This window comes from Onychomys torridus, chromosome 1, assembly GCF_903995425.1.
Source record: "Onychomys torridus chromosome 1, mOncTor1.1, whole genome shotgun sequence".
Classification (NCBI taxonomy): domain Eukaryota; kingdom Metazoa; phylum Chordata; class Mammalia; order Rodentia; family Cricetidae; genus Onychomys; species Onychomys torridus.
This window is the reverse complement of record NC_050443.1, coordinates 131,444,609-131,588,787: the sequence shown is the minus strand read 5'-3', so window position 1 is coordinate 131,588,787 and position 144,179 is coordinate 131,444,609. Positions and strand designations below refer to the sequence as shown.

The following is a 144,179-nucleotide window of genomic DNA, read 5'->3' as shown; positions in this document are numbered from 1 at the left end:
CCTTGTTCCCTGACTGCAAGGCAGCCACCATCTTGGGAGCTACAGCGGATGAGTATCCCAGATCCACAAAGGACAGATTACTAAGGAAGAAGTACATGGGAGTGTGGAGATGGGAGTCTAAGAAGATAATGACCATCATCCCTCCATTACCAATCAGAGTGACAAGGTAGATGAACAAAAATATCAGGAGTAGAGGAACCTGAAGTTTGGGGTCATCTGTCAACCCTAACAGGATGAATTCCATCACTTCTGTGCTGTTCTCCATTGCAGTCAGCTTGAATTTCACCTGGTGGATTAAAGAGAATGAGCCATGAATCTAAAAAAAAGAGGACATTTTGAAGATATAATATTAAGTGAGAATACCTAATTAACCAAAGTCAAAGTCAAATCTATCTCTATAGCTCCAAGTTCAAAGTGCATGTGCATGCACATTATTATGTGGTTGTATCTGGCAACATCAGTTTTGAGACTTTACTCAACGTTCAACAATCAGAAAAAGAAAACTGTGAAATAAAATAATGTGAATCCATTCTTCCTTCTCTGCCTCATTCTGCCTTAATAATATGGTCTCAATAGAAACTTTGTGAAATTTGCATATGTGCATAATTAAATCACATAGATTATAGAAATATATATATATATATAATTTACTATATCTCTCTCCAAAATCTCTACTTGAATTTAACACATTTTTATCTTAAAATCAACACTTGTAGGGGAGGTGATACTACCAAAAGAGGAATGTAAACACCAACCAATCCACAACCCCTTTGGTCTACAATGCTGTCCTGCCTGGAAAATATGCTAGAGTAATGGTTTCACAAAGCTTGTGGGAGTAGCAAACCAAGATCTAATTTGACTTAAGGCCACTCCACAAGATGGAGCCCATACTTAAGGCGGCTTGGGTAACCAACAATCTGTGGCTAGATAGTCCAGAAATGTAGGGTAAAACCAAACACAGATGGTCCTTAAAAAATGATGATAATGTGATTTCTAATGATATTCTGCTATACTCATAGGTCAGTGCCTTATTTGGCCATCGCCAGAGAATATTCCTATAGCAGATGGGAATAAATATGGAGCCACAATCATATATCATGCACAGAGAAAGAGACCCTGGAATACACATCTATAAATGAGATGTCTTCATCAAATCCCTTTCCTCAGACCTCATGGGTAAGGAGTGTAAGAGCCAGAGGGGATACAGGACACCAGGAGAACAAGGTCCTCTAATTCAACTAAGAAAGCTCATGTGAACTCTCAGAGACTGAAGCAGCATGCACAGGGCCTGCATGGGTCTGCACCAGCTCCTCTGCATGTGGCTTCCAGTTTACTGTTTTTATGAGACTTTTGAGTGTGTGAACATGTAGGTCTCTGATTCCTGTGCCTTCTCTTAGGCTCTATTCCTTCAGGTGGTTTGCCTTGTCCAACTTCGAAGAGATAGTCTTTGTTTTATCTTATTGTATTTTATTTTATGTTTTGCTGTCTCTTAGAAGCCTATTCCTTTCTAACGAGAAACAGAAAGGAAGTGGATCTGGACATGAGGGAAAGTGGTGAGGAACTAGGAGAAGCAGAAGAAGGGGAAACTGTAATCAGGATATGTTGTATGAGAAAAGAACCTACTTTTAATAAAAGGAGAACAAAATAATTCTCTGTAAATTAAAACACACGGAGAACTTTTTCATCTTACATTAGATTATTTCCAGTGGCAGTATAATTTGTACTCTCTTTTTTCATGCTAAATTGAACATCTGGATCTCTTTTTGGTTCATGACTGTGATGATTGGGTGTTCACATGATTCCATGATATGTGTCTCCCACAAACCTTGTTATAGCATCTGCCCATTATCTATCTGATACAAAAAAAAAAAATATGGTATCTCTTCATGAGTACTAAAAAGCTATCATTATAAAACAAGAATAAGATTAATCAATAATTAAAGACTATTGACCAAAGTCATATAAAGGTAACATTGGAAACTGATTTAATACCTTGAACAATTTCAAACTAAATCGAGAGATTTTAAATATAGTTTCTAATATTCTTATAAGTTTACTCCTAAAACATGGAACAGCTAAAGAGAAGGTGTAGTATTTATAGCATTTAGGTTTTAAAAATATAAGTGAATATTTCATAATTATAGTAACGTAAGTATATATGCATCAATTAATATGTGTGTAGAAGTGTTTGCTGTTGGTCTGTCTTCCTCCCTTTGTACCCTCAAAGCACTTATGTCTTGATTATCACACATTTAGTCATACAGCCACCCAGTGCTTCAACTTGATTTAAGACCCTGGAAACAGTGATGGCATTAATTACTTCTTGGCTCACTCAGCCCACCATGGCTCCTTGCTCATAAAAATAAACATTTGATAAATTAAATAGAACATTAATTCCAAAGCACTAAAATAAATTTTCATGTTTTTAAATTAATAACAAGCAAGCTACAGTTATCTTGTCCAGTTGAGTCTGCATTTCCTGCCAAAACATTAGCTTAGACTTATGTACAAGTATGTTCAGAGGAAATAATACATTTGGAGATAGTAAGGGCTGGAGAAAGGCTTGTATCCTACTTTGCAGCATGCCCCCCTTCAGTTATTTTTCCTCTTCCAGAAGCATTTGCACTGTAGACTTTGCCTGTCCCTACTTACACAATGAGGGGAGGGGAAGCAGGCTAAGAAGAGGAAAGAGAAGAAATGTGGAGAGAGAAAAGGGAAGGAGAGGAACGGGAATTAGGAGAGCACTTCACTTCCTCTTGGCCTTAGTTTGCCTTAGAAATCAGCCACCACTACTACCAGTTTGCTAAACAGCCCTTTTATATAACATGAAACAAAAGGACTCCACAGTCAGTCTGTCCTATATGGATGGTCATTCAAGAAGTGTGCCTGATTTTATAAAAACTGGTTCAGCCAGCTTGAGACACCTTTTCAAGCAATATTCCAGTAATACCTTCACTTGTATCTTTTCCTTTCTCTTTAGTCTCAGAGAAATTTCCTAGACTTTTCTGTCTTCAATCTTTTTCACTTATGCATAGATTTACATGTTTTAATTAACTCTCCAACAGGCAATACATTCTATGAAAGTTACTCAGCCCTTTTTTTTTTTTTTGGACATTTGTGTGCTTTCAAATTTAGCAGTGTCCTAATCTAACATATTTAAAAATTGAATCACATGTTGCCCCTGGAGATCACATAACTACTAATTTTCCCATTTATACACTTTCTTGGAGCCAGAGTTCAGAGTTCTCAGCATCAATATTATCAACACAATGAGGTAGACAATTAATCAGTGCCAATCATATGTGCTACAGAACACTTAGCAGTTTCTTTGACCCCTATTCACTAGATTTTAGAACAATTCCCCTCAATTTTTCCCAAACATGTTTCTGTGAAAAATCATCACAATATCTCTCTGAAATATAGTGACCCTAATGGAGGGTCCAGTTTTAAAGATTGTTCAAAAGAATAGTTCTAGAACTTATAAAATGTTTGTGTCCATGTCCTCATTCAATAATTGTGTGGTTGGCTGGGTAAGATGGTGACATAGATATGGATGATATATATCATATAGATGTGAAGAATCTGAGACATGGTGAGAAGAAGTGAAAAGTTCAAGGTCAAATGTTACAATCAAATGTTGTTGCTTATTGGTGAAAGGATTCCAGGAGGGAAAGTAACTTGCCAATTACTCTCATTGCTTGATCAAGAAGACACAACCCATCCCACATCATATATCAACCTTTTTGTCCTATTATAAGGTAAGATAAAAACTGAGAAAATTTCCAAAAATTAAATTTATCTGACTTAGGGTGAATTCTGAATCCTTTTCCAAAACACCTGCACAAATGCTTCTGCTGTCAATTTCAATGTATATTCATCCAAGCATATTTTGGATTGCATCAAAGGAGTGTGAAGACTCCCTCAGTCTTCATACCTCAATTGTAATGTCAATAGGATGACTAAATTTTATGAAGGAAGTAACAGATACTGTTTTGTTTGTCATTTGTTGCATGATTTATTCATTGCCTAGATTACTAGCAACCACAGAGTGTACTTAAATGCTAGTTAACCAAGTGAATGAGTTGCAATGCCACTTCTAGGTTAAGATTGGGCCCTTTTGAGATAAGAAGTTGCTATATTGCCCATGCTGGTAAAATGACCCTACTATCTCAGCCTTATGAGTAACTGGCGTGAAAGACATGTGCCACCATACTTGGCTAAAATAATAAGCTTCATGGTTATTTGCTGTAGAACTGTAGGCAAATCAGCTTCCCACCATCAAGAAAAAATATAAACTGGAGCAAAATATGGGAAAATTCAGCTACTGTGTGCTCAGTAGCCGTGTTGAATATAAATTAATTATCTATGACTTTATCAACTCTGGGTCAAGCATTTGGACTTGTTTTATGAATGACATTTGGTGGCAACATCCCATTTAGTAACAGTTATGTCAATGGTTGTCTAAGCAAAGGTGGCTGAAAGGTACCTATCAGAAACTTCTGTATCTATTCTTGTGAAATGGAGAAGAGGAGCCTGGGAAATAGAATCTGGGTCTTTTATATCTATATTCTGACTTCCTTCCTCCAAGACCACCTCTTTATTTCTACCCACAACATAAAGAATGTTACTTTAATTTTAAAAAAAAATTAAAAGTCAGGAAAACATACCTTTGGTCTTGAGAATTCTGAGATCCTAGTTCAGAACTGGCTTCAACCACTGGGCTTTTTGAGGCCTGTAAAATAAAAAGTACCGTTTGGTCTCTGAGGTCCTTCAATTTCAGGATTAAGAGGATTCCTGAAGCTGTGTGATAAAAGTGCAAAGTCAGTTCAGAGGATGCTATTGTTTGAATGAGGCCCTAACAGCCACACTAAACTAAGTGAGAGACTGAGATCTCTGAGAGATTGATTGTGTATGTAAAGAGGATCCTCTAAAGGGAACATCCCCAAGGAATCAAGCCCAATCCAGAGCTCAGTGGCATGCAAATATACAATCAAAACAACACTTTCCTGAGGGGACTAAAGCGTTACTATGATATGAATATTCCCGAAAGATCCCTCAGGAGACAAAGGAGAGCCAGTTCCTTTTGGTTGAAAGTGAAGATAATTAACAGGAAATTTCCATCAAAGTGTCTTGAAAGAAATCTCTGAATATACACACTTTTCCCTCACCTCAGAGATTTCCTGTGTTAGAAGCTGGCTCTTTACCTGAGTCTCAATGGGGAGGAATTTTTAAATTATCAAAAATAGACTATGAAAAACTCTATTTTTCATAAACCTAGCTAAGATTGCACAAATTCAAGTACAAAGTACAAGTACAAAAGTATTTTCAGGAAACTGTTTTCTGATAAGCTTAATTATGAATGAGCTCAGGCATAGAGCTGACAAGAAGCATGTATGCTGTGTCATTGATATTAATTTCCTGAATTAATACATACAGGGTGTCTACTACATTATAATCCTTGTCTATATGTGTGATTTCATTTCACATTCACACAACTATTTGAGAAATAGTAATTTTACTAATCCTACAAATTTTAAAACATCTATGTATTCCTACCTTTGACATCTTTTTCTAATATTATTATCTGTAAAAGAAAAAGGTCTTCTCAAAGAAATGGCTAATATATGGGGAATATACCCAACAAGACAGAAGTATACCATAGTTCTAGAAAGTGCACATCACAGATGAACTTTCTGCATCCTCACTTGAATCCCCAGATGTTTCTGAGAGGTGGGTGTCCCCCAAAAACCCACCACTTCCTGAAGACCTCCTTCTTTGGGGGACTGATGTCTCTCTTGGGCTCATTAGTCTTCCTTTTGGGGTTTTCCCTTTAGCCTTATCCAGGGCCTCACCTCTTCGTCCAGCTCACTAGTTGCCTCTTCCCTTCCTTTCCTTAGCATACATGTCACAGCTCTGTTCAGCCTCTGGCTTTTTATGTGTTTGGCATCTTGTTTTTCCTGTTTAGCTAATCTAAAAAAGGAATCAATCCATAGTTGGGTCTAAAATAAAACAAAATAATAAACCAGATTATTGAGTAGTTTCTAGACTAAATCAATAAAGTTCAACTCTGATCACTTGCACTGGATTACTTACTAGTTTTGAGAATTCGGATTCATGGCCTCCCAGAAGGCAGTTTTAGCTCTACAAGGGGGTGGGGGGGGTGTTAACAGTTGTATCCTCTTCTTTGGCAGCAACAGAATTTCTCAGAGTCTATGTCTAAGTCATTCAATGCCCTTCTTTTAAGAGGATTATCACCACACAGTGCCTTCAAGGGACAAGTTCCCTGATGCATTAGGAGCCTGTAAAACCCACACAGGAAATAAAAGTCAAGACTCTAGTTCAGCAAATCCACTGTTGAGAAGATAGTATTTTTTATTGGTTTTTGATTTTGTTGTTGTTGTTGTTGTTGTTGTTGTTGTTTGTTTTGGTTTTGGTTTTTTGAGACAGGGTTTCTCTGTGTAGCTTTGTGCCATTCCTGGAACTCACTTGGTAGCCCAGGCTGGCCTTGAACTCACAGAGATCCACCTGGCTCTGCCACCGAGTGCTGGGATTAAAGGCGTGCCCCACCACTGCCCAGCTTGTTTTGTTTTTTTGAGACAGAGTTTTTTCTGTGTAACAGCCCTGGCTGTACTGGAACTTGCTTTGTAGACCAGGCTGGCCTGGAACTCACAGAGATCTGCCTGCTTCTGCCACCCCAGTGCTGGGATTAAAGGTGTGCACCACCACACCCTGCTGAGAAGATACTCTTTAACCTAGTGTGTATAACAGCATTACTCATAACTACCCGAAAACTAAAATCCCAAAAAGAAACAGAGACGATGTAAACTCTTTTATGGAACATAAGCTGGTCCTCTGAAACTATAAAAAGCAATGCAATCCACAGAAGATGAAGTACACTGATGAGCCAAGAGAAAGAGGAAACCCACTCTATGAAGAGGCATTTATGTAGAAGAACAAATTAGCAGGGGAAACAAGGGAAAATAAATGCATGTCAACAACTATTAGGGGGGAAAAAGGTATCTCTCAGACACAAAATCTGTATTATTGTCATGTGGTCTACTTTTCCTTTCAAGAATCAATGTGGGAAATTATAAATGTTCTCAAGAATCTACAAGAGCATCTTGTTTCTCTAAGTTCTTTTCTTTTTTTCTTTTTTTTTCAAGACAGGGTTTCTCTGTGTAACTTTGGCGCCTTTCCTGGAACTCACTTTGTAGCCCAGGTTGGCCTCAGACTCACAGAGATCCACCTGCCTCTGCCTCCCAAGTGCTGGGATTAAAGGCATGGGCCACCATGGCCCAGCTTTCTCTAGATTTTTAGAAGTGTTTTGGGGTTTTTTTTTTAAGTACAGTGAATTATAAAAGTGAAGAATGTTTACTAACTTTTTCTTTCCTCTCATGAAAATATCTCCATGCAAAACTTATGCTGTAATGAGTTAAAGATTTCATGAAAGAAGAAATTACATCATGCTCAAGTAGGTGGTAAGCTAGGTGATAAAACTCAAATAGTTCTGTACCACTCTTACAACTGTGAAAATTTTTATCTTTTCTCCATGTGTCCTACTCTGAATACTAAAATTTCTCCCTCCCTACTTAAAACAAGAAATTTTGAGAAGATGATGAGACAAAGAAAGATGCAAGGAACTTAACAAAGGGGTGAGAAAAGATGAATAAAGAAGAAAATGTCATCTACAGGCACATAGTTCTGACAGGTAAGACCCTGTCCATCTGGAGCTGTAAAATAATTTGATCTTGAGCTGGAGAGATGGCTCAGAGGTTAAGAGCACCGACTGCTCTTCCAGAGGTCCTGAGTTCAATTCCCAGCAACCACATGGTGGCTCACAGCCATCTGTAATGAGATCTGGCACCTGCTTCTGTGTACATAATAAGTAAATAAATAAATCTTTAAAAAAAATAATAATCTTTTCCCATATAAGCGTTCAGGATTCTGTAAAATTAAGTGTCTTACACTAGACTCTGCCAGTACCCTTAGATGAAACAGTCTTGGATTCTAGCTATTGAGAGTCTAGACTCTAGAGTATCTCATTAACTTATGGGATAACTTAAATTTTTGTTCTGTTTGCATGTTATTAGTTTCTCATGCACTGAATGTATTATTTTTCTTTTTGCTCCCAGAATCTCTTAATTCCTGAGTAAATACTTTTGATCAGACTTCTCTGATGCCTTCAAGGTTTGGCCATTTCACAAGATCAGTTCAGCTCTTCATCTCCAAATAGAGCCACCATGATCAAGTAGGCTTTATCCCAGAGATGCAAGGACGGTTCAACATACGAAAGTCTATCAATGGAATACACTATATAAACAAACTAAAATTTAAAAAAAAAAATGATCATTTCACTAGATGGTGAAAAGGTCTTTGACAAAATTCAACACCCCTTCATGATAAAGGTCTTGGAGAGATCAGGAATACAGGGAACATACCTAAAACACAATAAAGGCAATCTACAGCAAGCCAACAGCCAAACATCAAATTAAATGAAGAGAAACTCAAATCAATACCCAAAATCAGGAACAAGGCAAGGCTGTCCCCTCCCCCTAACTAAATTCAATATAGTACTTGAAGTTCTAGCCAGAGCTATAAGAAACAAAGAAGATTAAGGGGATACAAATTGGAAAGGAAGAAGTGAAGCTTCTCCCTATATGCAATGACATGTTAGTATACCTGAGTGACCCCAAAAATTCAACCAAGGAACTGATACAGCTAATAAAAACCTTCAGCAACATTGCAGGATACAAGATCAACTCAAAAAAAATCAGTAGCCCTCCTATATACAGTAGACAAACAGGCTGAGAAGGAAATCAGAGATACATTACCCTTTACAATAGCCACAAATGATATAAAATACCTTGAGGTTACTCTAACTAAGCATGTGAAGGACCTACATGACAAGAACTTTAAGCCCCTGAAAAAAGAAATTGAAGAAGATGTCAGAAAATGGAAAGACCTACCATGCTCATGCTTAGGCAGGATTAATAGAGTAAAAATGACAATCTTACCAAAAGCAATCTACAGATTCAATGCAATCCCCATCAAATTACCAACACAATTCTTCACAGATCTGGAATGAATAATACTCAACTTCATATGGAAAAACAAAAAACCCAGGATAGCCAAAAGAATTCTGTACAATAAACCAACTTCTGGAGGCATCACGATCCCCAACCTCAAGCTCTACTATAGAGCTACCATAATAAAAATAGCTTGGTACTGGCATAAAAACAGACATGTGGACCAATGGAATAGAATGGAAGACCCTGACATTAATGCACACACCTATGAACATACAATTTTTGACAAAGAAGCCAAAAATATACAATGGAAAAAAGAAAGCATCTTCAACAAATGGTGCTGGCATAACTGGATGTCAATGTGTAGAAGGCTGCAAATAGATCCATATCTGTCACCATGCACAAAACTGAAGTCGAAGTGGATCAAAGCCCTCAACATAAATCCAGTTACTCTGAACCTGATAGAAGAGAAAGTAGGAAGTACTCTTGAGCGCATTGGCACCAGAGATCACTTTCTAAATATAACACCAGTAGCACAGACACTGAGAGAAACAATCAATCAATGGGACCTGTTGAAACTGAGAAGCTTTTGTAGAGCAAAGGACAAGGTCAACAAGACAAAGTGACCGCCTACAGAATGGGAAAAGGTCTTCACCAACCCCACATCTGACAGAGGTCTGATATCTAGAAAATATAAAGAACTCAAGAAATTAGACATCAAAATGCCCAACAGTCCAATTAAGAAATGGGCTATAGAACTAAACAGAAAATGCTCAACAGACTTTGAGATACCACCTTAAACCTGTCAGAATGGCTAAGATCAAAAACACAGAGGACAGCTTATGCTGGAGAGGATGTGGAGCAAGGGAAACTCTCCTCCACTGCTGGTGGGAATGCAAGCTTGTACAGCCACTTTGGAAATCAATATGGTGCTTCCTTAAAAATTCGAATCCATCTCCCCGAAGACCCAGCCGTAGCACTCTTGGGCATATACCCAAGGAATGCTCAATCATACCACAAGGGCATTTGCTTAGCTATGTTCATATCAGCATTATTTGTAATAGCCAGAACCTAGAAACAGCCTAGATGCCCTTCAACTGAAGAATGGATATAGAAAATATGGTACATATACACAATGGAGTACTACTCAGCAGAGAAAAACAATGACATCATGAGGTTTGCACACAAATGGATGGGTCTAGAAAAAATCATCCTGAGTGAGGTAACCCAGACTCAGAAGGACAAACATGGTATGTACTCACTCATAGGAGGATACTAGATGTAAAACAAAGATGACTAGACTGCTACAAAACTCCAGGGAGGCTACCTAGAAAATGGGTCCCTAGGAAAGACACAGGGATCACCCAATGACAGAGAAATGGATGAGATCTACATGAACAACCTGGAAAACAGTGGGAGTGATGAAGGGCAAGATTTGAGGGAAAGAAAGCTTAGGGGAGCAGGAGATCCCAGCTGGATCAAGAACAGAAAGGGAGAACAAGGAATAACAGACCATGATAAATGAAGACCACATGAAAACAGGAATAGGCAGCGTGCTGGAGAGGTCTCCAGAAATCCACAATGATACATCCTCTATAGACTGCTGCCAATGGTCAAGAGAAAGCCTGATCTGACCTAGTCTGGTGATCAGATGGCCAAACACCCTAACAGTCGTGCTGGAACTCTCATCCAATAATTGATGGAAGTGGATGCAGAGATCCTCAGCCAGGCCCCACGTGGAGCTCCAGGAGTCCAATTGTCCAGAAAGAGGAGGGACTGTAAGAGCGTGAATTGTTGAATCCAAGATTGCAAAAAGCACAGGGACAAATAGCCAAACGAATGGAAGCACATTTAAACCTGGTGGATTCAGTACAGGCAGGTCCTGTTACCTCCTTCCAGACTGAGCAAAGTGTCCCTGTGTAAGCCCAAGGTTCCAAACAGCCATCTCATGCACTAAGGACAGATCCTGGTCCCACAGACTGGGTGCCTCCCAAACAGATCAAGCTATTCAATGGTCTCAATTATCCAGAGGGCCTGATCCAGCTGGGGGCTCCACAGCCTTTGGTTCATAATTCATGTGCTTCCATTGGCAGCAGTCTACAGAGGATGTATCATTGTGGATTTCTGGGGACTTCTCCAGCACTCTGCCTATTCCTGTTTTCATGTGGTCTTCATTTATCATGGTCTGTTATTCCCTGTTCTCCCTTTCTGTTCTTGATCCAGCTGGGATCTCCTCTCCCCTAAGCTTTCTTTCCCTCAAATCTTGCCCTTCGTTACTCCCAATGTCATCCAGGTTGTTCATGTAGATCTCATCCATTTCTCTGCCATTGGGCGATCCTTGGGTCTTTCCTAGGGTCCTGTTTTCTAGGTAGCCTCCCTGGAGTTTTGTAGCAGTCTAGTCATCTTTGTTTTACATCTAGTATCCTCCTACGAGTGAGTACATACCGTGTTTGTCCTTCTGAGTCTAGGTTACCTCACTCAGGTTGATTTTTTTCTAGATCCATTCATTTGCCTGCAAACCTCATGATGTCATTGTTTTTCTCTGCTGAGTAGTACTCCATTGTGTATATGTACCATATTTTCTTTATCCATTCTTCAGTTGAAGGGCATCTATGTTGTTTCCAGGTTCTGGCTATTACAAACAAGGCTGATACGAACATAGTTGAGCAAATGCCCTTGTGGTATGATTGAGCATTCCTTGGGTATATGCCCAAGAGTGCTATAGCTGGGTCTTGGGAGAGATGGATTCCCAATTTTCTAAGGAACCTCCATATTGACTTCCAAAGTGGCTGTACAAGCTTGCATTCCCATCAGCAGTGGAGGAGAGTTCCCCTTACTTCACATCCTCTCCAGCATAAGCTGTCTTCTGTGCTTTTGATCTTAGCCATTCTGACAGGTGTAAGGTGGTATCTCAGAGTTGTTTTGATTTGCACTTTCTGGATAATTAGGGATGTTGAGCAGTTCCTTAAATGTCTTTCAGCCATTTGAACTTCCTCTGTGGAGAATTCTCTGTTTAGTTCTATAGCCCATTTCTTAATTGGACTGTTGGGCATTTTGATGTCTAATTTCTTGAGTTCTTTATATATTCTGGATATCAGCCCTCTGTCAGATGTGGGGTTGGTGAAGACCTTTTCCCATTCTGTAGGCTGTCGCTTTGTCTTGTTGACTGTGTCCTTTGCTCCTCAAAAGCTTCTCAGTTTCAACAGGTCCCATTGATTGATTGTTTCTCTCAGTGTCTGTGTTACTGGTGTTATATTTAGAAAGTGATCTCCGGTGCCAACTGCATTACTTTCTTATACATTTACTTATAGTGCTATGGCAGGCTGCTTAAGGAAGCCCACCTACCACTCCAACTCAATACACTGGAGACTCCCCTTCTTGCTGTGGACCCAGGATCCCCCTAGTTCATTTATCCCTGTCTCTCCAGACTTATTCTTTATCTTATTGCAGCCTACTTGAAGGAACCCTCCTCCCACCACACCTATACTTCTTGAGGACTCCACTTCTTAGTGTGGACTGTGTCCCCTTGACTCTCATTGTCCCCCTTAGCCTTTCTGCCTACCTCATCTTCATTACTTTCTGTCACACACAAACCTACAGAGCATTCTCTATCAGGAACCTACAGTCATCACACTTAACTAGAATCCCAAAAGAGTAACACAACCCAATAGTGGAATATCCATTCAACAAAGGGACGACCATGTATCAACACTAAAAACTTCTTTATCATCAAAACTACAGATTCCTAGACTCCAGTGAAAAAACACAAATATGAACAGTCAAGATAATATTCTTCCACCATAACATAGTAACAGTATTACAGAAGGTCCTGAGAACAGACTATAACTAAAGATAAAGACAAGAACTTCAAACAGCGATTATGAATATATTCAAGGACTTTAAAGAGGATATAAATTAATCCTTTAATGATGTCTGTGAAAACACAAGCAAGCCACTGAATTAAATAATGAAATAGTTCAGATATGAAATTAGAAACAGAATTACTACAGAAAACCCAAAATGAAATAAGGCTGGAAAAGAAATATTTAGGAAGTCAAATAAAACCTTAGAGCTAAGCCTTACCAACAGATAAGACATGGAAGAGAGAATCACAGCTATTGAAGATAAGGTAAAAGAAAACTCAATCAAAAAATGTAAAATCTAAAAAATAAAAGGTACAAAGCATACAGGAAAAAAAAACAAATCTATGAATTATAGGATTCAAAAAGGAACTGAATCCCAAGTCAAAGGCATTAAAAATATTTTTACAAAATCATAGAAGAAAATATTTCCAACCTAAAGAAGGAGATGACTATCATGGTACAAAATGCATACAGAATACCAAAAAGAAATTCCCCACAACACATAATAATTAAAACACTAAATTTACAGAACAAAGAAGGGGTATTAAAGGCTGCAATGTAAAAAGACTAAATAACAAATAAAAATGGGCCCACTGGAATAACATCTTACTTCTCCATGAAGATTCTGAAAGCTAGAAGGGTCTGAGTGGATGTGCTACAGACTCTGAGAGACTGCAGATGCCAGCTTATACTACAACACCCAGAAAAACTATCAAACACAATAAACATAGAAAGAAAAACACTCTACAATCAAACAAAATTTAAACAGTATCTGTCTACAATATATCTCAAACAAACAGCACAGAGGGAAAACTTTTGTCTGAAGAGGCTAGCCACACTCAAGAGGACAGGAGTAAACAATTCCAGACTAGTAAATCAGAAGAAGAGAGGGTACCTACACCATAACAACAAAGCAACAGGAATCAACAAACATTCCTCATTGATATTACCCAATAAAAAGATACGGACAAGAAGCCAAAACTGTACCACGGAAAAAAGAAAAAATCTTCAACAAATGGTGCTGGCATAACTGATGTCAACATGCACAAAATTGTAAATAGATCCATATCTATTGCCATGCACAAAACTCAAGTCCAAGTGGATCAAAGACCTCAACATAAATCCACCTACACTGAACCTGAGAGAAAAGAAAACAGGAAGCAGTCTTGAACACATTGGCACAGGAGACTACTTCCTAAATATAACACTGGTAGCACAGATAATGAATAGGACCTCCTGAAACTGAGAAGCTCCTGTAAGGCAAAGGACATGGTCAGTAAGACCAAATGACACCCTACAGGATGGGAAAAGATCTTCACTAACCCCTCATCTGACAGAGGGCTGATTTCCAAAATATATAAAGAACTCAAGAAACTAGATATCAAAATACCAAACAATCCAATTAAAAATGGGCTACAGAGCTAAATAGATATTTCTCAACAGAAGAAACACTAATGGATGAAAGACATTTAAAGAATTGCTCAGTAACCTTAGTCATCGGGGAAATGCAAATCAAACAACTCTGAGATACCATCTTACACTTTTCAGATTGGCTAAGATCAAAAACACTGATGACAGCTTATGTGAAAGAGAATGTGGAGCAAGAGGAACATTCCTCCACTGCTGGAGGGAGTAGAAACTTGTACAGCCACTTTGGAAATCAGTATGGCAGTTTGTCAGAAATTGCAAGTCAATCTACCTCAAGACTGAGCCATACAATTCTCGGGCATATACCCAAGGATGGTTCAATCATACCACAAGGACACTTGATCAACTATGTTCATAGCAGCATTATTTGTAATAGCCAGAACCTGGAAACAACCTAGATGCCCTTCAACTGAAGAATGGATAAAGGAAATGTGGTACATATACACAATGGAGTACTACTCAGCAGTAAAAAATAATGACATCATGAAATTTGCAGGCAAATGGATGGAACTAGAAAATATCATCCTGAGTGAGGTAATCCAGACTCAGAAAGACAAACATGTTATGTACTCAATCATAAGTGGATACTAGATGTAAAGCAAAGTGTAACCAGACTACAACCAACAGCTCCAGAGAAGCTAGGTAAAAAGGGGAACCCTGAGAGAGATGTGTGAATTGCCTTAGGACGGGGAAATGAATGAGATCTCCATGATTAAACAGGGGCAATGGGGCGCAATAGAGGGGAGTGGATAGGGGATCAGAACCTGAGGGAACAGGATAGTCAAGCTAGGGGAGGCACGGAGTGGGAGAGCAATGTAAGAAATACCTTGATAGAGGGAGCAATTATGGAGTTAAGGAGAAACCTGATGCTAGGGAGATTCCCAAGAATCCACAAGGATTACCTCAGTTTACACTACTAGCGATAGTGGAAAGGGTGTCTGAACTGGCCTACCTCGGTAATCAGATTGATGAATACCCTAACTGTCATCATAGAGCCTTCATCCAGTAACTGATGGAAGCAGATGCAGAGATCCACAACCAAGCACCAGGCCAAGCCCCAGGAGGAAAGACCGGTAATGCAGATTATATGAGACAAGGAAGTCAAGACCATGATGGAGAAATCTACAGAGATAAATGAACCAAGCTCACAGGAACCTACAAAATTTGGACCAACAGCTGAGGAACATGTATGGGACCGGATTAGGCCCTCTGCATACATGAAACAGTTGTGTAGCTTGGTCTATTTGAGGGGCCCCTGGCAGTGGGATCAGGATCTATCCCTGGTGCATGAGCTGACTTTTTGGAGCCCATTACCTATGGCAGGGAGGAAAGGGCTTAGTCCTGCCTCAACTAAATGTACCAGGCTTTGCTTACTCCCAATTAGAGCCCTTACCCTTATGGAGAGGGTGGGTTGGCAGAGGGAAGGTTGAATGGGAGCTGGAGGGGTTGGGAAGAGTAGGGGATCTGTGGTTTGTATCTAAAATGAATAAAAAAATTGTTTTAAAAAATAAAGGTGCAGTCGTCGGGCGGTGGTGGCACACACCTTTAATCCCAGCACTCTGGAGGCAGAGCCAGGCGAATCTCTGTGGGTTCAAGGCCAGCCTGGTCTACAGAGCAAGATCTACGACGGGCACCAAAACTACACAGAGAAATCTTGTCTTGAAAAACCAAATAATAATAATAATAATAATAATAATAATAATAATAATATACAAGCTAACAGCTAGGACTACAAAACAGAATCCATCCTTCTGCAGTATCCAAGGAATGTACTTTACCATGAAGGTAAATATCACCTCAGGGTAAAAAGATAGAAAAAGGTATTCAAATCAAAAGGATGCAAGAAGCAAGCAGGTATAGTCATTTTAAAATCTGACTAAAAAGACTTTAAACTGAAATTAATTAGAAGACGTAAGGAAGGACAGTACACATTCATCAAAGGAATAATCCACCAAGAGGCTGTTGCAATTCGTAACAAACACAATGATACTCAAGTTCATTTAAAAAAAAAAAAAAAAAAAAAAAAAACAACCTACTACAGCTAAAATCACATATTGACCCTCACATAGATGTATGGGCGACTTCAATACTCCACTCTCACCAATAGACGAGTAATGCAGACAAAATCTAAACAAAGGAATGCTAAAGTTAAATGTAACATCAAATGCATCTACCAGATAGCAACAGAAAATTTCATCCAAACACAACACAATTTACCTTCTTCTCAGTAGCCCAGGAAACTGAGTACATACTTGGTCACAAAGCAAGCTTCAATAGTTATTTTTTTAAGTGAAGTAGCACCCTGTAACCTGTCTGACCACCTTGGATCTAGGTGGTTATCAAGAACAATAAAAACAACAGAAAGCTGACAAATTCGTGGATATTTAAAAACTCACTACTGACTGAAAAAAATGATCAGGACAGGAATCAAGAAGGAAATTAAAACCTTTTTAGAATTGAATGAAAATAAAAACACAGCATATTAAACCTATGGAACACAATGAAGGAAGTCCTAAGAGACAAGTGCATAGCACTAAGATCCTACATTGAAAATTTGTAAAAAATCACCTAATAGTGACTGAAAGCTCTAGAACAACCAGAAGAAACAGCTTCCAAAAGGAGTAGACGGCAAAAATTAATTAAACTCAGGGCTAAAATAAATGAGATAGAAAACAAAGTACAATGTATCAATGGAACAAAGAGTTTGATCTTTGAGAAAATCAATAATATTGACAAACCATATTAGCCAAAAGATGGAGAGGGAGAAGATCTAAATTAATAAAATTAATTAAAGGTAGGACATTACAACATGCTGAGGAAATCCACAGAAACATAAGTACATACTTTAAACCTGTACTTCACCAAACTGAAAAACTGAAAAATGGATAACTTTCTTGATACAAAGAACCTACCAAAGTTAAATCAAAATCAAAAAAATCAATTAACCATATTTATAACCCCAAGTGAAATAGAAGCAGTAATTAAAATTTCCCAACCACAAATAGCCCACGGCCAATTGGATTCAAAAGGATTTATATCAGACCTTCAAAGAGGAATTTAATAGCAACACCCCCTCAAAGTTTTCTGCAAAACAGAAACTGAGATAACATTTCCTAATTTTTATGAAACTATCCTTACCTTGACATCTACACCACACACTCAACAGAAATGAAAATTATAGAGTAATATCCTTTATGAATATATATGCAAAACTTCTCAATAAAATATTTCCAAACCAAATCCAAGAACATTTAAGAAAAGATTACTCATCATGCTCAAGTTGGCTTTATCCCAGAGAAACAGAGATGGTTCAACATACATATATTAATAAGTGTAATCTGCCACATGAATAGAATGAAAGACAAAAGCCACATGATTATCTCACTCGATGCAGAACAGATCTTTGACAAAATACGACATCCCTTTATGATAAAAGGCCTATAGAGACTAGGGATACAAGGGACATATCTAAACATAATAAAGGCACTTTATAGCAAACTCATAGCCAACACCAACTTAGGTAGAGAGAAACTCAAAGCAATTGCACTAAAATCAAGACAAGGTTTCCACTCTCCATACCTACTCAATACAGTATTTGAAATCTTGGCTCGAGGAATAAGACAAGTGAAAGAAAGCAGGAGGGTGCAAACAGGAAAGAAAGAATCAAAGTAGCTTTATTTGCAGGTGATATAATTTCATACATAAAAAGGCCATTAAAACTCCACCAAGGAACTTCTACAGCTGATGACCTCTTTCAGCAATGTATCAGGATACAAAATTAACACACACAAACCTGTAGTCTTCCTGTGTACAAATGACAAACAGGCTGAGAAAGAAATCAGAAAAACAGCAGCTTTCATAACAGCCTCAAAAAAGATATATTGAGGTAACTCTAATCAAGAAAGTGAATGACTTGTATAATAAAACTTTAAGGCATGGAAGAAAGAAATTGACAGACACACCAGAAGATGGGAAGGTTTTTGTGAAAATGACCATCTGATCAAAAACAATACAGATTCAATTCAATCACCATCATAATTTCAAAACAATTCACTGAAACTAAAACAAAATATTAGCTTCATAAGGAAACACAGAACAGTTTTTAAAAATCCTGAATAAAATAATTGCTGAAGCATCATCTTCCAAGATTTCATGTTGTAATACAAAGCTTCAGTAAAAAAAAAAAAAAAAAAAAAAAAAAAAGTCAGTATCTAAAATAGAAAAAGAACTTTAAAAAAAGCTGAACATCAAGAAAACAACTCAATTTAAAAATGGGGTGCAGAACTAGGCAGAGTTTTCAAAAGATGAAACCCAAATGGTTGAGAGACATTTAAGGACATATTCAACATCTAGGCCATCTGGAAATTCAAATTCGAACAGCTTTGAGCTTTCATCTTACCCCAATCAGAATGCCCAAGATCAATAAAACAAATGACAGCTCACACTGGCAAGGATTAGTGGAAAGGGGACACTTATTTATTAATGGTGAGAGTGGAAACTGGTACAACTATAGAAATCAGTGTAGGGGTTACCCGGGAAGCTGAGAATAGAACTTCCTCAAGAACCAGTATGGTTAGAATGGATTGTATAATTTTTTCAACAAATTAATTATATAGGAATATTTATGCAGAGAATTGCATGTATTATAGGCTTTTTAAAAAAAGATTTATTTATTATGTATACAGCATGTATGACCGCAGGCCAGAAGAGGGCACCAGATCTCATTACAGATAGCTGTGAGCCACCATGTCATTGCTGGGAATTGAACTCAGGACCTCTGGAAGAGCAGTCAGTGCTCTTAACCTCTGAGCCATCTCTCTAGCCCTATTATAGGCTTTTTAAAGATAAAAGGTGGTGGGATTTCTCGTGACTTTCCAGACACCCATATTGTTATCTTTATCCTCCTCACTCCTTTGCCTCTCCATAAAGAGCAAAACACCCTTTCCTATTTCCTTAATTAGGTAATTGTACTCTGCTATTTCTGTATCTATTGTTCTCCATGCACACTATCCTGGCAATGCGTCCTTTTTAGTTTCCAAGATTTGTATTTAATACAGAACATGTATTCACATGTGAAGATTTAGAGTTAGAAGTTTCCAATGAGAGGAAACATGTTATGTTAGTATTTGGGGGTATGGGTTACCTTATTCAATGTGATCTTTTCTGGTTCCATCCATTTACTTGTAAGCTTCATTATCTCATTTTTCTTTACAGCTGAATAGTATTCCATACTGTATATACACCACATATTTATTATTCACTTTTTCAGTTGTAGGATATTTCATTGTTTCCATTTCCTAGCTATTATGAAGAGAGCTGCAATGAACATAGCTGAGCAAGTTTCTGTGGAGGAGGATAAATAGGTAAATAGAGTCCTATTCAGAAAGTTTTACCACACCTTTATCATGTAGGGTATTTCCTATATTTTTTTCTATCAGTTTCAGTGTTGCAGGCTTCATGTTTAGATCTTTGATCCATTAGGAGTTAGTTTTGTGCAAAATGATAGATCCAGGTCTAATTTCATTCTTCTGCACATGGACATCTAGTTGATTGTTGAAGATGCTTTCTTTTCTCCAGCCTATGTTTTTGGCATCTTTGTCAAATATTAAATGGGTGAAGTTACATGGCTTTATGTTTGGGTCTTCAATATGTTCCATGGTCTACATGTTTGTTATCATGGCAGCACAATGCTGTTTTTATTACTTTGACTCTGCAAGATATCTTAAAGTCTGAAGTGGTAATTCCTCCAGATTTGTTCTTTTTGCTCAGGATTATTTGGCTATCTGGACTCCTCTGTGATTCCATATGAATTTTCGAATAGACTTATTTTCTGTGAATAATGAGATGGAGATTTGGATTGGGATTACAGCAAATCTGTAGATAGCCTTTGGTAGAACAGTCATTTTCACAAGTTAATTCTACCGATCTATGAGTATGGGATGTCTTTCCATTTTCTGGTGTTTTTATCTTTCTTCAGAAGTTTAAATTTTTCATTGTAGAGGTCTTTCACTTCCTTGGTTAGGTTTATTCCTAGATATTTTAAATTTTGAGGCTATTGTGAATGGTAGTTTGTTTATGTTCTCTTTCTCTGTATGTTTATTATTGGTGTGCAGAAAAGCTATTGAATTGTGCCTGTTGATTCTGAATTATACCACATTGTTGAATTTGTACATCATTTTTTTTCTGGTAGAATTTGGAGGAATTCTAGTGTAAATAATCATGTCATCTATAAATAGGGATAATTTGACTTTTTCTTTCCCCATTTGTATTCCTTATTGATTCAGCTAGTGTTTAAAACACAATATTTAAAAGGAGTGGGAATAATAGACATCTCTATGACTTCAGTGGGGTTGCTTCAAGCTGTTTCCCATATATAAGGATATTGACTGTGGGTTTCTCATATATAGCTTTAATTTTTTTGAAACATTCTCTCTAGCTCTACATTCTCTAGGACTTTTATTATGAAGGCTTATTGAATTGTTTTTCAAAGTCTTGTCTTGCATCTATTGAGATGATCACATGATTTTTATCTTTAAATCGTTTATATGAGTTATTACATTTTTTGACTTGCCTATGTTGAACCACTTCAGCATTTCAAGAATGAAGCCAACACATGTATAGTGTATAATCTTTTTGATGTATGTCTGTATTCTGTTTGCAAATATTTGAAGTGTTTTGAGTCTTTGTTCATCATGAATAATGGACTGTAGTTTTCTTTTGTGTGTGTGTCAGTTGTAATTTTCCCTGTTCCTTTCTGCTTCTGTTAATTTGGGTCCTATCTTTATTTTGGTTACTTGGGCCAAGGGTCTGCTAGTCTTGTTTAGTTTCTCAAAGAGCCAGTTCTTAGATTCACTATTTTTTGTTTTGTTTCTATTCTATTGATTCCAGCTTTGATTTTTATTCTTTCTTGCCATAGGCCGGGATTAGATTTGGTTTGTTCTCTTTTTAATCTTTTTAAGTCACATCATTAAGTCATTTACTTGTCCTCTTTCTGATTTTTTTTTTAATGTAGACACTTAAGAATTATAAATTTCCCTTGTAGGACTGTCCAATGTATCCCAATGGTTTTGTTGGATTGTATTTTCATTTAGTTTGTGTTGCTTTTTTCCTTGGTCCATTCATCATGAAAGAATAAGTTGTTTAATCTCCATGAGTTTGTGTATTTACTACATTTTTGCTGTCAATCTTAAGCTTTGTTGCATTGATGTCAGATAGGCTACACGGAATAATTTCAAACTTTTTGAATTTATAGATACATTTTGTGTCCTAGGATGGTATGCTGCTGTGTAGAAAGTGTACTCACTGGTGTTTGGGTATAACATTCTTTTGACATATTTTAAGTCCAGTTGATACTTGATGTCAAATACTCCATGTTTCTCTGTTTTTGTCTGTTTGTCCACATGACCTGTCTATTGAAGAAGGTGGAATACTAAAATTATCTACTATTAAGGGATTGATACTAATCTGTGTATTTAAATCCAATAGTAGAATTTTTATGAAATTGGGTACTCAGAGTTTCGTACACATATAATTAAGATGGTAATGTCTTTTTGGTTAACTGTTCCCTTGATTATAACAAAATCTCTATCTCTTCCACTTCATTTTATTTTGAAGTCTCTGTTGTCAGATATTAGGATACCAATGCTTGCCTGCTTCCTTTTTCCATTTGACTGGAGTAGTTTTGTCTGCCCTTTTACTCTAAGGCAGTGCCTATCTTTAAAACTAAATGTGTTACTTATAGGCAAAAGATAAGTAGAATTTGTTTCTTGATCCATTCAGTTAGCCCATGTATTTTTTTTTTAAGATTTATTTATTTATTATGTATACAGTGTTCTGCCTTCATGTATGCCTGCAGACCAGAAGAGGGCATCATTACAGATGGTTGTAAGCCACCATGTGGTTGCTGGGAATTGAACTCAGAGCCTTTGGAAGAGCAGCCAGTGCTCTTAACTGTTGAGCCATCTCTCCAGCCCAAGCCCATGTCTTTTTATTAGAGAATGAGGCCATTGATATTTGCTCTTAATATTGAAATGTGTGTGTTCATTGTGATCATTGTATTGTTGCTTTTGCTGTTACTTTTTGTGTTCTCAGTAGTTTTCTGTGTTTTGTTATGGCTTCATATTTCTTTCCATAGTCTCTATGCTATGCTTCTTCCCCTGTTCAGCTCTAAAAAAAATGATCCCTGTATCATCTTTAGGTTTGGTCTGTTAAATATAAATTGTTCAAGCTTGTGTATGTTATGAAAAAAATATTCTTTCTCCTTTAGCCATGGCAAATATATTTACTGGGTATTTTAGTCAAGGCTGCCATCAGAGTCAGTTAGGTTTAGAATGCATTCTTCCAGGCTCGTCTAGATTTCAAAGTTTCCACTGAGAAATAATTGTTTACTAATGGCTTCACTTTGTATTTGGCTTATATTTGCTCTCTTGCAGCTTTCAGTGTATTTTTTGTTGTGTATAGTTAGGGTTTTAGTTTATGCTGTAAGGATTTTCTTTTCTTGTCTTATCTATTTGATGCTCTGTGTGCTTTTTGTATTTGTAGAGAAATGTGCTTCCTTAGTTTAGGGAAGTTTTCCTCTATGATTTTACTGAAAATCTGGTCTATGTCATTGACTTGGATTCTTTTTCTTCAAGTATGCCTATAATTCAAATGTTTGGGTTGTTTCATGATGTCCCACATTTCCTACATGTTCCTTTCCTGTGTGTGTTTGGTTTTTATTGAAAATATATTATTTCTCTCATGTAATACATGCTGATTATGGTTCCCCCCTTTATTCCTCCCAGCTCCTCCCTGCTTCCCCTCCCCTCTCAATCCCTTTCTGTCTCTCATTAGAAAACACAGGTTTCTAAGGGACAATAATAAGATAAAACAAAAACATATTAAAATTGGACAAAACAAACAGAATGAAAAGAGCCCAAGAAAATGCACAAGAATCAGAGGCCCACTTGTTTACTCACTCAAGCATCCCATAAAAACACTTAACTGGAAGTCAAAATATATATGCAAAGAACCTATTGCAGACCCATGCAGACACTGTGCATGCTGCCTCGATCTCTGTGAGTTCATGAGCTTTGATCATGTTGATTTAGAGGGTCTAGTTTTCTTGGTGTCCTCCACCCTTTCTGGATCTTACACTCTTTCTGCCTCCTGTTCATGGGGTTACCTGAGCCTTGAGGGGAGGGATTTTATGGAGACACTTGTTTAGGGTACAGTATCACAAGGGTTCTCACTCTCTTATTGTCTGGCTGTGTGTTTCTGTATTTGTCCCCATCTGCAGCAGGAGGAAACTAATGATGTCTGAGCAAGGCATTGATCTATGAATATAGCAAGATATCATTAGGAGTAATTTTAATGCTATGTTGTTTCTGTTGTTGTCACTGCTGCCGTTGTTTAAAGCAGTAGTATTAGCTTTTACCCTATGCCCCTGGGACTATCTAGCTTGGTCACCAAAAAGTGTCAGGTATGGGTTCCATCATGTAGAGTGGGCCTTAAGTCAAATCAGTCATTGGTCGGTTACTCCAACAAACTTTGTGCCATTAAACTAGCCTATCTTACAGGCAGTACACCATTGCAGATCAAAGATTTTGTGGCTATGTCAGTGTTTATGTTTTTCTTTTAGTAGCCTGCAGAGGATGTTTCTGTACCAAAGAAGCTAGAACACAAGGGTGAAGTCTCTATGTAAACCTACTTGTTTATGTTCAATGGGTTCCATGGGTGTTGTCTTCAGTAGTTGGGTCTTGGTGTCAGTTTTTGAAGAACAATCTATAGTCTAGGCAATGGGCTGGGTTTTTTAATGATTCCCATGAGGCCTCTTTTGCAGAAAAAAATTCAATTAGATGTAACTCAATCTTGGTACTAGAAGGTTACTTGGATAACACATGATGGCCACTTGGGATTCTGTTTCCCTCTTTATTTGGCAATAACATTTATCTTGCATTCATATATATGTAAGATATATATATATATAAGGAAGTTTCTACTGTATTCCATACTCCCCCTCAATGCCCATTAATTTCACCTATCTCTCCTCATATTCCCTCCTACAACCTCCTTTCCCTTCCCCTCCCCACCTGATCCTCTAATTCCAGCCATCTTCCATATCCACCCACATCTAATTTATTTCCCTTTCCTAATGAGATATATCTGTTCCCCCTAGTCCCTTATTCTATAGTTAACTAACTTCTGTGGCTCTATGGATTGTAGCTTGGTTATCACTGACTTAACAGCTAGTATCCCACATAAAAGTGAATAGATACCCTATTTGTCTTTCTGGGTCTGGGATACCTTACTCAGAATGATGTTTTTCTAGTTCCATCCATTTCCCTGAAAATTTCATGGTGCTATTTTTTTAACAGTTGTCTAATACTTGTGCAAATGAACCATGCTTTCTTTTTGCATTCTTCTGTTGAAGGACATCTAGACTGTTTCCAGTTTCTGATAGTTATGAAGAGAGCAACAATGACCTTGTTTAAAGGAAAAGATTTTCCTGTGATAAGGAAGTATCTCTGTGACAAGATGAACCCTCTTTGGGTATATTCCCAAGAGTGGTATAGCTGGATTGTGAGGTAGATCAATTCCCATCCTTCTGAGGAACTGCCACTATGATTCCACAGTGGCTGAATGAGTTTGCACTTCTACCAGCAATGGATGAGTGTTTCTCTTCACAGTCTTAGCAGCAGGAATTACTACATGTTCTGTGCTCTTAGCTACTCTGACAGGTGTCAGATGAAATCTCAAAATAGTTTTGATTTGTATTTCCCTGATGGCTATGGATGTTAAACATTCCTTTGTTTCTCAATCATTTGAGTTTCCTATATTGAGAATTCTCTATTTAGATCCTGACCCCATTTTTCAACTGGGTTATTTTCTTGGTGTCTAGTTTCTTGAATTCTTTATATATTTTGAACATTAAACTTCTATTGGATATGGAGTTGATGAAAATATTTTCCCATTCTGTGGGTCGCTGCTTTGTCTGAATGATTGTGCCCTGTGGTGATACTTTATTTTTACTGAAATGTGATTTTATTTGTATATTAATAAAGTTGCCTTGGGGTCACAGCAAGCCATAGCAGAAGCTGGGTGGTGGTGGTGCACACCTTTAATCCCAGCACTTGGGAGGCAGAGCTAGGTTAGGTAGATCTCTGTGTATTCAAGGATACAGCCAGCATGGCGACACACGCCTTTAATCTCAATACCAACCATAGAAGACCTGGAGGTCTGTACAGATAGGCAGTGACGAGGAGGTCATGTGGCTGGGTTTACAACCAATGGGAAGGCAGAACAGAAAGTCTATATGAAAGACAGGACACAGGAAGTAGGTCTCTTGTGGAGAGGAAAGATAGAGCAGCAGTGAAGGGTAAGGTTTTCAGCTCTCAGCTATTGCTCTGACCTCTTGGCTTTTAACTCTGCAATTGGCTCTGTGTTTCTTATTTAACAAGATGGTTACATCTACAGTGCCCTTGCCATGTAGAAGCTTCTTGGTTTCATAAGGTCTCATTTATTAATTGTTAATCCTAGTGCCTGCACTAACAGTGTTCTGCTCAGAAAGTCTTTTCCTGTGCTTAAGAGTTGAAGGCTGTTCCCTACTTTCTCTTCTATCAAATTCAGTGTATCTGGTTTTATGTTTGAGGTCTTTGATCCATCTGGACTTGAGTTTTGTGCAGGATGATAAGTATGAATCTTAATTGATTCTTCTACATGTACAAACATGGGAAGCCAGACTAGGACAGGGCACTGTATGTGGGAGCTCAGATAGACATGGAGAGTTGTGGAGAAGGAGTAGATGGGTAGTCAAGAAGATCCAGAAGGCTAGACCCTGAAGGAGAATGTGGGAAGTCTAGATACCACAAGTGGAATGGTTGCAGGGAGTACAGAGGGACCTGCAAGTGGTTGCAGGTAGGAGGTCCCTGGTCGAAGTTAAGAGCTCCTTTGTGTGAGCAGGCAGGGGTACATAGGGTAGGCCAGAACACTAGTTATGAGACTCAGGCTACATTTGGTGTGTTGTAGAAAAGTTGTGGATGGGTGGTCAGAGACCCATAGGGCTACACACTGGAGGGGGGCAGGGAATGACTGGGTACCATGTGGATACCTGTAATATAGCTTAAGACCTATCTGACATGTAAAAGAACACCTGCAGAGGGAACGTTATATTTTCTAAGTGTCATTGAACATAATGGAAATCATCACACCTCAATATCCAGGTGTGCCTAAAATCACCTCTCAGAATCACTAGAAATGGTCTTCATATTGTCAATCTCTTGATAACCTTAATTTAAGTACAAGGCCATTACATTGAGTGTATGTGCCCCTCACAACATCAATGTATCTCTAACTCATAATGTGGCTGTTTGAAATAAAGAAGTAGTTATTTTTTAATTTTTTGTTTGAAAAATTAGATACAAAGATTTAAAGAACTATTTTTCACCATATACCTGCAGAGTTGTGGTAATATCATTTAACACCTTTCCATAAGTGAGAACTAGAAAAGGCATATGTATCATGATTTCCAGGACACTTCCAAATCTCTTAAGATGAAAGCACCTCCTTCTCTATAGTGATATCAACACACATTCCTTAACTTTGCTGGAAAATTATACAGGAAGCAAGATTTTGTTCCACAAATATGAAAAACACAGAGCACACTTTATACTTAAAAAAGGTTTCACTGTCGTAGTGTAAAGAAGCATAGAGCATGGCCATAAATTATTTTTATCTATTAGTGTTTATGAAAGCAGTTAGTGGGTATATATATATTAACCATGTTTGGTTATTTTATTTATTTATCCATTCGTTATATTTTAAACTAGTAAAAGTCAGAATGTCTGTTCCACACACCCTATCAGTAACAGAATACCAACTCAAATCAGTTTAGATGAGACAAGAATTAACTCATTAGTGTGATTTCCTAGATTGGTGAAGGTGCTGATATAGTAGAGTTAGGTGGCTTTTAAAAGTGGAAGGAGCCTCTCTATCATTCAATTCTACTTTCCTTTTCTTAGCTTCTTTCTCAAACAGGCTCCTCTTTAATGGATAATATATTTTCCAGCAGCTATGAGGTTGTATTATTTTCACAGCTAGCATTTCAAACAGATGGGAACTCTTCTTTCTCAGGCAATCCTGTGCCATGGGGACACAATGGAGTCACATGTCTATCCTGAGCAAATCCTCAGTAGAGGAGAACAGTTATTAAATTGTCAACCTGACTGAATTAAGAGACCCCAAGGGTTTCCTTTGAGGGCTTTGCCTTAGGGAATTACCTGAGGGAGTGTCCCACACTAAATGTAGGCCTCATTGTTCCTTGGGCTAGAGTCTTGGAGTGAAGGAAAAAGTAAGCAGAGAACACTGGCTGAGAACATGCATCTCTCTCTCTCTCTCTCTCTCTCTCTCTCTCTCTCTCTCTCTCTCTCTCTTGCCTGTTCTACACAGATATGACCAAGCAGCAGCTTCATTCTGTTGCTACACTTTCACCATTAAGATGGGCTCTACTTTCAAACCACCAGCCAAAGAGGGCCTGCTTCCCTGTAAGTTGTTTCTTGTCCGGTATTTGACCATAGACAGAAAAGAGAAGAATAACTAATGCAGTGCCTTTACTGGTCAGACTTGGGACTAGTCCATTCCTAGAGAAGAAAATGAAGTCAGCCTTCCCTAAACTATATATCCCAAAAGTGGGGAATGTAATTCCTTACAGAGAAACTAAACAACTAAACTCAAGATATGGGTCAAGGAAAACTTAAAAAAAAAAAAAAAAAAACTTACTTCCACTTGATTTCCCAAACCTATCCTCAATTATATCAGTTTCTTTTACTCAGCACAATACTTCAAAGTCCAAAAGCATTGTACTCTAAAATCAAACAAAGCACTCTTTGAGTTTTAGTCTATACATTGTTGACAATATTTGTTCAGTACCTGTGATCTGAAATAGCCCTAACTGGAATTGTGTAGGTATCCCAAACAAAAATATTAATCCTATAATACAACATTTGTTAAGATTCATTCATGTCGGCTGGGTAGTTGGGGCACACGCTTTTGATCCCAGCACTCAAGAGGCAGAGACAGGCAGATCTCTGTGAGTTTAAGGCCAGCCTGGTGTATAGAGTGAGATCCAGGACAGGCACCAAAACTACACAGTGACACCCTGTCTCAAAAAACCAAAAAACAAAAAAAAAGGGGGGGGGGTGTCTAAGATAGGGAGGGAAGCTGGATTTACTTCATCAACATGCAAGAAAAATCTATGCAATTTTCCAGAATCCTGAATGGAGCAGCTGTCTTCCCACACAACATTAATTTAGGCACTCTGTGCTTTTCCTATCTGGGGCAGGAAACCGCTCCCACACACTGTCTCACTTCTTACAGAATAGGTTTGAGGCCTTGCTGCCCACCAGAAATTGTTTAAGTTGTGTGGAAAGTACAGCTCAAACACTGCCTCTCCCCCAAGATTTATCAGCCCTGTGAGTCTCAGGAGATTTTCATCTCCCTTTAAGCTCTGGGTCCCAGCACTTAACTGCAGTGCTGGTGGCAAATTCTCTCAGTACCAACATTTTGTGTCTTGAGGACAGACAGGAGCTTTTCCAGTCTTGTATTTTAGTGAGTATTGCTATTGCCTTTACTGAAGGCAATAACTTTACCGGCTTATAACTTATCTTCAATAGGAATCATTCCTCATCTTTAAATATGTGTTTGTTTTATTTTTTGTAGTTCTCGGGATTGAAGCCAGAGCCTTGAGCATGCTAGACAATTTTTTCAACTTTATATCAGCTAGGAGTTTTGTTTTTGTTTCACATTCCTAAATAAAATCTGGTTTGGTTTTAAAAAAAAAAAGAAAGAAAGAAAAAAAAGTTGGGGATTTAGCTCAGTGGTAGAGTGCTTGCCTGGCAAGCACAAGGTCCTGGGTTCGATCCTCAGCTCAAAAAAAGAAAAAAGAAAAAAAAATTCTTAAAAAAAAAAAATCTGGTTTGGTGCTTCTTTTCAGGGGATGGTGTATGTGTGGTGCAGATTGGGGGACAAGTATGTATATAAACAGGTTGTATATATGTGCCTGTGTATTATTTTTCAAGATGGTCTTTCACCAATTGAGTTATGCTAGCTAGGCTTTGAGCCCCAGGAATCCACTGACCTCCACTATTTCCCAACACTGGGATTACAAGTGTACATCAGGTGCCCCAGAACCTTCACCCATCACTGCCCCAGTTGCCATTCAAAAGGGACAACTCCTGCAGGAAGGCTTCCCCCACCAACACCCCTCATTTGACCTGCAATCTACAAGACCCATTCCCTACCCCAAACCAACCTATCTCTTTGCAACCTCAGCAGCTCCCTAGAACACAGAATCCACAAGCTCTGATTGGACCAAGAAGTAAGTGAATCTTCTACCACCCAGAGAGTCTTACCTCTAGAACCTAGGCCCTAAGGCACAACCCCCACCCATCACTGACCCAGTTGTAGGCCAGCATGGAAGGCCCCTGCAGGTGGGCTTCCCTACCAACACCCTCCATTTGACCTGCAATCTACAAGACCCACTCCCTACACCAAAACCATCCATGCCCCTGAGATCTCAGCAGCTTCCTGAGAAACAGAATCCCACAGCTCTGATTGGACCAAGAGCAGCTCCCTGAGACATAGAATCTGACAGCTCCAATTAGACTAAAAGCTAAGATTGGACCAAGAGTGGACCATGAGACACAGACACAGCAAGCGTAGATTAGAACAAGAGCAACTCACTCAGACACAGACACCTCTTGCACCTATTGGAGGAAGATATGAGTAGATGCCTGTGAAAAAGTACATACAACAACATAAAGAACAATATGGCACCATCAGAACCTACTAGTTCTCAACAGGAAGACCTGAACATCACAACATAGAAGAAACAGAGGAAAGCAACCTTAAAATTAACTTTATGAAGATGATAGAGGTCTTTAAAAAGGAAATGAAAACTTTCCTAAAAGAAATTGAGGAAAAGACAACCAAAATTGGAAGAAATCAATAAATCCCTTTAAAAAAAAAAAAAAAAGCAAAGAAAGCCAAGAAAAAGCAATTAAACAGGTAAAGGAAACAGTTCAAGATCTGAAAATTGAAATAGAAACAATGAAAAAGATACAACCTGAGGGAATTCTGGAAATAGGAATTCTGAGTAAACAAACAAGAACTGCAGATACAAGCATAACTAACAGAATATAAGAGAAGGAAGAGAAGATCTCTGGCATGGAGTATACAACAAAAGAAATAGATTTGTCAATCAAAGAAAAGAAACACTAAAGCCAAATAAATCACAACACAAAATGTCCAGGAAATCTGGAACACTGTGAAAAGACCAAACCTAAGAATAATAGAGATAGAAGTAGAAAAAACGAACTCAAAGGCACAGAAAATATACTCAACAAAGTCATAGAAGAAAATTTTCCCAACTTAAAGAAGGAAATACCAATGAAGATACAAGAAGCTTACAGAACACCAAAAAGACTAGACCCTTAAAAAAAGTCTCCTTGCCACAGAATAATCAAACCACTAAACATACAGAATAAGAAAAGAATATTAAGAGCAGCAAAGGAAAAGGACCAAGTGACTTATAAAGGCAAACATATCAGAATAATACCTGATTCCTCAATGAAGTCTGTGAAAGCCAAAAAGGTCCTGGACAGATGTAGTGCAGGCACTAAGAGACCATGGATGCCAGCCCAGACTACTATATCCAGCAAAAGTTTCAATCATCATAGACAGAGTGAACAATATATTCCAAGACAAAACTAGATTTAAACAATACCTATCCACAAATCCAGCCCTACAGAAAGCACTAGAAGAAAAAATCCAACCTAAGGAAGTTAGATGCACCCACGAAAACATAGGCAATAGATAACCCCACAACAGCAAATCGTAAAGAATGGAAATACACACACACTACCACCAAAAGATAACAGGAATTAACCATCACTGGTCATTAATATCCCTTAATATCAATGGACTCAATTCTCCTATAAAAAGACAGGCTAACACAATGGATACAAAAACAGGATCCATCCTTCTGACGCATGCAAGAAACATACCTCAACTTCAAAGACAGACACTACCTCAGAGTAAAAGGCTGGGAAAAGACTTTCCAATCAAATGGACTTAAGAAACAAGCTGATGTAGCTATCCTAATATCTAACAAAATAGACTTCAAATTAAAATGAATCAAAAGAGATCCAGAAGGACATCACATATTCATCAAGGAAAAATCTACCAAGATGAAGTCTCAATTCTGAACAATTATGTACCAAACACAAGGGTACCAACATATGTAAAAGAAACATTACTAAAGCTTAAATCAGACATTAAAACCCACAAACTAGTAGTGGGAGACTTCAACACTCCACTCTCACCAATGAACATGTCTGTCAGACAGAAACTTAGCAAAGAAATAAGGGATCTAACAGATGTTATGACTCAAATGAGCTTAATATATATCTACAGAATATTTCATCCTAACAAAAAAAAAAAAAAAAAAAAAAGAATATACCTTCTTCTCAGCACCCCATGGAACCTACTCTAAAATAGACCACAGACTCAGTCACAAAGCAAATCTCATCAGATACAAAATATTGGAGTAGCCTCCTGTATTATATCGGACCACCATGGCTTAAAGTTAGATTTCAACAATACTACAAATTACAGAAAGCCTATAATCTCATGGAAACTGAATAATACTCAACTAAATCAACAATGTGTCAAGGAAGAAATAAGAATGAAATTAAAGACTTCCTAGAATTCAATAAGAATGTACAACATACCCAAACTTATAGGACACTATGAAAGCAGTGCTAAGAGGGAAATTCATAGCACTAAATGCCCACATAAAGAAGATGGAGAAATCTCACACTAGCAATTTAACAGCACACCTTAAAGCTCTACAACAAAAAGAAACAAACTCACCCTGGAGGAATAGATGCCAGAAAATAATCAAATTGAGGGCTGAAATCAATAAAATATAAACAAAGAAAACAATACAAAGAATCAATAAAACAAAGAGTTGGTTCTTTGAGGAAATCAGCAAGATAGACAAACACTTATCCAAACTAACCAAAGGCAAAGAGAAAATATCCAAATTAACAAAATCATAAATGAAAAGAGAGACATAACAACAGACACAGGAGACCACTTCCTAAATACAACACCAGTAACACAGACACTGAGAGCAACAATTAATACAGGGGACCTCCTGAAACCGAGAGAAGCTTCTGTAAGGCAAAGGACATGGTAAATGGGACAAAAGAACAGCCTACAGAATGGGGAAAAATCTTCACCAACCTCACATCTGACAGAGGGCTGATCTCCAAAATATATAAAGAACTCAAGAAACTAAACATGAAACTATCCAATTAAAAAATGGACTACAGAGCTAAACAGAGAATTCTCAACAGAAGAATTTCAAATGGCCGAAAGACATTTAAGGAATTGCTTAACATCCTTAATCATCAGAGAAATGTAAATCAAGATGACTCTGAGATTCCATCTTACACCTGTCAGAATGGCTAAGATCAAAAACACTGAAGACAGCTTATGTGGGAGAGGATTTAGAGCAAGGGGAACACTCCTACATTATTGGTGCAATCTTGTACATCCACTTTAGAAATCAGCATGGTGGTTTCTCAGAAAATTGGGACCCAACTATACCACTCTTGGGCATATACCCAAGGATGGCTCAATCATACCACAAGGACACTTGCTCAACTATGTTCATAGCAGCATTATTCATAATAGCTAAAACCTGAAAACAACCTAGATGCCCCTCAACTAAAGAATGGATTAAGAAAATATGGTACATATGCATGATGGAGTACTATTCAGCAGTAAAAAAACAAAAACAAAAACAAAAAAAAAAACAAAAAACAATGACATCATGAAATTTGCAGGAAAATAGATGGAACTAGAAAATATCATCCTGAGTGAGGTAACCTAGACTCAGAAGGACAAACATGGTGTGTACTCACTCATAAGTGGATACTAGATGGAAAGCAAAGAAAAACCAGACTACAACTCACAGCTCCAGAGAAGCTAGCTAATAAGGAGGACCCTAAGAGGGATGCATGGATCACTCCAGGATTTGGAAATGCACGAGTAAAATGAGAGTGAGGACAATAGAAGGTAGGGGATGGGGAATGAGAACATAAGGGAATGGGATGGTCAAGCTGGAACAGGGATGGAGTGGGAGAGCAATGACAGAGATATCATGATAGAGGGGGACATCATGGGGATAGGGAGAAACCAGGTGCTAGTGAAGTTCCCAGGAATCCATAAGGATGACCCCAGAAATAGTAGAGAGGGTGCCTGAACTGACTTACCCCAGTAATCTGATTCATGAAAGGATATACCCTAACTGTCATCATAGAGCCTTCAGCCAGTAACTAATGGAGAAAGATGCAAAGATCCACAGCCAAGCACCAGGCTGAGCTCCAGGAGTCCAGTCTAGGAGAGATGAGGAATTCTATAAGGAAGGGGCATCAAGATCATGATGGAGAACCTACAGAGACAACCAAACTAGTGAGAACTCATGAACTTTAGACCAACACTGTGGAGCCTCCATAGGACTGGACTAGGCCCTTTGCATAAGCAAGACAGTTGTGTAGCTCTACTTAAGGGGTCCCTGCAGTAGCATCAGGATCCATCCTTGCTGCATGAGCTTGCTTTCTGGAGCCCATTACCTATAGTGGGACACCTTTCCCAGCCTTGATGCAGGGGGAGGGGCTTGGACCTACCTCAACTGAATGTACCAACCTCTGCCTACTCCCCATGGGAGGCCTTACCTTGTCTGAGGAGGGAATGGGGGATGGGCTGCAGGGAAAGCTGGGGATGGGAGGAGGGAAGAGAGGGGGATCTGTGGTTGGTATGTAAAATGAATAAAAAAAATTGCTTAATTAAAAAAAAGTGGGAGTTGGGGGATTTAACTCTGGTAGAGCACTTGCCTGGCAAACACAAGGCCCTGGGTTCGGTCCTCATCCCTGGAAAAAAAAGAAAAAAAAAATAAGTGTATATAGCTTTTAATATGGCTTCTGGGGATAGAAATCGGGTCCTTGAGCTTGAAGCAACTGTGTTCCCAGCTTATGATGTTTCTTAATTCTGTGTTCCTAAAAGCAATCAGTACCTCTGCTCTGTATGTTTCATGAAACCATAATGCCTTGCCTCCTTCTGCTTTTGAACTCTGAAGATTCAGATATGTTCCATTAAGGAACAAGCAACGCCTAATTACTTGCTTTGGAAATTCTATGAAAGTAAGAAGATCTTTAAAATGTTCACTTTGAGCATATGAGTTTGAGGTTAACCAATAACATGCAGGTTTTTTAGTGTTCCCATAACCTTCATAGAACCTGTGTGGCTTTAGAACTCTTAGTCCACCTGGCTTCTATTCTGTGAATGATTCCTGCTTCTCTTATGCCAAACTGCACAATCCATTCCCCCAGCAATGTATTCATATTCACTAATAGGAATGTGACTTATGCTAGTCTAGTTAGGATGACTCACTGGAGTTTTTTTAATAAGACCTAGAAAATAAAAAGTACTTTCCTTCCCCATATAAGTAATAAACATAGGAACACACAACTGACAGCCAACACATACCATGAGAAGATCACATGACCAAACTTGTAAGGAAAAGCAACTGTGTCTATCAAAGCATCATCCTGGAGAACTCAACATTTCACAAATGGTGGGTCAGGAGGGAACTCTGCCTCTGAGGGAACTCTGCAGCGCTCTGAGTCTATGATAAATTTATTTCTGTACACATATAGCCAAGGATGTAAATGTCCTGCCTGGGAGAAGGGTTTTATGTTTTGTACACTCAGGAGTTAGAAGCAAGAAAAGGAGTTAGGTGGTCAGTTTAAATAATGTACTTCTGGTATGGGAGGGGTGCTTCTTTAGGAGAATATTTACCTCAGGTTTGTTTCCTGTTAAAAGGTTGGGTCTCAAGGCAGCTTCTCTTCTGGAGCAAACATAATCACATCTACTATGAGAAGAGGATGTTGTCATTCTTAATTGAATGTTTTTAAGTTCTGACATTTCTCTGATATCTTTAAAAATGTGGATTGTAAAAGATCTCAAAACATCAAGTTCTTCAAACAAAAACAAAAGCACTCAGCACCTGAACATTTTTCCTTTTGCACTAAAACCTCAAGTTTACTTTGTCAACCTGCCAAAGTGACTGTGAATACTGCCTTATAGTCACATCTGCTGTGATGTCATCAGTGGGGACAGTGAAAAGGACAGTAAGAAGCTGAAAGTGCATTGCTCATCTGCTGTGCTCAGCCATGCAAACAGGGCAGAAGGCCAGATGGCTCCCTATCTCTGTGGCCTCCCACATACACTTCTATTTTGTAGAATTAACTGTCATTACTGCCCTTTAACTCTCAAAACTCTCTTTTTATCCATCCTAGCAAAAAAGAAATGTAACAAATCTTGGCAAGAATCACTTAATCCATTTTATTTCTCTAGGAAGTACTATTTTCATACCAACTTTAAAACAATACATTCAGTCCTAAATTTTTTGGGGGGTGGGGGGAACTTCCAGAGAAAGGGTTTTGCCTGTAATCTCAGAATCTAGGATTCCAAAACCGCTTATGCTTTTTGCTATAATAAAAATAATCATATAATCATTTTTGAGATTGTGGTAAGAAATAAAGCACACTGTCCCCAAAGAGTGCCTCACTTACAGAAGCACGGCTCCTCTATGTGCAGCCTACTTTATAAACAAACCAATAGGACCTAAGAAAGTCAGATTCTTCAATAACTTGTAAAGTTTTCTATAAATTAGCATAAAGTATTTGAAAGAACAATTGCTAATTGTTTGTGGCTTGGCTTTCCTGTCCAAACCAAAGGACCATCACTTAATCTTTTGTAACATCTTTCCTCGGAGAAGCTATACACAGACGTTTGTCATTTGTCTCCATAAGGCAGTTTTGAGTTTGAAGGAGACACATTCTTCATTTTTCATTTTTGAAATATATTTGTAAGGTATTTAATGGACAGTCATATCTTTTTAGATAAAGTGAAAACAAATTCTAAAAGCCTTGTTACCTTGTAATGATTCAAAGATTTATGCCTGAAAAATAAAATGGTAAAAGGCCAAAACTAAAGAGAAGTGTTATAAGCAACAGGTCTCCTCTTTTAGTTTCTTCTGATTAAAAAGGGGTATATCTGCTGTATGCAAAGAAAGGAGAAGGGATACAAATTTAGCTGCAAATAGTATCTGGTATTCTATAATATGGGAAGCAAAAGTTTATCTATCACATGAATATGACAGTGAGTCACCAAAACCACAAGCTGCTTTATTCATCACAGATGTCAGTTAAAATATACTTCCTCTTAAAGTAGCAAAATGCATTGAGGGAAGACACTAAGGGCTTAAGAGCAGTGTCATGACTCCTAAGAGAAAGGAAGAGTCAGACTCTGGGGCCCACAGCTGAAGATCTAAGTGGGGTATCAGAAGAGGTAAAATGTGAGAAAAAGAAAACCAGTGGTGGAATGAATCCTGCACATGAGAAATATGCCTTCAGAGGGTGCTGATAGCATTATCTGCCCAGCCAGCAGGGTCTTCAATGGGGACCTAAAGGGAGGGCCGGTGAATGAGAGGGACAAGAGACACAAAGAATGTTGCAAGCAGGAAGGGACTTAATTATGGGCTGTTCGGCCAGCAGGAAATGTTGCTCTGAAGGTTATCTATCTACCCTTGTCTAACTGCCTAATTGCTTAACTGCAGCTCATTCACCTGATATCTGAGAAGATGTTCTGGTATCTGTGGGAAGAGGTTCTGGCGCTATTGAGACTCAAGCAAGGCCTAGATCTAAGAAAAGAGGAGAGAAGCCCAAATATGGCAGGCAGCATGTGTGTCAAGGGTCCCTTAGGCTTATGACTCCCGGCATCTCTTCCCTTTTAATTATTTATGTAGGTCCAAGGTGGTGGTACAAATTCTCCTGGCAGTGATGGGCATTAAGCAAGGAGGGGGAACATTGCCCTGATCCTCCCGGTTAATTATAGGTGTCTTTTGTTGGAGGAGGGGCCCTGGATGTATTTTCATGCTTAGACACCAACCCCTATGCAATCAGGGATATTCCTCAGGGGACCCAGAGGCAGAAAGCTTGGTCCTCCCTCTGCAGTGGCATTGGCCTCTCACCTTCCTTGGTACCCAAGCTCTTCTCAAGTGGGGCAAGTTTGCATGTTTCTGGGTTTTAATGCAGCTCCCGAAGGACAGTCATTGCCCAAAGGTTCTACGTGGCCTTGATCAGCAAGATCAAGCTGTAGATGTAACCGTCTTGTTAAATAAGAAACACAGAGCCAGTTGCAGAGTTAAAAACCATGAGGCTGCTCTATCTTTCCTCTCCACAAGAGACCTACTTCCTGTGTCCTGTCTTTCATATAGACTTTCTGTTCTGCCTTCCCATTGGTTGTAAACCCAGCCACATGACCTCCTCGTCACTGCCTATCTGTACAGACCTCCAGGTCTTCTATGGTTGGTATTGAGATTAAAGGCGTGTGTCTGCCATGCTGGCTGTGTCCTTGAACACACAGAGATCTACCTAGCTCTGCCTCTCAAGTGCTGGGATTAAAGATGTGCACCACTACCACCCAGCTTCTGCTCTGGCTTGCTCTGACCTCAAGGCAACTTTATTAACATACAAATAAAATCACATTTCAATACAAATAAAATATCACTATATCAAGGCAATGATAATGGACCTGTATGGGTTTTGATGCCAGGGAGTCTATTTGTTTTTTGATGAATCGGGTTAGCATGCCCATTACAAAGGGACCCAAAGTTATGCTGACTAATGGTCCTACGAGAGGAACCAAAAGGGAGAACATGGATGATCTCCACCAGTCATCTGCCATGGCAAAGAATCGCTGTTTATTTGGCTCTAGGCTGTTTATGTAGCTTATTTATCTGGGTTTCTATCATTCCAGACTCATTAATATAATAACAACATTCTTCCCTCAGAAAAAGGCATGTCCCACCCTTTTCTGCTGTCAGCAGGTCGAAGGCCTGTCAGTTTTGTAGGGCAACCTGTGCAAGAGAGGTTAGCTGCCTCTGAAGGGAGGACAAGGATGCTGCAGAAGCCTCAATTCAAAATGGTTCATAATGGTGAGCCCTTATTATGAGGGAGTGACCCAGGGCTCCTCCCACCAGGCTTGCAGAGACCAGGGAGGTGGCAAGGGGAATTCAGGCCACAAGGGGCAAGAAGACTGCTCTTTTTTGCTTGGGCTGTTCCATTCTCCCCCAATTACCTGTCCCTTAGCAGGAGGAATGGCATCATGAATTTTGCAGTAAGAATAGGGGCATCCTACACTTTCCTCCCTCCAATAAATTTTGCAATTGTGGGCGGTCTGACCCCACCCCCAGAGAAGAAAAAGAAAATTTGTAAGTGGGAGATATAAACATTCCTCCCAGTCTTTCTTGGCTTGTAGGCATTGGCAAAATTTGATCTCAAGCCACCACCACCCAGCGTGATCTCCTGAAGCTTATAAGAACCTTCTTAATAGACAAAATCTTAGACATGTTAGCAATATAACAGTGGTGAACTTTATCAGAGCAAAATTATGAATCCTTGGAGCCTCAACAAAACATCAGGATAGCCAGAGAAGGAAATCTGAATTGTGTCATTTATATAGCTCTCAAGTTTCATATATCTTTTGAAAAAAAATAACAAAATACATTTAGAACAGAATTGTTCATTCTAATCATATTTCTATAAGTTTTGATATCATTGATGAACAGTTCATCAAAAGGATCTGGAATTGTATCAATTTATTTATATTCAAGGCTCAATATTTAAGAATCTAGAGATAAATAACAGCCTGTGTTCAGTCTGGCAGCTTTAGAGTGCCTTTGTCCTGCAGCTGCCTAGTATTTGGTGTGTCCAGGTGATCCAGGATTCATAAAGGCAGGTCACTGTCCTATAAAGACATGTATCCTCCTCCTGACATTATGAAAACATCAGGACCTTTTTAAATACCAATGAGGAGATCATACAAGCTTAGTTGTAACTTTGTGGCTTGGCCTGGCGGTGATGAGGAATACCTGTAGTGGGGGATATGAACAATTAAGCACCAATTGTAAGAGTTCCTGAAGTATATGTACAGCTGTTGTCTATATATAAGCTCAAGACATTCCTAAAATTAAAAAGCAATGAAAGAAATGGTGTATTTCTTTTTATTTCATAACCATAAATGATAAGGACATAAGCCTCATGGGTGAGCTTCTATAGGGGGAGAATTTATAATTGTTGGACAGATATATGAAAAGGTGCCAGTATATCCTGTAGAGCTATTTGCCATTCTATAGACTCATAAGTTTCATAGTTTGATATAAATATAATATCATCTGTGTAATAAATATATTGCAAGATACATACATACATATAGGTTGGGGGTCTGTGAGGAAGCTATAATTGACAGTTCTGATAGTTAATCTGTATATATAATGAAGAACTTTGCTCAATTAATGAGTCCTGGATAAACAGAACTCGCATTTCCTGCTCTGTATGTCAGCTTTGGCCTCCATCATGGCAGGATGAGCAGGCAAACTAAAAGTGAAATGCTGACAGTCTCTAGGCTGAGGAGGTATGGCAAAGAAGCAATCATGTACATCTAGGATGATTACGTTTCTGATTTCTGGGGATGGCTGTGGGAGATGGCAAGCCAGGCTGTGAGGTTTTCCTTGGCTTTAATAAATTTTATTTAATTTCTTAAGGCCCTGTAACAGTCTATAAGCCTGATTTTCTTTAAACAACAAATATTGGGGTGACTCAAGGGCTGGTGGGAGGCTTTATATGCCCTATTTTAAAGTTTCTCCTCTACCAGACAGGTCATAGTTACAGTTCTCTCAGGATTCAAAAGCCATTGTTTGATCCAGATAGGAGCATTAGATTTTCCTGACCTTCTGGCTACATTATTAGCTTGACCTAGGCCTGTAAGAGATGAAGGAGTAATAGACGTCTTAAGTAGTTGGCCAATCTTTTCCTGAAATATAAGAAACATCCATGCTTATGTCTAGCAAGCCAATTATCTTTTTTTTTTTGTATTTTAAGTGTTTAGTTCGTTTGGAATATTTAATTTCCTGAACCCAGAAAGCCATATCACTAGCTCCCTTAGGTGCTGCCCTGTATGAATCTGAGTTGTACAATGATCTTAATCTCTCCAGTAAAGTCAGAATCACACACCCCTGGGGCAACATTAATACCTTGTACAGCAGAGGAGCTACAATCTATATTTAGCCCCAGTGTACCTTCTGGGGAGGTCTGCAGACTCTTGTATTAAGGCATATAAATCCATTCCTAAAGCTTATATATCTCAGACCTCAATAAAAACTTTATCCATAGATCTAACTTAGGCATACATCCTCAGTATCTCTAGGTTATTTATTGAGATTCATGCATCATTTATAACATATCTAGATGTTCATATGTTATATTTTTATCCCAATAAATGGCAATTCATATTGTAAGGTTTTTTAACCTTTGTAAACATTTTCTGTATCTAAACCTTTATATCCCTATAAAAACTTTATATCCAAAAGCACCTATGTATTAAATTCATCAGGAAAAATAAGTGATTGATAATTGAGAATAGCCAATGTAAAGTGAACTTTTTTTAATAAAGGAACAGTAAAATGTTACTTTGAAATCTGTTAGGTGAGCTATCTTTTACTTGAAATTAGATAACAAGGCAAATTATCTTTAAACCTGATAAATGGAAATATAATCTAAATGATCTGAAAGCATAGTTTGTACAAAACCCTGGCAATAAGAAGTATGGCAGTTTTGCCCAAAGCTTAAACTTTTTAAATGTTAGGGGGCTAAGTAATGAATTGATTATATGAAATGTAGCATACTTAGCATGTATGTAAATATAACTTTGTATACTTTAGAGAATTTGATCATAAAATGATCAAGCTTTAATTTGTATCCTGATAACTATCTCTAATAGTTTATAGCTTAAGTACAACTTATCCTTAACAGTTTACAGTTTATGTTGGCCAATCAATAAGTTCTATTTTTTAATTATCTTTAACTAAAGTAAACTTATTTAACAATTTATAAGTCAATTGTCTTTGTAAACTTAGAACTTAGGTTTTATACCTGTCAGTTTTAGTCTAAAAAATATTGTTTGTACTGAAGTTATTTTAATATAGAAACAGGAACTCTTATTCAAAAATATAGTATATAAGGAGAGTAACAATTCAATAAATCCTTTAAGGTGTATAATGAAATAAGCACAGTAAAAAACTAAAACAAAGGAGGATTTTTTTTTTTTTTTGGTAGCAGCTGAAGCCGGTTTGTCCAGTCTGTATGAAGCCAGATAGCCACCTGAATGGCAAGGTGAGGAGAAGGGTGAAGGGTGGAAGTGAGCTGAGATGCAGACAGCAGATAGTTAGGTTCAGAGAGAAGCAAGCAGATGTTTAGGATGCCAACCCCCAAAAGTCTCCCGGGGTCTGATGAATCCATACAGGTCGTAGTAGGGTGTCCCCTAACCAGGACCTGTTTTTTTAATGGGTTAACTGAAGTTCTTGTACTTGGCCAAGATTTTTGTAAATTACCAAGAACTTAAAAGTCAACCCAGAAAGGAAAGAGAGAGAAAAGGACACTTTTTTAGGAGAACTAGAAGTTGCCATTAGTTTTTAAATGGGCACTGGCTGTGAGGCTTGCATTAATTTAAATGAAGGCTGCTGGAGCAGAGCTCCTAGCTAGCTGCAGGGCCAGTTTAGGGCTCAAGTTAGCCCTTAGATTCCAGTAGTTTTAGCAAAGAAGACTGTTTGTAGCAGAATGCTGCTGCTAGTGTGGAGAGCATAGTGAACTTCATTAGTTCTGGTTTACACTCTCAGGAGGTCGTGTAGTGTGATAATATCATTACCTCCTTGTAAGACCCTGAATGAAGTAACAGCAGGTTTCTCCCTAAAGGGAGGAGTTAGAATCTCTGCCACTTATCATAGTCTGATGGTAAATCAATTTCATAAGTTTGGCTGCTTTTAGGGGTCTCCTAAATCTTTCCTTACCTTTTTTTTTTTTTGAGGCCTTATGGGATTAAGATAAGACTGTTGCTTCCTTATCTAAGCCTGCAAACAAACTGGAGCTGTAAGCCTGTGTGTCCTGTAACTTCTATCAGCTGTTTCTCTTCAGACTCATTGTGACTATTTTTAGGTTGGGGGAGGGGTTGGGGAGTTTTAAGGTCTTTATTTCCTAAAGGTGGAGGGTCAGGTTTAGCTGTCTCAGGTATATCGATGGTAATGGAATGGCAGACTGATGGTGGACGGGAGGAGCACTTGAGAGCCTGTTCTCCTGTTTTTATTAATTTCTATATATCTGAGGAATTATTATAAACTTTTAGGATATCATTTATCAAGTTCCAATAAGAAAAGGCCTGAACAGGCACCTTCTCAGGGCCAAAAGTTTGATAATAATTTCTTAAACAATCTCCTATCTGTTTCTATCTTTTTTCATCTATAGTTACCTCTTGAGGAAACCAAGGACAAATGTTCCCAATGTAGTCAAAAACTTTTTTAAGATCCTTTTTCTTTACCCTAGTTCCTTATGTCTTGAGAGATTCTTTCAAACTTGAAACAAACAGGTCCTATTACTAAATGCTTGTCCCATAGTGACTCATTCACTTTGCATCAACACTAAATGTCTCTCCTGGGATCTGTCTTGTGGGCGGAGGGGGAGGGTCCCAAGGCAATCTCCTCTCCGGACCTTGACTCACAACCAATGCGCCATGGTGGTCCAATGTCAGCCGGTTTGCCTGGGTCCACATTCACTAAGCCCTTTGCAGCTTCAGCCCCACCTTTGGGCACCAGGTGCCCTGGCCAGAGGGTCTTCAATGGGACTTAAAGGGAGGGCCAGCAAATGAGAGGGACAAGAGACACAAAGAATGAGAGCAAGACAGGATGTCTGATCAAGCTCCAAAATTTTATTTTTCTCTCGAGGCATATATATGTAGGCAAAGGGGGCTGTGAGCAGAAAGGGACTTAGTAATGGGGGTTGCAAGCAGGAAGGGACTTAATTATGGGCTGTTCAGCCAACAGGAAATGTTGCTCTGAAGGTTATCTATCTACCCTTGTCTAACTACCTAATTGCTTAACTGCGCTCATTCACCTGATATCTGAGAAGATGTTCTGGTATCTGTGGGAAGAGGTTCTGGTGCTATGGAGTCTTAAGCAAGGCCTAGATCTAAGAAAAGAGGAGGGAAGCCCAAATATGGCAGGCAGCATGTGTGTCAAGGGTCCCTTAGGCTTATGGCTCCAGTCAATGATCTAAATCTAAATGCAAATACGTAATTAAAAAATAAGAAGTAGCTTCAAAAATAAGATTTTAAGTCTAGTAACATCTAGAAATTCCCTTATTTGCTCATTGCTTGTACTCTGTTAGCCCACTGAGTGAAGGTCAGGGAAAGAAAGTGTGCTCTTCCCTGCCTTGGTCTCAGAAGTAGATGTGGATCAAAGGGGACTACAGTGAAAAGAGCTTATTGAAGCAGAGTTGACAGTAGGTCTTGTTGTTCTGCTCTCTGAAGACGCCTTTTGACAGCTGTGTCAGACAGAAAGCACACACAAAGTGCTCAGGATGAAACTTGTGCCCCATGGCACTGATGCAGCGGCCAGTGATAGGCTGCCCACAGCCATGGCAGAGGGTCCCTCGGCGGTGATGGTAATGGAGTTCACAGAATGGACGGCCATCCAGTTCAAAGAAGGAGCCAGAAGAAAAACTGCAGAAGCAGTCCTGAGGATGGAGTGAAGACAGACAAAAGAAATGCATGTCAAGAAATAATGCCACCAAATAAACTTTTCATCTTCAAAATTCCTGCCAGTTACCTGCCAGTTGAAAGACTTATCTCAGGTCCTTGACAAACAAAGGCTAGATTTACTCAGTTGCAAAATAGACCAGCAAATACCCACAATAGGTACTTTGTGCTATTTTTCTTTAAAAAAAAAAAAAAAAGAAAAAAGAAAAAAAGAAAAAGAAAAAAAACTAACATGGATTCCTCATCTTGGACTATAAACCATCTTACTAAGTAGCAACTAGTCCTCTCAGGGAAGAATATTCTTTGATTTTCCCTAAAATTGAAGGTAATTGAGCATACAAACCCCACACACAAAGCATTCTGGGTGCCACACAGTGTTCATGGCTGAAAAGTAGTTTTCCAACACTGGACGGTTGCAGCCACCACACTTAGGTGAGAACATGGCTAAGAAATCTTTTCGGCAATATGGCTTCTTGTCCTTCTCATGAAAGCCTTAAAAGAGAAAATCAAAGATTTTTAGTTGTAGTCTTTGAGTCCTTTAAAACTACATTAGAAGCAGACATGAAGTCATTTTTGTAACCCCCCTGCCAACTTTAGTATCCCCATGCTCAAAAAGGAGATAATGCAGGTGTCTTTCAGCATTGAATCTGGATCAGTCTAAGTATTAAGGGGCTATTTCTCCTTAACACCTTGATATAAAGTGTTCCCTTGGCCTGAAGTTCTGCTCCTGACATTAATACAACTGTGAGTCAGCTCAAATGGTCATCTTCTCAGAGGCATCAACCTGGTCCTTCTTTGTCAATTTAGCTGTCTGCATTGTCTTTATAGCACTTACTTCATCTTAAATCATTGTTATAGTCTACCTTCCCTCATTGACATTAGCTCTAAGAGAAACTAGATAGCACTGGTCTTGCTACCATTATCCCCCCAATATTTAAAATATTTTAAAATAAAATAACACTAAATAGTAATTATCTTTGATAAGTTATCCATAGCAAAATAGTCAGAAGAGGAGATAAAACTCATATTCCACCCCTAACTTAAATGCTTCCTAAATCTGACCTCTCTGTGGGAACTGGTAGGTCAACTAAGTGCGAATCTCCAACCAAAACTGTGTAAACGTGAAAACTCACCCTGTGCCTCACCACCCCAGTGGTATGAAACAAAATGTACTTAGTGGATTGTTCAAGCTTCCTGTTCAAAAAACATTCTAGAAATCACAGCAGCCAGATCACAAAACTGTAATAGGATGTCAGAGGGGTATGACCCAAATCCCACAGCTGCTCTTCTGGCCTTTAGTTCTTGCCACTGTTGGATGTACCTTGCTTCACTCAATTATGACTTCTCTTTAAAAAAATGGGTGAGTCTGCAAAATTATAAAGCCTATGGATCTGAGAATCCAAAGTATACCTGCCCTGTGTTATTCCTCTGAACCCTACAGACTCAAAAAGCTTGCTTTACTTTTCTCTCTTTTTCTTTTCTGACCCATTCAAAAGATTTCTAGTGTCTGTTTGTTCAAGAGAAAGTGAATGTCAAACCCCCACTACTTAAGGGAAAAAAAACAAAAAATACCTACGGCCATCTTTCTTGCTTTTGTGTAAAACAGTATTCCTTTTGACTTCAGCATGCTTTACTCACCAGAGAATTTGTTAAAATGTAGATTGCTAGGTCCTTCCTGCCCGCCTTCCCCACCCCCCACCAGGGCTTTTATTCACTGTTTCTAGAATGGTACTGAAGATTTTGCATTTTTAACATGCCCCCAAGTGATGCAAGTTGCTATTTCTTAAGAAAACTGCAAGACACACCACCTAACCTAGATATGAACCCCATTTAGGAATCTGCAGAGCAGTTGGTCTCCAGAGTGAGACAGTAGGGGAGTACCAGCCTCCACTTCAACTTGGGTAAGTCTCGGGAGGGGAATCAAAGCAATCCACCAAACTTACTATAATGTTCCCATTCTTAGTAACCCAATAAATTGGGAAAGTTTCAGCATTACTGTCCTGAAGGTTCTCTCTGGGGCCAATTACCTCAAGAGAATGAATGAGAGACACTGACAATTAAAAGTTACTTCAAAGAGAGTAAGAGTGTTCTCACTCCAGTGTGACTCTTAGCCACAGGGGAAATTAAAAAGCACCTACATGGCTGGGATAATGAACACTTAAAAAGAAAGATAGGTAACACTGAGGACATAGTCCCCTAGGAGAAATGGTAAGGACCAATGCATTTAGAAACTTGAGCCTTAAAGAGGGACTCTCTGAACTGAAGAAGAATGCAGATGAATTTAATTTCCCAGGAGGTTTCATGGCTTAGCTGTGATTGTTGAAAATCTGTATGTGTATGTAGCCTGGAGTAAAAGTCAGTATGCTATCTAATTAATGGGCTGACCATATGGCAGGAGACCCATTCACAAGAAAGCCAGGGGGAAAAAATGGAACTACAACCCAAAAGGAGCTTCTAACTAATAAATGACTCCACTGTCATGTGCCTCTATTAATACATGTTTTCAGAGTAATTTCATGCTTATTTCAAATCATAATAAACCAATGAACCCTGTCAGGTTAGGAGGAGCCCAAAAATGAAACTAGATATGTTTTCCAGCCATCCTAAAGGTTGGGCATTTTTCTTTTGTACATAACTATGGCTGTTCTTCAAATGTACGCTTACCTGATTCAAGGCAATTTCTACATCATAATTCTCAACGGACAGTGCTGTCCACCCTCTCCTTATAGGTCATCAATGATAAACCAAAGTACAATTCCATAAAAGTCCAACTTACAGAATCATTGAGTTCACTGGATTTATAGAGTGTGGGTAACCCCGAAACAGCCACACTACCAGAAAGTCTCCCTGAGCATGGACAACAACTTCCTTATAGCTGCATAGATGGAGGTTTCTCTTCCACTAACCTTACACACACTGTGTGTTCTCTTGAGAATATAAGACCATGGAGCAAAATCACATTCAGCTGGCCAAGAAATGACCTTCCTTAGCCCCTTTGTCTATGAAGGAGTACCTACAGTCAAGAAGCCCAATTAGGGTCTCATGCAAGTAGCCACCCCTGCTCAGATGAAGGGTATGATTGTTATGCTTGAGAGGAAAGCATTCGGCAACAGACAGTATTCATTTAATGACTATTTATTAATTTATTCTAATTAATTCTCATACTTCTATTGCCACTGATAAAGGCAAATATGAGACACTTTAGTGTGATTTAGACTTACGCAATAAAAAGTGTTGCTTAACTAAAGTGCAATGTAGACATGAAAGACCTAATGATTTATTAAGTGCATTGAACAAGCTCCAATGCACTGGCAAATCACTACAAAGAACTTTGTTAGTACATTATGTCAGTGCTACTGTATCTGTCTCTATTGCCTAATAAAGTACAAATTGGTACTGAGAAAGTAAGATCTAGCAACAGGAGAATTGAGTCTCAGTCAAAAGGCAGTTAGAATATGTTAGCAAAGGTGTGGCATGGAACTTACAGAAATGAGACCAAATGGGTTCAAATTCCATCCCTTCAACCTTCTAGTTTTACTTTAGAGCAGATGTCTCAGTCAATAAAGTGCTTGCCTCATAAACACAAGACAAGGAATTGAGTTACATCCCCAGAAAGAACTCGCCAAACAGATAGGCAAACAAACAAATAAGTAAACCAGGCACAGTGACACACATTTGTAATCCAGAACTGGGGAGACAGACAGTTGGTATCTTGGGGCTCACTAGACAGAATGCCAATTGTACTTGACAAGCTTCAGGCCTTTCTCTCTCTCTCTCTCTCTCTCTCTCTCTCTCTCTCTCTCTCTCTCCTCCCTCTCTCCCCCCCCCTCTCTCTCATACACACACACACACACACACACACACACACACACACACACACACACACACAAGTTATGGCAGCTGAGGAATAACACCTAAGGTTTCCCTCCAGCATCCACATGCATGTGTGCACCTGGAAAGAGAGTAGGGAGTCATCATCACCTACATAGTAAACCTGAAGCTAGCTGGAGCTACAAGACACTCTGCTGATCCAAATACAAAATGAACAATAAAAAGTGGGTGAGATGCCAGGACAATTCAGAAAAATAAATCCTTGCAAACTATTAAAATGGGTCACACAGAAAAGAGAAAACAGGGATGATAGATGGTTCGTTGGGTAAAGGAACTTGCTGCCACACCTGAAGACCTATGTTCAATCATTGGGACCCACGTGGCAGAAGGGGAGAACTGACTTGCACTTGATGTCTTCTGACCACCACATGTATGTGGTGATATTGTGTCCCCAATATATTGTGCACTCTAATAATCGTATCTGGGGTCAGAGGACAGAACAGCCACTAGAGAGTCATAGAGACCAGAAATGATGGCACACACACCTTTAATCCTATCACTTGGGAGGCAGAGATCTATCTGGATCTCTGTGAGTTCAAGGCCATACTGGAAACTGCCAGGCATAGTGATACATGCCTTTAATCCCAGGAAGTGATGTCAGGAAGCAGAAAGATATATAAGGCATGAGGACCAGGAACTAGAGGCTTTTAGTAGCAGTTCAGCTGAGATCCATTTGAATGAGGACTCAGAGGCTTCCAGTCTGAGGAAACAAGATCAGCTAAGGAGCTGGAGAGGTGAGGTTGGTTGTGGCTTGTTCTGGCTCTCTGATCTTTCAGAATTTATCCCCAATACCTGGCTCCTGAGTTTTTTATTTAATAAGACCTTTTAAGATTCGTGTTCTCACATTCACAGACGAAATAAAAATGCAATAAAAATTTGGGTCGTATAAAACATGAAAATAGAATCTTAATGAAAACCTCTCAATTATAGAAGCTGAATGCAGTTTTAAGAATTATGAGTGCAAACAGTTCCCACTATTTATTAATATAATTCCTATAGAATTCTATGTTGAGGCAACTCAAGGACAGTGACAGAATAAAAACATGTAAGAAATTATCTAAATTATAAAAGAATCACAAAGAAAAGGAGAAAAGGGAAGGAGATGCCACTATGCAATATCAGTAAGGGTTTTTGATGGTTTTTGTTTGTTTGTTTCATTTTATTTTTATAATGTAAATTACAGGAGTGGCCTCTAACTTGACAGAACTAAGGCTGAAAGGGATAGCCACTTTCACTGCTGGGGTCTTCAGCATGCCATCTCCCAGTAACTGAATGCAAAGTACTCCTCTACTTTAGACAGGACTGGCTCAAGGTTTGAAAAGCCACTGGAAGATCTGATGGCCCACCCTGTCACAAAACACAGGGACTATTTGAAACTATTTAGTAGAGTGGGTGCCCTAGGATACCTTAGAAATAAGTTGGGCGTGGGGGGGGGGAGGTGAATTGAGAAAAGCTGGCAAGTTAGCAGCTTCTCGGCCCTGAAGCTCTCCCACCTGGTTAAATTCAGTGGGCCTCAATAATCAAACAAACAAATCAACAAAAAGTCATCAGTGTGGAAAGGGTACTCATCAGGAGGAGGAAGGAGGTAAAATAAGGTAGATAGGACATTAGAGAGTAAAGTTATAGTAATCAGGATGCACATTATACATGTACAAAGTTATCAAAACCCAATCAAAGGAAGAAGAAATGGGGTCCAGGAAGCAGAGGATCTGAAGAGAAAGGTAGTAACAACAGACTCCAGGGGTACTTTGGGGAGAATGACCAGAATGACTGCTAATTAGCAGGAAGAAAGCATTTCAGGTTGGAGCAGGAGGGTTGGCCTCTCTTGCCATATCACCAATAAAATAAAATGGAGCAGACTTCTTACCCAGATGCAGCTGACTGTTTTGATAAAAATTTCAAGGCTTTATCAGGTAAATTAGTGGTAATTACAGTGAAAACTAAGCTAGAAGGAAGCAACTCAGATTTTAATTCCAAGAGAAAAAAAAAAAAAACAGTTCATACCTTTAAGTAATAGGGACACATTGTGTGTGTTTGGGGGGCAGGGGAATAATGTGTGTTTGCATGTTTGTGAGAGTACAAGCAAGCACATGCCATGATTCATGTACAGAGGTCATGAGAACCTCTGGTGGCAGTCCTTTCTTTCCATGTTTGAGACAGTCTCTTTTGTTTGCACTGTGTACATTAGGCTAGCTGGCCTGTGAACTTCTATGATTCCCCTGTCTCCACCTCACATCTCTGGCAGGAACACTAGTGTCACAGACTTGCACTACCAGGCCTGGCATTTAAGCAGATTCTAGGGATTCACTCAGGTCTTCTTAATTTTTGTGCAGCAAGGGCTTTACCTACTAAGCCATCTCCTGAGGGCACAATCTGTTTTTAAATGATGAATTTTTACTTCTTTAATTTAAAAAAAAAAAATCAACTGAAACTGAAAGTGGTAATGTTGGGGAAAGGTGGAGAGATGACATCTAGGCATGAAATTGGCTTGTAAGAGGCAGTGCGAGAACAGAAACTCAGCAGACAGCAGTCCCCAAGGAACAGTGCTGCAGGCCTTGCAGTCTCTCACCCTGGGGTTAGCTGCAGCCTCTCCTCTTACCTTCTGCACCAAACACCTCTCCACAGTGCGAGCAGAAGAAGTGCTCTGGGTGCCACGTCTGGTTCATTGCTGTCAGCACTTTCTGGAAACAGGATACATGCAGAGGCATTAGAAGGCTACAGAGTTGTAAAACATGCCCAGTATTCCTAATGAGTGATCAGACAGTACATGGGAGCTGGCAGGGGTGGGGAGTTACTCACGTCCATGATGGGAGAGGCACAGTAGGCACAGCGTGGAGAAAATAGATCGTGGTAGTCTTTGGAACAGTAGGCCAAGCCACTCCGCTCAAAGAAGGGACTGGAGCCAATCTCCTCCTTGCAGTGAGTGCAGACAAAGTGCTCTGGGTGCCAGGATTGCCCCATAGCATGGATCACCTGGGGATATCACAGAGCCTGACATGGCAGTGCAGCAGAATGCACCTCTAGACCGCACTCTGTGTGCTGCATTCCATGTAGACAACACCTCCTGAGTTATACACTAGCAAGGCCCAGACCCAGACTACACTAAGGTCATCTGCAACCATTTCTTAAAGGACAGTACAAGGGATGTGCCATCCTGACTAGGAAAGAAGCCAAGCAGATTTTACTCCCCAGTTCTGAGTACCTTGCTTCTCAACCTTCCAGAGTCAAACTGGAAAGCCCTGTACTGTGTGGATTTGGTGATAATGATTCAGAGCAAGTCTCAGTGTCTCTTTTTAAGGTTACATTTAGCTGATATTGCAGTGAATAAATTTAAGTCCAGAAATGTCTGAAGAGAGCAAGCAGTGAGAAAGGGCATCTATCTCAGTAACGGCAGTGAATACAAATGATTAGGAATTCAAATTCAGAAGCTAGATCATCCTGGACTCAAATGTTCCCTTTGCTTCTTTCTTACTAGACCTAGGTCTTGCCAGTCAATGTCTCTCAGCTCTTGACTTACTTGATTTTGCAAAAGACATGAAAATAAAACCTCCTTAAAAAGTTAATTCAAGCCAGGCGGTGGTGGCACACACCTTTAATCTCAGCACCGGGGAGGCAGAGCCAGGCAGATCTCTGTGAGTTCGAGGCCAGCCTGGTCTACAGAATGAGATCCAGGACAGGCACCAAAACTACACAGAGAAATTCTGTCTCAAAAAACAAAACAAAACAAAACAAAAACAAAAAACAAAACAAAAAAGGTGATTCAACTTATCTCAGGGTCCAGAGTAATATAAGTAGTTGGTGGTTTTTAACAATTACTAAAATATCTTAGAATATAAAGAGAAAGAGCTATTCTTGGATACCCACAGACACAGACCAATTGGACCAACATCCTGGAATCACCCCACCTTCCCAGCAATTGGCTTCTGGCAGGAAGCACAGTGGCCCTTAGGAACCGTGGCAATCCCAAGATCTTGCAGTTCCTGTTCCAAACCCCCAAGCATTGAGTCCAAGGATGTCTTGTGGTCCTGCTTCTCTGGTAAGTGTTTCTTGCTGGCGTCTGCTGTCACTGAAACCTTGGACAAGGAAAGAACCATGAATAGGAATCAGCCTGTGTACACCTTTATTCTTTTTGACATTTGCCATATAACTTATCCTTTCACCTTGGATGGCTGATCTTATTGTCTTCCCCTAACCTTCCTTCAAGGAACTGGAGACACCAATAAAAACACTTTTATTTCCACTTCATTTTAAAATCCTTGAGCAAAATGAAATCTGATCATTCGTCATTTATTTGCAAACCTTCTGTTTGCCAAAAAAGAAAAAAATCGAGTGGATGACGAGTATACTCTTTGTATCTCTTATAGTGACCCTAGGTGAAAATTAGTCATTTCTCCTTTTCATTCATTTATTAATTGCCAATCACCTAATTTGTCACAGTCAGTATTCCAGGAACTTGTTATAAAGCAGTATATAAGCATACCAAGTTTCTAACCTCACAGAATTTTCATTCTATGACTGGCAGGTAATCAACATATGCTGCATGTCAGATAAACAAAAGCTGTACGTTATATAAGAGATAGTTGTGATGGAGAGTGGTATGGTGAGTATGAACTAATTTAGGAGAAAGTGCCTCTGAGGAAGTGATGCTTGAGTATATGTACTCCAAGGCCCAGATACACTGACATTAGTGAGATGGTCACAGAGAAAGAAGGCCCGAGGGTGAAACCATTTGGCACACTGGAAGAACAGTTACAAGATCAACAGGGTGAGAACAAAAGCACTAAGACTGAGCACACAGAAGTGTGAGGAGAAAAGCAAAAGGTCACCTAGGTCCTTTATGGCAAAAGTTGGATTTGTATAGTAAAGTGATAGGTGAGACTGAAGGGAGGCAAATCTGAGAATGAGGGAGCAGATGTACAATACTTTGTAATGATTTGTGTAATGTTTAAAGCCAGTGTTAGAAGAAAAAGCAGTGTGGTTGCATTTATTCGAAGACAGATCCAAAATTATAAACCATTCAAGTCAGTTTTACACAGACACACACACAGACACAGACACACAGACACACAGACACACACACACACACACACACACACACACACACACACAGCGATTTTTTTTCCCTTCATCATTTCATGTCCTTTTCTTCATGGGCAGTTGCTACCATCTACCTACATAGTGTTTATCTCATCATACAGATACAGTGGCTATCCCTTAATTGTTTTAATCACCAAATGGATATTCACGGTTTCATATCCACTATCCTCACTTTGTCTTCCCAATCTCATTTTCTATTTCACAGTAAAAGGCCTTCTTGTTGAAGCAGCCTGGCTCCCAACGTTCTCCTAAATAGTTCTGCTAATATTTGCCTTCAAGCCTCTAGTTATTCAATCTTCATTACCTATAATAACCTCACATTATTTTACTACTCACTATGCTCATTTCCCTTAAAAAAAAAATTGATCCTCAAACAGATTTCTTTCTTCCCCTCTATATAATGGAAGTTAGTCTTTGAGAGGTATCTATCAAAAGGATTAATTTCCAGAGGTAGCAAAATTGTTATTAATTTTATATTTGAAAAATAACTAAGTAAAAAATAACAATATATTCTCCACATCTACATCTCTTTGCTTGCATATTCCAAAACACTTATGGACACATATGTCAAATGCAGTATATTCTGATGACCTGCAGGGGGCAAAATGGTACAATCCAAGACAAATGATATGGAAATGATTTACTGTAAACATATTTGTACTTTTGATTTTGTGCAATGTATATGTATTGTTTAGTTTTAAAACACACACTTTAGGTTAAAATTTAAACATACCAAGACACAATTTAACAAGAAAACACAGCATAAGTTTCCTAATATGATTGTTTTTTCTAGCATCATCAAGTATGCAACATAAGTTAATTCACTCAACTTTAGTGTTGATGTTAGCTATTTATAGAGTGTTAATGATCAGAGAACCTTGTCTGTGACATTTCTTCATCTGTCCCTCCAGCAGCTATGTGTTTACTTACTCACTGTGTGATAGGCACTATATGGGATATTGGGGATCTCATGCTGATATAGCCCTGCCCTCCTCTATCATACAAATTTTAACAGTCTGCCTTAAACATTCATACTGATTTCATGAGTATGCATCTTAAATTCCAACCAGATTTTAAAAGGTTGAATTCTCTGTATAAGGAATACTAAGTCTATGTCCTTGATAAATGCTTAAGAATCCTGATCTGGACTTTGCTCTTTGCCAGGAACCATGAGTTTGCTGTTTTCACTCTACAAAAAAAGAGCAAAGTTTATCACGGCATGGTCTCAGAACTCATCCTTCCTACTTTGGTCTCCCTTGCTCTGTGTCTCAGCCTGCCCACCGGCCTCTTTATCCTGCTCAGGTATGTCTTTTTAATAGACCTTCTGCATCATCACCCTTTCGTGCAGTCTTTACCATCAAGGCTGTGTCCAACTCTTATCATTATGTGTCCATACCTCTCCTATTCTTCAGTGTCCATCCTAAATCCCCACAACTTCTCTGATAAAATCTGCTTAACCTATCAAAATCCCTGGGGTTTGCTCCACTCATTTTGGAAAATCACCATCATTTTATTCTAAAACCTTTGCAGAGTTTTATGACTGGCTGTACCAAGAACACCCAATCTCCTCCAGATCAAGGCCTATACCATGTTATCTTTCATGCCCAAATGAGTTTCTCCACTGAATTAAATGTAATCTAGGAAGATGAATACCACCTGAGAATTCCCAAGCAGAGATGAAGGACTGACTACTACCATCTTAACTTGGTGCCTCTCTGGAACCCAGAGACCTTATTATCCATACTGCACCCACCTTGGCCTGCATTTCACTCAGGTGGGCCATGAGTTCATCCAGCTGAGCAGCTGCTGAGGTTTTAGGAGGTGGTACTGATTTCTTTGGCTCTTGGACCTCACTGTAGACAGAAGGAAAAAAAAGTTATACTAACACATGAAAATTCAAATAAATATTAAGTCACACATAAAGTATCAGAGGATACAATTTTACCTATTCACCTATTTGATATGAATCTAAAAACCAGAGATGGAGTATTTTAAATACAGCTGCTATTCTAAATAAATAAATAAATAAATAAATAAATAAATAAATAAATACCCTATTTGTTCTCGTATATGAAGAAAAGTGATGGACATGTCTCAATTACAAGAGTCCAAGCAACATTAGAACACAGATTTAAAGCCATTGCTTACATTTTAATAGAATTTTTAAAAATTATTTTTAAAGTAATACACAATAAAAAGGTTCAAACCAAGGGACTTGAGTAAGCATTCCTCTAAAAATGACTAACAGCCATCAGTTATACAAAAAGGTGCTCAACCTCATTAATTACCAGAAAAATGCAAACCTCATTAATTACCAGAAAAATGCAAACCTCATTAATTACCAGAAAAATGCAAACCACTATTACGAAGAAATACCACTTTATAGCCACCACAGCATGAGGCAGGTTCTGGCCAAAGTGTAGAGAAGTGAAAGTGATATAAACTGCCAATGCTCTGTAGGTTGGTGTAGTCGCCATGAGAAACACTGTGAAGACTTCTAAAAAATGAAAAATAGAACTACCATATGACCCAGCCATCCCTCTTCTGTGAAGGAAATGAAACCAACACACTCTAAAGAAGTCTGTGATCCTATGTTCCTTATAGTGTCATTTACATAGCCAAGATATGGAAATAATCAAAGCGTTTGTGGATTGATGAATGAATGAATTGAGAAGTTAAACTGTAATAGATGGCATAGACACTGGAATATAATTCAGTCTTAGAGAAGAAAGAGATCTTGATATTTGATTCAACATAGATAAGCCTAAAAGACATTGTACAAAATGAAATAAAGAAAAAAAGTAAAATATTGCATCATTGTACTTATATGCTTATATGTAGAATGTAAAAGATTAAATATATAGAAATATAAAACAGGGAACTCCCATCTGGACCAGAGGTGAGTGCCTGGGGTTATAGCCAGAGAGGCAACTGCGCCTGGGTCCCACCACTGGAACAGGCCACCCAGGGAGGACCTGACCAACTTGGCCCCAGTTTCCTGCAAATTGGCCCGCCCTGCCAGAAGACTCCCCTTTTCTAAGACGGCAGGCAGACACTGCAGTCTCCACACCCTGCCCCCACACCCATCTGCTGGAGACCCCAGCCACTTCCTGAGACTCAGAGACCAGCCCCAAGCTTCAATCCTGCCCTGGAACTCCCATCTGGACCAGAGACCAGAGGAACTCCCATCTAGACAAGAGGAGCTCCCATCTGGACAAAATAAGGAGACCCCAGGGACTTCCCGAGACTCAGAGTCCAGCCCCCCAGCTCCTATCCAGCCAGCACTCTCATCTGGACCAGCTCTCCCATCTGGCCCAGAGCTTCCATCTGAACCAGAGAGAGGCTCCCTAAATCTGTCAACTCTCTCTGGACCAAGTACACTGATAAGACCAAGAACTAATCCATGAGGAGATGGGCAGACATCAAGGCAGAAGTACATACAATAACATAAAGAGCAATACAGCATCACCAGAACCTAGCCCTTCTCCAACAGCTAGACCTGAACATCACGGAATGGAAGAAGAAGAAGAAGAAAACAACCTTATAAGTAACATCATGAAGAGGCTAGAGCCCTATATAGAAGAAAACAAAAATAAAGTAGAGGAACAGACACACAAAAAATGGGTAGAATGCTATAAAAAACTAGAGGAAAGGACAATTAAAGCAGAAGAAAACAATAAGTCCTTGAATGAAAATCATGAAAAAGCAAGGGAGAAAACCCATGATCTGAAGAAGGAAATAGAAAAAATGAAGAAGACACTAGCAGAAGGAATGTTGGAAATAGAAAATCTGAGTAAACAAACAGGAACTTCAGATGCAAGTATAAACAACAGAGTGCAAGAGATGGAAGACAGGATCTATGGTGTTGAAGATATGTTAGAAGAAAGATTCATCAGTCAAAGAAAACACTAAAACCAACAAAGTCATGACCCAAAATGTCCAAGAAATTTGGGACACCATGAAAAGAACAAACCTATGAATAATAGGGATAGAGGAAGGAGAATACCAACTCAAAGGCACAGAAAATATATTTAACAAGATCATAGAAGAAAACTTTCCCAACTTAAAGAAGGAAATGCCTATGAGGATACAAGAAGCCTATAGAAAACCAAACAGTGTACACCACCCAAAAAAGTTCCCTTGCCACATAATAATTAAACAACTAAACGTACAGAATAAAGAAAGAATATTAAGGGCAGCAAAGGAAAAAGGCCAAGGGACTTATAAAGGCAAGCCCATCAGAATAACACCTGATTTCTCAGTGGAGACTTTGAAAGCCAGAAGGACCTGGACAGATATAATGCAGACACTAAGAGACCATGGATGCCAGCCTAGACTAATATACCCAGCAAAACTTTCAATCATCATAGATGGAGTGAACAAGACCTTCCAAGACAAAACCAGATTTAAACAATACTTATCTACAAACCCAGCGGTACAGAAAGCACTAGAAGGAAAATTCCAACCTAAGGAAGGCAGATACACCCATGAAAACACAGGCAATAGATAACACCACAGCAGTAAACCCCAAAGAAGAGAAGTACACACACACTACCACCAAAATATAAAAATAATAACAGGAATGAACAATCACTGGTCATTAATATCCCTTAATATCAATGGACTTAATCCACCTATAAAAAGACACAGACAAACAGAATGGATACTAAAACAGGACCCATATTTCTGCTGGATACATGAAACACACCTCAAATTCAAAGACACCTCCTAAGAATAAAAGGCTGGGAAAAGACTTTCTAATCAAATGGTCTTAAGAAGCAAGCTGGTGTAGCCATCCAAATATCCAGCAAAATAGATTTCAAACTAAAATCAATCAAAAGAGATGATGAAGGACATTACATACTCATCACAAGAAAGATACACCAAGATGAAGTCTCAATTATGAACATTTATGCCCCAAACACAAGGGCACTCACATATGTAAAAGAAACATTACTAAAGCTTAAATCACATATAAAACCCCACACATTAATAGTGGGAGACTTCAACACCTCACTTTCACCTCTGGACAGATTTGCCAAATTGAAACTTAACAGAGACATAAATGACTTACCTGATGTCATGGCTCAAATGGACTTAATCGATATCTACAAAACATTCCACCCAAACAAAAAAGAATATACCTTCTTGTCAGCACCCCATGGAACCTTCTCTAAAATCGACCACATACTTGGCCACAAAGCAAATCTCAACAGATACAAAACAATTGGAATAACCTCCTGTGTTCTATCAGACCACCATGGTTTAAAGTTAGATTTCAACAACAGAAAAAAACTACAGAAATCCTATAATCTCATGGAAACTGAATAATGCTCAACTGAATCACCAATGGGTTAAGGAAGAAATAAAGAAAGAAATTAAAGACTTCCTAGAGATCAATGAAAATGAATACACCACATACCCAAACTTATGGGATACTATGAAAGCAGTGCTAAGAGGGAAATTCATAGCACTGAATGCCCACATAAAGAAGCTGGAGAAACCTCATGCTAGTGACTTGATAGCACACCTGAAAGCCCTTGAAAAGGAAGAAGCAAAGTCTGCCAGGAGGAACAGATGCCAGGAAATTATCAAATTGAGAGCTGAAATCAATAAAATAGAAATAAAGAGAACAATGCAAAGGATTAATGAAACAAAGAGTTGGTTCTTTGAGAAGATCAACAACATAGACAAGCCCTTATCCAAACTAACCAAAAGACAGAGAGAGAGCATCCAAATTAACAAAATCAGAAATGAAAAGGGAGACATAACAACAATGAGGAAATCCAGAGAATCATCAGGTCATACTTCAAAAACCTCTATTCCACAAAACTGGAAAATCTAAAAGAAATGGATAATTTTCTGGATAGGTACCACATACCCATGTTAAATCAAGACCAGATAAACCATTTAAATAGTCCAATAACCCCTAAGGAAGTAGAATCAGTCATTAAAAGTCTCCCAACCAAAAACAGCCCTGGACCTGATGGTTTCACTGCAGAATGCTACCAGATCTTCAAAGAAGACTTAATACCAATACTCTTTAAATTGTTCCACACAATAGAAGCCTTCTATGAGGCTACAATTACCCTGATTCCTAAAACAAACAAAGATGCAACAAAGAAAGAGGACTGCAGACCGATCACCCTAATGAACATTGATGCAAAAATACTCAAAATTCTGGAAAACAGACTCCAAGAACACATCAAAACAAATATCCACCATGATCAAGTAGGCTTCATCCCAGGGATGCAAGGGTGGTTCAACATACAAAAGTCCGTCAATGTAATACACCATATAAACAAACTCAAAGAAAAAAACCCACATGATCATCTCACTAGATGCAGAAAAGGCATTTGACAAAATCCAACACCCCTTCATGATAAAGGTCTTGGAGCGATCAGGAATACAGGGGACATACCTAAACATAATAAAGGCAATCTACAGCAAGCCAACAGCCAAATTAAATGGAGAGAAACTCAAAGCAATACCACTAAAATCACGAACAGGGCAAGGCTGTCCCCTCTCCCCATACTTATTCAATATAGTACTTGAAGTTCTACCCAGAGCTATAAGACAACATAAAGAGATTAAGGGGTACAAATTGGAAAGGAAGAAGTCAAGCTCTCCCTATCTGCAGATGACAGGTTAGTATACATGAGTGACCCCAAAAATTCAACCAAGGAACTGATACAGCTAATAAAAACCTTCAGCAACATAGCAGGATCCAAGATCAACTCAAAAAAAAATCAGTAGCCCTCCTATATACAGTAGACAAACAAACTGAGAAGGAAATCAGAGATACATCACCCTTTACAATAGCTACAAATGATATAAAATACCTTGGGGTTACTCTAACTTAGCATGTGAAGGACCTACATGACAAGAACTTTAAGTCCCTGAAAAAAGAAACTGAAGAAGATGTCAGAAAATGGAAAGATCTCCCATGCTCATGGATAGGCAGGATTAACATAGTAAAAATGGTGATCTTACCAAAAGCAATCTACAGATTCAATGCACTCCCCATCAAATTACCAACACAATTCTTCACAGATCTGGAAAGAATAATACTCAACTTCATATGGAAAAACAAAAAACCCAGGATAGCCAAAAGAATTCTGTACAATAAAACAACCTCTGGAGGCATCACAATCCCCAACCTTAAGCTCTACTATAGAGCTACTGTAATAAAAACAGCTTGGTACTGGCATAAAAACTGACATGTGGACCAATGGAATTGAATTGAAGACCCTAACATTAACCCGCACACCTATGAATATATAATTTTTGACAAAGAAACCAAAAATGCACAATGGAAAAAAGAAAGCATCTTAAACAAATGTGCTGGCATAACTGGATGTCAATGTGTAGAAGGCTACAAATAGATCCATATCTGTCACCGTGCACAAAATTTAAGTCCAAGTGGATCAATGACCTCAACTTAAATCCAGTTACTCTGAGCCTGATAGAAGAGAAAGTAGGAAGTACTCTTGAATGCATTTCACCAGATATCACTTTCTAAATATAACACCAGCAGCACAGATACTGAGAGAAACAATCATTCAATAGGACCTGTTGAAACTGAGAAGCTTATGTAGAGCAAAGGACACAGTCAACAAGACAAAGCGACAGCCTACAGAATGGGAAAAGGTCTTCACCAACCCCACATCTGACAGAGGGCTGATATCCAGAATATATAAAGAACTCAAGAAATTAGACATCAAAAATGCCCAACAGTCCGATTAAGAAATGGGCTATAGAACTAAACAGAGAATTCTCCACAGAGGAAGTTCAAATGGCTGAAAGACATTTAAGGAATTGCTCAACATCCCTAATTATCCAGGAAGTGCAAATCAAAACGACTCTGAGATACCACCTTACACCTGTCAGAATGGCTAAGATCAAAAGCACAGAAGACAGCTTATGCTGGAGAGGATATGGAGCAAGGGAAACTCTCCTCCACTGCTGGTGGGAATGCAAGCTTGTACAGCCACTTTGGAAATCAATATGGTGATTCCTTAGAAAATTGGGAATCCATCTCCCCCAAGACCCAGCCGTAGCACTCTTGGGCATATACCCAAGGAATGCTCAATCATACCACAAGGGCATTTGCTCAGCTATGTTTGTATCAGCTTTGTTTGTAATAGCCAGAACCTGGAAACAACATAGATGCCCTTCAACTGAAGAATGGATATAGAAAATATGGTACATATACACAATGGAGACTACTCAGCAGAGAAAAACAATGACATCATGAGGTATGCAGGCAAATGAATGGATCTAGAAAAAATCATCCTGAGTGAGGTAACCCAGACTCAGAAGGACAAACATGGTATGTACTCACTCATAGGAGGATACTAGATGTAAAACAAAGATGACTAGACTGCTACACAACTCCAGGGAGACTACCTATAAAACGGGACCCTAGGAAAGACACAGGGATCGCCCAATGACAGAGAAATGGATGAGATCTACATGAACAACCTAGACAACAGTGGGAGTAATGAAGGGCAAGATTTGAGGGAAAGAAAGCTTAGGGGAGCAGGAGATCCCAGCTGAATCAAGAACAGAAAGGGAGAACAATGAATAACAGACCATGATAAATGAAGACCACATGAGAACAGGAATGGGCAGAGTGCTGGAGAGGTCCCCAGAAATCCACAATGATACATCCTCTGTAGACTGCTGGCAATGGTCGAGAGAAAACCTGATCTGACCTAGTCCGGTGATCAGATGGCTAAACACCCTAACTGTCGTGCTGGAACTCTCATCCAATAACTCATGGAAGTGGATGCAGAGATCCTCAGCCATGCCCCAGGTGGAGCTCCAGGTGTCCAACTGTCGAGAAAGAGGAGGGTCTGCAAGAGCGTGAATTGTTGAATCCAAGATTGCAAAAAGCACAGGGACAAATAGTCAAACGAATGGAAGCACATGAATTATGAACCAAAGGCTGTGGAGCCCCCAGCTGGATCAGGCCCTCTGGATAAGTGAGACAATTGAATAGCTTGAACTGTTTGGGAGGCACCCAGTCTGTGGGACCAGGGTCTGTCCTTAGTGCATGAGTTGGCTGTTTGGAACCTTGGGCTTACACAGGGACACTTTGCTCAGTCTGGAAGGAGGTGACAGGACCTGCCTGTACTGAATCCACAAGGTTTAAATGAATCCCCAGGGGTGCCTTGATCCTGGAGGACATGGGAATGGAGGGGAGTGGCTGGGAGGAAGGTGAGGGTGGGTGCGGGAGGGGGGAGGACAGGGGAACCCATGGCTGATGTATAAAATTTAAAACACATAATAATAAAGAAAAAAAATATAAATCAAAGGTTCCTAGGAATGAGAAAGTGGACAAGAAGTGAAATATAGGCCACAGGACCCAAAGTAACAGATATATGTCTAGAGATCTAATGTACAAGTTGGGATTTATAGGTAATAAAAATGTGCATATTTGAAATTACTACTAAATTTAAAAATGTGTTCATTTACTTCATTACATCAGCGTAAGGACATTAATAATAACCTCAGAGTTACCAATAACTCATCAATGTTGCATTAAGAGCCAATAAAGCATGTCTAACTGGTGTCATTTGACCAAGAGCAAGCCTACGTTTGAATTCTCTACTTTGCTCTCAATGTGTCTTCCATCATTTCTAATGAAGTGTTTCTGCTGTGTATGTCTTAAACAGGACAGAAAGTGCTGTATGAGTAAAGAATGAAGAATACTTTACAAAATCTCTAACAGAGTTTCACAGGGATTAAGTCACTAATTCAAACTGACACAGTCAACATTTATGGTAGATATTCATTTTATAAGGCTGTTATTGGCCTTTGTTCTGTTTTTAAAAAATGATTATCATAACACACACACACACACACACACACACACACTACTCAAGTCAGGAGTACATAATTTAAGATTATAGTTATGAATTGGCTTAGGTTATCAAAGTTGATTACAAGGGAAACTCAAGGTAGGTAAGTTTGGTTGTTACATTGTTCTCTTAAAAGTATGTTAAACAAACAGGCTGAGTATACAGCAGGATAGTAGTCTAAAGTCTTAAGTGACCTTAAGGTGTACTATTAACTCTAGCTGTAAAGTCCAGCAAAAGTTCCAATCTCTTAGAATATAACAGATATTTTTATGATAATGGCATTACCACACTTCACTAAAATAAACATTCACTATTTATATGTATCCTATATATTATGTTGCAAACACTGAATATGTACAATAAATCAAGAGAAGACCCACATAAATGAAGATGTATACTATGTGTCACTTTCCCACTTCAAATTCAATAAAATTTCATAAAAATCCCAGAAGAATTATTTGAGCTATCAATAAGATTATATTAAAACATATGGGCTAGAACACCCAAGAAAAAACTTATAAGGTTTAAAAGGTTGGACATGGTGACACATATCTGTAATCCTTGCAACTGTGAGGCAGAGGCAGGCAGATCTGTGTGAGTTCCAATCCAGCCAAAGATACATAGACACTATCTGAAAAATAACAAAAATAACAACAAATTTTAGGACAAAAAGTTTGTCCCAATAAAGGTAACATTTTATAAAATAAAAGTAATTGGGAGCAAGCAGTTATCATGCAATAGTACAAACGAGAGTAATTAAATGTGTGCCATGGTAACAGAACTAACTGATCCAAGGAGCAGACTATAACACCCAGAAGCAGGCCCTGCACCTGTAAAGATCCAGCATGTCGCATGAGGCATTTCAAAGAGTCAGCAATATATTTAATGAGTCAATGAACCAAAATCTGTGTGGAACAAAATAAACTTATAGCCCTCAACACATCAAACATGAACAAGTGAGTGGAACTGAATATATAAAAATTTTAAAACATTAAAATACTAGGAGGAAATGGATGATTTTAAAACGTAGAGCCTATAAGGCATTTTTAACCAAGGGAATAAAATTTAAATGATGGGAACTAGAGAGATAGCTCAGAGGTCAAGGGCACACACTATTCTTGCAGAGGACCTGAGTTTGGTTCCCAGAACCCACATGGCAGCTTACAACTCCCTTAACTCCAGTTTCAAGGGTTCAAACACCCTCTTCCGACCTCCATGTACATCAGGAAAATAAATGCTACAAATATATAAATGCATCAAAATATCCATATATATATATATATAATTAATTTCAAAATAAAGAAAAGGTTTCTTTAAAATCGTCTGGAATAAAACAAAAAAGAAAATATATTAATAAAGTCTATTTTGCAAAATTATTATAGTTAAATCATATTCAAAATGTTTGTAAAACTTCTATAAATTAAAAAAGCAAACCAGTGAAACATCAGCTTAAAATCAGGTTTAAGAATGATAAAAATACATGTTTATTATTATAGACATGAACGGAAGTTCCCAAAAGGTAATTGTGACTTCAGCTAAGCCTAAAAGGCTGGTTAATTGACTTGAACTTCAATGATTGTAGAGAAGTTGGAATGTTGCAGGTCCAGAGCCTAACTGAAATGTGTTTGGGGCTATATTTAGACCCATAAATAGTCATTTTCTTGCTCACATAATCCTGTGACTAATAGATAAAATCTTGTGGAATGCTTTAACTTAACAAAATCTTAGTTTCCACCAATCATTGAGAGTAAGAATACCATCAAATTAGTTTCAACCCACCTCCGTAATGTTTCTGCTAATGTGTTTGAGCATTTCTTGATTAATGACTTTCCTGATTTTGGTATTATGTAAACTTGATCTAAGTTTTACCGTGTTGTAACATGAACAAATCTGTGCTCAATGGCCATGGTCACTTATATTTGGCTTCAGAGTAAACTATCTCACATCTCCTTTGAAATCAGAGTTATCTTTCACATTGGCATACGAAAATATGCTTGATCCCATCAATCTTTAAGCAAACAATTTAAGGGAGAAATGAACTTTTACCTATTAATCACAATTTTAAAAACTTGGCAATATGCATTGTTAATCAAGATTATACACATTTATACACACACACACACACACACACACACACACACACCATAGGTATTTTACAGATTCCTAAAACCCTCTTCAAGACAGAATCTATCAACATTTCAAATGCAAATACCCTTTAGTTCAGCAACTTCACTTTTAAATCTACATCCTACAGAAAAACTGAACACAAACATGAAAATATAAACTAGGACTATTTGGGGGAGGAAATGAAATAGCCAGAGAGGAGACAGAAACAGTTAAAAGGGCAATGAGAGAGGAACAGATCAGAACAAAGTACAATGCCAGGTATGATAATGCCACAAAAACACCCACTAACTTTGTATGATGGAGTGGTTCCCCATTTGAATTTGGCCCCCACTTGGTGATGCTGTTGGAAGAGACTTTGGGAGGTTCAGCCTAGCTGAAGAAAGCATAACACTAGGAGAAGGCTTTGAGAGTTTATAGCCCTGCTCTCCTGTTTGCTCTCTCTGCTCTGTGTTTGTGGTGGAGTTGTGACTTCCCCACTTCCTCCTCTTGCCACCATGCTTGTTGCTAACTGCCATGCCTCACTGCCATGACAGTCCTTTATCCCTTCCAGAACTGTAAGTCCAAATGAATTCTTTCTTCCATAAGTTGCCTTGGACATAGTATTTTATCACAGCAGTAGAAAAGTAACAAATACATATGCTGACTTAAAATTAATTCAAAGACAAAATGAGAAAAATTAGGGAGATATATAGATATACACATATATACATACATAGCAGGAGAGATGTATAACAAAGGAAGTTTATTACAATACAGAGTTCTTGAGCAAATAAAAAGTAAACTAAATAGTGTTTTAGCCAAATAAATTATGGTTCATCTATTTTACAGAATAGCATGCAATTGCTAAAAAATGTACATATAGACTTAGATAAATTGAGAAGTAATTCTAAAATATGTTGTTACATTTAAGAAGCAAGGCCTAGAACAATATGAAAAATACCCCTCCACAGCTTCCAGGGCTCAAGCTCTAGTCTTGGGCTTTCACAGCAGGCACCGTACCAGCTAAGGTGTCTCCCCAGCTCCAAATGTAGTTTTTATATGGGCCTCCTTATTCATAAAGCCTCCTCACCTTACAGCTGGAGAAAATTTGTTCATGTTCAAAAAAATGCCCACACTCAATGTATAGCATATAAACAGAAGGGACCATTGTCAGGAGTCTCTAACATCAGCTGACTCAGCAAAATACTAATGTACACAGGAAATGCAAACATGAAGAGCTGAGAGTGACAAATTAGAGGCCCATTATGGGAAATATTCTTGAAAAGAGAGAAACTTCACATTAGAGACATCTGATCTGTCCCTGGCCTTTTAAACATAGGAAAAATGTTTTGCTATGTCATGAGCTACAAGCTGCTTTGTGATTCAGAGATTTTAATAATACAGATCACAACACAAACATATTTGAGAGAATGTACAGAATATACACTTCCCAACAAAGGAACTTCATTGTGCTGAGTTTTCCTTTGTTTAATTATTATATTTTGTGAGTTGTTCCTCCATACTATTAGAACTGCTATTTTTGCTCATGTAATAAACTTATAAACTACTGCCATATTGCTACTGATGTGCAATGGTTAGAAATATCCCAGTGCTGCAGTCAGAGCTGCTACAAAGCACACTTTCAAGGATTCCTGGGAGCAGTGTGCAGCTCATTTATGCAAACAAGAGTATAGGATGAAAACCGATGTGGGACTCTACTTTCTGAGTTTAGCATTCTGTGCTAGCATGCCACTGTTCATGCCAAATTTATAAAAGTCCCACATAGTTATGGATGGATTTTATATCATCTTCCCACACACATATTCACTGTAGATATGACTTGGTAATGGACAGTATACCAGTCAAAGTATTCCAGTCCATAAAAAATAAGCAAGTTTGAGTAAACAAATGAAATTAATGTAGAAAATCAATTATACAGATGGTGAGAGAGCTAATAAGTAAAACAGAAGACACTGGGATTACCAGAAACCTACAGCAGCAGCAAGTCTTCACCACCCCTAAGCTAAAAGGACAAAATGCATGACATCATCCTCAGCAGAGTCCAGGGCCTTTGTTCAGTGCACTGAAACAACAGCAGGTTGTCATGCTCTAGTTGACGAGATGCAGCTGCTGATAGAAACATTGCAAAGTTAAGGGCTAGGACCTGGGCAAGTGCCCTGCCTTTTCCTACTCAGCAACTGCCGGTCTCTCCAGCATTTCTTATTGGCCAGAGCCCATGACAGCCAACTGTTCTGGAGCCTGAAAAATCCAACCACCAGTGTTAGATCCCTAAAGCATGAAAAGTTAGGAGTTGGGGCTCAAGAGGGATCCCAAGATAGCCTGCTTTTTGGATATGAGATTTATTAAAGGAAGTATTAATGCCATAGATAGACAGACAGAAGGCAGCATGGTGGAGGCTCTGAGGAGAGTTCAGGTCCAAATGGCAGAGTGAGAGTCCCTTATACATTTCAGGGAAAGGGGGAGATTCTATACCACCTAACTGATGAATAGTCCATGATTTACGCTTGCGGTCAGGCTATCTCTGATATCTGGCTAGTGTGTGTATGTGCTGAAGGGTGGTCTGTTAATATGGATATATATATATATAATCAGCTATAAGCCTAGGGAGAGTAAGAATCTAGAAAAACAAGTAAATGAAAGACCTTTACAAAAATGGCCTGGTCCTAACTAACAGAGCACAGGACAAAGAAAGGAAAGGAGGCCAGAGACCCAGTGCTGTAGCGGGGAGCTGTCCATAAGATAGTGTCGCGATCAAATAATTGATCACAATGCCAGACATACCAGAAAATGGCTGGTGCTTGGACTGGTTTTCATACAACATTTGAGTATTCACATGTATTTCTATTGACACTTTAAGAAAACACACATTTGCTGAGGGCCTCTTGAGTACAGGCACTGTTTTCTTATGGTTTGTTTTTTAACTACCTGGGGGGGTGGGTGCAGGGGTGAAGACAATGAAGAAGTATTCACCACCACTTCCTGGAGCTGGAATAAATAGGTAACGTGTATTAATAAACTAGCTTCACTCCCACCACAGTAGAAAGTGACCTCAACTGGGAAGTTTTTAAATGACTTCATGTACCTCAAGTCGTTCCCTGTTGCATCTCCCATGTGTGCTCTATATGCCATGATTCTGAGACCAGATAGTGTAGTGGAGCACTCCATGCTGAGCACAAAACCTTAAAAAAGAGCCCTTTTTTTTTTTTTTAATGAAAGCTATGATTAAAGAGAGAGAGAGAGAGATGAAAGAGGTGGCCTTTCTGTTTCTTGTCTGTTTTAGACTACTGGTTCTACTTTGACCAGGAGAAATGATTCAGCAAGTGAATCTATTCCATGTGTAACTTTTACTAAGGGGATATTCTTCCACCATGTAAATAAACTTTGAGCGGACCTAGAAAGTAGAAGTATGCACTCATTCGTCTGTGATGGACCCTTGTTGTCTTCTTGCAGCCCTGATCCTGGCATTGACACTGCTGGACCCTTGCTTAAGTTTATTCAGGTGTCTTTTCTCTTCTGAGCACTGTTGCATAATACCTAGAACTGAAATGCAAAAACATCTGTGCTAACTCTGGAACGTTTTGTCCTTTTCAGGTGGTAAAGAAAATACAGAAACCCACTGCCCCCAGCCTGGACAGCTGTCTGGAGGAAAAATACCGTGGGAAGCTGCCAAGTCAGCAAGCATAGAGGGGTTCTGCCTCTGTTCAAAGGCTCTGGGGAGAGATATGAAGGAAGTCCAATAATAATTTTTATAAACCAAATTACTGCAATTATTAATAATAATTACCCAATAACTTTTAATTTTGAAATTATTTATTAGAAACCAAAGCATACCTGTAGACATTGGGTTCCTGGATATTGGTCGTATACACGAGCTGCACCTAAGACATAAGTGACAGAAAAGAGCAAAGAATGACATCTGAATGGAACACTGGTGCTTATCAACATAGAGAGTGAGGGAAGTTTGTAGCTTCCAAAGGGGATAACTAGAAGAGCATGATGGTACACACTTGTCATCAAAGCTACTTGGGAAGCTGAGGAAAAAGAAGCATGAGTATCAGATTAGTCTGGGCACAACATTAAGAATTTGTCTCAAAGCAAATAATATAATAATAAAAAATAATAATAATAATAATAATAATAATAATAATAATAAGCAATAACTAGTATATTGCTTAAATGTTTCCAAAGGCAGAGTTACCTTCCATCATGCAGAAAAAAAAATTCTAAACAGATAAGTTGGTACCTGAACAAGTACTACCCTCCCTGCCTTAAAAAGAAGGTATAAAGTTATATATCATCCTCATATAGGAAGCATAAAACAATATGGTGGCTCAGGGGAAGGCCATTTAAGCACAATGGTGACTAGGGAAGGCTAGAACACAAACTTGCCTTATGAGAAGTAATAATGTGTCAACCAAAGATGTGCCTGGACCACACTTCATCTATTAATTTACTGAACAGATACTTACTGAGTAACCAGTACATTCCAGGGCATAAAATGTTATATCCAAACCACAAAACAAAACAACCACACTAAAGCCAAATCTGGGGAATGAAGATGTAGCCTCAGCTGGAGGAGTGTTTGCCTAGTATCCATGAGGCTCTGGGTTCTAATCCCAGCACTCTATAAACCTGGCATGGTGGTGTAATCCTGTTACGCCAACAGTTGGGAGCTGGAGGCAGGATCAAGAATTCAAATTTATCCTTCCCTGCACAGTGAGCTCAAAGTCAACCTAGGTTACTTGAGACCCAACTTAAGAAAAAAAAAAAAATGAGTACTCCAGAGCTTATATTTTATTGGCAAGAAGTAGATATAAAGGTTCATCAAAGCTGGGCGGTGGTGGTGCACGCCTGTAATCCCAGCACTTGGGAGGCAGAGGCAGGTGGATCTCTGTGAGTTTGATGCCATCCTGGTCTACAGAGCTAGTCCAGGACAGGCTCAAAAGCTACAGAGAAACCCTGTCTCAAAAAACAAAACAAAACAAAACAAAAAAAAAAAGGAGTAGAAATTAAGAAATGTGGCAATAGAAACAGTTATAAATGCATTGATGGGGGAAAACTCACTGAGTAGATGACACTTGAGCAATGACTTACATGAAGTTATGAAAGCAATCAGGTATCAGGGTAATTTTGATCATGTGCAAGGAATGATGGGAATGACTGTTGAGCAACAAGGAGGCCGGTGTGGCCTGTGCAGGGAAGCAGGCAGAGGGGCTAGATCTGCAAGCGGTAATCATGCATTTATTCAGCTCAAATGGAGATACTTACAAGGAAAAGGAGGGGTCTTTAGAAATAATATGAGAGAGAGAGAGAGAGAGAGAGAGAGAGAGAGAGAGAGAGAGAGAGAGATCTAGTCCAGAACGCAAGCTCCTGCCCCATCTTCATCAGTGTTGATATTACAAATACATGTATCACAGTTCCCTAATAAACTACATATTACTAGCCAAACAACTTCATTGTATTGTATTGGTAGGCCTATAAAATAATTCTCATCAAGGTAAGGATGTGGTGGTTCATGTCTTCATGCCTTTTAACCACAGCACTTGAAAAACTGAGGCAAGACGGCAAGCTTGAGGCCAGCCGGAGTTACATGGTAACTTTCTCAAAATAATCACAATAGAAATAACAATAATTTTGCTCAAAACCTCTTTTCCTCTTTTTTTTTTTTTTTTGAGGCAGAGCCTCATGTAGCCCAGGCCAGATCAAACTTGCCATGTAGCTGAAGCTAGCCTTGAAGTTCTAGTTCTCTCCCAGATGTGCCGGGACAACAAGAGCAAGCCACCACACCTGAAGAAATTTATTTTCTATACAGCTTTCTCCAAAATAATTTAAAACAACACATAGCTATACACATGATGGGAAACTTCTTTAGTGTTCTTAGTATTACTTACACATTTAAAACAGCATAAGAAAACAACTCTCAACATATAGTCACATACTTTAATCAGTAATGTGGTTATTGTTAGCTCTAACATTTTGATTTAGGAAATATATAGGGCTGTCATTTTTTGAATTTGTAATGTTCTCCAAAGCTACATTTTGTGGTTATTAGATTTGAGATTGCTGTTATCTTTAATTTGGGCTTTTCTCTAGGGCATTGTGCTTTTAGTAGAGATGTAATCTTAATGCTGATGAACCTTAACGTTCAGGGCACATTCTGCTCTGTGGAACATAGTCTCAATTCTTTTTCTCTACTAAAAGCGTATAAATACATTCAGGAAAATATCTTCTTTTAATTAATTTTCTTAGTACACAAAATAATGGACTTCATTAGGGATTTCCATACAAGTATATTAATGTATTTACCTTCCCACCACCTCCTTGTGTCCCCTTCACCCTCTGGTTAATTCCACTCCACAAGTCTCTCTTTTGTCTTTATTATCATATATAGAATACTTCAAAGATATATATGACATAAAATGTAATATTTGTTTTATTTCCTTCCCATTACCTCTTCTCTCCCAGCCCTCCCCCCCCCCCCTAGCTGAGGACCGAACCCAGGGCCTTGCACTTGCTAGGCAAGCGCTCTACCACTGAGCTAAATACCCAACCCCACCCCACCCCCATTACCTCTCTTATATTCTTACCTGATCCCAGGCTTTCTCTCTTCTCCTTTGTCCAAGACAATATTCCCATGTGTCTTCTCTTAGCCACCTCCCTTTACAGCATCTTTCTCCATTAATACTCTAATAAGCCCAAATGTTGAAGTTGTCTCTAGTTGTGATTCTTTTTAACATATTTTGTAAGGGATGGGTAAGAGCAAAGTCATTGACTTCTATAATTTTATTACATTTTGGTTTATAAATTTATCCAATAAAATAAAGTCAAAAATCCATCAAAGTCAAGAAATTTTAGAAGCACATTCCAAATTAAGCAATTGAGCTACATAAGCTATCATCTCTTGTTCTTTTTTTCTGGGAAAAAAACTGGAGCTGCTTCCTTTTGTTAAACTCAATTGTATATGATTGCAGATTGTTAAGAAGCACTTTTTCATTCTATATTGACTGAATAATTTGATTACAGCTCTCCAGCTGATTTTGCACACAGTGAAATCTAAGCTTTATGAAATGAGGGTAGGACATTTCCAAAACCCAGAGAATACACATAAATAAAATTAATATGTTATGCTTAGATGTTGCTTTGTTTTTCATGTCACTCCTAGAAAAAAAAATGACTAGCATGATATTTGCCAGTCTTGATAATTTTAGTTTTGATGGGCAGAATGTTGCTGTTTGTTTTAATGAAGTCAAGAATTCTGTATACTTCACAATCAACTCCGAATTCTTTTTTGCTCTGTTAGATTTAAGTTGGTAAGAACATACTACCATGATGCTATTTGTGTTCCACTAACAGTCTGTTTTCTTATTCTTACCAGAAGATTTTACTGTCTTCAATACTTTTTCAACTCACTGTACTGACTAATGTTGTTTGTTTTCTCTTTAACAGGAAAATTAACTTCCAGGAGTTTTATTTTGATGCTGTATACTGGATGAAAAATAAAGAGGTTGGAATACTCTAATTTTCTGACACCTCTGATGACAGGGATTTAAGACTGATATTATTTGATGGTTTTCAAAGCTATTCCTTCCACTTTACTTATATGCAGATAAAAATGTAAAATTGAAAATCAGCAAAAAAAAAGTTTACAAGGGTGGTTTGCTAGAAGTGGAAATGTGTATTTCACAGTGACCTTCAAATACATTTCCTACAGCTATGTATGAACTGTCATCTTCAGGAACACGCTTCTTAGATTAGTATTAAATCTAAAGTACATGCTAATTATTCTTCACCTCTTTGGTGTCTCCTGATTCTTAAAGGGGCAGTAATGTCTCTCCTCATCCCCTCTGGCGATTGGAAAACATTAAAAGATGTCTTGTGCAAATTACCAGTCCTCATAACTGCCTTGAGAAAATCAAACCTGAAGATTTTGTTTCTGTTTTGCTTTAAGCCAACTGACAAAAGATTAATATTAAGATTTCTTTAGTGCTAACAAAACACTTAGAAATTTACAAATACAAATACAAAATGCTTTAATAACATTCATATTATAGTATTTGTGATGACAAGAATACTAAATTCTGTTTCCTGAACATCATCTTTTTGTCATTAATTGTGATTTCCTTATCACTTACTGACCCCAGATGGTCCATGTATGCATCACATGGACCATAGCAGGGTGTGACTGGCAGCAGACCAAGTGGCAGCAGGTGTCTTCTGCTGCCACCGAAGACCAGAGGAGCTGGCTCACATCTCCAGTCTTAGACTTCGTGGTCATCTCCCTCAGTACTGTCATGAAAGGTGACGTTACTGGGATTTTGTCTGAACAAGATCAGAAGTCATTATTCGTCACCTTTTGGAGTTACTCATAATCATATTAATATACTAATGCAAATACTAATAATAAAACTTCAAAAACAAATGAAAATATTACATGAAAGGAAATCAATGAGATATCAGAAAAATAAGCAAAAGCTCAGGTCTCTTGCAGGTAAACAAGGATGTGGTCATCCACAAAGCTCAGTGCCAACATTGTGGCTTCTACTGCAAATGAGATGGGAAACACCACCAGAGTGAGGGTAGAAGAGTGTCATGGTCTGTCTTAACTCAAGGTTCTATGAGGCTGCTGTGTAGTAATAAAGTACAGATATCTATGTAGGAGAATATCAGGATGCTATGGCTATAGTTTAAGAATTTTGCCTGGCAGTGGTGGCGCACACCTTTAATCCCAGCACTCGGGAGGCAGGGGCAGGCGGATCTCTGCGAGTTCGAGGCTAGCCTGGTCTACAAAGCGAGTTCCAGGAAAGGCGCAAAGCTACACAGAAAAACCCTGTCTTGAAAAAACAAAACAAAACAAAACAAAAGAATTCCAACAATTACTCTCTCGTAGAGAGTCAGATAAGCAATCTGATGAGAAGTTAGAAACTACCTATTCCTGCATTCAAATTCCAAGTCTGGAATTCTAATTCTTTATGAGTACCCAAGAATGAATCAGAACATCACAGTTCATAAATACCAGATATGAAGAACACTCACCCAGTGTCTATTGTACTAACTACATACTCATTAAGCAAGTATTAGTTATAATAAAGGTTTATGCATACTGATCCAAAAGAAGAGAATACACATCTTAGCAAATATATAGTTTTAATACTTAATCATAAATTAACACATCAGATTTCTGGGGTTTAAAATAAATCACCTCTGATGGATTTAGTTTCTTCGTGGTAGTTGCTAAGAGCTTTACAATCCCTAGCTAGATGAAAACAATTTCTGAATTTATTCAGCAGTAAGACCAATGAAATAACAGCTGTACAGTCACCCCCCAAAGACTTGTTTAAACTACCGGGTGATCCCTGATCATGGATGTGGCAATAGCCTTCACTAGAAGAAAAATGTTTCAAAGGCATACTCTTCAGTAATTTTCTCAATTCTCCTCTTTCCAAAAGCAACTATTTTTAAATTAATATTGAAATGATACTTTTTTCTGTTCTGAATATATGCTTCTCTTTTAATATAATTTTATGTGGGATACAATTAATTTTCAGAAGTGCAGTCAAATATTGATTGTCTACAATACTACAATAGATGAAATGTTACCTTCAAGGGACTTGTATGACTCTGAGATGACAAGGTCTTTGGAGTTTGGGGAAGTTTGCTCTCCTGTTTGGATTGCTGATCCACGTGACAAGAAATTGGGTTTGAATATTCATCACTAGAGGGTGATGAATATTCGTCCTGGAGGGTGGAGCGTTCCAATTCCTCCAATAAGGCATCTACATCACAGGAAACAAATGGGGAATAATGTAGAATTTGTGAGTCTCCAGAATTATTTTCTTCTTAAATATTCTCTTCTTGTTTTGGATGACAACAATTTGCAAATACCTCCCTCCCTCCATACCTCACTTCAGGAGTGTGGCATGTCCTAGGAGATGTCTGAGGAGATTACATTATGGTCCATTTGATATTTCATATTCAATTTCATACGCACTCTACAATTTGGTGTTTTACAATTTGGCTTCTAGGTATTGGTTTTTAACCAGATCATACACACAAACACACACCAAAAAAAAAATTATGTATTTCATATTAGAAAAAAAATAAGGTTTTTCAAAATATACCAAGAGGTAAACATTCTTTTTTCATTCTCTCATGCAATATATCTCAACCACAGTGGGGAGGCAAAACATTAATCTTGACTTTTTTTTTTCCGAGACAGGGTTTCTCTGTACCTTTGGAGCCTGTCCTGGACTAGCTTTGTAGACCAGGCTGGCCTCCAACTCACAGAGATCCACCTGCCTCTGCCTCCCAAGTGCTGGGATTACAGGCGTGCGCCACCACCGCCCAGCTAATCTTGACTTCTTTAGTCTAAGATCTTAAGGATTAGCCCAAGAATATAACAACAACAACAAAACTTATGTATTAGTGGTTTTTTGTTGGTGGTGGTTGTTCCTTTGTTTGGATGTGGAAAAGAAAAAGGTTGGTTTTAAAAAAGAAGAAGGAGGAGGAGGAGGAGGAGGAGGAGGAGAAGAAGAAGAAGAAGGAGGAAAGAAAAAGAAAGAAAGAAAGAAAGAAAGAAAGAAAGAAAGAAAGAAAGAAAGAAAGAAAGAAAGAAAGAAAGAAACTCAAATATTGCCCTATCAGCAATCCAAATAATTGGGACTTTTTTTTTTTTTTTTGGTTTTTCGAGACAGGGTTTCTCTGAGTAGCTTTGTGCCTTTCCTGGAACTTGCTTTGGAGACCAGGGTGGCCTTGAATTCACAGACATCTGCCTGCCTCTGCCTGCTGAGTGCTGAGATTAAAGGAGTGTGCCACCACTGCCTGACAAAGAGTTTGGTTATTCTTTTCTTTTCTTTCTTTCTTTTCTTTCTTTCTTTCTTTCTTTCTTTCTTTCTTTCTTCTTTTTTTTTTCTGAGACAGTGTTTTTCTGTGTAGTTTTGGTGCCTGTCCTGGATCTCGCTCTGTAGACCAGGCTGGCCTGGAACTCACAGAGATCCACCTGCCTCTGCCTCCTGAGTGCTAGGATTAAAGGCGTGGGCCACCACAGCCCTAACTGGGACTTCTTTTGCAGTTTTCTTGGGAAAATTCCAATAGACTTCACAAGCAGTTTGCTAGTACTTTCCTGTTGTAATGTCATTAATCACAATGATTAGTGAAAATTAGCCCATGCCAATCACAGTGTATGAAAAGTGTTATCCTAACACTTTGAGATAGAGGACATTACTGTCCTCGTTTCATACACAGGAAAGAGAGAGTGTAGCTCTCACAGGCTCTTGAGCACAGAATCTGAACTCCAAGGGGAGCTCTCTGAGCCCTACCTCCAATGTAAGCATCGTAAACTTGTAAATTAGAGTTGCCATCATGACCAGATTGTCTGAGTCATCTGAAGCACAGCATGTTCTCTGAAGGTCTTTTTTCATCTACATAATGAAGCAATTGGATGGAACAATATTTTTCAAATTGCAAGTCAAGATACTTTAGTGTCTTTTTTTGAACTTCAGTGGATTTTTTAAATATGTTAGTTTTTATAAGCTTACAAAGCATTAGATTGTGTGATTTCTAAGGACCTGCCTAGCTCTGAAATTCTCAAATAAAGATAATGAACTTAACATGCTATTAAAAAACAAGCATGCATTTCATATTTGAGAGAATGGGGTTTTGGTCTGTCTAATCTTTTTGTTTTGTTTTGTTTGTTTGTTTTGAGCTGAGGATTGAACCCAGGGCCTTATGCTTGCTAGGCAAATGCTCTACCACTGAGCTAAATCCCCAACCCTGGTCTGTCTAGTCTTTAAGAGAGATTGTCATAGAGCAACGTGGCCTGATTTACCAACTAGGCCAGGAGGGCCTAAAACTCATGATCTTCCTGCTTCCACTTCCTGAGTGCTGGGATTACATGGGTGTGCCAGCAGCAGCAGCTCAAAAAACTGTGTTACCCCCAGTGTCTTCCCCCTTCACAATGCTGAACTCAGGAACTTACATATACTATACAAAAGTATGTTAATGTGCCAAGCCACATCCGCAGATTAAGGATGTGTATTTCTCAATATTATAAGGAAGATCTAATCGTTTTCACAAAAGAAATCTTCTGTAGAACTTTCTCAATCATCCATATCACAAAATTTTGACCTTCGTACACCATTTCAGAAATAACCGAATGAGACTAACCTCTTTAGGCCAGACTGTCCTTCAATAAATAAACTGACAAGAAAAAAAAAAAAGACAGAAGGGGCACATATATAATTAAAGAGACCTAAAGCTAATTTCAATTTAGATCATAATTATAATTTAAAAAAATGAAGCAACCAAGAATACTGAAAGTATTTGTGTGAGACTTTCCTGAACTTGTGATCAAAATTTAAAGGCAAGTACAAAAAAAAAATCCTCTTTGGCAATTCTGAAATCAGTGTTCAGCATGAGTTTTATTTGCATAAGAAGATAGTTGATAACAAAAATAAAATTTTTAAATTTTTAAAAAGAATATTTAACGCTGTATAGTCGATAATATTAAATACCAGCATTTTAGGAATTTGAAAATATTGACATTAAAGTGACTTCAGGTAATTTTAGGTATGATAACGTTATTTCATTATTAGCTATTGTGGGTGTGATACTGTTAATATGGTTGTTTTTGTAAATATACACATATTTGTATAATAGATTAAGGCTGAAATATTTATAGATAAATTTCATATCTGAAATTTTTTGAAAACAATATGAAATAAGATTGTTAAGAGCTGATGATTGTTGACACTGATCAGAAGGTGATCGGAGGGCTTAGATTTCGTTAAAATGTTTTCTTTACTTTTGTGTATTTTTAAACTCTCTACAATGAAATGGGGTTTTTCTTTTTGGAGTAAAGAAAACAGAACAATAAAGCAAAAGTTTTATCTCAGAATTTTATTGGCCAGATTCAACTCTGAATTTCAGAATTCCAACATTTTATTCTACATCTGTTAAATAGAGTCATTCTCTTTTCTGTTTTCTAAGCTTTGATCCAGTCAGAGTCAGAGGCCTTCCTGGATCACTAGAATCCATTTATATTAAAGATTATGAGATAGGAGTATCATTCAGCAAAGGTATGAAGTAATCCTTAGAAGCATCAGCTCACCAAATCTATTTAACTCTGCTTTCTGCTCCTGAGTTAACAGGACTTTCACTTCCTTTTTCCAATGAGTGCACATTTCACCAGTACCCTGTGGCTACTCTTTTTGCTTCTTGTAGATTCTATAATTTAAATTAGATGACTACTTTTGGTGTGACAAATATAAGATTACTGGGGGTGAGTGAAACCTGACTGAGGATTGCAGTTCTTCTTCCTAGTCCTTGATCTGTGGAAACTGAGTATCAACCTTCACCCACAAGTCAAGTCGCTTGTGGGTCTCCACAGGTTATAATGACCTCATGCCTAAATTGCAAAGATTTAGGTAAAACCTTCTAGATGAACACATGCCACTAACATCCAAAGCAGCACTGCAGAGAGGGAAGATTTGCCCACTTGAGCCAACCTGTCCTTGATACAATTTCTACAGAAGTAGAAAGAAAACTCCACCCCAAGTTGGTCCACTGCTGTTTAAGACAAGGTCTTACTCCAACCCAAGCAAACCTGGAACTAGCACAGCCCAGGCTGGCCTCAAACTCTGGGCAGTCGTCAGTCCAATCTAGCCTCCTTAGTGCTGGGACCACAGCAGTAAACTATTGTTCCTGGCAGCTACTCCCTGCCTTTTGTTTCATTTGTTAATGAGACAGGGTCTCACTACACAGCCCTAGCTGGCCCAGAACATACTATGTAGACCGTCTGGCTCAAATTCACAGAGATCTAAACTGCTTCTGCCTCCTGTGTCTGCCTTTTTTGAGATAGACTCTTATGGGCTCTTATGTAGTCTAGGTTGGCCTCAAATTTTCTAATAGCCCGAAATAACCTTAAGTTGCGGAACCTCCTGTTTCCACCTCTAGAGTACTGGGATTACATGCAAGCAACACCACATTCCATGCAAATGGTGACAATCTGTAGAGACTGTCGAGATGCAAGCATCAGCAGTCCACTGACCTGAAGCTCCCTGAAACATCCACACGGTTAGCTTTCAAAGCTGCCTACTTTGTACATCTCTGAGCAAGATTTCCCTAACAACTATCTTACTCAGAAAATAGAAAAGCATACATTTTTTTTTTAAAAAAAAAGCATTATTACTCCATTAGCCACCAGAACAAACACACATCTAACATAGGAGAACAACTTGTAACATTGTCATTGAATTGCTTAGTGTCAGAAGCTCCTGAGAGTGGACAAGATGTTTTGATTTTCTTTATTTAAAGAATAAAAACATAATACCTATTTCACAGGGTTGCTACAAACATTAAACTTATTAACATATTTTAAGTTTTCCCTGTATTAGTTGTCTTTTAACTTTTTGAACTAAATTTGAATAAAAGTTTAATATCCATAAAGTAAAGCAAAATAAGATCCTCTCAGAAAAAAAAAAAAAACTCCATGGAGAAATGCAAATTCCCTCAATATCCACACAAGATATGCATGCATCAAATTCTCAAAGAATAAATAACTAATATTATATAGAAAAAGGATCTGTATTCTACACTAAAGTTCAATATACAGCTTTTACCACAGTCTCAAAATACAATTTTTCTTGCCAAAATAATTCAGCATTTATTAAACACCACCTTTCTCTGTAATTCATTCCTCTCTCCTTCTTTCTTCCTGTTTCTCCAGCCTTTAAAACACAACCCCAATAATTATTTTTAAAGACAATGTACAAGCTATGCATTTTGTTATTGCTGGCAGTTTTTGCATAGCTACAAACGCACAGACAATGTGGAATTAATTCAGCCTGAAAACAGGGTGAAAGTTAGCAACTTGATGTTAAAGATGCAGTATGTAAACAAACAAATAAGTAAAAGTCGCCAAGGTGTATGAAATGAGTCCCAAGGAGGCAGACTTCACAGCTCCAAGGCTTTGAAATCTGTGATTTCTCTGGGCGGGGTGGCTGATGACACCTCTACTGTTGCTTTCCTGACCTCAGAGTGGAGTAAAGGACTGGATCTCTGGCCAAGTAATCTGCTTCTTCAAGATTTCTCTAAGATAAACAAGAACCACTACAGTGATGCTACCTCTGCAGTTTATTAGTGCCCTGCTGGCCTCTGCAACCTCTACAGACCCTTCACTCTGCTCTGTGATTTCACTGTCCTCCCCACACTCACCTTGTTTTCTTTTTTCCCCGTTTCCCTTTCCTGTCTTCCTTCCTTCCCTTCATTTTATTTCCTCTCCTTTTTCCAACTTTGTTTTTTTTTTTTTCTTCCAAACTCATATTACCACAATCACCTAGCTGTGGAGCTACCCTACGATCTCCAGTAGCTGCCAAGGAGAAATTTACATTTAGAATTACATTTTCTTCTAAAAGTGCTTCTCTGGGTGTCTGTTCTGTGATTCGCTCTCAACTATCTGCCTACTGTGCCTCTGCAAACAAACCCCATAGTTCCCCCCAAAATCATAGTTCCTCCTGCCTCACTCTTGTTTGAACTGAGAACAAAAGCAAAAACAAAATCTCTCAGCATTATCCTCAGCTGGGCTAGAAGACACCTCATCAATGACACATGGGGATGGATGGTAACCAAGTCCACACTCTCAGAGCGTCTGCAAAAGCCCCTCACTCACCCAGCTCTTCCATGGCCTCACACCCCACGATGCACTAGTCCTGAAGATTGTGAAGAACTGTTTTGGCATGTGGTGAACAAGGGGACCACAACGGAACTGAATGAGACAGTGCAAAGCAGCCTCTATGACCCTTTTTGGTTCCTGTATTTGCTTAGCACTTCCTCACTTTTGATTTGTTCAATTTTTTTCTCTTTTCTAGTAGCTCAGTTTTGTTTCAAATAGTGCTGACAGAGAATGGCAGGTTGTACAAGGTCGAGATTTTGATGCGACATTAAGCAGGGTGGTTATAAAGACTGAAAGTTGATTTTTTTCTTCAAAATTTAAACACCCACCACATACAAGGGTTTAATTTTTCCAAGTTTAAGTATCCCACTGCCCACTGCTGCCTTCCTTTTTTTTCCACTGTAAAACTAGAGGACCATGGAAGCATAGGCTTCTTCCTTAAAATTTTTGATTAAACAGCACTAACTTCATTTCACTATCTCTATTTTCTTACTCAGAAGTCATGATGACACGATTTCCCCGACACACTGTAATTAAAAAAATAAAATAAATAAAATAAAACCACTATTTTTTGGAGCTGAGGATGGAACCCAGGGCTCTACCACTGAACTAAATCCCCAACCCCACAAAAAACTTTTTAAAATTACATTTGTGTGTGTGTGTGTGTGTGTGTGTGTGTGTGTGTGTGGACACTTGTGAGTTGTGGGAGTCAAGTCTCTCCTTCTACCACGTTGGTCAGCCACATGCATTTATCTGCTGAGCGATCTCTGGCCTAGCCCTCACATACACCAGGATCCAACCCAGGGTCTTATGCTTGCTAGGCAAGCACTCTACCACTGAGCTAAATCCCCAATCCCCAGATTACAAATTCTTTAAAATTGAGTAGAAGTAGGCTCACTTTTGAATTCTCTAGTACTGGTTTACACAGTTATCCAAAATGCAAACATCTATCTACAGGCTAAGGAAAGTGTCAATCCAGCAAATTTAAGATACTAGGTACTAAAATCTGAATTACTCACAATCCCGAATCATCTCAAAAGGAAGAAAGCATTTATAACAGGCCCACCTTGAGAAGTCAGTATGTAAAGAACTGTAATTATGGCCCTGTTAAGTGGGTTTTGTCCCGGGGTTTACCAGTAGAGAAACAGGCACAAGGAATAGTAACTGGCTAAAAGAACAGAATAAAGAAATTTACTATATAATCCAGTTTTACTTCAGTATGGTATCTTTCTCCCACAGTACGGTGATTGTTTCTTAAAAGGAATTAAGTCATTCATACTAAAATCTCTTTTGAAGGGACTCTTTCTTTCTTTTTTTTTTTTTTTTTGGTATTCCTTTAAGCAGCCATTGGATGTCAGTGCTGTTCCAAACGTGCTCATTGTAAATACAATAAAATTCAGAATTAGATTCCCCAAACCTTGTATCTCCATCCTCTTGTGTAGACCTTAACTGGGGAAGTTTCCATCTTCAAGGGATAAAGAATCCCCTAACAAGTTGTTCCCTGATTACAATGTATAAAAAGGAAACTAAGGACTGCAAACAATGTATAAAAGGGAAAGAAATACCTACACTGTATAAGAGGGAACGGAACACAAGAGGCCGCAGAATCACCAGCTGTGGCTTAAACAAATGGAAACTCCCCACCCCCCTTGACCCATCAGGAAACTACTTAGTTGCATACGCTTAGTCAAAAGCTGCTATTCTGACTGTGCTTCCTGTGCTGCAGAAACATCTACAGACCGCAAAGGCGTGCAGCTTTGGGACGGAGAGCATGAGAGACCGCTAGCTTCCCCACTTAAATCACTGGGAGTCACGCTAACCCTCTCTCCAGCTCAAGGACCACAACAAAGCCAGCTCAATGCCCAATTCCAACAGGAAACAACTTTACAGTTCGTCCCTACGTGGTTTATTAAAATTGAAATGCAGAAGTAGAACGAGTCCCTGACCTCCAGGGCCTCACGGGTGAGAGGGTCACCACAAGATGGAGGAATGACAGCGGGTCGCAGAGGAGACGTCAAGTGGCCAAACCAAAGTAGGGACTGTGACGAAGGCACTTCGGAGAACTTACACAAACGCCAAGCTTAACAGTAAAAAGAAGCAGTTTATTCTCAGGCAACACTAACCAGTAATTGGCTCAATATCTGTGCCAGTTGTACGCAGGCGTCGCGACCTAACCCGGAAGCAGTGCCTCTCTGGGGCGTAAACGCGGACTGCGGCTAGAAAACTACATTTCCCGTGGTGAATCGGTCAAAAACTCCCAGACTTCTCTCGGCCTCTAGTTTCCCATCTTTTCCCTGGAAGCACAAACTAAATAAGACTTCGCTTCCCAAGATGCCATGGGCTAAATTAGCCTTGCGCATGCGCCTCAAGACTATCCCGCGCTATCCCCTTAACCCCGCCCCTATCCTATCGCCGCCATTTTTTCAGAGACTTTCATCCGGCAACGGACGGGGCCTTTTTTTCTTAAAGGAGAAGCGGCAACTCAAATAATTTACCCCTTCTCCTCTCAAGAGCTGGCGGCGCTGGGGACAGAAAGGCCAGAGCAGGAAGGTGGGGGTCCGGGCGGAGGCGGGATAACGTCCAGGCTACTTGTTAGGCTAGTAAGAGCCCTTAAGGGAACAGTGGCGCCTCAGGGAGGCAGGTGCGCGCGCAGCCGGCTGGGGGAGGTGGGGAGATGCGCGCGAAGCTGGTAAAGGTGCGTTTTGTCCTCTCCACCGCCCTCGCCAGCCCTGCCCCTCCCACCGCCCCTAGCTTGAGCTGAACTCCTGAGGGGGGAGAAAAGGTCACTTTGGGATTGTCGCGAGACGCAGCCGTTTAACGGTGAGAACGGGTGCGCGGGGAAGGAAACCTCGCGCTCTCCCTCGGAGCCGTTTCCTGATTGGCTGAAAGAAGGGGTGGGGGAGGGCACCGTGTACGCCACTGCGTGTGAGCCCGCGTGGGGCGGGGCCAGGAGGCCGATCCTCCTTCCCGATTGGCCCACTGCTTGTCTGTGCGGTTGCGCGCGTGCGCGCCGCCGGCGGTCGCGGACTTGAGTGGCAGGGGGCGGGGGGGGGGCGCCCTCGGAGCGGGCGGAGGGGCGGGGGGGGTAAGAGAGCGGTGCTCCGGAGTGAGGGAGCCGGACTCTCCGGGAGCCTAGGGGGGGGGGGGAGCTGCGCCGCGGGCGCCGCCGCCTCCGCCGCCTGGGACGCAGGGGTGGGGGACGGACGAGCCCCGATGCCGGGGGAGACGGAGGAGCCGCGATCCCCGGAGCAGCAGGACCAGGAAGGGGGCCAGGCAGCGGCGGCCGACCCGGCTTCGGACGAGCCCCGGCCCGGCGCGGCGGCGGCAGCGGCGGCGGCGGCGGCGGCGCCTGCAGGGACCGCGAGCAGCCGCGTGCTGAGGGGAGGTCGGGACCGCGGCCGGGCCGCTGCGGCCGCCGCCGCCGCCGCCGCCGCTGTGTCCCGCCGGAGGAAGGCCGAGTATCCCCGCCGGCGGAGGAGCAGCCCCAGCCACAGGCCTCCCGACGCCCCCGGGCAGCAGCTCGCGGCCGCGAAGCCCCCGTCTCCTGCTCAGGGCAAGAAGAGTCCGCGACTCCAGTGAGTAACACAGTCTTTGAGGCTTTGGGGAAGACCCCCCTCTGATCCGCACTACCCTCCCGGCTCCCGTAGCACCCGCTCCACGTGACACCCGCTTGCTCTGCCCCCTGCCGGTTCGGCACGCCAGATGTCACGCCGCTAGCGGCCGGGCTCCTGCTGCTCCGCAGCCTGCGGCCGCCAGCCCACGCCCGAAGTCACCCTGTGCAGGCAGCATACCCTCTGCTTCCCGCCTGCTCAGCCCTCCCTCTGGCTTCTGCGCCCCCTTTGTCAGCCTGTCGCAGCCAGTTTTGCATCACATTCCCGTGAGGAAATCAGCAGCACGGTACTAGCCCTTGAAGAGTGGTTTTTTTTTTTGCCCGACCCTATTAAGTAGCTTGCGAGCCACTTAAAAGTAGCGTTTCTCGCCCTCCTAAATCGTCAGGTTCATTTTTACCGTCGGGCTGAAAACGTGGTAGTGCCAATTTGGTTTATATAACAAAACTAGATGTGTAGTTCTTTTAACAGGTAGTATGTGTACTTTTTCTTTATGCGTATATTTTGACGTAGATACTTCATTCTTAAAATTAGATTGATCTGAATTGCTACTTTGAACTAATAGAGAGGCCCGTAACAGATGGCCAGGAGCGCAAATATTTTAAATTGCTCATTAAAGTGATACTTAAGAATAATTAAGTACATGAGTTTATAAAGTTACACGTTTTAATCAAATTAGCTTATTCATTGTTGAGAATTTTATGTCATTTGATTTACAAGTGGGAAAGGGGGCAGAGAAAATCGAAGGGCAGGGATTTCAGTTTCAGATAACCTGCAGCCTTCTTCCAGTAGCAGTACAAGGACTTGCTTACCTTAGACCTAGGACATTTTTAAAGCTTAAAAACAGGCTTGTTTCAAAATAAGTGATTTACAAATTCCTGAGCTGAATTGAGAGTTGTCTCTGCTGTAATGTACATGCTTCAGAAATCTTAAACTGATATATATTTAACTCACGAACTTGAAAATATGTAAATTGTTAATCTCAATTGAGCATAAATTCCGTAGGCAAATTCTTTAACCTATGTGTACCTCTGTTTCTTCTTCTGTGCACTGTTGGGGACGGGGTTTACCTCTGTGACTTGAGTTTGTGTATTAAATACGTTGTGGAACCATTCATTTCAAACTGTCTCACACCGTAAAATACTAAATTCAACTTGCTATTTTGAGTAGTGGTGGTCTATCAGAGACAGGAGTACTTTGTAGTCCTGGTTTTTTGTGTCAGTTTTGTAAAGTTGCACGGTTTTGTATTATCTTAAATAAACAAGTATTTTAAAATATGTTTCTTACCTGCCACTTGAGAGTTAAGTACATCTGAATCAAGTAAAATTATATATAGAATAATAGTACTTTACTTTTCCCCACATGATAGGAAGTACTACTGATGGACATTTTGAATCCACAATATAATTATGGAAACAGTTGATCTTGGATGAATATGATTGCCTGCTTGCTTGTTTTTTGATCACAGTATTTGTTATGGAGGGGAAGAAGCAACCTTAATGTTTCTTCTCATCTGGTACTATTAAGTAGTTACAGTGATCTTTACCTTCTTTGCCCTTCAGACTTATCCCTTGGTCATGTATTTAAGATCAAATTTTATCATTCTTAAAATGAATTTTCATTTTTATTGCACATTTTACTTATTCAGTGGCCAACAAATCAGAGGAATCTTGAAAAGTTACTTGACAATTAACTGGGACTAGTACCGTTAATCCTCGAGACAGTAGAATATTAACTTAGACCTGGCCTTGTCTTCAAGGACAGTACTGAGAAAGGGAATGCTGATTAGCACTCATTAAACTTGTGTATAAGGTTTACAGATGTTCTGTGACAAGTTTTTAAAATCACTTTTCTATTTGATCCTTTAGGACATGCAGTTTTGAGTGTCAGTGTCCTGAACTCTGACCTTGATTAATCTCTTCCAAATAAAATGACATTTAAAAAGGAGATGAGAAATTTCATTTCTATACTAAATATTTGTTCTTTTCAGATCTTTTCCTCTCTAGTTACTTTTTCATCCATTTTTCCCTATTCCTGCTTTTTTACCTACAAAATCCTATGCAATTAGCTATTAACCTGTATTTGTTTTTCTCAATTAAAGAAATAGCAGTATGTACAAAGTTGTTTAAAATATTGAAAACATAGATTTGAATCAACTGAAACCTGTGTTACTAAATTATATAGTGGAAAAAGGTTGAACTTGATATTCAGGTTGAAAAATTTGATATCTCAGCTTTTACTCTCTGTGGCTAAGTGACCTTGAGCAAGTCACCAGCATCTTAAGAGCTATTTCCTCTGTTGTGGATATTTTGAATTTGTGACAGGAGCTTTATAGCTGAATAGGTTATACTTTCATAACTGTATTAACAACTTAATTCACATTGAAGTTTTTGAGAATTAAAATACAAAATAAGAAGACAGGAAAGTAAATTTCAGTGACTATGTTCAAGAGGAAGGCATAAAGTTAAATGCTGAGACTCATACACAACCTAAATAGCTAGTAGTTAGGAATTTAGATTCAATTTATACAAATATGTGTTCATGTTATTTAAGAAATAAGCTCATTGTTTTCTGTATTTTAGTTAATATTCTCATTTCAAATGTGGATGTACTTCAGGAAGCATGTGGTGGTATAATTTGAAAGTTAAGGATATAATTTTTTCCGTTGGTTTATTGTTTCTTATGTGTTTTGCTTTGTTTTTTCTTTTTTGGTGTGTTTGGTTGCTTTTGGGGTTTTCTGGTTATTTCTTTCTTTCTTTGAAGACAGGGTCTCACTATGTAGCCCTTACCTGGAACTTTGTATATATGTACACCATACTGTGTCTCTGATAGTATAACTGACAGATATATCTGTTGTCTTTCTGCCTCCCAAGTGCTTTGATTAAAGGCGTGCACCACCCTGCCTGGCTTTTCTGCTTTTAATAAATTAAAATACCCATGTGCAAACTGAAATCAAATTAAGACGAGGGTAGGAGGCAAATATCTTTATTCTATAGTATAAAATTGGATATCTGTATATTCCAGATTTTAAAACTCTTTAACAAATAAATATATTTGTTAAATATATTTAAAACTCTTTAAACTTAAAATATAGCTCTTGCATAGCCTTCTTAAACTAAGCCTTTAATGTTTTTGGAAGTCTTCCTTTAGGTTCAGATGAGTGACACATGAAGAGTGTTGTTTTACTCTCCAGTATATGGAGTTCAGAGTTCTTTGTAGAGTTTTTTTTTTTTTTTGTCAAAAGTAAAATAGTAATAAACCTGCATTTTTGTTGTGTTTGCTTGAAGGCTTGTGGATAGTAAGAAAGATGGATGAGGTGCACAGCACTGGAATCCTGAGTGTTCAGGATCCTAGGGGCAATAAGGATGGTGGTAGAAGCATTGAATTATTTCACAAACATCTCAGGCATCCAATAGGTGTGTTTTTAGTGCTCCATTTACTAAAGTAAAGGTAGTTCACAATTGTTAATTGTGAAGTTTGTGACAGAGCTAGTAGTACTAAGCTTTTAAAAATTAGGCACAGTGACAGCTGTTCTTTCACAAAACATCTTTTAATTACATTGAGTTTATTTGCAATCTTTATGTTGCTAGATACTATGTGGTACCTTTACAACAGAAATAGGAATTCAGTTTACTTCTAAGTTTGGAGAAGGGATATGAAATTCACAGTACTGTCTTTCCATTTACATTTTCTATCTCAAATTAAAATCATAGGGATCACTTTGTAATTTAAGTCAGTAGGCTTATAACTATTTGATCCTTTTACTTGCATTTAATTTATAAAGTATGAGTAATATTTATTTGAGTTGTGCATATATTGCCTTTAGAAATTTTTATTGGATTTTGTGATCAATTTTAGGGACTCTTAAAGTTCATTAAATTTTATTAGTAAGATTGTTCGATAAATACAAAGTAGAGGAAGTAGTGTAACAAAACATCCATATTTATCATGAGATGAGTTACTGACATCTTTTACTGTCCTTGCTACACCCCTTTTTTAGACAGAAGTGTTTTAGAACACATCTTAGATGTTGTGATTTCAGTCTTATTTACTGTACCTATATAAAATAAGGACATTCAATTTCTTGCATAACCATTTTTAATAAAATTAGCAACATTTTCTTTGGTTTTTTTTTTTAATGATTAAAAGCAACTGTTTCAGATGCTACTGTTTCTGTGCTATTGACTATGTATGTAGCCACTCTTTAAGTTTACATTAATCAATATTTTTTTGTTTTGTTTTGTTTTTTGTTTTTTCGAGACAGGGTTTCTCTGTGTAGCTTTGCTCCTTTCCTGGAACTCACTTTGGAGACCAGTCTGGCCTCGAACTCACAGAGATCCTCCTGGCTCTGCCTCCCGAGTGCTGGGATTAAAGGCGTGAGCCACCACTGCCCGGCCTACATTAATCAATATTTTAAAAACTTGTTTATAGTGCTATAGTATAGTATAGATGGGGTATTTCTACCACTGCTGAAAATTAGGCTTTGCTTTGAACAACATCTTGTAGATGCTTTCTGTATTATTGTAGAGATGAATCTAAAATAAATAACTTTTGTTTTAAGGAAATGCACAAAAAAGTACTCATTTAACATTTGACTCTTAATTTCTTTTAGGTGCGTAGAAAAAATAGCAACTGATAAAGGTAAGGTTCCTTCTTCCTTTTCACATATAGGAAGCTCTGACTGTCTTGTAGTCTAATAGAAAGGGCACTACACTTCAGCCTGATTATTCAGTGCTTTCCATTCAAAGGTGACTTTTTGCAGTAGGCCTACTGGAAGAGTTAGAATCTGTTTTGATGACACAGCAAGCAGATTTGAAAAATACAGTGTCTTGGAATTTAGAAACTCAATAGTGGGTTATAATTTAAAAGCCACTCCAATTTTTAAAGCTAGCCAATTTTTAAGAAGTAACAAAAATTAATGTGTAACAATAGTAAAGTGTGGGCAAACCTTGATAGCTGGTGGACTCATAGTTTGAAGACTGTGAAAAGTTTGCTAAGATTTTACCTTGGTGAATAATTGAACAAATCATAAAGTTATTTCTGTTTACAGTTTAGCAAATAAAATTGTAGTTTTCTGCTTATCTAGATTGTAAAAGGAAGCTCATGTTCACTTTTAAATATGAGACTTCATTCTGGCTTTGCAAATTGAGTTATTTAAAATGCCTCCATCATGTTACGCTATTGTATTTTTTCCATTTTCTAATCCTTAGTTGTGATCTTTGAAATTAAATTCTAATAACACTCTAATTGTATTTCATTTCTTATTTGTACTCTTGGTCTCATCTAACATGGACAGTTTTCAACTCCTGGAGTTAACTTAATTGTAGACTTAACTAGTAAGTTTTTAAGGTTCAATTGTGCATTGCTGTTTTATCTTTAATTTTGGTGGAGGCACAACCCAATGTGTTGCCCAAGCTAACTCAGAATCTTCCTGCTTTAGCTTACTAGCATGCGCACGCATTTGTGTGTGTGTGTGTGTGTGTGTGTGTGTGTGTGTGTGTGATGTATGTTCCTATAAATATATATAAAGGGTATTTTATATATCTGTAACTTCAGTGAAAAGTTTTCTGTTCTTTATAAAGTACGCTTTGCAGCTATTTAAGTCACATTTAAAAATTGGATTTTTATGAAATTTGAAAGAATGTCAGTGTGATTAGGAACCAGTAACTTGAATTGGTGATTTCTTTGTCAAGTTCTTTCCTCGAATTTCTCTTTCTGATTCTTGGACTGTAAAGCTAATATCTCAAATACAAGAAGAAGACATGATTGTTTTGTCTAGCAAGGTTCTTGTTGGAAAGTGTTATATCTGCCAAACGTGGAAGGTCTGTGTTCCTTATTCAGAAATCACTGGAGCTTTTACTATATGGGGAAGTATAGATAGGTAATGAATATTAGAGTAATTATTAAAAGAAAATTTTAAAAGCAATTGATTTTACCAGAGCAGAAAATAGAATTTTCTGGAGGAAAATTTTTGGACTACTCTGGAAATGATTTTTGCTTGAGTATTTTAATCTGGAAGTGCTAGCATGATGGTTAGCTGTGCAGCTGGGGAAAGAAGAAAACTTTATTCGGGGTCTGGATATTTTCAAACTCCCATCTTCTTGTCTTCTTTAGTCTAATGTTAGTGCAGTTTGAAAGAGGAAACTCTTGTCTTCTGCTCACCTGCTGGCTTCATTAATCCTAAACTCTCAGCTTGTTTCTAGCTGTTTATTTGTTGATTCTGTTTATAACTTTGCTTCTATAACACTTTCTAAGCCTTGTTTTCTTTATTGTGTTATCTTTTGGTTTCAAGTAGTAACAATAACCTTGCTAGACAAAAATGATCATGTCTTGAATATAGTACTTCTAACTGGTATTTTCAATATTAGCTTTCTAAGAATCAGAAAGAGAACTTGACAAAGAAGTCACCAGTTCATTCCCCCAAATTTGGCAAATTAGAGTGGAACAATTTATCGTTTCTTGGTTGAACTGTTTTCTGTTTTTAGTTTTTTGAGGAACCTCCTTACCATTTTTTCAAATTAGCTTGCTAATTTACATCCATCAATAGTGTGGTGTTTTTTCTAGTTTTCACTAACACTTAACAGTTCCTTTTGATACTAGTTACACATTTGAGTTGATAATTTCATTATGAGTTTATTTGTAACTGTAGGGTTTTATTGTTCAGTGTTTATAGATAGGCATATGGTTCATACTTGTAAATCCCAGCCCTCAGATGGCTTAGAAGGATTGCCACAAATTCCAGGCCAGCCTGAGCTCCAAAGTAAAGCCTTCTCTCCAGCAAACAAGAGAAACAAAAAGTAAATGTATGTTACATAACTTAATACCCCATATCCTCTAGCAAAAAAAAAGAAACTGTCATTACAGATGGAAGGAGAGAACATTACATGAAATTAGCCAGATATAGGAACAGATGATGCTATATTACTTTGTTACATGAGTTGTAAATTATTCTGTTATACAAGTAGCAGAGTGATTACTAGAGGCTAAGAGGTTGAGGGAAGGAGGTCTGTTGATGATAGGGTACAAGTTTTGCTTAGACTCCAGGAGTACATTTCAGTGCTTTATTGTACTTACTGCACTTTAGCACAGTAAGTAATAATGTAATAGACATTTTAAGATTGTTAAAGTCATTTTTAGTGCTCATACAAAAATGGGAAATTACTTAACTGGCAGTTATGTTGATTAGCTTAATTGAAGTTTTATAAAATAAACACCAGACATTTTGTGCATGCTTTGACTGTAACTTCCAAGTCTCTCCAGCTTAGCTGGCGATCGCCAAAGGCTGGAACAAAAGAGCAGCAACCAAGGATCCACCTGCATGTGTTCCTTGTAGAGTGGATTTGCTTTTTCCTAGGTCTTACTGCATAAAAGCACTCAGACCCTGGAAAGTAATGGCATAGGCACAGGCCCCACACAAGTAAGGAAGAGAGGAGAGACAGCAACAGGAGCTGTCCAGGGCTGGGGGCAGGAGTGACCTGGGAAGTGCCTGGGACTGCAGGCCTTCAGAGACATCTCTAGAGGCTTTATTCATGGCTGTACTCTTAAGGCATTTTGGATATGGTATTAAAAGTTGGAAATTGGCTGGGCAGTAAAGGTGCACTCCTTTAATCCCAGCGCGTGGGAGTCAGAGGCAGGTAGATCTCCGAGTTTGAAGCCAGCTTTGTCTACATAATGAGTTCCAGGACAGCCAGGGTCACAGAGAAGCCCTGTCTCTAAAAACAAACACAGAAAAATCAAGATTGATGGTTGAATGAGCCTTGCCTGGTTATTACAATGCTAAGTATGCAGTTGAAGTATGTACTGAGACAAGGCTAAATTAGAATCATTTACTGTACCACTAAATGTAATTACTTGTCAGTTAAAAATGAATTTTGAGAAGCTGAGGATCCGCCAACAAGAAATTGAGTTAGTTGTTGGTTTTAGCATTCTTTAATCTAAATTCTAGCCTGGAAATTTGGGGTTTCTGATACAGTCTTGAGATTGAATTTTGAATTTTTTCTGAAAACCTAAGTCTTAAAGTCTTTCAACTGATCTAGATCAGTGTTCAGGACAACAGCTAGATACTACAGCACAAGCATATTAATACTAAGAACTGACTAACCATGAAACTTCTGTTCTTAGTTGGATGTGTTGGTAAAGGTCTGTAATCTCAGGACTTGGGAAGCTGTGACAGGACATTTATGAGTTTGAAGTCAACTTGGTAGAGTGTCCCTGTCTCAATCCCCAAAGTGTACACAAACACAAATTGGGAAAAAAAAAAAAAAAGGGCCTCTTTACTGGATTGACTTTTAAAATACCTATGCCTTTTTAAGCTCTCGGTTGTTTCCCTCTTTTGGTTTTCCGTGTGATCCCCCTGTACACAATGCAGAACTGGTGTCTTTATATAGACTTGGCTGTCTCCAGAATTGTGTGAATAGAGATTTTTGTTTTTGTTTTGTTGGGGGGGGGTGTGTTGTTTTTGTGTGTGTGTGTGTGTGTGTGTGTGTGTGTGTGTATGTGGGTTTTTTTTGTAAATTATTTAGTTTTCTAAATTTCCCTCAAATTTCTGGTTCTGACAATGTAGGACTAACAAATTGTTTATCTTAAATTCTTAAAACAAAAGTCACATAACACCAGTTTGTGTAGAGATTTGTTCTTTTTGCATGCCAGGAGGCTGGTCTTTTCTGTATAAGATAATATCTGGGTTTCCTCTAGTTTAGTGGTTCTCAACCTTCCTAATGCTGCGACCCTTTAATACAGTTCCACATGTGGTGACTCCCAACCATAAAATTATTTTAATTGTTACTTCGTCACTGTGATCTTGCTACTGTTATAAAGGAGACTCACAGGTTGAGAACCGCTGTTCTAGTTGAATTCATTTTGATACCCAGTTCCAGTACTGCCTACCTGGGCATAGCATCCCATCTCACAGGTTGCTCCCACAGACTTGTTCACCACTTCCAATGCTAATCTCAGGTCCCTGGTTTTTTTCCTAGTGCTTCCCACCAACACTAAAATATTTCTACATTCTCTTCATTGGGCAAAGTAATTTTCTAGAGTGACTCGAGGAACTTGGAGAAACAATTAGGATGTAAAGGAAATTACAAAGGATATAGAACCTGTGTTTCCTCAAGCAGTTTTTGGAGGGGTTGGAGTTTCTGGAAGCTTCACTGAGTAGTATGATTGATTTAATCGCTGGCTGTTAGTGTGTAGCTAACTTAAATCCTGACTCCTTGCAGATGAGGCAGAAAAGTGCTAAATGTTCATTGCGCCTTAATCTTAGTAGTGTTCGATGTCCTAAAGCTACTCAGAAACTACTCGGCAACAGTCTGTTCATTAGCATACAAAGACAATTACTGTATACTCTCAAAGATTTCTTGAGTTGTATGCAAAAGACAGGGTTCTCACATTGCTGTTCCTTTTATTTTTTAGTAAAGTATGGAAGTACAAAATAGAAGTGTGTGATGAATTGGTCTTTATGTTCTCTCATTAATGTGGGACAGGCTTTTAGAAGTAGGAGTCTGATGCAAACTTAGTGGCATATAGTAATCCTAGCAGACAGGGTAATCTTGGTTTGAAGCCAGCATGCACTGCATAGTTTTAGGCCATCTGAACATAAAAATGAATAATGTGGATATGGCTTTTCCATTGATCAGTTCATTGTCTTTAAACAGAAATTCTTGTGTATCTTGCTAATTGGAGTTGGAGGGTGAGCTTTTGTTTTATTTCTCCTAAATAATAAAAACATGTGATAGCATGGGATCTCTGCGAGCAAGACATTTTTGGGATAGAATCTCTTCATTTTTGCTGAGGCAGACCTAAAAATAAAACTAAATCCTCTCTTTTCAGGCTCCTAGGTGCTCGGGATATAGGCATGTACTTACCCAGACCAATGTCAAACTACTTTGGAAAACTTATTCTTTGTATTCTTTCCCTACACCCTCACTTTGAGAAATGCCATTGTAACTCCAATTATTGAACCTTTCTGGAATGGTTTGAATGCATACTGTGTTTATTTGCCTCACTGCTTCATTTGACCTTCAGAGTCTCTTATCACTGTCTGGAGTCAGTCTCATAAAATGTTGAAATGTGGCTGTACTGGCTCTTTGTGTGTTCTTTTGACTTTATGATTAAGTCAATTTTATCCCTTCACAATCATTTTAGTGGTTTTAAAAGCAAGCTGAAACAAAATATATATGTATTCTGTTTAACAAGAAGTCTCCTGAGCACTCTAAAACCTTGATTAATTTTGATACCTTTTTAATTCCATCTAACATCTTGGAATTTGAAGAGTATATCAATGAGCTAGATATGATTTTAGAGCTTATTTCTCCTAACCTTTCATTTAAAAATGAAGGCACTGAGACATAAGGAAATTTAAAATTGGTTTATTGAATTGATGAGAAGCCACACTAAATTTAGTGTCTTAAAAATAATGTGTTATTTTTCTGCAATGGGTGAGTAATTGTTATTCTTTGGGATTCATTGGGCATTTGTGAAATCAGATAACTTGAGAAAGGGCCATCTGGCATGTATAGCAGCTGTTGCCTAGTTATAGATTCTCTTGCATGTGGCTACTTTCTTTTAGATGACTAGACACACATTATTACCTGACAACCTTTAGGTGGCTTATAAAAGGGAAAGTACCACTATAAAAATGACAGTGTCTCTCTCAGTTATGTCATGTTTACAGTATAATACATCACTAGACTTGAATACCATCATCGGAACCTTCATCAATTTTTTTTTTTTTTAAACATCTCCAGTGTTAATGCCCTTTCTTTCACAAGCTGTTCTTCATAGCCTATTTCGTTGCTAGTCACCTGATTCTGGATTTTTTTTTTTTTAAATAATTGCCCTTATTGAGAATTTCATAAAATACAAGGAAATGAGATCTTATCTGTTCCCTATTTTCCTTTCTATCCCCCCATACTCCCCAAACCTAGGTCACTGTTTCATTTTTGAGACAAAGTCTTCCTGTGTAGCCTAGGCTGACCTCAAATTTGTGGGATCATTTTGCCCTACCCTCCTAAGTGTTAGGATTACAAGAGTTGCCATCAAGCTCTTCCTCTGTGTATACTGCAGATCTGAAGCCAGGTGTGGTAGCACATTTGTAATCCAGCATTTGAGAGACAGAAGCAGGAAGATCAGGAGTTCAGATCCACCATAACTTTGTGGAGAGTTCAAGCCAGCTGACTACATGGTACTCTGTCTCAAAGACAAGAGCTCTTGGGTTGGGGATTTTTTAGCTCACTGGTAGAGCTAGCAGGCACAAGGCCCTGGGTTCAATCCTCAGCTCAAAAAAAAAAGGAGCTCTTTCAGCTTTCACCCCAATATCTGGCTCCAGGTTTTTTGGGGTTTTTTTTTGTTGTTGTTTTTTTTGTTTTTTTGTTTTTTTTAGATTAGTAATCTGTTTAGCAGTTCATGTTACACTGTCATCTAGCTGTTACTTATTTATCCTTTGGAGTCCAGGGATATCTATTAAACATTGAGCTAACTGTCAAGTAAAGAGGCCATTGAGTTAATGAACACAAATTAAGTGCTACTTTTAAAGAGAAAGTAAAACCAGCCTTTTGGTGCTTTTTTAAGAAACGGAACTAATTTACCTAATGTTGTACTATGAAAGTCAAAGGCTCTATGATAATTGTGTTGTTTTGTCCTAAACTTTTAATATCACATAAGAATGTGTATGTTTATTAAATTTATACTTTTTTATGTTTCTGTACTGAAATAGTAGTAAGCAGCGATAACTAGAGATAAGAGTCTAATTTAAGTGATAACATATATACACCAATAGAGTCTAACTCAAAATAAGAGAACCATCTAGCTGAGGATGCAGCTCAGTTGGTAGCGTGTCTTGCATGCTAGAAGCCTTTCCAGAGTTCAGTTCCCAGCTCCCTATATTAATGGTGTTGCTCACCTAAATCTCAGCACTCAGGATCAGATACGGTCATCTTCGACTACAAATACTCGATTGGAGACTGGCCTGTCTTTACCTACAGAACACAAACAAACAAAAAAAAAGGAAAAGAATAAGTGAACTTGGACAAGATTGTGGGTTATGTAATTTCTTGTGGTTTGAAAATCCATCACCTTTTCTCCTGGTTTGTGTTCACAGAAAAAAAAAAAATTCTTCCCATTTTGTTTTAAGATTGTAAATTATCATGTACATCTTTCTTATGGGTCTTTTTAAGTCACTGCATTTTATAGATTGGATCTTGGCCCTTGTCGAGTAGTAAATTATCAAATCCGAAGGAAGTTTACATTGACCCCTCATGTTCGTTCCTCGTCTGTGGTTAGGTACCTAGAGTGGAAGGATGTAGACTTTGGACTTTTCTGTACTCTTCAGTTGTGAGCTCTATAACTTAGTGTGTGAGTGAGCATGAGGAAATTTGTTACTTGCTTTCCTCTTCTTGGTCTGTAAAGATTTTAAAAAATTATTTGGTAGGGTTACATGAACTATATTTAGAGAAATGGGAAAAATAATTGCTGGCACTAGGTAGGTATTTGAGGTTTGCTAATTCTCCATAAGACAGTTAAGATCTAGAAAGACTTTTACACCAGTTTCTAACTCAACTAAACACATCCTGTTTCAGCAAAGAACCAGATATTAGCTGTATTTAGCTTTTCAAAGCCTGAGATAACCTGAAAGTCCGAGAACTAAATATTGGGATGCCCCATCTATTATATTTCACCATGGCCAAATGGCTCCAATTCCTGGAATTCTATTTAGCTGCTTCATCTTGCTGCTTAGGAGAATTAGAAAAAACATTCCTGTTGCTAGTGTCAGTGTCTTGGCTCAGTTCACAAAACTGACCACTCTTGTCCAATTGTCTTCTTTCACCTTCGCTATTCCGCCCCCCCCCCCATCGACTTGTAGCCCTGTTGGAGTAGCTGTGACTTTGTTGAAGGAAGTGTGTCACTGGGGGTGGGCTTTGGGGTTTCAGAAGCCCAAGCCAGGCCAAGTGACTCTTTCTACTGCCTGCTGATGCTCATGTAGAACTTTCAGCTACCTCTCCAGCACCGTGTCTGTCTACATGCCTCCCTGGTTCCCACCATAACAATAATGGACTAAATAAGCCTCAGAATGTAAGCAAGCCCAATTAAATTCTTTCTTTTAAAAGAGTTGCCTTGGTTGTAGCATCTCTTCACAGCAGTTAAACACTAAGACAATATATTTACAGTATTGTACAACCATGGACTCCTGTCTAAATTCCAGGTGTTTCCATTACCACCAAAGAGGAGCACTATACTATTTAAGAGTAATATTCCTCCTCTCCTCAATCCTGACTCCATTCCCTACCTCAAATAGTAATTTCTACTCTCTGTAGATTGTCCTTTTCTGAATATTTTATATAAATAGAGTCATATAATGTGTGACTTTTGTGTCTGGTGTTTATTGCATAGCACACTTTTTTAAGGGTCATGTTTTTGTGTTTGTTTTCCTGCTTCTCACACTATCTTGAAGGCTCAGGGGATGGGGCCTGACTAATAAATATAATTAGGTTGCTGGAAGCAGGCCTCAAAAAGTTAAACCTGTCCCTGGTTCTAGCTGCAATTTATGTTTCTTCAGTCTGTCCTATGATGTGGGAATCTGCCTCTTGCATCTGTTGCCACATCTTCCTGCCATAATGAGCTGAAATTGAGCAAAGGTAAATTTTCCTCCATTGTGTTGGCCATTTGATAGGTAGACACAGAAGTAACTCATAGTTTAGATACACAACCTTCTGTTGATTGGGTTATTAACACATTTTGGCCATCATGAATTGTGATAATATACAATTTCTATATAAGCATTTGTTTAATTAAATCCCTGTTTTCACATTTTGACATGTGACTTGTCTTTACTAAGAAAATTGCTGAGAAAACAATTTACAAAAAGAAAAGATTTATTTTGGCTCCTTGTTTCAAAGATTTGCATCTATTATCATTTGGCCTGTGTTTCTGGGCCTGTAGTGAGTCATAATTATTTTTCCCCTTTTATTTATTTATTTGTTTGTTTATTTTTCGAGACAGGGTTTCTCTGTGTAGCTTTGCGCTTTTCCTGGAACTCACTTGGTAGCCCAGGCTGGCCTCGAACTCACAAAGATCCGCCTGCCTCTGCCTCCCGAGTGCTGAGATTAAAGGCGTGCACCACCACCACCCAGCAATTTATTTATTTTTTAATAATTTATTTTTACTTTATGTACATTGGTGTTTTGCCTACATGTATATCTATCTGTGAGGGTGCCAGATCTCCTGGAATCAGAGTTATAGACAGTTAGTTGTGAGCTGCTATGTGAATGCTGGGAATTGAACCTGAGTCCTCTGTAAGAGCAGCCAGTGCTCTTAACCACTGAGCGAGCCATCTCTCCAGTCCTATTGTCCCCTTTTATTAAAGATAGATTCTTTCCTCATACAGTGTATCCTGAATATAGTTTCCCTTTCCTCTACTCATCTCTCATACTCCCTACCTCCTCTCCTATCTGTATCCATTCCCTTTCTATCTCTCGTTAGAACAGAACAGGCTTCAACCAATTCAGTAAAATAAAACAAAACCCATCTTGTTGAAGTTGGACAAGGCAAACCAACAGAAGGAAAAGGACCCCATGAAAAATCACAAGAATCAAGAGACCCCACTCATTCACACATTCAGGGGTCCCATAAAAATACTGAACTGAAAGCTTTAATAATATATATGCAGAGGACCAGGTGCATTTCTATGTCAGGCCTGTGCTTGCTGCTTAAGTCACTATGAGTTCATATGACCTTTATTCAGTGCTTTAAAGGGGCCTTGTTCTGATATCTTCCATCCCCTCTGGCTCTTAAACTCTTTCTGCCTCTTCTTCCATGAGGTTCCCTGAGCTCTGAGGGGAGGGATTTGATGGAGACATCCCATTTAGAGCTGTGTTCCGAGGTCTGTCTCTCAGTATAATGTCTGGCTGTGGGTTTCTGTATTTGTTCCCATGTTATAGGAGACTGCTCTGAAGATGACGGAGTAAGGCACTGATCAGTGAGTATAGCAGAATATCATTAGGAGTCATTTATTGTTACCTTTCTTTTTTTTTAGACCAATAGTGTTTGGTTTTACCCTAGGTCACTGGGCTATCTAGTCTCTGGTTCTTGGTCACCCAAGCTGTATTGGGTATGGATTCCATCTCACAGAGTGGGCCTTAAGTCCAAACAGACATTGGTTGATAATTCTCACAGAATTGTGCCACCATTGCCCTAGTGTAATTTTCCAGTCAGACTGACCATTGTAGATCAAAGGTTTTATGTCAGGTTGCTGTTTACATTTCTCTTTTGGTAGCCTGCAGAGTATGTTCCCATACCACATACACTAGAAAGAACATAAGGATGAAGGTTCTATGTAGGTACCAGCTCATCCTCTCCATGTTCAGTGAATTATGTGGAAGTTGTCATCAATAATGGAGCCTTGCTATCAATTTAAGAAACCAATTATTTTATTAGATTTTTTTTTTTAGATCAAGTTTCTTGAGTTCTTATATATTTTGGGCATTTGTCTATCGGATGTGGAGTTGGTAAAAATCTTTTCCCATTGTATAGGCTGCCACTTTATTACAGTGAAGGAAAAATGCTTTATAGCAGCCAGAAGGCAGGCCCACTTCCTAACAGTCTACTAAGGCATGAATTCATCTGTGGATTAATTCACTGAAGTTAGAGCTGTCATGATTCCATTGCTTGTCAAGGCTCAGCATTGAAGCTGTTGAAACTAAAAGACTTAGTTTTGAGTACCTGAGTCTTGGGGGAGAAGGACCATTATATCCAAATCATAACATGAACTAGGAACTGTTGGATCATATGTAATTTGGTGTTGACGTTTTTGAGAATCTTCTGTTTTCCTGCCCAGTCTTACATCTGTTTGCATTGTACAAGGGTTCCAGTTTCTCTGGATTCTCTCCAACACTCTTCTTTTTTATAACCATCCTAATCAGTATTAAATTATTTATGGTCTCATCAGGCTTTTAGTTTGCTTTTCATTAATGACTGATTTTGGTTTTGGTTTTTGTTTTTTGGGGATTTTGTTTGTTTGTTTTAGCTTGTTTATCTTTAATGACATGTTTGTTCATACCTTTTGCTTATGTTTCTAGTTATGCCTTTTTGTTAAATTGAAAGGTGCATTTTATGTATTTAAAGTATTGTAGCAGACATAATTTGCAAATATTTTTCTCCCATTCTGTAATTTTTTTCCTGAGGTGTCATTTTCTATTAGGCTATTATTAAATAGACTTTACTCCTGTTTAACTTTTGCTGTATTTTATAATTATGCGGTCAGGTGTTACCTTAATTTTTACATTATTTTTAGAAAGGTTTTTACATTGTGAATTTATTAAAAGGATATCTACTGTCCATGTGGGTTTGCTTCTAAATATAAAAACTACCTTTATTTACTAGCTGTATGTATTCTGGATACTTAAGCTAGTGCTAAAGTCTTAAATGCTGTGTAAAAAGCCCACCTCGTTTCATTCACCCTAAAAATGTGAGAAAATATAAACTAATATAAAATTGTTTGTGCACCTATATACAGTGTCTTACAGAGCCTGAAATAGAATAATACGGAAACTAAACTTTACCATGAGGTTATTGTACATATGAATTTAAATCCATGGTGTGATTCTAAGTGAAATTTAGCATCAAGGAAAGGCATTCCTGTTAGGAAAATCCTTTTAAGTAATTCTTTGCAACATTACAATTACTGAAATATCCAGAACTATCATTCTTTTTGTGTCCCCAAGTTCTGGTCCCCCTTCTGAGACTACTTTCTTAATTTAACTTAGAGCTAATGGTGAGAATTCCATGAATTAATTTCTTGGGTCTATTTTACATGCATTTTTAGTAAATAAAGTACTGTTGGGCAATGAAAAGTATTTTACATAGGGTAGCAATGTTAGGATAAGTGCTGCTTTAGTGTGTCTGTGTGTGTGTGTGTGTGTGTGTGTGTGTGTGTGTGTGTGTGTGTGTGTGTGTGTACACGCACATAGATGCATACCACTACATTTAATTAGGGTTGCTTGCATGAGCATTGGTATAAGGGCAGCTTGCAGAGTGGCCATGTACTGGGGCAGTATTACTGCCCCTACCCCAGCAAGTATTAACTGCCTCCTTAAAGACAAGTGAGACCTTATGTTGAAGATCCCAGTCTTAGGAAGATAACTACAGCCACTGTGCTTTTTTTTTTTGAGTGCAGTAGCCATGTCAGATTCAGGACATAGCATTTCACAACACAGTTTCCCATGATTCTTCCCTCCCTTCCCTGAGCCTTGGAGTGGATAATATAGATGTCCTGGACAGTGGCTGAGCCCTCAACAGTCACTTACTCTGAGCACTTTGACCAGTTAAGGGTCTCTATATTAACCTACTGCTCACTGCAAAAAGAAACTTGTCTAATCAAAGCTGAGAAAGCACTAATCACTAGATGTAAACATAAATGAAAGCAATTTGACATGTCTGGTTAGGAAAACAACTAATAGGTTACCCCACCTACAACATATCCCACCTTCCAACCAGCTGAGGGACTTTGACCAGGTTGTCCATAATAAGCATGGTTTCCCTCTGATGGAATGAGCCTCAAATCTAGTTCAGAAAGCAATTGATATGCCACTGTTATACAAATGGGTATATCTTGTCTGGCAGTATTGTGGATCAGTATTGTAGAATGCAGGGTCCACAACTGAAGGAGACTTGATGACTTTTCCCAGCAGTGTGCATAACACCTTTCAGCCCTATAAAGTTGAGTCAGCAGAAGGCAAAGCATCCAATTCAGTTCCACCTTGATTTTTGTCTTGTAACCTAAGTATATGGTGTTTTCAGCAGAGAATTCTGACCATTCAGTTCTAGTGGGCAATCACCTTTGGGTTTGTTTGTTTGTTTGTTTATAATCCCAGTGGCCTTAAGTCATGATCCTTCTTCTATCTGAGCCTAAGTGGTAGATTGTAGGAATACTACTTACCACTCTTGTGTGGTGAAACACCATGACCATGGTGGCAACTCTCATAAAGGAAAGCATTTTCTTGGAGCTTGGTTACAGGTTCAGAGGTTTAGTCCATTGTTGTCATCGCAGGAAGGGTGGTGGCATACAGATAGACATGGTGCTAGAGAAGTAACTGAGAGCTCTATATCCAGATCCACAGGCAGAGAGATACTGGGCCTGGCTTGAGCATTTGAAACCCCAAAGCCCACCCACCAGTGACATACTTCCTCCTACAAGGCCACACCAACCCCAACAAGGACACACTAATAGTACCACTCCATGATAATGAAACATTTAAATATATGAGCCTATGTGGGTCATTCCAGTTCAAACCACCACAAAGCTCAAATAAAGACCCATGTTATTTCAATGTCCTCTTGTTTTGTTTTTTATTAATAAAGTGTGTGTGGGGGGGTGTATTTTCCTGGTTAACTGAAAACTTTAAAAGAATTATGTTTTCATCTAGATCCCAAGGAAGAGAAAGAAGATGATTCTGTCCTCCCTCAGGAAGTTTCCATTTCTGCAACTAGACCTAGCCGGGGCTGGCGCAGTAGTAGCAGAACATCAATCTCTCGCCTTCGAGACACTGAGAATACTCGCAGCTCTAGGTCCAAGACTGGTTCATTGCAACTTGTCTGCAAGTCAGAACCAGTTACAGATCAGCTTGATTATGGTACGGTGCAAATATAGTATTATTACTCCAATGCCTAATTGGTTCTTTAATCTTAAATGTAATACTTAGCATTTACCTAAATGTCTAAATTTCTGGGGACAGGTGATAATGTAGCTAGGATTTGTTTTAGATACATTGTAGATAGTCTCCATTTACAGAACTACTTCAGTGATTTCACTTGATCTTTGGCTATAAAAAGAAAATGTCTTGTGTGTGTTTCTCAATAAATTTTGCTTTATTTCCTAGACGTTCCAGAAGAACATCAGTCTCCCGGTGGCGTTAGGTACAAAGTTTATTTCATACTTAAATCTTTGAATACTCAATTGCATTAAATGATTGAAACATTTTTTATTTGATAGAATTTTGAGCTCTTAACTTCATTTTTAATATATCACACTTAATATTCCACATTTAATTTTAAATGGACTGTAAAACACAAAACTTTGTTTCCTAGTTCCAAAAGCATGTATTGAGTTTATTCTCTGGGTAAACTTACTCTTTGTTGGCACAGAAATACAAGTGTTTCGCCAGTGTCTTTCATGGTACGTTGGTAATTTAATATTGATTAAGTCTTTTGTCTTTTTTATCAGACATAGAATTACAAACTCAGTTGTCTAAGTCTTCATGCCATTGGGCAATTATTTCTTGTTTTTACTTAAAAATGTTATAGTATATCTTATTTGTGGAGTCTGAGTTCTAAGTATTGCTCATAAAAAAGGAGCTTAGAATGTAGTCCAATCAGATCATAAGGATAAAAATTTTAGGTAATGTGATTGGCTGTGTCTAGGTATTCTAATTCAGTCCTATCAGATAGTCCTTGGAGCCAGAATTTATCATTTGTTTGCTTATTTTTAGTAGTGATGAGGAAGAGGAGGAGGAAGAAGAGATGTTAGTCAGTGAAGAGGAAATACCATTCAAAGATGACCCAAGAGATGAGACCTACAAGCCTCACCTTGAAAGGCATGTTTGAAATTTTACTGTATATGCTAGTGAAAAATAGGAATACATGGTTGAATATGTTTGTTTTATTTTTGTTGCAAGATTAACATAAAAATAATTTTAAATGAATGATTGCTTTCCAACTATAACAATTTACTCTCATAACCCTCTCTTTGATCTATTGAACTTTAATATTAACTATACTATTTAGTAGATTGTTTCGCTCAGTATCTTATTTCTCTTTGCAACTATAGTGAGGTTTGATTTTTATGATTTTGGCCTGCCTGAGTTTGGATTACTGTTGCTATGAAGACCAATGATGACCAAAAGCAAGTTGGGGAGGAAAGGGTTTATTTGACTTATTCTTCCATACCTGTTGACCATCACTAAAGGAAGTCAGGACAGGAACTCAAGCAGAGTGAGAACCTGGATATAGGTGCTGATGGAGAGGCCATGAAGGGATACTGCTTCCTTCCTACCTTACTCATCATGGCTTCCTCAGCCTGCCTTCTTACAGAATTCAGTACCACTAGCCCAGGGTTGGTCACATCCACAATGGGCTTGGTTTTCCCCCTTAAGGAGGCATTTTCCCAGTGGAGGTTCCCTCCTTTCAGATGACTCCAGCTTGTGTCAAGTGGACACAAAATTAGCCAGAATAAAGCAGTATTTACCCATGGATATACTATATATACATCCTTGCTGTGGGGGTTGAGGTGTGGACAGTTGATAAGTTGTGACTTGTACGCTAAGGATCACAGCTTCAGAATAATGAGATAATGATAAATACTAAACTTTAACCTGGTATCATACGCTACCTTTAATGAAGTCTTTGTTAGAATATTTGTATTGATGTTTTTCTGTTTTCAGGGAAACCCCAAAGCCACGGAGAAAATCAGGGAAGGTGAAAGAAGAGAAAGAAAAGAAAGAAATTAAAGTCGAAGTAGAAGTAGAGGTGAAAGAAGAAGAGAATGAAATTAGGGAAGATGAGGAGCCTCCTAGGAAGTGAGTAGGCAGTTTCTACAAGAAGTGGAAACCTTCCTTTTAAAACCACTAGTAGACAGACTTCAAGATACATAAGAGTGTGTATGCACGTGCACACATGCATACACACATATTTGGGCATGGAGCCACATGCATTTAATCCCAGCACTTGGGAGTCCAACCTAATCTACATAGCTAATTACAGCCCACCCGGGGCTATATAATGAGACCCTCTCAAATAAAATACCAAGTACACAAAAGGTGTGTGTAAATTGCTCATGTAAGTCCAAATGAGCAAAAGACAGTCTCTGGGGATACAGAGGGAATAGAGAAAGCCAGGGGGAAAAAAATCTCAAATGTGTGTTCTCAAAAACTAATAGGTTAAATGATGCAGAAGCGTTGATTCTGTAAAAACTTTCCAAGTGGTCTACACTTTGTTGCAGAAATAAGATTGTTATATTATCTTCTTGATTGTCTTTTTTGATTAATTGCATTTAGATGGTGAACTCTTTACTATAACTAGCCTTCAAGTATTAACATTGAAATTTAGTCAGATATTCCATAGTAATGCTCGTTTACTCCAAAATAAAGAATAATTTATGAGTGGAATTACCTCAGAGTAAATATGGCTTGATGGCCAGATGCCTTTGTTTTTTTGTGTTGTTGGTTATACTCTATGTCTGCCTCCTGTTCTTTGGCCCCTAGAGTATGCTTCAGCTGTCCTTATATCTGTAAGCTTCTGTCTAGAATACTTAGTAAACTATTCTTCCTTAAATTATAGGAGAGGGAGAAGGAGAAAAGATGACAAAAGTCCACGGTTACCCAAAAGGAGGTGAGGCATTTCTGCTCCTTTTTTATACCTTAAGTCTTTGATAGGTGTTTGAGTACTTTCATAAGCAGAGGAGGTGTGGCTTATTGAAAATTTTTACAAATGTGGTTTCCTTAGTGTCCGTGATGCACAGATGGTGTGTTTTCATTTTCATTGAAGGATGCTTAGTCATCTAAAATCCTCGGTACTTTATAGCTTGCTAGCTTATTCATGCTATATTAAACTATCAAGCATTTGGCAGTTTGATTACTTGAATACAAATTTTGTGAAACCTATGTATTACTGTAGATATTTTAATTTATATGAGACCTCTATTATCACACTGTATATAGAATACCAATTCTCTTGCTAACTTTTTTTCTAACATTTTGGTAATAGGAAAAAACCTCCAATCCAATATGTCCGTTGTGAGATGGAAGGATGTGGGACTGTTCTTGCTCACCCTCGCTATTTGCAGGTCAGTGAAGTTGTTACACAAGACAGTTTTTCATACAATGTTCCTTACTTGTCTCCTAAGATGTCAATTTGTGTTGCATTTGTAAATACTGATATAAAATGTGAAGAAAAATATTCCTAAATATAAAATTGAATAAATCATCTTTATTCCACTAGTACTTCTTTAACAGAATACCTGAGAATAGTAATTTAAAAAACAAATGTATTGGCTTTTGGTTCTGACTCCCTTAGAAGTCTTAAGAATGTGGTACCAGCGTCTGGAAAGGGATCTTCTTACCTCATCACAGAGTATAAGGCCGAAGGACAAGAAGGAAGCATGAGGAGAAAATGGGGATCTGAGTTCACTTTGTTAACAACTTTAATCCGTTTGTGAAGACAATATATCTCAGTGTTTATTACATTGAAGACTTAAATTTTCAACATAGGAACCCTATGGGATACGCTTAAACCTTAGCACATTCTATTAAAGAAATACTAATGAAGAATTGAAAAACCTGAGCCCAAGTACAGGACTTCCTGGATTTTTACAGTGTTACATTATGTTCCAAAATGGTATGAAGAAGTCTTCTATAACAGATTATTGAAACAATACACAAAGACACAGAAAAATAGATTTTAACTTTAGTATATATTAGAACAAAATGAATATAGCATTCAAACTAGTGATTTCTTTGAGATAGTACAAAATGATTTTTGATTTTTTTTTTTTTTTTTGGTCTTTTTAAGTTTTCCTTTAAATGAATAGATATTTAATTGGCTGGGTTTGGGGGTAATGTACAAGTCTGGCAGGAAACAGGGAATTGAAGTAGTGAAGTGCTGCTTTGTAAATTCCTGTTAGTCTTTAGCAGCAAATATGAAACTAAGACCTTACTTTTGAATATAGTTTCATTACAGTAATAGCTACTGGGTTTTGGTCTTGGTGTGTGCCGTTTGGTATACCCACTATTGTGTTTTTATTTTGCAAATGAAAACTAGAACTTGAAATGTTTAAGTACATCTAAGATCACATTGCTAGTGAGTGACAAGTGCAGATGCAGGTCTGTTTCATACCTTGTGTTCTTTACCATTTTACTCTGCTAGTTTACCTTTAGAACCTTTTTGATTTAGGAAAAAAAAAGAATGTTGAGAAAACTTAGTTTTCCTTTTCACTTTCCTTTTGCTTTTTTAGCACCACATTAAATACCAGCATTTGCTGAAAAAAAAATATGTATGCCCCCATCCCTCCTGTGGACGACTCTTCAGGCTCCAGAAACAACTTCTGCGACATGCCAAACATCATACAGGTACATTTCTAGGTAAACGGTTTATCATGTAGCCAAGTGAGCTGCAGTTTGTGCATATAGTCTGGTAATGTAGCAAGATTTTTCTAATACAAGTCTTCTTAAAAGGTCCTAGCCGAGAAGCATGGGAGAAAGTTAGGAAAATAAATGTTAATAAAATATAAACATATAAAAATTTAATATACCAATTTTGAGTTGGGCTTGGGCTCACACACCTACAATCCCCAGCACTGGGAAAACTAAAGCCGGAGTTGTAGGCCAGACTGGATTGTATGGACAGAACCTGTTTTAAGAGCTGGGGATAGAGGAGATAAAAGATCTCATTAAGAAGCCTTGGCTGTAGTGGAACTCACTGTGGAGACCAGGCTGGCCTCAAACTTCAACCCATCCTACCATAGTTTCCCATGTATTGGGTTGATGTTCATTGGTTTTCTAGTCTTAAAATAACCTTGTTGTTGGGATAAAGTGCTTGCCCTACAAGCATGGGGACCAGAGAGCAGATACTCTAGGACCCATGTAAAAGCCAAGTAGATGACGTCCGGTAATCCTAACACTTGAGAAATAGCATCTTTAGGGCAATCTGGCTAACTAGCAGGAATCAGTGCTCTCTGGGTTCTTTGAGCAATCCTGCCTCAAAGAATAAAGTGGAGAGCAATCTCAAAAGATACCTGGCTGTAACTTCAATTATACGAAACCAAAAGTTTAGAAGAATTAGTAAATTTGCCAATGATCACCTAATTAAACAAACAGAATCTTTCAACTCTGCTTCAAGTAGATACTTATCAAAAAAGATAGAAACTTGGTAGTAGCTATTAGGGATAAAAGTAGAATGAATATTAATGAGAAATCCTAAACAGTAAAGGGGTTTGCTTTCCTGTATGTTTTTCTATTAAATAGCTCGAGGTGATTGTATGTGTGGAGATCATCATAAAAGGTAGTTACTGAATTTGTTTGCTAATTCCTATAGAAATAACTCAAAAACAGAAGCTGACTAATGTGTATTATGGAATAGGCTCAAATTCTATTCATTTAGAGCCACTGACAATCTGGATGAAATTCTGTTTTAAACATAGAGTTGCCTATTAATAATATATAGTACTAAACGGATGCATCTCACACTTGATAATTGCATGTGTTCCATCGTCCTCAGTCTTGGACATTAAGACTAAAAATTCCCCCTTGGAAAAATATGTCTCTCCCCTAGCTGATAATGACGTACATACTCTCGCTTAGGCCAGTTACTTTTCACTTTTCCTTAATTATAAATTACAGGTACCGATGTGACAGACTGATTGTTATAAAAATGAAATGAAATAACATGTGTTTCTATTTATTATATAGAACTTGCAACATAGTAGACATGTGCAAAATACCAGGATATGAACGTTGGGGCATTAATTTCCCCAAAGTCTACAATCATTTCTTCATACTATACCAGTTGAGGGGCCAGTACAGGGAGGACTGCTGTATTGGCCCTGAATACATGCTACAATTTTTTTTGTTCTCTCTCTGTTCTGTTTTTGTCCCACTGAAAAGTCTTCCTGACAGCCAGCTTAGATATTTGAGCTAAGTACCCCAAATCTACTATGAGAAACTTTTAAAATGCATCTGGTTCAAATATTTACATTTGGTTAATATAATTTCAGAATGTTATCTTTCCCTTTGGAAATTAGTATATGCAGGCCCCATTTGTAAATGTAACTTATCAAGTGGGTACCCCACATTTGCTGTGCTCCATGGAAACTAGAATGTTCTAAGCTGACTGTCAGGAAGACAAAGTGGAACATATGAGTGATGCTGTTTCTGTGGTAGAACTGTATTTTCAGACCTTGTATAGTGTGCAGCACAGAATAGCCAGCATTGGCAGCATTTGGGTTTTTTGCTAGCCCTCTTTCATATGTGATGAATCAGCATATTCATTAGTATCTCCAAGGTGATTGCTATGTATGTTCAAATTTGAGGAAAAACATAGCTCACTCCTCAGCCTCCTGAGTGAGCCACTTAACCATATCTGGCTGGTACACATGTTAAAGCTATTTGGGAAGGAGTATTGGATTAAAGTAGATACTGTTGACAACTTAACTTACACATGATTGTACTATGATTGCATCAAGTAGTTTTAAATGGAATAGAAATGTAGTGGTTATTAAAAGCAAATTATTCAGCATATCTTTGTCCTTTGACTCCCTAGCCAAAGTAGTAGAAGCATAGTACAGTGATCCTTTATGTTATTGATTCCACATTTTGCTAGATTCATTTAAGTTCTATGAAACCTGAGGTGAGGAAGGGAATTACAGTGAAATGAGGCAATACTTTAGTGCAGAAGATGCAGGATGGCAAATAAGATAGAGAAATACAAGTGGCATTTACATTTATTTGAAATACTATCTGGGTATTATTAACATTTAAGTATTACCTGGCCTGCCCCTTGAGGACCTGGCCAGTAAGCAGGCAGTACTTCAGCTTACTCAGAGACCTGACAGCGTCATCCTATATAGAACATTTGTGCATTCACTAGGTCCCCTTTAAGAGCAACCCCCACTTCCCACGAGACCCCGTCTGCACCTTCTGTCTTCCCTCTTTCCTGGCTCCTCTTCTTTCTCTCCTCTTCTTCCTCTTCTCTCCTCAGCTCTTGTGTCTCCCATCCCCTGTCCCCGTCCCCCCCCAATAAACTTTCCATGTGAGTGCTGTTGTAGGGTGTGAACGACTTTCTGCCCACCAAGGCTGCTTGCTGCCTGTCTATTTTAAAATACAACTGGTAACATTTAACCTGAAACAGTATGTTTACTGTTTTAGATATGGATCAACTTGTTCCAATAGAAAGCTATAATGTTTGTTATTTGAGGATTTTTTAAATGTTAGATTGTTTTTATGTGAACATCTTCCTCATTATGAAGAAGATATTTTAAAGAATAAAACTCATGGGAAATGCACTTTATGTCTGTCTTAGTTACTGTTCTGTTGCTGTGAGGAGACATCGTGGCCAGTGCAACTCTTATAAAAGAAAAAGTGCTTTCTTTTATTAAAGAAAACATTTAATTGGGAGCTTGCTTACAAAGTCAGAGTGTTAGTCCACTGTCATGGCTGGGAGCATGGCAGCAGGCAGGCATGGCTTTGGGGAAGTAGCTGACATCTAATCCACAAGTTCCAGACTAAGAAAGAGACTGCCTGGCTTGGGCGAAACTTCAAAGCCCACCCCCAGTGAGTCACCAACAGGAAACCAGATAGTCAAATATGTGAGCCTATAGGGCCCATTCTCTTTCAAACCACAAAATCCGAACCAATTTATTCAGTGTCTGGAATATTGGTACAACTAGGATTGAGGTTCTGTTTTCCTTATTTATACCTAGATTTTTGGTTTGGGTGGGTTTTATTTTGGCTTTTTGAGACAAGGTTAACTATATAGACCCAGCTGACCTAGAACTCACTATGTAGACCAGGCTGCTCTTATGAAGAGATGTAGATGACTGCCTCCTAAGTGCTGGGACTAGCCTGGTTATTCCAGTTTATATACTGACATCTGAAGGTTTGGAGCTAGGAACCACAAGTGATAAAGAACTTTTGTCCCTCTGCATCTGGGTTACCCAACTCAATATATTTTTTCTAGTTCCATCCATTTCCTTGCAAATTTCATGATTTCATTTTTCTTCGCAGCTGAATAAAACATTGTGTAGGTAGGTAGGTAGGTTGATCGATCACACTTTCATTACTCATTCATCAGTTGAAAGACATTTAGTTTGTTTCCATTTTGTAGCTTCTGTAGAACAGCAGTGAACATACTAAGCAATTACCCTGTAGATAGAGTAGGATTTCAAGTTCTTTAGGGATTGTCAGATGCAATAGCTGTGCCATTTGGTAGATTTATTTCTAGCTTTTTGAGGATTCTCCACGCTGATTTCCAAAGTGTGTGCATCAGTTTGCAATTCCAACAGTGGATGAGGGTTCCTCTCTCCATTCAGCATTTGTTGTCAGTGGTTTTGTTAGCCATTCTGGCAGGGATATTCATTTGTATTTCTCTAATTGCTGAGGGTGATGAACACTTTTCATGATGTATCTTAGCCACTTTTATTTCTTCTTTTGTAACTCTGTTCTGATCCATAGCCCATTTTTGAAATGGATTATTTTCTTGATTCTTTGGTTTTTTGTTGTTGTTGTTGTTGTTCTTTATATAGTCTATATATTAATCCTCTGTCAAATGTATAAGAGTCATAGATTCTTGCCCTTTCTATAGGATTCCTCTTCGTTCAATTGTTTTCTTAGCTGTACAGAAGCTTTGATTTTATGAGAACCAATCCTATGGAAGTTTGAATGAAAATGGCCCCATAGACTCATAGGAACTAGCACTATTGGGAAGTGTAGCATTATTGGAGTAGACATGATGTGGTTGGAGGAAATATGTTACTGAAGGAGAGCTTTGAGGTCTCAGAAGCTCAAGCCAGGCAGAGTAGATCATTGTCTCTTCCTGCTGCCATATGTAGACCTTTCAGCACCACCTCTTCTTCAACAAATAGAGTCCTATCTAGAAAGTCTTTCCTACACCTATATCTTTTACTTCTATTTCAGTGTTTCATGATTCATACTGAGGTCTTTGGTCCATTTGAAGTTAATTTTTGTGCAAGATGGTAAATATGGGCCTGATTTCAGTAGTCATCTCATTTTCTCAGCACCATTTCATGAATATGATGTCTCTAGTTTTGTGTTTGTGATCCTTTTATTATTAAATTTTATAGTCAGATATAATTTAATAGTTGTATAATTAAAAATTATTATTACTGTAAAAAAAAAAACATCTCGACCCAAAGCAAGTTGGGGAGGAAGGGGTTTGTTTTCCTTATATTTCAACATCACAATCCATCAAAGGAAGTCAGGGCAGGAACTTGGAGGCAGGAACTAAAGATACCATAAAAGAACATTGCTTACTGGCTAACCCTAGGACTACCTGCCCAGGCATGGCACTGCCTACAGTGAACTAGGCCCAGCAATCATCGGTCATGGCCTGAAGTACCACAGGCCAATCTACTAGGGCTATTTTCTCAGTTGAAATTCTTCTTTCAAAAAGAAACTCTAGCTTGTGTTAAGTTTATATAATGCTAGACAGCAGAGCATCTTCAAATATCAAATGGCTATAGTTATGTATACATATATTTGGATCTTCTCTTTTGTTCCATTGATCCACATGTTTATTTTTGTGTCAGTGTCGTACATCTTGAAATATAGAATGAAATATAGAATATATTGAAATATAGAATTTTTTTTTTTTTTTGCTCAGGATTGCTTTAGCTGTCTAGGTTCTTTAGGGGTTCCATATGAATGTTAGGGTTTTTATTACTTTCTGTGAAGAATGTTGTGAACATTTTCATTGGTATTACATCACATCTATAAATGTCTTTCGGTAAAAGTCATTTTTCACAATATTAATTCTAATCCTTACTCATCGGAGGTCTTTCCATTTTTCTAGGGCATTTCTCTCTATTCATTGTAGTGGTATCCTTTTCATTGTAGTGGTCTTTTACCTCCATATTTAAGTTTATTCCTAGATATTTTAATTTCTTTAAGGCTGTTGTCGATGAGACTGTGTCCCATGATCTCATTATTTGTTGTATATGGAAAGGCTGCTGGAGCTGGGGATTTAGCTCAGTGGTAGAGCGCTTGCCTAGCAAGCTCAAGGCCCTGGGTTCAGTCCTCAGCTCCGACAGAAAGAGAGACAGACAGACAGACAGACAGACAGAAAGAAAGAAAGAAAGAGAGGGAGAGAAAGGGAAAAGAGAGAGAGAGAGCAAGAAAGAAAGGCAGCTGTAAATTGACTTTTTTTTTTAATCCTACAACTTGACAGAAATAGTTTATAGTTTGTAGACGTTTTATGGTAGACTTTTTGGAATCTTTGTTATACATGATATGGTATCATCTGCAGATAGAGAGTGTTTGACCTTTTTTCCTACTTGACACTTTTAATTTCCTTCTCCTACCTTATTGTTTCATGCAATATTGAAAAGGAGTGAGGATAGTGAACTGTCTTGTTCTTGATAATTATTTATTTGTTTTGATGGGGGAATTTAGATTGACCTAGCAGACACATTTCTAGGTGTGTCTATTCAGAGGTTCCTAGAAAAGTTTAGTGATGTTCTGAATATGGGCATCAGCACTAAACTTCCAGCTAGATTCCTATACTGCATAAGAAGGAAGAAAGTAGAAAATGAGCTAAGGACTTGCATTCTCCTTCTGTTTCCTGATAGTCACCATGGACCAAGTTTTTTCTCAAGTGGATTGCAATCAGCTGATCTGTAATGATGAAATAAACTATTTCACCAGTTACTTGTCTGTTATTTGGTCATAAAAACAAAAAAATTATGCAATTTAGACCTGTGAGATGTTCATCCTAAGCTGAGACCTCTAAAAAATATTTTTATTAATTCTTAGAGAATTTCTTGATTATAGTCAACCTCTGCACCTCCTGAACTCCTGCCAGACCCACCCACCCCCAGTGTCCTCTGCTTTTTAGACTATCTCACAGTAACTGTCTTGACCCTCTACCTCCTAAAACCTTTTTATGATACTTCCTGATTTTAATGGGATTGTTTATTGATTTCTTTTTCTTTATTTAAGACAGTGGTTCTCAACCTCGCTAATGCTGTGACCGTTAATGCAGTGCCTCATGTTGGGGTGACCTCCAACCATAAAAATTATTTTCATTACTATTTCATAACTGTAATTTTGCTACTGTTATGAATAATAATATAAATATCTGATATGCAGGATATCTGACGTGCGACCCCTGTGAAAAAGTCATTCAATCCCCAAAAGGGTCGTGACCCACGAATTGGGGACTGCTGGTTTTATAAGATTGTTGGCTGATTTTTTGTTTTGTTTTGGTTTGGTTTTTCGAGACAGGGTTTCTCTGTGTAGCTTTGGAGCCTGTCCTGGAACTCACTTTGTAGCCCAGGCTGGCCTCGAACTGGCAGAGATCCACCTGCCTCTCGAGTGCTGGGATTAAAGATGTGTGCCACCACCGCCTGGTTTGTGTTTTTATATATATAACCTTTATTTTAAGGTTTGTTCTTTCCAGTCTGACTCTTCAGGATTTTTTTTTTTTTTTTTTTTTTTTTTTTTTTCCCAGAGCTGAGGACTGAACCCAGGGCCTTGCGCTTGCTAGGCAAGCGCTCTACCACTGAGCTAAATCCCCATGCCCCCTCTTCAGGATTTTTATCCATAAAAGCATTTGGGAGTTTGTCAAAGACTTTCATGTTTCTATTGAGATGCTCTTGTGATGAGTTTTTACTTTAAGCCCATTTATATGATTTGTTTACCTACATATATTGATTGACTTATCCCTGCATCTCTGGGATAAAACCAACTTGATCATGGTGGGTTATCTTTTTGATGTGTCTATTTTCAGTTTGCAAGTATTTTATTGCTAGTTTTTGTATCTATGTATATCTAGGATATTGGCTTGTAGTTTTATTTTTTGTATGTGTCTATACGTAGCTTGGGTATTAAAGTAATACTGGCTTCTAAAATTATATTTTTAAGGAGATTTTTATTCTACTGACTGACTTCATGGATAAAAAATAAAATCAAAACAATATATTTTGTTAAATTTAGCTTGCTCAAAGTATTTACTCATTGCAGAGCCTGTTGTGTGCTGTAGACTGCCAGAAGTTAGCTCACCTGCAAGCTGTAGAATGCTTAGCAGGTGTGTTAATGGAACATTAACCACATTATTTTTTCATCTTAGATCAGAGGGATTATATCTGTGAATATTGTGCTCGGGCCTTCAAGAGTTCCCACAATCTGGCAGTACACCGGATGATTCACACAGGCGAGAAACCATTACAGTGAGTATTTACTTACTAGTAAACATCTGGGTAGGAGTGCATTTAGCTCTCTTGGAGGTTTCTTGTCCCTTATAAACAATTCAGTTGTCACTATTTACTTTTACTAAATTAAAGACTAGATATTCATTGGGTAGTTATTGTTGACTTTTTATTAGTTTTGCTGTTCTTAATAAATTATTTTTATTAGTCTGCCTTAACCACTTCAAAGCCACCCTGCCTAACCCCCTTTTTGAAGTAAGTCATGGAACCCAGTTTGTGGTGCCTATATACTTGAATAGGACTTCGTTTTTTTGTTTGTTTGCTGTTGCTTTGCAAACAAATTTTTAGTTAGATTTCCATCTAACGGTTTCCTAATCCTTCATAAGAAGTATGTGCTATGGATTATTGTCTATGTAATTTTTTTTAGTTCTCACCTGGCACTTGATTTAATAGTTCTCTGCTTGATCATTCATTTCCTTTAGATGTGAGATCTGTGGATTTACTTGTCGACAAAAGGCATCCCTTAATTGGCACATGAAGAAACATGATGCAGACTCCTTCTACCAATTTTCTTGCAATATCTGTGGCAAAAAATTTGAGAAGAAGGACAGCGTAGTGGCACACAAAGCAAAAAGTCACCCTGAGGTGCTGATTGCAGAAGCTCTGGCAGCCAATGCAGGTGCCCTCATCACCAGCACAGATATCTTGGGCACTAACCCAGAGCCCTTGACACAACCTGCAGATGCTCAGGGGCTTCCTCTTCTTCCTGAGCCCTTGGGAAACTCAACATCTGGAGAGTGCCTACTGCTAGAAGCTGAAGGGATGTCTAAGTCATACTGCAGTGGAACAGAACGGGTGAGCCTTATGGCTGACGGAAAGATCTTTGTGGGCAGCGGCAGCAGTGGGGGCACTGAAGGGCTGGTCATGAACTCGGATATACTCGGTGCTACCACAGAGGTTCTGATTGAAGACTCAGACTCTACTGGACCTTAGTGCAAAGGAAGACTTTGGGCACTGGGACAGTGCAGACTTTGTATTTAAAAGATAAAAAGGACAAAAAAAAAATTTAAAGCATTTAAAATCTAGTAAAATAACTGAAGGGCCTGCTCTTTGCATTGTGGATCACAGCACACAGACACACACACACACACACACACACACACACACACACACACACATACACACAGACTCTGTCCCCTCCCCCATTCCTTTCCCTCCATCCTTTCCCCTGAACTCTCCTCACTCATCCTTAAAACATTGATGTTGCCTTTACCAAAAAGGTCATTGAAAAAGCAGCAGCATACTTGGTTCCAGCCAACAGCTGACTTCCTGCTCATTGGCAGATCTCCTTTTCCCAACCTGTAACTGATGTGCTCTGGATCAGCTTTTCACTCATAATAATATATTACTGTCATCTAAATCTTTTCTCCTCTACTGCTGCCCTATGGCTCTGGCTTCTCCCCACTGCAACAACCAACACTTATCAAATATTATATAATTCTATTTTCTGGAGGCTGGCAGCTTGACTTGGCACTTTAGGGCCCCTTAGCAGGATGCTGTTAAAACAGCACATATTTCTCACCCCTCTTCCATTATTTACTGGGTTTGGGGAAGGAAGGATACATGGGGACCACCTCCCTCCCCTTCAGTGGATCCCAGCACCTCAGTCCCCCCTCCCAAACCTCCATATGGCTCTTAATGGTGCTCACTTGCTTGGAAGCAGGCTCCCAAGAGAGAGGGGACTGCCCTATGTATGTACAGTCTCCTTGGCTGTAAGACAGGGCTCTATGACAGTGAGAAAAGTCCCAGGCTAATGGCAGAAATTTGCACTTTGAACATGTGTGTTTTTGTGTTGTGGAACCTGAGATTCCTTATTTATTAATGGAAAGTCTGATTTTTTTTGGGGGGAGGGTCTTTGTTACTATGTTTTGTGGGGCTGGGAGAGTAGATTATTCTGACATGGGATCCTTCCTACAAGAGGTACTTTGAAGGCAAGGCTTAGAGTTAAAGAAGCACAGCCAGCCTCTAAAATCATAGTTTTCCAGTGGCCTTTAAAGAAAGCTGGTCCTCAGCACTAACAGAATCACTACAGTAGCCTAGTGCTTTTTTGGAAGCCTTAGGGAAGGTTTGTGGTAACTAGTGTGCTCTTTGAGATACAAGGATTTGAGGGGATGAGGAATGTTGTTCAAGGTCTGAATCACACTTAAAAGAATTTTTTCTTCTGTGAATTTATTTTCTCTTTTTGTCCTTTACCATTTCTTTGCATTTATCTCCCTGCTGACCTAACTGGCTCCTTGTTTTGATTTCGGTTTTGGTTTTGTCATTGGTCGTTCCAGGTCTCCCTTAGTGGAAGACCAGACCCTGTCATTCATGAAGGAACAAAATTAACAGTCCTATTGTTTTGGTTAAGAGAAAACTATTGTGTCTTGTTTCCCCCATAGAAGAGACAGAGTTTGAATAGACATAAACAAAGGTGGAAATCTGTGTGATAATGTCTTTGGCTTTCCCCGAATTATCTATTTTCCTTGGAGTAGGAATTTTAATGCATTGTGGATTATTAATATCATTGGGAGATGCAGATCGTGTTTTTACATGCTTATACCTCTCAGAAGACTAAAACCCTAATTCAGCTTCCCTTTTTTTTTTTTTTTTTTTTTTTTTTTTGAGAATTAGAAGTGCAGTTCCTCCTTATGTGCTTCAGAATCTGCCATTGAAGACCTGGCGGGTTGTCAGAAATACATGATGACTGTTGGGAAAATTAAGAATCTGAGAACAAAATAAGGAACAGCTTGTTTTTCACAAACACTAAAACTATGGAGTTTATCAAATTTTCTCTGTTTAATTTTTTTCCTCAAAAAAATGTCATCTCTGAAAGACACTTACTGTACACCCACCAATGTCACTGGTTGGGATGCCAGGGAGGAGGGAGGAAGACACCTACAGGAACAATCTTAAACACATTATTGTTTTCTCTAGAGTGTTGCAGACTTGGCCATCCCTTCCACTTGAGGGAAGAGAAGGCATGAAGACAGGCTGTCCTACCCCATAGAATTTGACTTTGGTACATTGGTTTGAAATGTATATTGGCTTTGGTACATTGGTACACAGAGTTGAAAATACTGTAAGAGTAATTATAAATGGAACTGCAACAAAGTTGCTCTACTTGATACTGTTTCTCTAGCTATTATCTGTATCCTACACTTACCCTTTGTTTTTCACATTTAGACTGTCTCCATAAATTTCACTTAGAGTGCTTACTCATCCATTAGATATAGCCACCCACAGAAAAGCAGACTGCATTGTAAACATCTCTTCTTTCTGGGATGGGGAGAAATATCTTCTTTTCTGTACCTCACTCCCTCCCCAGGAAAGCAACTAGTTATAATAATAAGAAACTTCCTGTCCTCTCATTTGGGGGAGGGGGTGTAAAGAGGGCTGGGTCATCTTCATAGCTACCATTTGCTGACAATAAATTATTATAGCAGTTTGCAATAAATTTTAAGATATTTTTCATAAACTTTTTTTTTCTTTTGAGAACAAGTGCTAGCATAGTAAAAAAAAAAAAGTCTATAATGAGCAAACTAAGCACTATTCCCATTTTCTTTCTTCCCATGCCACTCGTTTAATTGTCCTTTAAGGAGTCCTTTTAATCTTAAAACATGATAGATATTTCATACTCATCTTACTATCTTTTAAGTCATACCTCCATTTTCAATTGGCAAGTCTAAATTTTATGGATATAGTTGTGATAATTATTCATTATTTCTGGGAGTTATGCATACTCCTTGCTTGGGTTGCTGGTATATTTTGCATAATTAGACCCTAATACATTTTACAGGATTTAGTCAGACACTGGCTGGGAGTCCTGGGGATGAGCATGCAAAACATCATTATAGAGCACTTGGACCTCCCTTACACCTGTTTGGAGGAAGAATGTGAACCCAACCTGAGTGAGGTTTTACAGCCTCACTGCAGACCAGTTTTGCTCCTGTCCTTCCAGTTTTCCATATACGCAAGAAAATCAGAACATTATAATGGGGCAGTTATATTTCCTAAAATATTTTTTGCCTGTTGATATGTGCAGGACCCTTTTCCTGTGATGAGAGATAGGTGGTTACTTGATCTAGGTTTAAAAGTTATGTTTAAAGAAAAATTATAATAAAAGGGATACTTTGCTTTTAAAATCTTGTTTTCTCTTAATCTAGGTAACCATATTCAAAATAAGTATGTAAAGAAGAAAAATAAAAGTTGTCTTCCTGGAAGCAACTGGTCTTCCTTGGTTGTACTGGGTTAGTCATCCAAGAATAAAACAGTTGATGCTGCTAAATGAAGAAAACAGATGCCCCCAGGGTAGGCTTTTGTGTACTGCTATTTGCTCTTTGTTGAGAGTTGGGTAGCGGTTCTAACGCTGAGATGCCTTGTAGTTCTGTCTTTGGCAGCCTCCAGATGGTGTTTCAGTTGCTTACTTGGGGACATTAGGATACTGTGAAATACAGTTTACTCTGATAATGACAGAACTTTGGTTGTATTTAACATCAGTGCGACTTGACAAAGCTGTTAATACCTATGTCAAGTTCTAATATAAAGAGAAAACGTAGTCTAACCTTGGTAAAAGTTCAATGACAGTCATTCCTCATTTATTATTTGCCTATGTCAACTTGTTCCTGAGATGGCAAATGTTTGAACTTCTTGGCAACATGTGATATGAAATAGGGACACTCACTGACCCATTTAAGGATGAAACTTTTAAACTTTAGCCAATTAGCATCACCCACTGAGTGCAGTACAATAGAATGGCAGATCTATAAGCACCTTTTAACTCTTTTGTCCTCATTTCAAAGCCTTGTTCGTTCTCTTGTTCATTCATTCAAAGCCTTGTTTAGCATGGAGTATGACTGGGACTGGGAAGAAAAAGAAGCATGTTGTCACTTGAGTAAAACTGCCTCAGAAATGTTACCAAGTTAGGGTTGGGTGTTTCCTTTGGGAGCAAACAGGCCTAAACAGTGCCTTCCACATCCTGTAGCTACTAGGAAGGCACCATGATTGAGATTAGAGATGCTCCTTTAGCTAATTTTTAAACAAGTTTAAATTAACCTTATATGGTATGGGAATGGAAAGATGCTACAAAGGACCTGTAACACACAGTCTTTGTCTCTTGCACAAAACAGGAGCTACACAAAGAAATGGTAAAGGGAGAGGGGAAGCAGGATAAACCCAAAGACCAGTGGAGAAACACAAATCTAGTTTATTGGATTGACTTCTTTGATAAAAGTTTCTGATATATCAAATGAGAAAATATTATTTACACCCCAAAGAATACTGATATGTAGCCCAGAATAACCCTAAGAATCAAATGAAGTTTAAATGCTGGAACACAGTATTTAATGAATGGCACCTAATTCAATAATATACCATATTTTTAAAAAATAGAATGTAGAAAGCAGAATAAAGTCAACAGATTATATGTGTAAATAACAGACTACATTAGGCAGGGGTGGGTGTCATGAGGATTAGTGTGATAGTGACCTTGTTGCTAAGTACAAAAGCAAAACAATGACATAAAAACAAGTGCTAAGTACTGAGTGGAGGAGAGAGATGGAGGCAGACGCTGCGGGGGAAAGAAAAGACTGATTAAAAAGGGCCCTTTGATTCCACAGGCACAAAAATCCACAGCCAGGAATTTGCTGCCACCTCTGAGTCAGGCAGGGGGTGGGGATGGGGGTGCACAATCCCATTAGAGAATGCCCAGTGGATTTAGTCTGTGGGAGTCACATTTCTTATTTGGCCCAGTGAAGACAGAAGCAAACCAGCTCACTTGTTTCCTGGGACAGTTGATTTAGGGGGATGGCTTTCGCAGAGCAGTCACCTCTGACCCTGCACCGCCGGGACCTCTGTAGCCGTTCTATCTGGCTAGCAAGGAAGATTCGTTCAGACCTGACTGCTCTTATGGAGTCTTATGTAAGTTGTCTATTTTGCTGTTGTCTGTTTTCAACTCACCTCTTAACCATCATGTTTAACCCCATAACCAATTATGAAAACTCTAGTCTTAATTGTTATTCATATATTAAACACCTATAATTTGGCATGGCCTCCCCCTTGAGAAAACTCATATAACCTTACTGTCTTCTTCTAGACTGCTTAAGAGAAAGGTCTTTTCCTTGAGTGAGAAGATACATTAGTTGATTTGTCTATTTTCTGACTCATACTAGGATAGATAGTAGACTTTCTAAGTTTTGGTTCTTCCTAGAATTTTTGAGCTTTGGAAATAAAAGGATTGTAGCTCTAGGAAGAACCTTATGGGATTTTGGAGAAATTTATAGTTTCCCTCTGTACAATATAAGCTACCTACATTTTAGTTTTCCACATCAGAAGTATACCTGTAACTAAATAAATTTGTCAAAAACATTCCCTGGAATATTCACTGGAGTCTTGTGGAAATGTTAAATTAACCATCTGGGTTAATTAATTTAGTTGCAAAAAGTAGCAACATATATCTTCAGATTCTATTTGGGGGAAAATGAGGCCCACTGTACTTCCATACTTGGAAGCAGGGGCTATCTATGCCTTAATAAACTGGTTTAGTGTTGACTAATGTACTTGAACATTGGGTTAATCACTTTTTATAGTTAACAGATGAGTGATAAAGGTAGTATAACTAGATATTCAACAGTGGGTGGAATGCTCGGGTTAAGTAGAGTCCTGGGTTTGTTTTTTTCATTAAGGGCTCCAACTAAAGGACTGCTGTGATAATATTCCAGACCTCAGATAAAGTTACAAGTTTACGTTCTCTAAGAATTGATAACTTTTGAAAAGCCTTGCCATTTATGAGACTCTAATGGTTACTTAAACTCAGTTCCTACTGTATTCTAAAGGGTTGATCTCACCATGAGAGTAAACATGAGGGAATAGGGAACTTCAGATAGTCCTTCAAGATCGTGACTCCCCAAGTGAAGGCTTTCCATTCTAGACATTTTCTTTACAACTTGGGTCTTTGACTGTAGAAGGGAAGGAAATTTTATTTGTGATTAAAGAAAGGAATTGAGATGATATTGAATATACCATGTTTTGCTATATCCTCGGCCAGGTGAAGCATCAGGGACTGAATAAAAATATCGACCTGGACTCTGTGGATGGTGTGCCAGTGGCAAGCACTGATCGTTGGAGTGAGATGACAGAGGCAGAGCGACTCCAAGAGAACCTCCAGGCTTACCGTACCTTCCATGGGATGTTGGCCAAGCTTTTAGAAGACCAGAGGGTGCATTTCACTCCAACTGAAGGTGACTTCCATCAAGCAATACATACTCTCCTGCTCCAAGTTTCTGCCTTTGCCTACCAGCTAGAGGAGTTAATGGTGCTTCTGGAACAGAAGATCCCCGAAAATGAGGTTGATAGAATGCCTGTCACTGTTGGAAATGGTGGCCTCTTTGAGAAGAAGCTATGGGGCCTGAAGGTCCTTCAAGAGCTTTCACAGTGGACCGTGAGGTCAATCCATGACCTCCGTGTCATTTCTTCTCATCAGATGGGAATCTCCTCAGCACATGAGAGCCATTATGGGCCCAAGGACAAGCAAATGTAGCAGTTAGCCCTTCCTTCTCCTTTCTTGTTGAGATATAGGTAGTTCCCTGAAGCCTCGTTTTCTCAGAATCCATTTATGAAAACTTTAAAGTACAGGCATTTCATCAAGTAGGGTTGGCTCACATATGAACAAATGGGTACAGAGTTATTCTGGGTATATGCATATGTGTGCACATACTTTTGTTTGTATTGGTGATACAGTAGAGTAGAAACAAGGGCACTATCCCCGTACCTTAGTGCTTTGACATTCCTTGATACTAAGTGGCCTTTCTAGGCATTTAACAGCCTTACAGGCAGAAGAGAAATTGTTACTAGTTCTGGTAGACTTCTGAAAAGACTGAGTAAAGAAATAGGAAGTCCTAGACTATCTCAGTTTAAATTACCATAATAAAGATAACATTGCTGTGCTGAGGCAATGAGTATGCCGTGGCTTTATGTATATTCTAAATAATTTTACATCTTTGTCTCAGAGGGTTAGAAGATGTGTCATGCAATCTATCCCTAGCACTGAAAAGCAGCCCTTGCTACACATCCTCAGAAGTCAGCAAAAGACAGTCATCCCCAAGTATTTGTTGCCCACAGCTGGCAAAGAACAGCAACTATACATCTTCAGATTCTATTTGGGGGAAAAATGGAGCCCACTGTACTTCCATACTTAGAAGCTGGGGCTATGCATTAATAGACTGGTTTAATGTTGACTAATGTACATTGGTTTAATCACTTTTTATAGCAAGTTAACAGATGAGTGATACAGGTACTATAACTAGATATTCAACAGTGGGTGGAATGCTCAGGTTAAAGAGTCACAGAGCTCCATCATCTTACATTCTCTGGGCTTAGTCATGAGGGGAAGATGAGGTCTGGGTCCCCACTGAGAATGCCAGAGATTCTTAAACAACACAGTAATGCTCCACTTTTAATGTTCTTGTGAGAGCCACACAGCATGGAAGACTAGGAAACAGACATCCCTGGGGAAGGTCGTTTTCAGGAGGCCTGTGCACTAGTGGAGCATTGTGAATCTAACATTTTGTTTGTACCATTTGTTTTTTACTTTAGTTAAACCTGAGAGATCTTGGAGTTGGGGGCCATGTCTAATCATAACATCTTGCTTCATAAATGAACCATGAGTCAGAGAGGGCTAACTTCCATAAGTTGTATGAGGTGGAGGATAAGTGACTCATCTTGTATCCTCTCCTCTAAGGGGTTCTATGCAGGCTAGAACTCTCTCTGATCAAGTATGTGACAGGACTCAGCCAAGCACTGGAGTAGCTCAGAGGAAGTGAGACCCTGCTTTCTACTATTTGTGAAAATACAGTTGTGTATGTATAAAATAAAGAGATCAAAACTAGGGTGGGATTATAGAGAATTGAAAGAGATCAATTAAAGCCGCAAATAAATGTGCTTCCTGGGTTGGTGTAGTACAATATAGAATAAACTCCAAGAGAAAAAAACGAGTTGGCTCATGAAAACAAGTTAGACACAGTAAACATCTGGACCCAGCACTATAAAAGGTCTATTTTATTTTATTCCATTTGTGATTTTGGTATAGATAATTTTTCATTATGTTTAGAAAGGCTTATTTTATTTGCGCTTATTAAATCATTTTGTTTGTCAGCAGCATTTTCCATTTAATAAAGTATGTTAACAAGGCTCATGTTTGAAGAAAAGTGGGTCTAAAATTTTATTATGGGGAATAACAAGATTATGAACAATACGTCATGAGTGACCCCTCTCCTAGAGTTTTTATGTCTCACAGGTGTGACAGAGACTGCAGGATTTTCAGAAATCAGTGAGTCTGGCTTAAGCTCTATTCAGTTGCATGTGAAGGAATATGTATATAGGTTTCAAGTGGAAGGCAGCCCAGAGAAAGTACAAATATTAAATGAGAAGAAATAGGAAAATGTCTCAGTCCTGTAGCTCAAAGAAATGGTGAGTTTCTTGAGTGCCCTGTTCTACTGTATCATCAGATTCATCTTCAAAAAACTTGGTGGTGCATGGCAGCATCCCAGCATTCAGGAAGTTGATGGATTGAGAGTTAGAGGGTGGCTTGGACTGCATAATAAGAATGTGTACATACATATACCCCAAGAAAAAAAAAAAACAAACTTAAAAGTATTCCTCACAGCAGTGTGTAGAAACCCTTCAGGAAAAAAAGAGGGGGGAGTGAGTGGGGAGATGGCTCAGTGGGTAAGAGTGTTTGTCCTGCAAACATGAGGACCGGAGTGTGAATATCCAAAAACATGTAAAAGCTGAACATGATTGTGTGTGCCTGTAACACCAGCATTGAAGAACAGAGGCAGAGTAGATCCTGGGAGTTCACTGGCCTTACCAAAACAGTCAGTGTCCTGTGACAGTTTCAAGACAATAAAGCAATAATAGATGAAGACACTTGGCATCCCTCTTTGACCTGAGCATGCATGCAAACTCACATGTGCCACACATGCACATACACAGTAATTTTTAAAGGAGGTGGGTGGAGCTGGGCATGGTGATGTACACCTTTAATCCCAGCACTCAGGAAGCAGAGGCAGGAAGACTCAATTCAAAGCCAGCCTGGTCCAGCTCTAGTACTACATAGACTGTCGCAAGAGAAGGAAAGAATAAAAGGGTAAATGGGTACTTAGCTATATAACACTAATATAAACCCATGTGAGAGATGGCATGTGTAGAAAGTGCATCATGTTTAGCAGAAAGGCATAAAATTGAATGAAGGGCTGACAATGTGCCAATGCTCTAGGTGTATCTTAATAATGCAGGTAATAGTACTGTGGACACCAAAGATCTTAATGGGCCTGGGAAGGGGTTGTTTTCAGCATGAGACATGCAACCCAATGCCTCACATAATATGCAAGCACTCTACACTGAGCTCCAGTCTCAGCATTTGGAATGGTATAGTTTTTAAGGATTCACAAGGTCAATGAGATTCTTTCTTAGATTTTATTCTCTTATTTCATAGATCTGCCTATGGTAGAATTCTTAGAAAGTCGTAGTAGGATATATAAGTCCACTTCTACTGTGTCATCAGATTCATCTTCAACCTTTACATTGTTTAAGGGAAAAAAAAAAAAAAAAGATTCTACCCCACAGCCCCAAAAAAAGTTCTCTGAGGCAGAAGATTCTGTTTCCCTGAATTGCGTGAATGGGGCCTGACAAATTCTCCTTAAGATGATGATATGAAAGACTTAAATTTAGCACAAACTTGAGGCCAATCATGGAAAAGAGTCAGTTTTAAGATGCTAGAAATTGAGAGACAATTGTTTTAATAAAACATGCAGAGTATAAAGTCAGAGCCCTGATATTGCTGTTATTTCAGACTGTTGTAGATGAAAGCCCAATGACACTGTTGTGACCAGAGGGAAAAAAGTCTGAAAATAATTTCAAATGACTTCTCATCATACGTCCTTGGGTCCTCACTGAATACCAGAGCATCAGCCCATTTATTGCTTTTATTAAGGGTTAGCAATATAGAAAGTAGGCCTCTACCAAAATGAGGAATAGTGAGGGTTGAGTTGAGGTTTCAGTTGATGGTGGTGTGTGTGATATAATGTGGTTTGGGAACAGGGAAATCTTTAAAGAGATGGTTTGGCATCAGCTTCAAGCTTCGTGGTCAAAAGTGAACCCTCTAAATGCTGGTGCATTCAAAAGTAAAAGGCAGTAGAACAATCTCACCACAAAAGCTTTTACAGAACTCTGTCACTGATAAGAATAAATGAAATGATTGGTATTTAAAGTAAATATCCATGTGCTTGAGATTCTTAACAAAAGAATGTTTCTCGGATCGATCTATTTTGGGCACAGAAAATAAAAGATGCTAGAGTGGCTAACAATAGAGTTCTCTTCTCAGCAAGACCACAAGTTACTTCTTTTATTTCTGTGTCTTTGGATGAACAAGGGGAATTTCAAGTGATTTCAACACTGGATGAGATGTAATCCTCTCAGCCAGGGCCAGGCTCGATCAAGCATGCTGGGTAAATCTCCATGATGCCAGGCCACTGGGCAAAAATCCCAGGCAGGGGCAGGCAGACTGGAGAAGGCTGAGTGCTCCTACACCAGCAGGCCAAATGCTCCTGCAACTCTCTGGATATGAAGTCCATTCACCTAGGCTGTAAATGAAGTATTTTATTCCCAGCCAAGCCTTTGGCTAAAAAAGATCTCTGAAGAGTCCATTTCTGGTTATTTTAGAGGTAGAAATTAAGTTGTGACAAACCACATAGGTGAAAATAAAATTGCTGAGTGTGTATTTGTGTCTGCATGATGAGGTAGAAGGAAAGAACAATGCGTTTACTTAGCATATGAGACAACTTGACACTGTTTCATGGTATTTAATCCTTTGAGATATTATCATCTTTCACAGATGATGTAAATGACAATGGGCATTAATTTGTTCAAGTTTATTCCTCTAGCATATGACAGGACTCAAGATTTAATTGTGATCTCAAAGCTTTCTTCTATTCTCATACCATGAGAGACCTGGTGACCAAGATCATCCATTTCTGAGATCTACCTCCACCTCTACAGTTCACTTTCCTTGGACAAAACCAGTATCAACTTGTCCCAAAGGTTAACAAAACCAATTTAAGTTCCCAACCTGGGACAAGTCACTTTCTCTGAGCTCCTCACTTATGAAATGGAAATGATGACAAATACCTGACCTCACAAGTTCTTACACAGTTCAGACAATTATCTGTATGTACTTGTAAATGGCATGTGAACTTCAAGTGTATTTAATAACTCAAGTAGCCTAGATTCAAGTTACACTTTTGACTGAGGAGTATACTCTAAATATTCCAGAGATTGTCATTTTCTCCCCAGGATGTACCTGGTGGGGTCATAACCTAGTTTTTACCTTGTTGACCTTAGGCTACAAAATACAAAGCCAACCTCACTCCCAACCCCCAGGAATCCTGTCTCTGGAGAGTTTGAGGCACAGGCTGTTCACTGTACACAGAAGATGGCTTTCTCTGTAGTATAGTCAGACAGGCCCTGGAGACACCTGGCAAGCCCTAGACTGGAGAGCCAAGGAAATATGCAAACCTAGGCACCACCCAAGATGTGTTAAAGCATGCATTTAGACTCATCCCTCTTACACCCACACCCTCCTCTTAATACAGGAAGGAACTCAAACTTCATTTAGTCCTGTCCTTTATTAGGCACCTAGTGTAAGAGAAAGACATTCCAAAATCTGTCCCAATATCCCAGCTCCAAAGAGAAAGAATGAGAACTGCCGTATAAGTCTGGAACACACACACACACACACACACACACACACACACACACACACACACACACACACACCACTGCACCCTCTGGCCTCTCCATTAGACATCAGCTGTCTCTTTCATCCTCATTATCTTAACACCCAGCTTCTTCAGCTCCTGCACCTCTAATAATCCTTTGAAGCTCTAGGACTCTTAACTCCTTTGAAACTCAATGGTTCCAAGTATTGGAACCATTCATAGCTTTAGCAACTCATAACCCAGATACAATTCACTCCCCAACCACAAGCTCTATTGTAATCTAATGGTCCTATATCCTATCCCTCTATGACATGAGAGATGTAGAATACATTTTAAAATCCTTCCCAAGACTGAAGGCACCCAGAGAAGACTTTAATATTCCAAGAAACATGTTTTCAGGTCAGATGTTGATCTTTATAAAGCTAGGGTAAGAGTTAAGAAATTTCTCTTGCTTAACAGCTACCAACCCAGTCCCTATGCCCAACTCAAGATAGCAAGAGATTGAGGGTTACACAAATAAGTTGAAAGGTCATCAGGAGAATAAAGCCACTATTTTCAAGCTACCTTAAAGCTTTTAAAGTTCAACTTTTGGAAGTTACCTGCCAAAGTTCAACCAATTTTAACAGCAATGCATTTTGACAAAACTATTTTGGGTCCCTGCTGATACAGAAGTGAATCATAAAGATAAGTGTATGTGGTATTTTCTCTGTGCCAGGTGTTGTTCTAACTGCTTTCCAGGCATTGTCAGATGTATTCCTCTTCACAAGTCTGTAAGAGACCTAGAAAGATCTTTGCTTTGCAAAGGAAACAGTGAAGGCATATCGCCGATAATTGATTATACTCGAAACACCCATGGTCCCTTGGAAATGACAGCGGAATACAACTGTCAGGATTTGATGTGCTTAGTTCATGTGGATAACCCAGAGTTGTGAAAGCACAGAAAACACACTTTAGAAGTTGGGCACCCTGACAGTTGGGCATTGAAGGACAATGAGGATTTTGCCCTTAAGAGAATAAGAATAATAATAAAAGGGAGAGGCAGGCAAGAGCACTGTAGTTAGATTCAGTGGCATTTGTCAGGGCTTGGCTACTGGGAAGCTTGTGGCATGTCTGAGACCATTCAGTGTGGCTAAATCTGAAGGCTTTTTGAGGGTTTCAAAGAGAATGGGACTGTAGGAGGGAAATAATGACACCTTGAAAAAAGCATCCATGAAAGTTTTGAAGATGAGGAGTGCTAGCATCAACTCTTTGTTCCAGAATGTATCTGAGACAGCTGTGTCTGCACTAGAGCTGAACATAGCTGGGAGGCAGAAGTATTCACTGGTTCAGTGATGCTCAAAGTAAGCCTTGGGAATATTGATGCTACCAGGACATAGAGATGAATACAACATAGTTCTTTACTAAGTACTATGTACTAAGTTTGCATTCTGGTGAGTGAAAACAAGTAACAAAATAGTATAACTTAGATATTGGTAAGAAATGTGTAAAAAAGTAAAAGTTACGGAAAGTAGTGGCCACAAAGACAAAGGAGGAATCCTTGAGGGACAGTCCTCTATGGCTTCATTCCTTCTACACCTGAGTCACGATCTACACATGAACTATTCTGGTCAATGCAGATCCAAAGAGAAATAAAATGGAATTATAACTGGGAGATTGCATTTTCTGTAGTATTTTGTTGGTAAAACCTCAGCAACAAACAACAGGTTATATAAAATAGCCAGGATCTGTTTTCTGGCAATAGTAAATGATTTGTATCTAACATTCTTCACCATTTTCAAGAAGGCTTTGCTATTTTACTCTATCTTAATTTTCAGGTTACATTTCCCTGAGATCTGAATCAACCATTAGTAGATCTGAGTAAAGACACTATTAAGTGCAAATCCCCAAGGCAGGACAGAGTTTCTTGTTTTCAAGGAAATGAAAAATTGATGGAGCTAAAGCCAACTGAGCAGAGGAGAAATGCCAAGAACCAGGTCTTTCAGCCAGAGGCCAGGAGAAACACAACGCTGCTAAGCAGCTATGTTGAGGAGAAGATGATCCAAGAGGAACTGTGAGTATTTCAGGAAGAGCATGTTAAAACCTCTTTTGGCATTTTAGGCTGTGATTGGCTGATGGAGGAGAGTCTAAGAAGGACAGAGCTTTACTCTAATTGGACACTATCAGGAAGTGGGGCAGCTCTCTGTTGTTATAATCAAAGGAAGACAGAGATTTAAGTGCCTTCAAGGTTGGGCTTCACCCACAACCCACCATCACAGACAAAGCATTGACACTAGACAGAGGTAGAATGAGTGTCAATATTGTTTTACAAGAGGTGGTGAAGAACTAGGTATGTTGATGCAAGCATCTAATCCCCAAACGTCAGAGGCTAAAGCAGGAGGATCATGAGTTTGAGGCCAGGTGTTGATGACCATCCTCACTCACCCTGATGACCTAGCACAAAGATTTCCAGAACTGTCACATCCTTAAACAAGTACTAAGCCCATCTTTGTGTGCTTGCATCCAACTGTGAAAACCCCATATATCAAGCTGGTGGAAGTTCTTGTGCTGAACACTAAGTCAACTCCAAAGAAAACAAGAAATCAGATGAATCTGTTCAACTGCCCAAGAGAAGAAAGCCTTTAAAATGGTTGGTTGAACTTGCACAGTGGTTTTTGAGGTGCAATCAAAGAAGACAATATTAAAGAAACAACAAGCCAAAGATAGGGCTCAGTCTACACACACACACACACACACACACACACACACACACACACACACACAATTTTATAAGGTGGTACTTTGTAGACGGTATCATAAACTTATTTGTGTCTGTGTGTTGACAAAATTATGAAGTGGGCTGTTTTGTTCTGTGGTCTCAGGGTAACTAGTTCTGAGGCTACAATTCTATGAGGTTGTTTACATTGTCTCTGCTCACTGAGCTATGCACTTCAGCTCAACTTGTAATAACCCCAGAGTACTCTGGGGGCCACAAGCTCAATTCTAGCCATCAGCAGTTACATTCATTTCTCTCATTAGTAACAAGGCTATGTATGGAAAGGAAACTGATGAGCACAAGCAAATATACAAATGATTCTAAGGTCAATGTGTGATTAATCCTATTTTTTACTATTGTCCCTAGATAGCAAAGAGCAAAAATTCCTATCTAAAATGGTGTCTAGATACCTAATGGTGGAATCACCATTGGTTTCTGATAGCACAGAATCCAGAACAAAACTATACTTTATTGAATCCTTCTCCAAATTAACTAACTCAACTCTGAATCATACAACAAATATCTTTAACATTTCCATCCAGAGGTGTCTCAAGGTCCCCTATGTTCATTGGAAAGTTTTTAAGTCAGAACATAATGGAATTTATATTATATTGTTAAAATGAGCTTCAAGTTGCTATGGGCAGGTGTATTTGTGAGGGCAAACTCATGAAAAAGTGAAAACTGAGAGCCTAAATCAAAACAGTGCGGTGTGACTGACCACAGGCATGGAGAGAAAAAGAATAATTCTGAAAAATGGGACAGAAGATTTTTCAAGGAGAGTTGGAGAGAAGGATGGAGAGTTTGAAAATGAGGTACAAACCAAGTAGCAGCCACTCTCAAATAGGATGACAGGGAATAAATCGAGCAGAAAACAAAACTGAGGACTAGGTATTGGATAGTTCCTGGGACTGCAATGCTGGTTTGTGCATGAGCTGAGTTGAATGTGCAAAGTAGCAGAATGGGAAAAGAGTGAAGAATGAGACAGGAGGAAAAGGCGGGGGCCTAGCCCTCAAAAGCCTTAAACATATTGCTGAGGAATTCCAATTTTGTTTTATAAACACAGATCTAGTAGTCTAAGCCAGGAAGAAAGGAAAGCAAAAATAGGAGGAAACTACCAGGGGTCAAGTCCATTCTCCTGATGTAACCCTAAAGGGGACTGCAAATCCAAGGGCAGAGCCGTTGGTGGTTAGAAACCCCTCACTTTTCATTTCTCATCTTGGAAAAAAATCTGCATTTTCTAAGGAAGAGTCCATCACATACCATTCTTTCTGTGTCCCCTTCATCTTTCTCATTATGTCTGTATTAGTCAAATTTATATGTGAAAGAATACCTGAGATGGTTGATTTATTGCTGGGGTCCACAGAGGTTTCCTAGTGAGATCTGAGCTTGCTTTATACAGCAGGGCTGCATAACTGGAGGGACTGACCATGTGTGTGATTACCAGGTATTTGAAGAGTCTCTTCTTGACTGTGCTAGGGGGAGGTCTTTTGCTCCACCCCTTGGCATCTCTATAAATAGCCCTTTAGAAGAGACAGAAGTGGCTGGTGGGTTTTGACCCAGACCCTCCTAAGGCTATCCTGTGTTTCTGTCTCTTCCCCTCTATATTTCTATCTAAATATTTCCCACTTCTCCCTGCTCAAGAAGAGTACAGTGGGGGCAAAGTCGGATCAGCCCCCCACCCCAATTTATAAAGAGAAAAATGTTTGTTATGCTTCAATCACATAAACTTTGGTTCATGATTGTTTGGCCCCGTTGCTTTCAGTCTGGTGGAGAATCAAGACAAGGACAAGGCAGGGCTTGGAGGCATACACATATATAATCCGTCACTGACATGAGGACTGTGAGTTCCAGGCCAGACTAAGAGGTATAGTAAGAACTTGTCACAAAAGAAGAAAGAGGAAGAGGAGGAAAAGTGGGGGATAGGAGACAGGAGGAAGGAAGGTGGGTAGGTGATGGGACTAGACCATAGGAAACTCACCAGTTCATGGCCACATGCCAGAAGGCAGAAAAAGAGAAAAATAACAAGGTTCTACTGTCCTCTCTAAAGGCAGACCCCCAATAACCTAAAGTCCTATCAGATCCTACCTTCTAAGAATTCTACCACCACCCAGTAGTGCCAGACAGTACCAAGCATTTAACACATGGGCCTTTGGAGATGGTTAAGATCAAAACTGCAGCAGTGACTAACTTGTGTTCATGCTTCTAGACCCAGATGATGTCACCTCTTTGTGAAATGATCCCTGATCAGTATCTATCTATTTCCCAGTCCTCTCTCTCTTTGTTCTGGCCATTTTTACACATCAGCTACCCTCATGACGGCTTCTACTCCCGACTACTGACACTATCACAGCTGCTGACATTGATGACATTGAGCCCTGACACTGGACGTGGTGCTTTACACTTAGAAGCACATGTAACCCTCATCACAACCCCTTCCTTGTATTTGTTATTCTCATTTCCACTTTACAGAGGAAACAACCAAAGCTCAGAAAGTTTGACTGGCTCAAAGCTCCAGAACCAATGACTGGTTTCCCTTTGCCCATAGTTTGTCTTTCCACCATCCAGTTGCTTATTGTCAGTTATAGTCTAAACATATTAATATTTATCTTGAGTTCTTCAAGAGACAACACATTAATATAATGTCCATTATAGAACATTGTTATGGTTGTTTCATTTTATCCTTAGTGATAGTGCCTAGTTTCTTACTGCACCTAATTTACAAATTAAAACTCATGGATAAATATATATGGTATGTATGTACAAGAAACTAATATATACACAATATATACATACATGTGCATATGTGCACATACAGATTGATGATAGATAGCTGATAGGTAAGATAGATAAGGATAGATAGATAGATAGATAGATAGATAGATAGATAGATAGATAGATAAACAAACAGACATACAGATGGACAGATTGACCGACTATCTGTGGTTGCAGACCTCCCTGGGAAGCCTATTCCCTACAGACCAGCTATGACTGCTGTATTTGGATACACAAATCATCCTTCTTTTGTACTTAACTATAGTACTTCTCACAACATCGCATATTAGTTGTTTATATGCATGCCCTTTTCCTCCAGTGTGGGCTTTTGAAAGGCATGTCTGTGGCTTTCCTAGTATAAGGAAACAATTCACCAAGCGCTATCTAAATGAGAAAGCAAAGTCAGGTACAGGGCATGACAAGGGCGGTGTATAATGGAAAACATGGTTTCATACCAGTGCTTACCGATCTTTTCCACAGAGATAATGACTTCTGCAAAGCACCATGGAGTAAGTGGAAGGATCTGGATTCTAGGGGGAAGCTGCTCTAGGCTAGAGGGAACTGGACTATGGGGCATGCAGTATGCCTACTTTACAATTGGTTACTATCATAATAAAAGGATTAATTAGTACATCTTGGACATGTGCTCTATATCAAGGGTTATAAAACAACATTTTTAAAGGTAGAGTTAAATATTTTAGACCTATGGGCAATAAGAATTGTGTTGCAACTATCCATCTTTCTCATTGCCACACAAGAGCAGTTATAAATAATAAACAAATGCAGATGCTATTTCCAGTGAAACCTTACTACAAAAATAGGCCCCTTCCCTGTAAGCCGTTGGCTGGCCCATGTTTCACATGGATATTGTGCTTCACAGACTTGGTATTCTCTCCTCTCCACCATTTTTCATTTTGATAAAGTCTAATTTATTAATTTGTTTTCCACAGATTCTTTTGATATCATACTTTGTGGTGGCCCACAGAGACTCCATAGTGAGGCCTTATTCCATCTTGACTCAAGGTCAGAGAGTCCGAGTTTGTTTTGCCCCACAAAGCTGCATAAAAAGATGTTTTGACCAAAGGCATGGTTACCAGGTGTCTTACACTTCAAGTCCTAATTACAGGATGCTTTGCCATAAGGCGTGACTACCAGGTGTTTTAAAAATTAAGGAAGGGTCTACACTTGTTTGTACTTTGTACCTTGACCGTGAAAGAGGGAGGTCTTTTGCCTCTCTCCTTGCTGGGTGTACAAAAATCCCATTGGGAATAAACTCAAGATGACTGTGGTATTGACCCAGAGCCCTCCCAATGCTATTCTTCATCTCTGTCTTTTTCTTTTACGTCTGTTACACTAGGTATTATCCTTTATGTCTCTACTTTTCATAGCTATTATTTCTTTTTTTAATCTTTTTAAAAAAGGTTTATTTATTTATTTATTTATTCATTACTTATTTATTTATTTATTTATTTATTTATTTATTTATTAATTATATATGCAGAAGAGGATGCCAGATCTCATTACAGATGGTTGTGAACCATCATGTGGTTGCTGGGAATTGAACTCAGGACCTCTGGAAGAGCAGTCGGTGCTCTTAACCTCTGAGCCATCTCTCTAGCCCGATATCTATTATTTCTTAATCCTCACTCCTCCCTTCTAGGACTGTTCGACAGGTTGGGGCTAGTCCCCGACAATACCTAAAAACCTTTCCCTATGCCAAGCTCACAAAGATTTTTTTAAATATAGTTTTTGCTTCCATGCTTTATATCTTTGGCACATAATAAAGGGTGATCTTTAGGAGGAAGAATTAATACAAGAAAAGGAGAGAGGGAAGGAGGAAGAAAAGGAGAGAGAGAAATAGATGGATGATTTAATACAAATAAAGGCTCCCCTTCCCTTCTTTCTTTTTTGTTTGTTTTCTGAGACAGGGTTTCTCTGTGTAGTTTTGCGCCTTTCCTGGATCTTGCTCTGGTAGACCAGGCTGGCCTTGAACTCACAGAGCTCCGCCTGCCTCTGCCTCCCGAGTGCTGGGATTACAGGCGTGCGCCACCACAGCCCGGCTGCTTCCCTTCTTTCTTTTTCTTTCTGCACTCAACTCCTCAAGCCAGAAGTTCCCAAAGGCTCTTCGCATCTGAACCTGATCTTTGAACTTCCAAACTTGTTGATTGATTTTACTTGTAATTTGGGGACTCCCAACCTTTCAGTGCTGTAGCATGACTTTTTCCAACATATATGCCACATGTGTTAACTTTCACCTTAAACTGCTTTTAAAATCTTACTTCATTGTTCCAGGGGTTAAAAGCACTGGCTGCTCTTGCAGAGGACCCAGTTCTGTTCCCAGAACCCATGGCAGCCAACAGCCACTTTTAACTCCAGCTTCAGGGGTTCCAACACCATTTTTCTGACCTCCAGAGGCACCAGGCCCACATGTGGTACACATACACACATGCTTGCAAAACACTCATACACATAAAATAAATAAATCTAAAATAAAAAAAAAAAAGATTCTGTCAGCATCCAATAGCATCTCCCAGGGGACCAAGTCTTCAATGAATGGACCTTAAAAGAACACTGTAGATTCAACCTAGGCACCTACTTTATACGTGGAATTGGTTCTCGGAGAAGTGAGGTTCCACATTGCATTGATTATATAACCATAGCATCTGTGAGTTCTGTATTTGTAACTTTGGAAGCTAGGCATGCCAGGATTTCTCCGTCCTGTGGTGCCCACTGAGAACCAGGAATTACAGAGGAGTAAAGGCCTAAGGCTTCCCTTTTGCAGCTGCTTCCCAGGTCCTGCTGTGACTTAGACTACAGAAGGGAAGTCTACCACCTGTGACTTGAAATATGCCCAGCCTCAGGGTATTGACTCAGCTGGAAGCAGGCTCCTTGTCAATGAGCAGTTAGTTCCCTTCCAGGTTGCTCTCCTGTGGAAAGAATAGCAAGGACACCCCTTATCAGAAGCATGCAAGAATGAAATCTGGACAGATTCCAGGCTTTTGATTCTATCAGGAAAGGATGCATACAGCCCAAGGGCCCTCTGAACTCAGCCCTGTAATAAAAACAAATGTTCACATTTATCAAGCACCTAGTGTTTTAGCCCCTTGACCCTTGCTTGCCACATGCTGCAGGTAGCAGCATTCTGCTATTAAAGCCTGCAAATGTAAAGCTCAGAAATGAACTACCACTTATGTATAACCAGGAACGATTTTATTTCTGGACTTGGAAAGCTGAGTTCCTCTTCTCTCTGTTGGGCCAGCCTGTGACAGACACATGAAACCTGGCATGTCACCCTTATTCAAGGTGGATTTCCCCATGAGCTTTCAGCATACACTATAGAAAGAATCCTTCTTCTGAACTAAGTCATGTACAGGGCAGTGCTAGCAAATGGGGTGGCAACTGTGCCATGCTCTAGAACTCTGGTACATTGGCAGTGTAGATTATCTCAAGTAGGCTCAATACATACAAAATTGTTTGTATTTTATTGTATACCATAAACCCCAGCTTCATTAAAAACAGAGCTCAAATCCAAGATTTTCTCTTGTACTATTCTTTCTGAAGCCTTATAGGGACTTTTATTTTCTCTGAGATAAACTGCTCTCAAATGAGTCTCATGGGCTAGATGCTCTATAATATCATCATACCTCCCACTGTCTGTCTTTTACATCTAGAGAGGCCAAGTAGAGTGCCAAGGTTACGGTACATAGCAGTGCTGGCATTTGCAACCACGTTCATTTGAAGCCAAAGCAGTTTCCACTCTGATCTGTACTTGACATTTCTCCCTGCTGCCTGGGGCACTTGCATTTTAAATAAGGTTCATGGGAGGGCATGCATTAGTTACCTTTTCTGTCACTATGACAAAATACTTCAGGAAAAAAATTAAAGAAGGAAAGATGGGTTTATTCTGGCTCACAGTTTTAGGGTAGAGTCCATCATGGAAGGAAAGTCATGACAACCCTAGAGTGAAGTGGATGGTCTCACTGTATCCGTAGTCATCAAACAAAGAGAGATGAGTGCTGGATGCTCAGCTTGCACTCTTTTTTATTTAGTCTGTGACCCCCAGCCCATGGACTGATACTCCTAATATGTAGAATCAGTTTCCCCACCTCAATTAATTCAGTCTAGAAATTCCCTCACAGATATGACCAAAAGTTTGTCTCCTGAGTGATCCTAGAGTCTGTAAAGTTGATAACCAACATTAGCCATCTCGGGAAATATTCGATAGCGCTGGTAAGATACAGTTGCAGAAGGGTGCTTGGAGCAGGATGCTTGGAGCAGGAATCTTTCTCAACCACTGTGTTTAGGGAGAGGCTCACTGTCCAGTTACTGCGATTGCCCTTTACCCTAAAGGTGTGAAAGGGAATCGGGCTTTGTCATTGCATCAAGCGAATTTTCCCACTCTCCTGGATGTCTTCCCTATCCTACTTCTCATCCATCCATTGCAGGCTAAGAACAGTACAATTCTCTTCAGGCTTCAGCTATTGGGTGTAAACTGTCATCACAGTGTGTGGTGCAGATGCTAATATCTCAGAGAGATGAGCTGAGTGACTTGGTCGAGACTCAGATTTGATCTCACCTTGTCTGAGTCCTGTGTCTAGCACTCCTTTACTCCAGTGGTCCCTTTCAAACTCTAGCTTCACAAGAAGTATGAATGACTTCCGCCAAGGTGACTTGGGATTGGTTGTTTGCTGCGGAGAAGCAGTTATCTGGGAAAATGACAAAGCTGTTTTCCCTCTTGGAGTTCCTTTCTATGCCAAAGACAAGGAATTATTGTTGCTTTGCCACTTCTAGTCCATTGAGTCAGGCACAAGCCCTTCATGTCAATATAAGCCCATGCAAACTTGTTTTGCTATTAGCACTCTCCGTGGACCTAGGTCAGGTTCGTGGGCATTCTCAACCATGACTCTGAAAGAAAGTAAGTATATGTTGAGCTAAATAGCAGTTTTGCATATGCTGGTTTGGATCAGAAATTAATAGGAGGGCAAAGAAAATTGTGAGGATGCTTTCTTACCAGCTAGGCAGTCAGTGCTGGGGCTCAGAGATTAGGAGGGGTCAATTGGTGCCCAGAGCACACATCCCCCAATTGTTCTGATCAGTGTTAGAAATGTTCAAGCTGCACAGCCTTCAGCATTGAATGCTGAGACCCTGGGTGACCTTGGGTTAGAAGTATGACTTCCTTTTAAAAGGGATCAAATAGGATGTTTTAGCTGTTAACTTTAGAAAATGGTGACAAATGCTTGTTAAGGAAATTAAAAGAGCAAGGGGGTGATATAAGGGAGAAAAGACCTGCTGAATCTAGCTGTGCTTCCTGAAGTCAGTATATAATCCACGAATGCAGGAATGCAGCCAGACTCACAAGCATATGCTGTTTGGCAAAACATTGAACTAGGCCATATACTGTTTACCCATAGAGAAACTGACGCCCAGAGAAAGGGAGGGATATGGACAGGTCATACAAGGACACAGCACAGCTCGGCTGGGCTGTCTCTGAACCGTAACTGTTCTTCTAGTTTAGTGCACCTTGTGCATTTCTTCCCCCAAAGACCCCTCTGGCTATGGACACTCTAAGATCTACAAGGAACACAAAGGCAGGGGATTAGTACTGCAGACGGGCACAAGAAGTAGTGAAAATATTTAACTGCATGCAAATTGCAAGTCCAACCAATCAGGACTAACAAAGGCTACAAATGACCTTCCTCAGGTTAGTTACTAGATCTGTATTTACCCTGCTTGTGGAGGCTCATTTCACATTCTACACATCTCTAAAGGAGAACCAGTATAAGAATAAGAATGACGTGTCATGGTTTTCAATAATACTCTCCTAGTTAGCATTAAAGGCCAACTTGACACAGTCTGGAATTATCTGGGGGGAAATAAATCTCAAATTTTGTAGTGATCTTGGTGAAATTGGCCTGCAGGCATGTGAGTGAGGGATTGTGTTGATGGTCAATTGTTATCAGAGGGCCCAGACCACTGTAGGCAGTACCATTCCCTAGGCATGTGGTCCAGGGTGTATAAGGAACCTTGCAGAGCAAGAGACACACAGAGAGCCAACAAGCAAAATTTCCACATGGTTACTGCTTCAAGTTTCTGATTTCCCTCAGTGGATGGACTGTGGCCTGGAAACGTAAGCCAAAAATAAATCCTTCCCTTCCCTAGTTACTTTTGTTTGGAGTGTTTACTATAGCAGCAGAAAGGAAAGTAGAATAAATGCTATTAACTGACTATATGTTTTAAAAATTATTTGAGTGTTTGGAAAAGGGGAAGAGAAGACATTAAAAAGGAAATAAGTTGAAAGGGAGAGTTTGGAAGAGTTCTATGGAATTGGGGGTTTGTTTATATAGCTCTGAGCTTGGTGGTTTTGAGACCCTGTGAAAGTGATTTAACCTCCTTGCCCCCTCTTTTTTCTTCCAGACACCTGTCCATGTAAGGAAGAGGAAGATATCAAAGAATAACTTAATCAGAATTATATCAGTAAGGGTTAGATATGTTGAGGTGTTTGAGTCTGGCAAGCTAATAGTTCAATGTCCTTGGACCCTGAGTCTAAGTTGGAGGTCTTTCTTACCCTCAATTTTTTGTGAAAGGGGCTTTGAGTTAGCTTCTCCATGACCCCTCTTCCTTCTGCATCCCCACCTACAGCATACTATATATAGGAAAACACTGCCTAAGCCAAAGAAGACATTGGAAAAAAAGAAAAAAAATGTGGTTGACAATAATTAACTGGCTGTTTTAGAAAACCTAGCAAGGAGTGCACAAAGAAGTGATCTGTATCTGAGGTGATAGATGAATTGCCCAGCTATGACCAGCACACATTGTATACATGAGAGGAAATATCACACAGTACTGTGGGCATTGAGTATATATAATTGTTAGGTGTTGATTAAAAAACACAGCATTTTTTGAAAAAAATTATCAGGTCATTCCTCTTCCTTCTAAACGCACCAGGGAATCCTATTTCATGCAGTCTCCTGACATTTCTTATGATAATTCTCCTTAAAGATGAGTACTTGTGGAGGCCAATGACAGAACTTAATTGGTAAAGTGCTTCACACACACACACACACACACACACACACACACACACACACACACACGGCTGCCTATGGTTGCATGCACATGTAATCCCAGCCTCGGGAAGGCAGAGCCCTGAGGATCCATGGGGCTTATCAGATAGCCAGTTGAGCCTACTTGTTGAGCTCAAAGGCAGTAATAGACCTTTTATCAAAAAACAAGATGATTCCCAAGGCATGACAATTAAGGTTGTCCTTGAAGAATTATTTATGTGTACATGGAACTCACAGAAACATGTGTGTAGTATGAATCTTAAAAGTTCTTATTAATGAAATCAAATCTGAGGCCGGTTATTGGGGTGAATGCTGGAAGATCAGAGAAGCAGAACAAACCACAGCTATCTCACCTTGCTAGTTCCTCAGGTGATCCTGTTTCCTCAGGCTGGAAGCTTCTGAGTCCTCATCCCAATGGCTCTCAGCTGAACTGTGCTGTTCCAAAGCCTGAATGATAAATCAGCAAATGCTTAACTAAGTAAATGCTTAACTAACTCTGGTGCCTGGTTTTCATGCCTTATATATCTTTCTACTTTTTGCATCACTCCCTGGGATTAAAGGGTGGGTTTCTGGGATTAAAGGCGTGGTTCACCTTGCTCAGCTGTTTCTAAAGTGGCCTTGAACACTCAGAGATCCACCAGGCTCTGCCTCCCAAGTGCTGGGATTAAAGGCATGCACCACAACCGCCCAACTTCTGCTATGGCTTGCTCTAACCTGTTTTCTAGCCACCATTTCTGGCTCTGTTCTAGTGGCTGTCTGTTCTCTGACCCCAGATATGTTTATTTCAGGGAACACACAATATTTTGGGGAACACAATACCACCACACATGTGCACCCATAGAAACACATATTTACACACACAGAGATTAATCATGGGTCTAACTCACTTGATTACATACACACATGCATATATGCATACACAGATTGCTCATGGATCTATTGTCAATCCCATCAGGAAAGAATAAGACCAGAATTTTTGAACCAAATTTGAATCAAGCTTTATTAAACACTGGCTAAGTCCATACTGGGGATTCCTAGAGTGTGGAGGCGAATTACATTAGTCAGGGGCTTATAAAAGTAAAACCCACAAGGCTACCTACTTCCCTTTGTCCAATCAGGGGCGAGCATACATCCTGACATACTTCTTGCCTAAGTACCTTCTGCCTCTGTTTGATCAAGTACATCCTGTGCAGTTAGGGCAACCAAGCTTGTTTACAGAAGTGACAACATTTGGTTTGTTATCTTACAAGAACAACAGCCCTCAGCATTCCAGGAAGTTGTGCAAGTGAGGCTTTCAGGTTAGAAGCATTTTGTTTTACAGATCCCTTAGGCATAGTAATTTAAATTGAAAACATCATTAGCTCTCACAGTTCCTCATCTGATTATGGATACATGTATAGCTTTAAGAAGACCATAAACCATCAAAGTGAGCGAGCTGGGAGAGAGAGTCACTGGAGAACCCTGACCAGCATGTCTGCATTAGTCTGTGCCCTGCAAAATCACATTTCACAGATGTGGAGGAAGGGAGACACTTCTCCACTAATGGTGGGAGTGCAAACTTGTACAGCCACTTTGGAAATCAATGGGCAATTTCTCAGAAAATTGGCAATCAATTTACCTCAAGACCCAGTGATACTACTATTGAGTATATATCCAAAGGATGCTTAATCAAAACATAAGGATACTTGCTCAGCTATGGTCATAGCAGTTTTGTTTGTAATAACCAGAACCAGTAAACAACCTAGATGCCCCTCAACTGAAGAATGGATACAGAAAGTGTGGTACATTTACACAGTGGAGTACTACTCAGCTGTCAAAAACAATGATATCAGGAAATTGGAAGGCAAATGGATAGAACTAGAAAAAAATCATCCCGAGTGAGATAACCCAGACCCAAAAAGACAAACATGGAATGTGCTCACTTATAAGTGGATATTATAAGGTAAAGTGAAGGTTAACTATGCTACAGTCCACAGACTGTAACTTAGTAACAAGGAGTAAGAGGCTTCCTCAACAACAAGTAACAGAGACTTAGTGACAAGGAGGGCCCAAGCAGGGATGGATGCATGGATCTTCTGGGGAAGGGGAAATAGAAGAGATCTAGTAGGTGGACTGGGGACAGGTGGAGATGGGAGCATGAGGGATCAGGTTTGGGGGGTAGAAGGCGGGGGACAGTATTGGAAGAGAAGACTGGAAAGGGAGGGGGCATTTCAGGATCAAGTAGAAACCTGGTGCAAGGGAAACCTCCAGAAATCTACAAGGATGACCCCAGCTAAGACTCCTAGAAATGGGGGATACATAGCCTGAACCAGCCATCTGGGCCAACTGGCAATCTTGCTGAAGAGAAGGAGGAAGGACTGTAGGAGCCAGGGAGTCAAGGACGTCACAAGAAGACCCATAGGATCAACTAACCTGGGCTCATAGGATCTCACAGAGATCAACCAGGGAACTTGCATAGGACCAACCTAGAATCTCTACATATATGTGACAGTAGTGTAGCTTGGTCTACTTGTGGGATCCCTAGCAGTGGAGCAGGGGCTATTCCTAAAGCTTTGACTGGTTTTTAGGAACCTATTCCTCATACTGGGTTGCCTTGCCCAGCTTTAATACAAGGGGAGGAGCTTGTATCAACTAGATACACCACGCTTTGTTGATCCCTATGGGAGGCCTGTCCCTTTCTGAACAGAAACAGGAGGAGTGGATTTGGGGGTGGGGTGGAGGAAAGGTAGGGGGAGGGAAACTTTGGTCAGGCTGTAAAATAAATGAATAAATTTAACTTAAAATTTAAAAAACCATATTTCATATCAACATTATATTTTCCCTGGAAGATTATTGTAACCTCACAGTCAGTGTCCCCACCTCCTGACGGACAGCTAGAATCTTGGCTACCCCAGAACAAAAGCCTGCCTCAGATCCTTGTTGATGGCATTGATTACAAATTAAACCTGTTCATAACAGTTTCTCAAGCTTTCCTGACCAAAATTTTCAAAAACTGAGTTGTTGTAGCTGGAGTTTTTCTGCCTGGCCCAGTCAGGACAAATCTCTCTTACCCACCAGTCCCACAGTCGCTCAGACCCAACCAAGAAAGCACACAGAAACTTACATTATTTAGAAACTGTATGGCTGTGGCAGGCTTCTTGTTATCTGCTTCTTCTATCTTAAATTAACCCATTTCTGCTTATCTATACTTTGCCACATGGCTTGTGGCTTACCAGTGTCTTTACATGTTGCTTCTCATGGCGGCGGCTGGCGGTGTCTCCCCAGCCTTCTACTTCCCAGAATTCTCTTCTCTCTTGTCCCACCTATACTTCCTGTCTGGCCACTGGCCAATCAGAACTTTATTTACACAGAGCGATATCCACAGCAAGTTGTGACATCCAAAGTGACCACATCCAAAAGATCTCAGGCCTCAGAAGTCTCTCTTTCATGTCACACTCACATATCATTAATGTCCATTGTCTTCAGCAGCCTGTTAACTCCTAAGGCAAAGGTAATCTTAAATTTAAGACTTTATTGAGGTATTACAGATATTTTTC

The 144,179-nt window shown here is 39.0% G+C and overlaps 4 protein-coding genes and 1 non-coding gene across 11 annotated transcripts in view; 3 read left to right on the top strand and 2 right to left on the bottom strand.

The window, feature by feature from the left end:
- LOC118595623 (olfactory receptor 1444) overlaps positions 1–268 on the bottom strand; it is a 954-nt gene extending 686 nt beyond the window's left edge. Inside the window, exon 1 of the mRNA XM_036206335.1 lies at positions 1–268. This exon is cut by the window's left edge and continues 686 nt beyond it. Coding sequence (XP_036062228.1) covers positions 1–265 — 265 coding nt within the window. The 5' untranslated portion in view covers positions 266–268.
- A 1,487-nt stretch (positions 269–1,755) lies between these two features.
- On the top strand, positions 1,756–1,859 carry LOC118576949. The gene has a single exon (XR_004944138.1). It is a non-coding gene; the product is annotated as a small nucleolar RNA U13 (small nucleolar RNA).
- A 41,666-nt stretch (positions 1,860–43,525) lies between these two features.
- Positions 43,526–82,902, bottom strand: Lpxn (leupaxin). 3 transcript variants are annotated; one of them, XM_036176601.1, is made up of 9 exons: positions 80,714–80,977; positions 74,647–74,822; positions 68,881–68,927; positions 54,810–54,909; positions 51,865–52,032; positions 50,759–50,932; positions 50,559–50,640; positions 44,412–44,560; positions 43,526–44,046 (listed from the first exon to the last, which is right to left on the bottom strand). In XM_036176601.1, the coding sequence occupies exons 1-9, from the start codon at positions 80,724–80,726 to the stop codon at positions 43,777–43,779; spliced, it is 1,179 nt and encodes a 392-aa protein (XP_036032494.1). In that variant the 5' UTR covers positions 80,727–80,977; the 3' UTR covers positions 43,526–43,776. The 3 variants fall into 3 exon arrangements, with proteins under 3 accessions (XP_036032494.1, XP_036032507.1, XP_036032500.1); XM_036176614.1 differs by lacking the exons at positions 74,647–74,822; positions 80,714–80,977 and adding an exon at positions 82,840–82,902; XM_036176607.1 differs by lacking the exon at positions 74,647–74,822 and having other exon boundaries at positions 80,714–80,974.
- A 238-nt stretch (positions 82,903–83,140) lies between these two features.
- Zfp91 (ZFP91 zinc finger protein, atypical E3 ubiquitin ligase) lies at positions 83,141–116,418 on the top strand. Of its 4 annotated transcripts, none has more exons than XM_036206440.1 (12): positions 83,819–84,026; positions 84,144–84,291; positions 88,937–88,965; positions 102,741–102,947; positions 103,194–103,230; positions 103,803–103,907; positions 104,754–104,888; positions 105,649–105,699; positions 106,075–106,153; positions 107,321–107,435; positions 115,165–115,264; positions 115,726–116,418. In XM_036206440.1, exons 1-12 carry the CDS (start codon positions 83,930–83,932, stop codon positions 116,234–116,236), a joined length of 1,614 nt encoding a protein of 537 aa, XP_036062333.1. In that variant the 5' UTR covers positions 83,819–83,929; the 3' UTR covers positions 116,237–116,418. The 4 variants fall into 4 exon arrangements, with proteins under 4 accessions (XP_036062314.1, XP_036062310.1, XP_036062333.1 ...); XM_036206431.1 differs by having other exon boundaries at positions 84,141–84,291; XM_036206421.1 differs by having other exon boundaries at positions 83,141–84,291; positions 103,806–103,907.
- A 2,387-nt stretch (positions 116,419–118,805) lies between these two features.
- Positions 118,806–124,708, top strand: Cntf (ciliary neurotrophic factor). Of its 2 annotated transcripts, XM_036206406.1 has the most exons (3): positions 118,806–119,593; positions 121,075–121,201; positions 122,328–124,708. In XM_036206406.1, exons 2-3 carry the CDS (start codon positions 121,088–121,090, stop codon positions 122,817–122,819), a joined length of 606 nt encoding a protein of 201 aa, XP_036062299.1. In that variant the 5' UTR covers positions 118,806–119,593; positions 121,075–121,087; the 3' UTR covers positions 122,820–124,708. The 2 variants fall into 2 exon arrangements, with proteins under 2 accessions (XP_036062299.1, XP_036062291.1); XM_036206398.1 differs by having other exon boundaries at positions 118,806–121,201; positions 122,328–124,707.
- Positions 124,709–144,179: the final 19,471 nt, after the last annotated feature.

Bases quoted from the DNA above. Each gene is read 5' to 3' on its own strand.
- Cntf (XM_036206406.1), top strand. From the start codon at position 121,088: ATGGCTTTCGCAGAGCAGTCACCTCTGACCCTGCACCGCCGGGACCTC. The intron at 121,202-122,327 runs GTAAGTTGTCTA...ATCCTCGGCCAG, and splicing joins CTGCTCTTATGGAGTCTTAT to GTGAAGCATCAGGGACTGAA.
- Lpxn (XM_036176601.1), bottom strand. The intron at 54,910-68,880 runs GTATGCTTTGGT...TTCTGTCTACAG, and splicing joins CAGGAACCCAATGTCTACAG to TGAGGTCCAAGAGCCAAAGA. The intron at 50,641-50,758 runs GTGAGTAACTCC...TCCTGTTTCCAG, and splicing joins GTGCCTCTCCCATCATGGAC to AAAGTGCTGACAGCAATGAA.
- Zfp91 (XM_036206417.1), top strand. From the start codon at position 83,930: ATGCCGGGGGAGACGGAGGAGCCGCGATCCCCGGAGCAGCAGGACCAG. The intron at 104,889-105,648 runs GTGAGTAGGCAG...CTTAAATTATAG, and splicing joins GATGAGGAGCCTCCTAGGAA to GAGAGGGAGAAGGAGAAAAG. The intron at 107,436-115,164 runs GTACATTTCTAG...TTTTCATCTTAG, and splicing joins ACATGCCAAACATCATACAG to ATCAGAGGGATTATATCTGT.